Here is a 144,179-nt window from a genome sequence, read left to right on the forward strand (position 1 = left end):
AATATAGCAATGTGGTGGTAAGGGCCAAAAACTGGAAGATATGCAACCATACCTAAATATATCCTAGAATTCTGGAATGTTGACAAATATACCACTTTTTATATTTATTTTTCTGCACTAAAGTTCAACATGGTGAAATGCTTGTAGTTACAATGAGAAAACAAAATGAAACAACCCTAGAATCCTTTACTTCCATGACAGCCAAATATTGTTGATTATGAAAACAGACCTTAATTCCTTGTAAGAGTTTTGTCTGTCAGCACCCAAGCTTACTCACACGAATTAACTTGCATGCGATATATATGAGATATATACACTCCTCCATAAGTATGCCTTTATATACAGTACAGATGTAGCCAAGTTTATCTTGACTCTGAAAACTTGTTGCAGCGTGATATCACACAAGAAAAGCCATTGAAAAGTCATTAAGTTAAAGTTCTTGCCACTGTATATTTAATGCGTTAAAAGACAAAATAAAGATAGCTACATCTGTATATATTCAACTGAAGAATGATCTGAATGAATCTGATTCCAAAAAAAAGCTTTATTGAAAGAAAGGGCTTTTTTTTTTGTATAAATGTCATTGAAGCCAGTAATGTAATTGATCCTAGCATAGTGCCAATAGCTGGTATAGACTGCAAAATGTTATCCCCACTGATAGTAGTATAAAAGGGTTGTAGCTATAGTAGGTGCCTGAGGGTGCCTGTTGCACCTCTGTCATAAACTATAAGGACAGGATAGAGACGTGATCTGAGTGTGTACTTACAGGATACCCTGGTCAGGATGCTGTTGTATCCATCTCTCATCTATGAGAACTATTACATCTCTACAGGTTTTCAGCCCCTGGATGTAAAGTATCATTTTCCCATTAACTCAAGAAATTGCAGCACTCCTAAAACTATCACAGCAAAAAAAGTGTTTTCTTCATCCATGTCCATGCAATGTTTCAGCCCTATCACAGGTCCTTTCTCAAAATAAATCACTTTTGTTTATTTAAAACTTTTGGGAGTACTGAGACTCTTCATTTGCTGCATGTTTTTGATGCTGGATCAAGGTCAAGTTCGCATAGCATGCTTTCTGATTTTACTCTAAAGTGCTGCTGTTTCTTTTGATAGATAGATAGATAGATAGATAGATAGATAGATAGATAGATAGATAGATAGATAGATAGATAGATAGATAGATAGATAGATAGATAGATAGATAGATAGATAGATAGATAGATAGATAGATAGATAGATATGAGATAGATAGATGATAGATAGATTAGATAGATAGATAGATAGATAGATAGATAGATAGATAGATAGATAGATAGATAGATAGATAGATAGATAGATAGATAGATAGATAGATAGATAGATAGATAGATATGAGATAGATAGATGATAGATAGATAGATAGATAGATAGATAGATAGATAGATAGATAGATAGATAGATAGATAGATAGATAGATAGATAGATATGAGATAGATGGATAGATAGATAGATAGATAGATAGATAGATAGATAGATAGATAGATAGATAGATAGATAGATAGATAGATAGATAGATAGATAGATAGATAGATATGAGATAGATAGATAGATAGATAGATAGATAGATAGATAGATAGATAGATAGATGCGCTGTTCTGATTTATTTTTTTCTAGTTTACATTCTTTAATTTTGACAAATTTGGTGCTTGTTCACTGAAATACAATACACTAGTATGTTCTGAAAATCCTTCTGCATTTTTAGCAATTAGAAAATATTTTACAGTCAATTACCATGACGAAGGCTCAGTGTAGGTAAGAGAAAAACGTAATTGGTCAATTTACTTTGAAAGACCTGGTACCAGGAAACGTCAGATTTCTTTTTCTATTGGTGCAGCTGCAAGACTGATGAAATAAACAGGTGGTATCAGAAACTTTTTCTAAGGCACCTAAACGTGATGTTGGAAGTACAATGGCTCCAGTGCACTGAATGCAGGGAATCTCTGCTCAACCGTTCACCAGCTTAAGAAGCTTGAATCAATCATAATTTTCCTTGGAGCTTTAAAGGGACAATTGAAATTCACTAATAACGGCCCTGTGCTAATGTTCCATGACACTTTTTCGCTTGGCTTCCAAACTTGCCAAGTACGTTCTGCCTCCCACACACATGGTCCATAATATATACCAAGATAAACACTTTGCATTCCAGACTGTAGGCCCACCAGAAATGGGGTTGGTCTTTGGTGAAGACACACAGAAATATAGCACATACCTGATGGTAAACCTTATTGAACTCTCTGTTGAGATGTCAACCTTAACACTCTGCTGGATTCCAATTTCTATAGAAAAGCCATGTGATATAGGCATGGCTCAATCTTTTTCTTTCAACCACGCATATCCAGAAATGCCTGTCTAAAGGTGAAGCATACTATATTTGGTATTTAAATTTAGTCTAAAAAGTGTAACAAAGTTAAGTGAACCACTGCATATGTACAGAATTAATTTATTATAATAAAAACTGCGTCAAAGACTATATTATTATGTTATATACATGTATATTACTATGAGAAATGCTCCCTTTAGCTGCAAAAGTGTTCTTATACCTTGCAGAGCTGTGAGCAATTCATATTTTCTGCGGCTGCCCTGTAGGCTGCAATATAAAGCAGAATTTGCAATACAGAAATCTGCTAATGGGTCAGGCCAGCTGTAGGGAATAGAATAGGGACCCTGCAGATTATTATGGAAGCACAGCTACAAATTTAAGAACTTACAGGGGTTTTCTAGTACTAAGAATTGATGGCTTATCCTCAGGATAGGTCATTAATTCCTGATCGGTGGGCGGCCGAAGGACTCATTCACTTTAATGGAAGAAGGCTGTATTACTGTGAACAGCCGATAAAAGTGTGTTTCACCAATTCACAATACAAGCAATGACAGGAATGAAGGGGAAGTAGCGCTCATATGACTGTCGCAGCCTCTTTAAATCAGCTGATCGGCGGTGGTGCCGAGAGTTGGACCGCAACCGATCAGGTATTGATGGTCTTTCCTGAGGATAGGCCATCAATTTCTTATAACTGGAAAACCTCTTTAACCAATAAAAATATCAAATCTGGGTATTGCCGTCGGAGCAATTCTGAAATCAATTCTCCTGAGGTAAAGCTTCACTCTGAGTAACTATATATAACTATGATTCACGTATGCAGCCATGCTTAGTTGGGCTACTCAGAAGAATCTACATCATTTTGTAATATCTATTTTATGACTTTATTATGAATAAAGTTTTCAGTTCTTGCAGGGTCTTGGTAAGAATGTATAACACACAACACACTGTGCTAGAAATACTTGGACTTGGATACAGAAGGATGAAGGGGGAAGGGAATTAACCCCCTTACATCCTTGGACCAATAGGGATGCTGACATTAACCCCAAAATACCCTAGACCACCAGAGATGTTGAGATTTACCCCTTACTGCCCTAGATAACCAGGCATGCTTACATTAGCCTATTAACTGCCCTAGACCACCAGGTTTATTGCCATTGACCCCTTCAGTACCTAGTCTTCATGTGAATCCATGCCCCCAAGATCAAACCTCCTTTTATCCAGCCAGCACTTGTGGTAGAAAAGGATGCCATTCTAGATACAGTGGTATGATAGAAAAGAGAATAGATAAATACCTGTATGACCACTATATACCCTAGGTCACCTAGTTACATCAAATGTGGTGAATATTGCCAGAAATGACAACTCACCCAGTCACCCCTAAACCACCATTGACCACCAGGGATATATTAATTAAACCCCTCACCGCTCTAGACCATGATATGTTAATCCATTCACCAACATCATACCATCATACCATCAGGGATGTATTAATCTCCAAAACACAAAAGTGCAAAGTACCGTGGATGGGCACCGCTAAACATATAAAACAAAACAAAGTGCTAGTAAAAAAAAAACACAAAATGCAAATTAACCTGAAGCTGCGTGGCCAGGAAAAAGAGTTGGAAAATATAAAAAGAAATTTTAGCAACAGGGACCCAAGCAATGTAGAGAAGAGATAAATCGGTATCAATCCACGCATAATGGAAAAAGGTATCCCCTAGAGTCTCCCCATGCGTATTGCTGACCCATTTAGCATAATCTCTTCACTACCCTAGACCACAAGTATATGTTTATTAACCATTCTACCCCACGCATGTTAATTACTTACGTTAATTCACACATTCATTTTTTACCATAGAACACCAAGAATATGTCAATTAGGCCCTAAATGGTTCTAGACCAATGGGGATATGTTACTAAGGGTACTTTTATACGGCCCAACGTGGGTCGTGCAAACGAGCACCGATCAATGAGACAGCACGTTGATCGGCGCTCGTTTGCTCCTTTCATAAGGAGCTAGTAGGGGGACGAGAGCTTGTTACTACGATCGCTCGCCCTCATACATTTCTATCATGTCAGCAGCAGGGAGATGTGCTGCCAACAACAATAATATTTTGGGCATTTAAAATGAAACAATCAGCCGATGAACGAGCGTTTGCTTGTTCGCTTCTGTGAACGCTTGTTTGCCCGATAATTGGCTGGTGTAAAAGAACCTTTAGTATCCTAGATATCCAGTTTTATTATAACCCTAGACTAGCTATAGAGGAGACCGTGAGAAATGTTCTTTATACTTTGTCAACATATTCTGCAGCTTTTCTACCTCATTTAATAAACATGTGACAGCAATATTTAGGCACTGTATAATTCACTTATTTCTGTTTTCTGGGTGGCATTTAGCTCTAGTTATGTTCCTGTTTCTTTCCCTTCAGGAGCTGTTAAACCCTTGTGTGTCCAGTAAAATCACCTGTATAGGAGGTAGTTGTTTTAGTAGTGTGACTTTCAAAATTAAAGATTTCTTTAACTTTAGGATATGTCATCACTTTCTGATCAGAGGGGTCATCCCCTGGGACCCCCACCGACATGGCCATTATTACAGCTCACGCTTCCCTAGGCACTAAGCCTTAAAGGGGTTGTCCAATACCGGACAACTGATGACCTATCCACCGGATCGGTCATCAGTATATCATCAGTATATCATCAGTATATCATCGGTGCAGGTCTGACACCCAAACCCCGCACCAATCAGCTGCTCCGGTGGCCTGCGGGCACCGGATGTTATGGCACATAATGCAAGGTATGGAGCCGGAAGCAGTTGTCTCCGTACATTGCAAAGCGGCCATGCTGCCGAACTGCAGCTCTGCGCCTATTCACTTGAACACGGTACTGCAGCTCGGCCGCTATTCCATGACCGGAGCTATCTGCTTCCAGCATTGACTTCCGGTGCCCAGAGGCAGCCGCAGTGTCTTAATGGTGCGGGGACCCCGGACCGGGTATCAGACCCACACAGATCATGTACTGATGACTTATCCGGTGGGTAGGTCATCAGTTGTCCGGTAACATATTGCCATTGAAGGGCCATTTACACTTGTCAATTATTGTCATGATTCGTTATTTTACGAGCAACTATAATTTTAATTGGTCAGTGTTAAGGAGAAGACCAACAATGAAATAGTTTATTTTTATCAATTGAGATGCTGTAAAATTAATTGTTATCGATAGGACGATTTATAAATGTAAATGCCACTCAGTAACATTTACACAAGGCAATGCTGCCCAGCATACAGCCAGGTCCTAGTGTTCAGTGGTGTGGACTGTGTTCTCCAAGAGTAATCTGCTATATTGGGAAAAACAGGGCACACTATGCTGCACCAGAATCTGGAACCTGTATGCATAGACTAGCCCTACTCCCAAATACTGAATAACCCCATGAGCTGACACGAGCCCACAGTTCGCTGCTCCACCACTTTTACTAAATAACCCCACCGTTAGCTGACACAAGCTCCCTGCTCTGCCATTGCATTCAATTGTATCTGCGTCCTGAGGACGCAGGTACAATTGAAGGTGGTGCCAGCAGTCCCGCAGGGGCTGCTATGGTGGTAGTTATGCCACTGTAATTCACTACACTGTAGAACTACACTGTTCTACTGTATTAAAAGCCTCCATCCGGTCATTAAATATTATTGTTTTATAATGTTCATTCAATTTTCATTACCTTTATGCGTAGGATAGCTCCATGAGTCACTTAAAAGGTTAAGAGCAGATTTGTTTAGGCCTAGTGTTAATTTCACCTACCATCCTGGTATAGTAAACCTGTAGGAAAATGACTCAATGCAAGATGCAAATGTTCTTTCAAACACATCACTACCACCTGCATGCAACCCATAACCTGCTGGTGGACTCGAGGCAGTTTTCAGATTTCATATATAAGTCATGTCTTTGCATACAATAGTAGATATAGAAATAGTCTGTACAAGTTTATGCCATAACGTACATGATAGTGGCATATGGACATTTCTTGAAATGCTAAACTCAAATTACTTTATTCACACTGATCACGTAAGAGCCTGTTCACATCTGCGTTGGAGGCTTTGTTAGGGGCCTCCATCACAGATCCAGATGAAAATACCGGAAACAATAGCGCAGCATACTGTGCTATTGTTTCCGGTAAAACTATGTACACAATGACGGAAACCCGACCGAACCCATTAAAGGCAATGGGTCTCATCAGGCACTGATGGAGCAGAACAACGGAAACACAGATGCAGGTGTGAACAGGCCCTAAGTCTGTTTAAACAGGTAAGATATTCAAAGTCATTAAAAGGGTTTGTATCAATAAGACAACCTTTTTCCATATGCCCTATTCGGACATCAAAATGGAGATTCCACATCTTGGGAGTCAGTATTAAACGGAATAGTCATCATGTAATGTTACATTTGCCCTGCAGTGGGAAATGTATGACCGGCCGCACCGGAAGCCGGAACCATAGTGAAAAGCTGATTATCCAGACAACTTAAAATGAAAAAATAAATTGTTATGATGTGACAACCTCTTTAACTGGTTGCCAACACAGGACGAGAATGCTCGTCCTGAGCGGCGGGTACTTCGCACATTAGGATGAGCATTCTCATCCTATGTGACAGCCAGTGTCCACGCGAGATTGGGAGCGGGGCAAGGGTTGTAAAACACAGCCACAGCCCTGCTCTAACGGCGGAGAGAAGAGAAACCACTTCTCTCCGCCGTTAACCCCTTGAATGCCGCGATCAAAGCTGATTGCGGCGTTCAAAGTAAATAAGAGGGGGGACTGCCCTTTGATTGCGTCACAGAAAATCCCTGTGAATCTATGAAAGCCCATAACTTGTATGGCCAGACAGCACAGGGTCCTAACAATTGCCTGTGTAGACTCAGTATACAGGGTCATGTACTGTCATATAGATATATGGCAGTACATTACAGTTAAAAAATAAAAATCAAAATGAAAAATACCTCTATGGGATTTAAAAAAAAGGTAAATTAATGTAAAAAAAAAATTCATGTTAAATAAAAAAAATGTAAAAAAATACACAGAAATACTAATTTTATACAATAAATAAACTTTTTAAAATATCTAATCCCAAAACATGAAATAATATAGACATATTTGGTATTGCCACGACCATAACAACCTGAACAACAAATGTATAACAATATTTATGATGATCGGTGTATGGTGTAAAATAAAAAAAATATTAAAACTGCTGCGAAACTGCTTTTTTTCTGCATTTTCAACAAAATAAAAATTTATATAAATTAAACGATAATGTATTTGTACCAAAAAATGGTACCTACATAAAGTACAACTCGTCCCGCAAAAAAGAAAGTCTCATACAACTACGTCGTACAAAAAATAAAGAAGTTATGAGTGTCTGGATGCAAAGAGGGAAATATTAAAAAATTGTTCTGTCCTCAAGGCCAAAATTGGCCGTGTCCTTAAGGGGTTAAATTAAAAACCTTGTTGAAAAACTGTACCAGGCTTGGGAAGTCTGTTATGCATCGATAGATACACATACGCATAGGATAAATGTTATCCAAACCATACAATCTTTGTGTATGGGGCAATCTGAATATCCCCACTATTTACTGTTGGGGGAAGGATCAGGCAGGTTAGATTTTAGCAAGCAGCCACAAAAATCTGAACAAATTTGTGTCTGTACTTATTCTCTGCATGGGAGTTGAAAAACAAAACCAAAAAAACTACATACATAAAGGCTTACACTCTGCCTAATAAGAGAACAATACAAATGATAGCCACACTGTTCTACCCTCTTGTAACTTACTCTAGTGGTCAGAACATTATTTATACCACGGTTATTATTTATTGACCCGTTAAACAGCCATTATTACTACTATTATTATTATTATTATTATTATTATTATTATTATTATTATTATTATTAATAACCATTAGATGCCAGGTATGATATTTGTAATTTCTAGACAGGGATGTTATTGTTTTAACCATAAGACCACTTGGGATAATCTTTATTAATCCACCAGATCACAAAAAAACTATTTTTTTATCCCACTAGACCACCTGGGTTATTACAAAGAGCTAGACCATGAGAGATATTATTAAGCTAATGGACCACAATGGAAGCAATTGATAGATTATCAGCGATAGGGTAATAAATCATTAATGTTACAAGGAAAACTTTTAGTCTAAACTCTAGTGGTCCTTACGGTTTATCAAAAGTATGTTGTCTCAGCAAAGAGACACCATCTGGAGCATTATGGGATTTGATGGAAGCATGTATTAGTAGGCTTGCATAAAGAAGCAGCAAATTGGTGGCATGTGTGGCCACAATTGTGATAAAGCAATTAGTCATCTGAACATAGTTATGGACCTTGCACTATTCACCTGGCACTGTTAAGACTTTAAAAAAAACACCCAATTTTTGGTTTATAATTTAAAAAACGCCCCCCTAAATGCTCCACTAATACCGAAAATCATTTTGTCATTTCCAATATTTCTACAGTACATTTTCTAACATTCCAAAACAATTTTATTGCTTACTTAAAGGACAGGACTCAGAAATGACTCCATATCTTTGCACATTTAAATGTCAAGCTAAGAAAAAGACAATGACTGCAGGCAACCAATATACAGGGTGGTCTCTGCCATATCATCCTGTAAATTGGGGCATCTCACTGTATTCTAGTCTCATATATAGCTTCTTTTGTTTTGTATGTCACTTTTCTAGAACCTGCCTGGACAACATCAAGTGTTTTAAGAAAGAGAGATAATCTTCTTGGAATATGACTCATCTTGCACTGCAAGGAAAGGAAATAATGGTAAATGTGCACATGGTTTGTCAAACAGTGACAGATCACTATTCAGAAATCAAACTTTCTCTAGTTGGAAAAATGGGAAGACAAAAAAAAAAAAAGAATATATCCTGTAAACCCAGCTATTATAATTGTGGTTGATGCTTGATGCAAAGGAAATTCTGTAGCAATATGATGTTAAAAACATTCAAAATGTGGCTTATTACAATAAGAGTCCAAGGATAAACAGTTTATTACGCAACTTTGTATCTTCAAAATCATTTATGATAATGCATGCAAACAAGAAGTATTGGAGATTGACATAGCAACCAATCAGGTGGTGGCTTCTAAAGTGGTTTTCCAGGATTAGAAAAACATGGCTGATTTCTTCCAAAACAGCACCACACCTGTCCATAGGTTGTGTGTGGTAGTGCGGTTCAGCCAAATTTACGTAAATGAAAATGGGTTGCAGTACGAGTCACAACCCATGGACAAGTGTGGTGCTGTTTTGGAAGAAATCAGCTATATTTTTCTAGTCTTGGTCAACTCCTTTAGCATTCAACCTTTATTAAAACAAAAAAAACACAACTTGAATCGGATTGGTTGCTATAACCAACTTCTCAAGTCGGCATTAGTACTAGTTCTTAAAGATGAAGAACTAAAAATAGCTTTCCTATTAAACCTCATAGAAACTCTTCAAATAGGGTTTCAATTCAGCCCCTAACAACACTGAATGGCACTGAATGACAGGGCTCTCCTGCCAATGCACCCCCACACATCCTTTTTTGAAGGACTGCAGAAGTAGTACATAGTACAGTAGGGATCTGTACTGCAGGGACTGTGCATGCTAACTGGTGTAACCCTTTATGGGCATTTGATAGCTGTCATTATTTATTTCACATAAATAAAGTTTAACCCCTTCCCGACATTTGTCGTATGGATATACATCATGGAAAGCTAGTGCTTCCCGCATTTTGCCGTATCCATATGACAAATGGTGGACACCGGCTCAGAAGCTGAGTCGGTGCCACCATCTCCGGGTGTCGGCTGCATGTTACAGCTGACACCCTGGGGTAATGGTGGGGACCGGAGTTTGGTCTGATCCTCACCATTAACCCCTTAAATGCAGCGGTCAAAAGCGATCACTGCATTTAAGGGGTTTGCAGCCCATCGGCACCCTGGCAATGAAATTGCCGGGGTGCCGGTGGCTGCAAAGGCAACTGGAGGCCTAACACCAGCCTCCTGGTATTCCTAGTACAGAAGCCTTTCAGACCCAACCCGGAGGCGGGGCCTAAAAGGCGTCAGGAGCTGAGCCGGCGTCATTAGCAGTAGCTGTCAGCTGTATGTGATCGCTGCATCTTAGAGGTTGGTAGATGATCGACAGCCCTGCCATGCAATCACAGTGCTACTGACTGATGCTATGGCAACAGAAGGCCTAACAATGGCCTCCTGCTCTGCCATTATGGAAGCCAATTAGGCCCCGCCCAGAGGCGAAGCCTAATCGGCTTGCTGTCAGTGAATGACTGACAGATCTAATACATTACACTACGTAGGTAGTGCAATGTATTAGAAAAAAATCTTACACTTTGCCCTACATAAATTGGAATAAAAAGTGATCAAAAAGTCGCATGTATCCAAAAATGGTACCTATAAAAACTAGAGCTCGTCTCGCAAAAAACAAGCCCTCATACAGCTCCGTCGACGAAAAAATTAAAACGTTATTGTCCTCACAACATGGCGACAGAAAAAACACATTCTTTTTTCAAAAGTAATTTTATTATGCAAAAAGTTGTAAAATATAAAAAAGTGCTATAAATTAGGTATCGCCAGAATCGTACTGACCTGCAGAATAAAGTTAACATGTAGTTTATAATGTATGGTGAACGCTGTATAAAAGAAACTAAAAAACTATGCCAGAATTGCTGTTTTTTGGTCACCATGCCTCCCAGAAAATAGGATAAAAAGTGATCAAAACGTTGCATGTACCCCAAAATGGTACCAATAATAACTACAGCTCGTCCCGCAAAAAAACAGCTCTCATACCACTACGTCTATGAAAAAATAAAATTAGTTAAGGCTGCAATAAGTCAGGAAATAAAAAATATGCAGTTGTGAAGGCCCGAAGGGAACATTTCTTCTCTTTCAAGAGGCGATTTATCAAGGCCCTAAAATTAGGGAACCAGGAAGGGTGGGGCCCAAACATATCTGCTGGAAGCGAGGGTGCCCGTATTATACCAGGACAACACTTTCCCAGCAAAATTCCCCAAGCTGCAAAGGTGCGGAGTGTATACCAAAAGCGGAATAAGTAAGGGCACAATTTATCAGAGCGACACAGGCCTGTGCAGAAAGGATTGCTTCACAGCGTAACACACATCTGAGGATTATTTTATTCTTTTTTTTTTACCCCATTATTATACGACCTGACTATGCCCCTGATGTACTCTGCCCACATTATAAACTGAAATACCAGTAAAACTCCAAACAAACCTACGACCAAGCAAAATCCACGCTCCAAAAGCCAAATGCGCTCCCTCCATTCTTAACCCTACAGCATGCCCAAATAGCTGTTTACTTCCACATATATGGCATTGCCATACCCAGGAGAATCCTTTTAACAATTTTTGGGGTGTGTGTCTCCAGTTTCACAAGCTGTGCACGACATATTTGCCACTGAAATGGCATATCTAGGGCAAAAATTTAATTTTTACTTTGCACCATCCGCATCGCAATAATTTATGGAAAAGACCCGTGGGGTGAAAAGGCTCACTACACCCCTTAATAAATGCCTTGAGGGGTGTAGTTTCCAAAATGGGGCCACTTTTCAGGGTTTTCTTTTATTATTTCACATCAGAGCCTCTGCAATTGTGAACCAATACTTTGTAAGTTGCTAAATTAGGCCTCAAGTTTACATAGTACTCTTTCACTACTGAGCCTGGTTGAATGTGCAAGCAAAAGATTACGGCCACATGTAGGGTGTTTCTAAAACCGGCAAACACATCATAATAATTAGAGAGCTGTCTTCTTATGGTGGCACAAGCTGGGCACCACATAATGGCATATCTATGGAAAAAATCTGATTTTCACTCTGCAACATCGAGCGCGCACTAATTTCTGAAAAACACCTGCAGGGTTAACATGCTCACTACACCCCTAGGTGATTACCTTGAGGGGTGTAGTTTCCAAAATGTGGTCACTTCTGGGGGGTTTTCACTGTTTTGGCCCCACAGGGGCTTTGCAAATGCGACATAGTGACCAGAAACCAATCCAGCACAAGCTGCACACCAAAAGCCAAATGGCGCTCCTTCCCTTCTGAGCCCTACTGTGTTCTCAAGCAGCAGTTTATGACCACAAATGGTGTGTTGCCGTACTCGGCAGAAATTGCTTTACAAATTTGTTGAGTAAATGAAAACTTATGAGCTAAAGCTACGTCTTATTGAAGAAAAAGGATTTTATTTTATTTTCACTGCCCAATTCTAATAAAATCAATGAAACTCCTGTGCGGCTCAAAATGCTCACTACACCCCTAGATTAATTCTTCAAGGGGTGAAGTTTCGTGAATGGAGTCACTTTTGGTAGTTTCGACTGTACTGGTACCTTAGGGGCTTTGCAAAAGCAACATGGTGTCAAGAAACCAATCCAGAAAATCTGTGCTCCAAAAGCCAAATGGCGCTCCTTCTCTTTTGATCCTTGCCATGTGCCCAAACAGCAGTTTATGACCACATATGGGGTATTTCAGTACTTCTTTTTCACGGCCTACTTCCAATAATTTCTGCAAAAGACCTGTGGGGTCAAAATGCTCACTACACCCCTAGATGAATTCCTCAGTGGGTGTAGTTTCCTAATTGGCATTTTCACTGTTTTGTCCCCTCAGGGGCTTTGCAAATGCGACATGCCTCCGCAAACCATTCCTGCTAAATTTGAGCACCAAAAGCCAAATGGCGCGCTATCCATTCTAAGCCCTGCTGTGTGTCCAAATAGCCGTTTATGACCACATGTCGGGTATTGTTTTACTCGGGAGAAATTATTTTACAAATGTTGCAGTGTTCTTTCTCATTTAGTCCTTGTGGAAATGAGAAAAAATTAGCTAAACCTACATTTTCTTTGAAAAAATTTAGATTTTAATTTTCACGGCCTACTTCCAATAATTTCTGCAAAAAAATGCTCACTATACCCCTAGATAATTTCCTCAAGTGCTGTATCTCCCAAAATGGGGTCACTTGCAGGGGGTTTCCACTGTTTTGTTTAAGCCCTGCCGTGTGTCCAAACACCCGTTTATGACCACATGTGGGTTATTGTTTTAGAGGTAGAAAGGAAGTTGGATCCAGCGCTTTGGTAGAGGTAAAACGGAAGGAATTTCCAAGTTTAATGAGATTCTATTAAAAAGTCCATTAGAGTATGGTCCTGGTGTGTGGGTAATGGGAGGAATGATCCTGTAAAGCCTACGCGTTTCGGACGATAGCGACGTCCTTAGACTTGGCTGTAGTGTGATTTGAAACTGGCGCCCTGGCCCTTTTATACTATGTCCGGTGGTAACAGCTGGGTCCTGATTGCGTTCCACGGCTTGACACGTCACTTGGAACGCAATCCGGAAGTGGAAACATGTTAGATGCGCCTGTTCACGTGTCTGGTGAGTACTGATCATGTACAATACTATGTATGCAGCAAGAACATCTCATTGTTAGTTATTGGTAATATTTGAGAATGATGTCTTGTTTAATGCAATACTAAAATGTAGGTAAGAGCTTTGTGGTATGGATCATGATTGGTGGTCACATGTGCGTTCCAGATCTCGTGACCATATGGAACGCAAGATGCAGGACGAATCACGAAGAGCCATCTGCTCGGGCAGAAGTCATCCCATTCAGGCAAACATGATGGGTAAGAAATGAATTTCTTTATGATTGACATAACTTATAGTTGAATGATGCTTTATGTAATATGTTGATCATGGCGAGGCCGGGGCTGTAGACGTTATTATTTACCATATGTAGAAGAATGTGTTGTAATGTAGGTATAATAGGGGAGAGCCAGTTTGAGATATTTGGCGTATCTATAGTTCAGTCATCACTGGTTTGCATCGTAGGATCGTGAGTGCATAGGTAAGGAAAAAGGGTGAAGTGAAGGCTAAAATCAGGAATATGGGGAAGTAGTGCATGTCGTTTAGCATATGTTGTGCATGCACCACAGGGGGTGGTTGTTAAAATTACGGGTGGATGGAGACCCTCTGACTAGGACAAAATATCGAATATAATTTTTGAGAATACTGTGATGCAGTTATTAGTATTGTGTGCTCAGGGATGATTATGCACTGGTGGCCTTCCTGGTTTCTCAATACTGGAACATGAGTTCCTTTCTTAAGTTAAGGCCATCCGGAAATCTTGTTTTTAATCTATATATCCAAAAGGCTTCTCTAAGGTGGGTTTTGTTGATTATATCTCCTCCTCTTTTCGGCAAATGGATTTTTTCGATAGCGTAGCAACAAAAGGTTCTGGTTGTCCTATTGTGTTTGTGTATAAAATGTTTTGATGCATTAGAAATGTTGACAATATTCGGATTCCTGACATAACTGAGATGTTCCAGTATTCTAGTTTTAAGTTTTCTATTTGTGCAGCCCACGTATTTCAATTGGCAACCTGTACACTCAATTATGTAAATAACAGATTCTGTGTTACAGTTAATGTAATTTTGGATGATAAATGTATCTGTTTGAGTGGAGTTGCAAAAATTTTTGGTAGGGTGTGCATAAGTACAAACTTTGCAGGGGTGTTGGCCACACTTGTAAAAACCTTTTGTTTCTAACCATGTTGTTTTCGTTTTATCTTTAGAGCTGAAGAAAGACGGAGAAAGAACGCTGCCCAGGGATGGAGCTTTGCGAGCTACCACCCTAATTCCTCCCGCTAGGATGGTACGCAGACTATCGTCCTCCATAAGAATCGGTAAGTATTGGTTTACTAGGTTTTTGATTTGGGAGAATTGGTTGCTCTGTTGGAGGATTAATGTAGGCTGACCTTTGGTGGTTTGCTTGGTGGTGGTCTCGTTATGATATTGAAGTAGCTGTGTTCTAGGTTTTTTTGACATGATGTCACTCGCTCGTTTGAGTGACCATTGGGGATATCCTCTTTTTGAGAGTCTGGATTTGATTTGATCTTCTTCTAATTTGAACTGATCGTGTGAGCTACAGTTCCGTTTCGCACGGTGCATCTCTCCCACTGGTATGGCCCGAATGGTTTGCTTAGAGTGATTGCTTTTAGCATGGAGTATGTTGTTGGATGCTGTAGGTTTGCGGTATGTTTCGGTGGATATAGTCTGGCCTGCTATGCCGCTTAGCTTTAGGTCCAGAAAAACAATCTCAGTGGTGTCATGGTTGTATGTAAATTTGAGGTTACATTGGTTGTGATTTAAGCTCTCAACAAAATCCGGGATGATGTTAATGTCCCCTTTCCATATAAGTAAGATGTCATCAATGTATCTACCGTACCATTCGATACAGTTGCCATATTGATTGTTGCTGGAGAAAATATGGGACTGTTCCCACCACGACATAACCAGGTTCGCCACTGAGGGGGAGAATTTGGCCCCCATGGATACCCCTCTTAACCAATGTAACCTCAAATTTACATACAACCATGACACCACTGAGATTGTTTTTCTGGACCTAAAGCTAAGCGGCATAGCAGGCCAGACTATATCCACCGAAACATACCGCAAACCTACAGCATCCAACAACATACTCCATGCTAAAAGCAATCACTCTAAGCAAACCATTCGGGCCATACCAGTGGGAGAGATGCACCGTGCGAAACGGAACTGTAGCTCACACGATCAGTTCAAATTAGAAGAAGATCAAATCAAATCCAGACTCTCAAAAAGAGGATATCCCCAATGGTCACTCAAACGAGCGAGTGACATCATGTCAAAAAAACCTAGAACACAGCTACTTCAATATCATAACGAGACCACCACCAAGCAAACCACCAAAGGTCAGCCTACATTAATCCTTCAACAGAGCAACCAATTCTCCCAAATCAAAAACCTAGTAAACCAATACTTACCGATTCTTATGGAGGACGATAGTCTGCGTACCATCCTAGCGGGAGGAATTAGGGTGGTAGCTCGCAAAGCTCCATCCCTGGGCAGCGTTCTTTCTCCGTCTTTCTTCAGCTCTAAAGATAAAACGAAAACAACATGGTTAGAAACAAAAGGTTTTTACAAGTGTGGCCAACACCCCTGCAAAGTTTGTACTTATGCACACCCTACCAAAAATTTTTGCAACTCCACTCAAACAGATACATTTATCATCCAAAATTACATTAACTGTAACACAGAATCTGTTATTTACATAATTGAGTGTACAGATTGCCAATTGAAATACGTGGGCTGCACAAATAGAAAACTTAAAACTAGAATACTGGAACATCTCAGTTATGTCAGGAATCCGAATATTGTCAACATTTCTAATGCATCAAAACATTTTATACACAAACACAATAGGACAACCAGAACCTTTTGTTGCTACGCTATCGAAAAAATCCATTTGCCGAAAAGAGGAGGAGATATAATCAACAAAACCCACCTTAGAGAAGCCTTTTGGATATATAGATTAAAAACAAGATTTCCGGATGGCCTTAACTTAAGAAAGGAACTCATGTTCCAGTATTGAGAAACCAGGAAGGCCACCAGTGCATAATCATCCCTGAGCACACAATACTAATAACTGCATCACAGTATTCTCAAAAATTATATTCGATATTTTGTCCTAGTCAGAGGGTCTCCATCCACCCGTAATTTTAACAACCATCCCCTGTGGTGCATGCACAACATATGCTAAACGACATGCACTACTTCCCCATATTCCTGATTTTAGCCTTCACTTCACCCTTTTTCCTTACCTATGCACTCACGATCCTACGATGCAAACCAGTGATGACTGAACTATAGATACGCCAAATATCTCAAACTGGCTCTCCCCTATTATACCTACATTACAACACATTCTTCTACATATGGTAAATAATAACGTCTACAGCCCCGGCCTCGCCATGATCAACATATTACATAAAGCATCATTCAACTATAAGTTATGTCAATCATAAAGAAATTCATTTCTTACCCATCATGTTTGCCTGAATGGGATGACTTCTGCCCGAGCAGATGGCTCTTCGTGATTCGTCCTGCATCTTGCGTTCCATATGGTCACGAGATCTGGAACGCACATGTGACCACCAATCATGATCCATACCACAAAGCTCTTACCTACATTTTAGTATTGCATTAAACAAGACATCATTCTCAAATATTACCAATAACTAACAATGAGATGTTCTTGCTGCATACATAGTATTGTACATGATCAGTACTCACCAGACACGTGAACAGGCGCATCTAACATGTTTCCACTTCCGGATTGCGTTCCAAGTGACGTGTCAAGCCGTGGAACGCAATCAGGACCCAGCTGTTACCACCGGACATAGTATAAAAGGGCCAGGGCGCCAGTTTCAAATCACACTACAGCCAAGTCTAAGGACGTCGCTATCGTCCGAAACGCGTAGGCTTTACAGGATCATTCCTCCCATTACCCACACACCAGGACCATACTCTAATGGACTTTTTAATAGAATCTCATTAAACTTGGAAATTCCTTCCGTTTTACCTCTACCAAAGCGCTGGATCCAACTTCCTTTCTACCTCTGCTTCTGCTACGTGTGCCGACACGAAAAGGATCCAGGCGCAGACAGCGACACTCATATTGTGTCAGGTGAGCTGGAGGATTCCTCCCTTTGTTTTCGGTTATTGTTTTACTCTGAAGAAATTGCTTTACAATGTTGTGGTGCTTTTCTCCTTTAGTCCTGGTGGAAATGAGAAAAAATTAGCTAAACCTACATTTTCTTTGAAAACATTTTGATTTAAATTTTCACTGCCTACTTCCAATAATTTCTGCAATAAGCCTGTAGGGTTAAAATGCTCAATCTACCCCTAGATAATTTCCTTGAGGGGTGTAGTTTCCCAAATGGGGTCACTTTTGGGGGGTTTCCACTGTTTTGGCACCGCAAGAGCCATTCAAACCTGACATTGTGCCTAAGATATATTCTAATAAAAAGGAGGCCCAAAATCCACTAGGTACTCCTTTGCTTCTGAGGCCAGTGTTTTAGTCCATCTGAACACTAGGGCCACATATGGGATATTTCCTATAACTGCAGAACCTGGGCAATAAATATTGAGTTGTGTTGCTCTGATAAAACTTTCTGTGTTACAAAACAATAGATTAAAAATGAATTTCTGCAAAAAAAAATAACATTTGTAAATTTCAACTCTACTTTGCTTTAATTCCTGTGAAATGCGTAAAGGGTTAAGAAACTTTCGAAATGCTGTTTTGAATACTTTGAGGGATGACGTTTTTAAAATTATAAGGCCCTCAAAGCCACTTCACATCTGAACTGGCCCCTGTAAAAATAGCCTTTTGAAATTTTCTTGAAAATTTTAGAAAATCGCTGCTAAAGTTCTAAGCCTTGTAACGTCCTAGAAAAATAAAAGGATGTTCAAAAAACTATGCCAATCTAAAGTGGACATATGTGGGCTGTTAACTAGCAACAATTTTGTGTGGTATAACTGCCTGTCTTACAAGCAAGATACATTTAAATTGAGAAAAATGCAAATTTTTGCAATTTTTCGCTAAACTTTGGTGTTTTTCACAATTAAATACTGAATGTATCGAGCAAATTTTGCCAGTAACATAAAGCCCAATGTGCCATGAGAAAACAATCTCAGAAAAGCTTGGATAGGTAAAAACATTCTGAAGTTATTACCACATAAATTGAAACATGTCAGATTTGAAAAATGAGGCTGTCAGGAAGGTCAAAAGTTGCCAAAGCGGGAAGGGGTTAAAGTGTAGCTAAACATTTGACAAACTTCTGACATGTCATTGTGACATGTCAGAAGTTTGGATTGGTGGGGGTCCGAGCACTGAGACCCCCACCAATCGCTAGAAAGAAGCAGCTGAAGCGCTCGTGTCTGTTCGGCTATGAGTGAAAGTCTATGAGCCCGTACTCCGATACATCGGCTTTCCGGAAGCCCTGCCAGAGGCAGGGCTTAACATGAGCAGAAAGAAGGCAGACCTGGGCGCCTTCATTAGGCCCCTCTTTTTTAACATGTTAGATGCCGCAATCGCTATTGACCGTGGCATATAAGGGGTTAAACAGGCAGAATCAACGTGATCTTTGATTCCGCCCGTAGCAGTGAGGTGTTGGCTGTATTACACAGCCGACATCCGCTAAGTATGGAGCATACTCAGCCTATGAGCCCGCTCCATGCTTTCCCTTAACGGCTGCCACATACATGTACGTGGCATGTCGTTAAAGGATTAAATAATTTATTGTATTGTTAGTTTAAAAGAAAACGGTGCCAAGAATTTTGATTTAAATGCAAGGTATCATATATTTGTTTATTTTTAAACATTTTTTGCTGTTTATTATTATTATTTTCAAAAACTTGTCTGGTGGCGGCCATATTGGGGACACACACTTAATTCCTGTTTTGTCTGTATAGGGCAGGAGAGTATGTGTGCTTTATGGAAGCTGAAATTAATGGCAGTCAATTGACATAGAAATTTCATAGATTATTACAGTCTTCAGGAAGTGATGGTGTTCAACCACCTTCCCAGAGAGTGACAGGGAAGCTGCATGTAAGGCTTTATCTTTGTGTACTGTTACTATTTTACTTTATCTAGGCCTCTAGAAGTACAATAAAGCTGTCATTAAATCCTCCACCCTCTGCTCACCCTCTCTCAGTCTACACAGCAAAGCTGACAAGTGAGCTGTAGAAAACAGGACATGTCAGCCTAATGTGTGTGCTCTAGAGGCCAGTGTGAAAACTGGAATATTTCGAGATTTGTTTCATATGATTAGTCACATAAAAACAGCACAGCAAATTTTACAAAATATGTTTATAATAAAAACATAATTTGATTAACATGTTATTTTCTGATGGTACATTGCCTTTAAGAATCTATATCTATGGCACGGACAGCCATAACAATGAGATGGATAGGGAAAGGGCCTATCTCCCTATCCTCCTAACATTGCAGAAACTGTGGAGACCACAACCTTGCACATGTTTTCACCACCCATTAAAATGGGGATGAAACCAACCTGGAATGGGTCCACTCTCTCGCATGGGCTGGCTCTGTGGTTCGTGTTCCCTATATCATATTTGATAACGGGGTTGCCCATCCAAATTCCACAAAAATGTGGGCCAATGGGGCTTTTCCCTTTTAATACAATACTCATCCCAGGCCCCATGACTGGCACAAAGGGATTTGGTTTAATAACTTTCCTCTATTGTACTTAAAGAGGCTCTGTCACCAGATTTTGCAACCCCTATCTGCTATTGCAGCAGATAGGCACTGCAATGTAGATTACAGTAACGTTTTTATTTTTTAAAAACGAGCATTTTTGGCCAAGTTATGGCCATTTTTGTATTTATGCAAATGAGGCTTGCAAAAGTACAACTGGGTTTGTTGAAAAGTAAAAGTACAACTGGGCGTGTATTATGTGCGTACATCAGGGCGTTTTTACTACTTTTACTAGCTGGGCGTTCTGATGAGAAGTATCATCCACTTCTCTTCAGAACGCCCAGCTTCTGGCAGTGCAGATCTGTGACGTCACTCACAGGTCCTGCATAGTGTCGGCCACATCGGCACCTGAGGCTACAGTTGATTCTGCAGCAGCATTAGCGTTTGCAGGTAAGTAGCTACATCGATTTACCTGCAAACGCCGATGCTGCTGCAGAATCATCTGTAGCCTCTGGTGCCGATGTGTCCTCGCTCGTCTGACACGATGCAGGACCTGGGGAAGTGACGTCACAGCGTGATCTCTCGAGAACACGGCTGTGTCTGCACTGCCAGAAGCTGGGCGTTCTGAAGAGAAGTGGATGATACTTCTCGTCAGAAAGCCCAGCTAGTAAAAGTAGTAAACACGCCCCGATGTACGCACATAATACACGCCCAGTTGTACTTTAACTTTTCAACACGCCCAGTTGTACTTTTGCAAGCCTCATTTGCATAAATACAAAAATGGTCATAACTTGGCCAAAAATGCTCGTTTTTTAAAAATAAAAACGTTACTGTAATCTACATTGCAGCGCCTATCTGCTGCAATAGCAGATAGGGGTTGCAAAATCTGGTGACAGAGCCTCTTTAATTTCTGTGTTTGTCTTTACATATATGGACTTTATATAATAACTTTGGAATTTTCTGAACAGGTTTGCGTTAACTGTGCATACTCTATATTGACTCTATATAATTTTATACACTATATTCTATTGATATATACTGGAATCCTTCAATGCCTGCCTTTTACAGCTTCGGAAGAATCCATATTTGGTGACTATTTTCCCAAAGGTGTCTTTGTTACCTTGGTGTTATATTTTGCTAAACAAAGTTAAAACAATTGAACTGCCTTTTAAATTCTTTGGAGATTATCCCCAAATGACCTGCTGGTGTCATATGAAAAATATTTGCAGCAAGTACATCTTATAGGTAATTTTGTTCACATATGCCATTCACAAAAGGTGTATAAATTCCCTTTTCATTTTATGTTCGCCTTAATAATATAGAACCATACCCAGATTGTTTTTCCTCTCCCCTACACCTACAGGTTTTCCCAGCCTCTTTTAAACCTGTTTCTCCATTAGCAAACAAAGCATGGGATTACATCCTGGCAGACCTTCTCTGAATGCCATTCAACAAGCCACAAGCTTTGTAGTCTATCATTTAACTTTACACATCATATCCCCATTGCCAGTGCTTTCATACTTTCTACTCATGTTGAATCTGGTACACAAAAGCATGGCTCGCAAAGTCCATTTTATTCTTCATTTGAGTTTTTAGTTCCTGTGTGCCAGGTATTCCTTTACCTGATTAAGGCCCCAAAAAACTTGCCAGAAAAATTCCTTACAACAGTCTGATGAATCATAATAGCTCATGAATGTGTCACCGGTGCTCTGGGTGGAGATCTCTTTTGTAAGTTAGCATGTCAGCCAAAGCTAATCCTGGCAAATAACAGATTGATTGAAAGTACTTTCTACAACAAAGTCTTTCAAGAGGTTATCTGATGAACAGAATACAAAACAACCTGTGTGTTCCTTGCATGATGATACCTCTGTCCAAGCAATTGTATTCATTTCAATAACCACTTGTTTGAAATATGAAATTTTGCTGATAAAAAAAACAAAAAAAACCCAGACCTAAATTGAATCTAGCAGGCATAACAAATCATCTTTGTAACCTATAGACTTGTCACATTAAACAACAAGAAAAGGGGAAGGAAAGTGGGAAGAAGAAGACTTTAATCAGACACTGCACTTTGGACAAACTTTGCATAAATCAATAGTATAAGCGGATATAAGAAACTTTGTAATATATGTTAGAGAAATATGATGCGCCCCTCTTCCTAACTGTTCACTCACTATGAATTTACTGCTTTCTCTATCTTGTCGTAGACAAGACTGACTATCAGCTCACTGAAGGATCAGGTTACGGCTGCCTATAAAAGTCTATGGAGAGGAGAGGGGGGAAGGAGGGGACAGGAGTAGAGAGAGATATAGGCACGCTTCAGCTTCTAGTGTTATATATTACACCAGTGCTTGATTCATAGCTACACTGTTCATTACTTCTGTATAATCTCCTCCAAGATGTTCCTGCTGATTCTATATATGTGTTATAGAGATAGGGGAGCCGGATTATTCTCTTCTCTGTGTGCAATATATGAGAAACATGATAGGATTTAGGCTCCATCCAGTAGCTTAGAGACAACTGAGAATTAGAGATAGAGTCTGCAGAGGGGAAAACTGCTAACAAATACAAGTCATATAATGGCCAGATATACTGTTATTCCTCATGTACACACATATGACAGCTTATTCTGAAAAGTCATCTGAAAGTTTAGGTGTTTTGTGCAACTTTCAAATTAGTTTTTATTAAAAATTATTTTTTACTTTTTGAGATACAGCTGCTCTGTATCATGTATACAGAGCAATTGTATCGTTCACTGAAACCTGTAGCTGTCAGGTCCACGGGACTAATGGGTTCAGTCTCTGACACACAGGTTTGAGCTGTTACTGATCACATCTAAGTTCATGACAGAGACACCCAGGATCCGCTGACACTGAACCCGTCAGGTCCGCGGAACTGTTGGATTCAGGTCTTAGCGAAAGATACAGCTGCTAAATACTGAGTAGCTGTACCTCAAAAAGTAGAAATTATTGTTAATAAAAACTAATTTGAAATTTGCAACAAACACGCTGACATTTTTATTAAAAAACAAACACTTTCAGAAGTTTACATAGCCTTTAACCACTTTTATATATATATATATATATATATATATATATATACATATATATACATATATATACACACTAGCATTCAAAAGTTTAGGGTCACTTAGAAATTTCCTTATTTTTGAAAGAAAAGCACAGATTTTTTCAATGAAGATAACATTAAATAAATCAGAAATACACTCTATACATTGTTAATGTGCTAAATGACTATTCTGACTGCAAACGTCTGGTTTTCAATACAAGATCTACACGGGTGTATAGAGGCAAATTTCCAGCAACCATCACTCCAGTGTTCTAATGGTACATTGTGTTTGCTAACTGTGTTAGAATGCTAATGGATGATTAGAAAACACTTGAAAACCCTTGTGCAATTATGTTAGGTTAGCACCGCTGTAAAATGTTTTGCTGTTTAGAGGAGCTATAAAACGGACCTTCCTTTGAGCTAGTTGAGAATCTGGAGCATTACATTTGTGGGTTCGATTAAACTCTCAAAATGGCTAGAAAAAAAAGAGAGCTTTCATGTGAAACTCGACAGTCTATTCTTGTTCTTAGAAATGAAGGCTATTCCATGCGAGAAATAGCCAAGAAACTGAAGATTTCCTACAACGGTGTGTACTACTCCCTTCAGAGGACAGCACACACAGGATCTAACCAGAGTAGAAAGAGAAGTGGGAGGCCCCGCTGCACAACTGAGCAACAAGACAAGTACATTAGAGTCTCTAGTTTGTGAAATTCACCCCATGCTTCCAGAAGCCCCTCCCACAAGTTGGATTGGCTTGATGGGCACTTCTTGCGTACCATACGGTCTTTTCCTTTTATTAGCCAGTCTCAGATATGGCTTTTTCTTTGCCACTCTGCCCTGAAGGCCAGCATCCCGGAGTCACCTCTTCACTGTAGACGTTGACACTGGCGTTTTGCAGGTACTATTTAATGAAGCTGCCAGTTGAGGACCTGTGAGGCGTCTATTTCTAAAACTAGAGACTCTAATGTACTTGTCTTGTTGCTCATTTGTGCAGCGGGGCCTCCCACTTCTCTTTCTACTCTGGTTAGAGCCTGTTTGCATTCAGTTGCTCCAGAAGAGAGAGTGCCAGCGCAAGAGGTACCGGACCCAGAGGCACCAGATCCCCGGTCTAGCTGGGAGGCATCGGGGGCCCCTGTAGCGGCGGACGCCGTTCCCCTGTCACCAGACGACGTGGCCTCTCAGGATGGCTGCCGGCGTTCTCCGGCGGGCCTGCACATGCCGGGACGCCACCCTCCTTCGTCACTGCTCTCATGGCCTGCGGGCCCTCTCCTTCCGAGACCCGACTGCGGCCTACTACCATCCCCTGGAGTGAGAGACACCACACCTGCCTTGCCTGCAGTTCTGCAGTTGGAGGATCTAGCTAGGAGGCACAGTGAGTACCGAGGCCCTGAGCCTCCCATCACCCAGCTCACCTCACACCTTGTGGGACTGATAGCTCCAGTTCTTCCCCTCCCACCCAGGGACCCTGGGCTGGTGGGGGCCTCTCCTTCTTGGTCCTCCGGCTCCACATGGCACAGCTTCCCCAATGCCCCAACAACCATAGCCTCGACCCTGCCTATGGGATCTCCCCAGCACCCCGGGACTATGCCTGCACTACCTGCAAGTGGCCAAGGTCCTCAATTGCACCCACTCCCTTCGCCTGAAGTGGACACACCAGCCAGTAGTGGATTAAGTTTTACCGACCCGTCGTCTGGATCTATGTGTGAAAATCGGCCGGCGACTCTCTCAGATATCCGCCAGCTTGTTCAATTGTTGCCTACTAGAGCTGATATGACTTCCTTTGCCAGACAGATCGTGGAAGAATGCAAGCTGGAGTTTACACAGTTTCGTGCTGAACTTTCCTCACTTTCTACGAGGGTGGACACTCTTACGCAGGATCGGGTTGCTGATAATGCCACTATTGCAGATATCCAATCCACTATCCAGCAGCACTCAGCTCAGTTGTTCACTTTGCAGCAACACCTCGATGATATTGAAAACCGTAATAGGAGGAACAACCTACGTGTTCGAGGATTGCCCGAATCTATTCCTGCGTCTGATCTGTTTTCAACTCTCTCCACCATCTTCAATACTTTACTAGGCCGTCCGCCGAATACCCATATAGAGATCGACCGGGCACATAGAGCTCTCCGCCCTGTAAGTGTTGATGATCCTCGGCCGAGGGATGTCATCTGCCGAATCCATTTTTACGCAATCAAGGACTCTATCCTCCAAAAAATCAGACGGCAGCCCATCATTCTCCACCAAGGCACGCAGTTACGTATTTTGCCAGATTTATCTCGACACACGCTGGCGCAAAGAGCTGCTCTCAAACCCCTGCTGGAGGTACTCCGAAACCGGGACATCATCTACAGGTGGGGCTTCCCGTTTGCCCTGATGGTCCGACAGGAGGGCCGTACCTATACTGTGCGATCCCCGACCGACTTGCCTGGTTTCTTGCGGGACTTGAACCTTCCTCATGTTGCATTACCGGAGTGGCCCTCGTTGTTATCCTCTGCTGGCGGAGGATCGCGGGGGAGACGCCCGCTCTCTGGGCCTCTATCTGTGGTGGAGGGTCGCCCTCCACGTGGACCCCGCAGATGATCTAGACGCCGACAAGAACAAGATTGCTTGTTGCTCTGAGTATTACCTTCAGATGCCTTCCAATGTCTTCCTCTCTCGTTATTTAAAGTGTGCAAATGATGTTAAGCTGTTAATACTTATATTATTGTACGCTGGGGAGTGCGGATAACTCTTATGCGTAGTTGTCACCTTCCCCCTGTAGGTTTTGGACCGAATTTTTGGTCTTCCGCAATTGTGCGCTTAGCTTGTGCGGCAGTTGTTTTCTTACTGCCTTTTTTGTTTGACTTTATGTCTGTGTTTTTCTCTAATGCTCTGTTTTTTACTCCTAGCTTGTTTCCCTCCTCTGCTTCCCTCCTGGCAATCCTGGACTCCGATCCTTCGTGCGTTAGCCGGCATACCTCAGCGAGCCGTTTAGTCTGCATCCATGGCTGACCTTACTATTGCCTCCTTCAACGTGAAGGGGCTGAATGTTCCTGAAAAGCGGGCACAAATCTTACACCATCTACACAAGTGTAAGGTACACATTGCATGCTTCCAGGAAACACATTTTAAGGAGGGACATACCCCTACTATCAAGCACAAACACTACACTACGTTGCATTTCAGTAATAATCCACTTTCCAGATCGTGTGGAGTTGCCATAGCCCTCCACAAGTCTCTCCCCCATCAGGTTGTCAATCTTGTTGTGGATCCCGACGCGAGATACATCATCTTAGTGCTTAATATTGGTGGGAGGGAATTCACGGTGATTAACGCTTATGCTTCTAACCAGGGTCAGGTGCCCTTCATTCTCCAACTTATAGAAACCGCCCTTGCGGTGGTCCGGGGGACTGTGGTGCTGTGCGGAGACTTTAACCTTACTTTGGATCCGACGGTGGATAATTCTACTGGTCACTCTAGTGTTGCATATGGTGCTATTAGGAGGGCGAGGCGTGCTCTCCTGCAGCTTCAACTTTGTGATGCATGGCGCATTCAACATCCCACGGATAAGGATTATAGTTTTTACTCCCATCCGCATGGCACCTACAGTCGCTTGGATTACATTTTCCTTCAGCAACATGCTCTCCCCTGGGTAGCCTCTACGTCCATTGGCAGTATCCTGTGGTCTGACCATGCCCCGGTATATTGTACCTTACATCTCCCCTTCATCACTAAAGGTCCCTGGACTTGGAGACTGAATGAGTCCCTGCTCCTGGATGGGGTGTGCCATGCTGATTTGCTTCAAACGTTGGAACATTTCACACTTGATCATGCCCAGGATGACACGTCCCCCTTGGTTCGTTGGGAAGCCCTTAAATGTGTTCTCAGGGGGGTCCTCATAAAACACGGGGCACGCCTTAAAAGAGAAAGGGCCCATTCCCTTAAAATTGCTCTCCAAAAAATTAGCGCTCTTGAACTGGCTCACAAACGTGCGCTGTCTCTTCCGATTTTACGTGAGTTACAGGTTGCCCGACAGGACGCCAGACAGCTGTTGGACTCTGCCCAGCAGTGCGCTCTCCAAGTCTGTCGCAGTAAATTCTACGAGTTTGGCAATAAGGGCAGACGTATGTTGGCCAGAGCTTTAAAAACTAGAATTGCCCAGTCACACATCCCAAATACTAAGGCTCCTTCTGGCCAGGTTGTTCACACGACCCCAGAGATAGCGGCGGAGTGCTTCCATAGCTTTTTCTCTGATCTTTACAACCTTGACCCTCCCACCCCCGCCCCCTCTCATCCGCCGGACCGGGATTCTTTCTCATCTCCCTTCACACTGTTGTCTGGGGAGATAGCTGAGGAACTATTACCACTATTACCACTTTACAAAGCATTAGTGAGGCCTCATCTAGAATATGCAGTTCAGTTCTGGGCTCCAGTTCATAGAAAGGATGCCCTGGAGTTGGAAAAAATACAAAGAAGAGCAACGAAGCTAATTAGGGGCATGGAGAATTTAAGTTATGAGGAAAGATTGAAAGAATTAAACCTATTTAGCCTTGAAAAAAGACGACTAAGGGGGGACATGATTAACTTATATAAATATATTAATGGCACATACAAAAAATATGGTGAAATCCTGTTCCTTGTAAAACCCCCTCAAAAAACAAGGGGGCACTCCCTCCGTCTGGAGAAAAAAAGGTTCAAGCTGCAGAGGCGACAAGCCTTCTTTACAGTGAGAACTGTGAATCTATGGAATAGCCTACCGCAGGAGCTGGTCACAGCAGGGACAGTAGATGGCTTTAAAAAAGGGTTAGATAATTTCCTAGAACAAAAAAATATTAGCTCCTATGTGTAGAAATTTTTCGTTCCCTTTTCCCTTCCCTTGGTTGAACTTGATGGACATGTGTCTTTTTTCAGCCGTACTAACTATGTAACTTGATACGGACTTCACTTCCTCGGAGCTCCTCACGGTTATAACCGATCTTCCTGGGGGAAAGAGTCCTGGCCCGGATGGCTACACTGCCAAGTTTTACAAGATGTTGGCGGACCGGTTGCTACCGCTTTTACTGTCAGCTTTTAACTCTATCTCCCCGGAGGTCCTGTTTCCTCCTAGCTCCACCTTGGCTCATGTCGCGGTTATCCCTAAGCCGGGTAAGGATCCTCAACTCTGCTCCAGTTATCTTCCCATCTCCTTGCTCAATGTAGACCTAAAAATTTACGCTAAATTGCTCGCCAATAGACTAAATAACTACCTGCCTGATCTAATCCACCCGGACCAGGTGGGGTTTGTGCCCGGTCGGGAGGCCCGTGACAACACCCTTAAAACTTTCGATATCATTCACCATGCCCAGACTAACCGAATCCCGCTCATGATCCTGTCCCTAGATGCTGAAAAGGCGTTTGACAGAATATCGTGGCCTGCCCTTTCCCAGACCCTTCGGCATGTGGGAATAGGACCCTCTCTCTTGGCAAAAATTATGGCATTGTATCGTACGCCTTCGGCCCAAATAAAAATAAATGGCTCCCTCTCAGCACCTTTCCCTATTTACAATGGAACACGACAGGGCTGTCCCCTATCCCCCCTGTTGTATGTTCTGGTTATGGAACACCTCATGGCCTCCATTCGGAGCAACACGGATATTAAGGGTATTAACATTGGAGGGAAGGAATACAAGTGCTCGGCATTTGCTGATGACCTATTGGTCTATCTCACAGACCCTCATGTCTCTCTTCCTTCACTGATGTCCGAGTTGTCCCGTTTTGGAACATGGTCTAATTTCAAAATCAATTTCTCTAAGTCTGAGGAGCTAAATGTTTCTCTCCCAGGCCCATTAGTATCTCTTCTCCAAAGTAATTTCCCCTTTTCCTGGCCCTCCAGAGGTATTACATATTTGGGTGCCCGTATAAGTGGGGACCTTACACAATTGTTTACAAATAATTTTATCCCCCTACTGGCCAAGTTTCGCACTGATCTTAATTCCTGGCATAAGACTGAGTTTTCCTGGTTTGGCCGTATCAATATTATTAAGATGTCTCTCCTCCCCCGCTTACTTTATCTCCTGCAGACGATCCCCATCTCTATCCCATCCTCCTATTGGTTGCGGCTTCAGTGATGCTTCGGCTCCTTCATTTGGCCGACTGGTCGTCCACGTCTGAGCCGGGCTCTTCTGACTCGTTCCAGGGGAACGGGTGGGGTTGGTCTGCCGGATTGTCGGCTCTACTATCTGGCATCAACTCACGCACGTGTTTTAGATTTTTTTCATTACCGTGAATCAAAACTATGGGTCCGTTTGGCTCAACAACTATGTCCCAGTACCCTATCATCCCTGCCGTGGAACCTGTCCGGGAACAGACCGACTCAAGCCTCCTTTGTTGTTTACCATACCCTCATGGCGTTGAGGTCCTTAGGGCCTGGAAGTACGCTTATAGACCCCCTGGGTCCTTTAACTCCTATCACAGATAAGGCAGCCTTTCCTGCTGGTAAGGCTGGTCGCTCCTTCCTAGGCAGGCCCCATGTATTTTGCCCAGGTCCTCTCCGCTTCCTCTCTTCTCCCTCTAACCTCCATCTGCCCCGATGCCGTGCCCCCCACTCGCCATGAATATGCCCAGTTAAAACATTTTTATGGAGCAGTTAACCGACGCGCACATCTTCACAGGTTGTTGACGGACTTTGAGCGCCTATGTGTCTCCGCCCAGCCCCCTACCCATACCATATCCACAATATATAAATTACTCCTTTCACAGCGTTCCCAACAACTCCCCTCCTTCTGCAGGGCCTGGGAGAGAGAATTACATACTACATTTACTGATGCACAATGGAAGCGGTGTTTCTCCCTCTCACAAAAAGCCTCTATAGCCATTAGGGCCCAGGAAACTAGTTACAAAATTGTCTCTAGATGGTATCGGGTCCCGGCTGCGCTTCATAAATGGTATCCGTCTGTGCCTGACAATTGTTGGCGTTGTGGTGCTGTAGGAGGTTCCATGTCTCATGTTTGGTGGCGTTGCCCCTTGTTGAGGAGTTTTTGGGATGCGGTACTTAAATTGATATTGGAGGTTACTGGAGTCTCTGTCCCCAACTCTCCGGAAGCAGCTCTTTTATTCATGTTCCCGATGCCAATACATGTTTATAAAAGCTCCCTAACTAGACATCTCCTTCAGGCGGCAAAGTCAGTGATCCCGCGCAGGTGAAAAACGGCCATACCCCCAACATTAGATGAGTGGTTTCGGGAAGTTGCCTTGATACAGTGAATGGAACACTTGGTGGCTCACTCCCCGGCAGCTGTGGTAAAATACACGTCTACATGGTCTCCTTGGATAGTGTTTCTTTCTTCTCCTTCCTACCTCACGGCTGTAACCTGAGTTGGCCTATGCCCCTGTGAAATGTACTACGGCTCTTGCTCGCTGCTGTTTTTCACTCATAATACCCCGGAACTGGAGTCCAGGATCCCCTTGTCCTCTCCCCTCCCTCATATCCCTCCCTCTCTTGGGGCCTTTTTCTATACTTTCTCTTCCCCTGTCTAGGGTAATGTGCCTCTCCTTCTCTGTTTGAATTAAGTGGTCTCGCTGTACCTCCTGATGTTATGCCTTTAGGATTATTCATGCTACTGTTGTATACCGACCATTGTTTTTCATGTTGAGATGTGATGCACATTATTGATTTTCTTTTTTTTTTTTTGTTTTTGCTTTGATCCACTGACCTTGTTTGTTTTTATTTAAGGTGTGGAGGCCTCCCCTCCACTATGTTTTGTAATTTTGTGTTCTGAAACTCAATAAAAATTTTGAATAAGAAAAAAAAACCAAAAAAAACAGACGTTTGCAGCTAGAATAGTCATTTAGCACATTAACAATGTATAGAGTGTATTTCTGATTAATTTATTGTTATCTTTATTGAAAAAAACTGCTTTTCTGTCAAAAATAAGGAAATTTCTAAGTGACCCTAAGCTTTTGAACGGTAGTGTACATTTAAAAGAAGTTGTATGCCTTTAGGAATAACCCCTATCCATATGGCCATTTAAAGAATATGGGCGTAACAGAGGGGGGTGGGAGCAAACAGCTCCCCTCACTCTGGTCCCTTGATCTAAATGAGCACCGTGTAAGTGTAATACTTAATTTTTCCTAGGATAGCTTTTTCCGGCAATAACAGCTAATCGTAGCTGGTCTCGGCAGCAGTACCCCTATGATCAGCACTTTGTTGAGAGACCTGTAACACAGGAAGAGGTTGTCCAAATCAGACACTATTGTAACTATGGTATACACGCATGATTTTACATTCATCTACAATGTCTTCTAGAAATACAATGTTTTTGGGTGGAGAAAAATAACTATAATGGAATGAATTACATAATTTGGCCATTGCCTTTGACTGCACTAACTACATATGACCTTTTAAGTTAATGTTAAATGCATATTTTAAAATGACATTAGAAAAAATTAAAGTTTAGTAAAAAATCTTTCATTATCACATAATATTTGTGTGAAGAATTTAACCAGTGACAAAAGGTCATAATTTGTGCTGTGTTCTGCCTATAATAGGTCAGCTTTCTATTTCAGTCACTATTTCGATCATACAAATGTCACGGTTTCCTCTTCATTGTTCTCCAAACAGTGATTTTGCTGAACTGATGAAATGTGAAGCACCCCTGCTCTTCACTGCATAACCAGTATGGGAAACTATACTGGAAAGTTCACCTGTGCACTTTCCTATGAAGAATTACAGTGAAATGTCACAATATGAAATATTGTCTTATAAGCTGAGTAACTAGGAAAACATTCATGCCAGCTTTAAGTACTTGTTTAGTACGTACACCTAGAGTCACACATTCAGTTCTCAAAACATACGTGTCTTAAAGCCACATGTAGCCGTAGTGGTAGAAATGTATCAGTAACATCAGTGGCTTCCAATGCTGCTGGAGCAACAGATCATCCTGCCATTCGATTGTTTCCGATCTTTCAAGAAAACGTAATACAAGACAAAGACCATGAGTAAATATAAAATAAGTTTTTTAAATGATAACTTCTGTGTTTACATGTAATTTCCGATTGTAGTTACTTTGTCAATCCAGGATTCATTACTGCCAGACCTGTTGAATCTAGACATCACTTACAATATAACATGTCTATCAATCTATCAGGCTAAAAGGTCTCAGCAAGCGGCACACTATGCCGCCCTCAAAAGATATTCCTGAAGAGATGAAAGTTATTAAAATGCATCAGTCTGGAAATAGTTACAAAGCCTTTTCTAGGTCCAAATAGAGAAAATTTTGAAGAGTGGGGAATCTTACCAGAGGTTGGTGGTCTGCCAAATTTTTCCGAGAACACATTGACTCTCCAATGGATACAGTTTTTGACCATGGAATTATGATTGCTGACCTAATCTGAGGCTAGCAAGCCTGCTGTTTCTTATATGGTCACCTATGTTGTCAATGTGTTGCTGGATACATTTTGGTAAGAATATGGTCAGATTTATGTGCATACTCCTCCTAATTACGGAGTTCAGATGTTTCAACTACACCCGTCCAGCACAAATACATGCATTTTTATAGAGAAACATTGATATAATTATGGGTTGTATTGGAAAGCTCAGTGACTTTAAAGGTGGCACTGTCATAGGATGCCACCTTTGCCACAGTCAGTTCGTCAAATTTCTGATCTGCTAGATTTGTCCTGTCAACTGTAAGTGCTATTATTGTGAAGTGGAAGCGTCTAGGAGTAACAACAATTCAGCCACAAAGCGGAAGACCACACAAACTCACAGAGTGAGGCTGCCAAGTGCAGAAGATTGTGGTGTGTGAAAATAACTTATGCTCTGTTGCATCACCACTTACTACAGGGTAACAAACTGCCTCAGGAAATGACATAATCACAAGAACTGTGCGTCTGGGGTTTCATGAAATGGGTTTCCATGGTTGAGCAGCTTTACACAAGCTTAAGATCAATATGCACAATGCCAAGTGTTGGCTGGAGTAGTGTAATGCACGCCACCAGTGGACTCTGGAGAAGTGGAAATGTGTTCTCTGAAGGGATGAATCATGTTTCACTATCTGGCAGACTGATGAACTAATATAGGTTTGGCGGGTGCCAAGAGAACACTACCTACTGGAATGCATAGTTCCTACTGTAAAACTTGGTGGAGGATGGATAATAACCTGAGGCTGTTATTCAGGATTTGGACAGGGCCCCTTATTTCCAGTGAAGGGAATGTTAATGCTTTAGCATACAAAGACATTTTAGACAATTGTATGCTTACAACACCATGGCAACAGTTTGGGAGGGCCCTTTCCCGTTTCAGCATGAATGTCACCCTGTGCCCAAAGCGAGGTCCATAAAGACATGGTTTTACGAGATTGTTGTGGAGGAATTCGCGTGGTCTACACAGAGCCCTTACTTCAACCACATCAAACACCTTTGGGATGAATTGGAATGCCATTTGCGAGCCAGAACGTCTCATCCAACTTCAGTGCCGGACCCACAAATGCTCTTTTAGCTGAATGGGCTTATAGCTGCAAAACAAGGCCAAACTTCATATTGACAAAATTCTTCAAGTATATAAATGCAAAAAAGCCAAGGTCTGAACTTGTAGGACCACCTAAATAGTGGTAATGTGGAGTTGGTCACAGGGGATCAAGAGAAGGCAGAGTTACTAAATGGGTTCTTTAGCTCTGTATATACAGAGAAGAAAGAGCAGCTGATGCAGCCGTTGCCAGTGCTGTTAATGAATCAATTAATATACTGAATTGGCTGAATGTAGATATGGTCCAAGCTAAATAAAATAAAATAAATGTGCACAAGGCTCCGGAACCAGATGGGTTACACCCAAGAGTTCTTAAAGAACTTAGTTCAGTTATTTCTGTCCCCCTCTTCATAATATTCAGAGATTCTCTAGTGACTGGTATAGTGCCAAGGGACTGGCGCAGCGCAAATGTGGTGCCTATTTTCATAAAGGGCTCTAGGTCTTCTACTGATAATTATAGACCAGTAAGCTTAACAACCATTGTGGGAAACATTTTTGAGAGGCTATTGAGGGACTATATACAGGAGTATGTGACAATTTTTTTTATTAGAAGTGACAAACAGCATGGTTTTATTAAGGACAGAAGTTGTCAAACCAACCTCATTTGTTTTTATGAAGAGATGAGTAGAAGCCTAGACAGAGGGGCCACTGTGGATATAGACATTTGACACTGTCCCTCATAGACGTCTAATGGGTAAATTAAGGACTATAGGTTTAGAAGGTATATTTTGCAATTGGATTGAGAATTGGCTCAAGGACCGTATCCAGACAGTTGTGGTCAATGATTCCTACTCTGAATTATCACCGGTTATAAGTGGTGTACCCCAGGGTTTAGTGCTGGGACCACTATTAGTCAACTTATTTATTAATGATATAGAGGATGGGATTAATAGCACAGTTTATATTTTTGTAGATGACACCAAGCTATGTAGTATAGTTCAGTCTATGGGAGATGTTCATAATAATTTTATTACTTGCTTCATTTTTATTTATTATATATTTATGTATTATTTTATTAATATTTTCATTACAAGTACTATTGTATATGTATTGCCTATTTTTTAATTACAAAGGAACTACATGTGTATATTTTACGAGTAAGGCCAGATCTGCACACTTTTTTTTTATATTACAGCTGCCCAACAAAATATTAATAAGACATATATAAGCTAAAGAAAAACACTGCACACTTGCATGCACGCACAAGTTGAAGGCATGCTGATTAAAATCTTGTGACATCTCGATACAACTCTTGCTATTAAAGATGTCTTGTGCAAGTTGCGCAATCTTTGAAATTAGAGCTGTCATGCCACAAAAGGTCTATGTGGAGCCCCAGCCTAATGACACTCCACCCCATATATTATACTCAGTGACACAGATAGGTTATTATTTCCTTATGGATGACTGTTTTTCTTCAAACTGGTGTGGTCGCCTCCTCTTGCACAGAGCTCAATAGGAAGATGTCTTTTTTTTGTGCTTGTAACGTAGCACAGTTTGCCCCAACAGAGATTGCCAGACTCGCCAGTTTTATATTTCTACAGTTTTAGAGATTTTAGAAAGTGCTTTTGGTTTTGCTTCACATACCGTGCTAATGGCCTACTGCAAAGGCTGAATTTTATAAATTGATCATACTCTGGGAAAGCATTTGGGTAAAATAACTATTTTTATAATGTAAAAACTTTACCAGGGTCTCATAGTGTCGTCATATAATAATAAAGAGGTTGTGGAAAAAGGGAGGATCCTATGAGGCGCTGCTGCGTGGCTGTTGAAGGAACTCAGCGATGATAGACAAAATGATATAAATAAATGAATGTTTATTGAAAAACATTAATAATAATGGCTACGCGTTTCAACGCTGTACTAGCGTCTTCCTCAGGCTGAGGAACGGCCTGAGGAAGACGCTAGTATAGCGTTGAAATGCGTAGCCATTATTATTAATGTTTTTCAATAAACATTCATTTATTTATATCATTTTGTCTATCATCGCTGAGTTCCTTCAACAGCCACGCAGCAGCGCCTCATAGGATCCTCCTTTTTTCCACTACCTCTTTATGTTCTAACTAGCGGTGACCACTCGGTTTACCGGTTTGGATCCTGGCAGCAGCACCTATGGACTTTTTCATTGTCTTTTCCAAGCACTAACGTGGTGAGCATAATAGACCACGTCTAATATTCCTTTTAAACCTCATTGACCTGCACTATGTGGCGCCGTGCTTTTTGTTTTTCTGGTCATATAATAATAGCGTTTTCTGGGATACTATGGGATACAGTATCGTGGGATACTGTGTATGGGGCTTGCTTCCCAGTATGATCTTATAAGTCCATGTTCCTGGTTTTATTAATTGTCCTATGTACAGCTTTGTCTGGCTGACAATTAAACCAAAAAATATTCACCAAAATTTCAAAACATGTAAAATTAACTGTTAAACTAGGAACAAATGCCTGCATTTAGGAGTTCCCATCCACCTTTACAAACTCTTAGGCCCTATTCACATGACACGGCCGTTTTCAGAACAATGATGTTCTATGGGTGTATTAACACAGCCGTTTTTTTAACGGCCCGTGAATAATGGGCGTAAAAAAATAGGACATGTCCTATTTTTGGCCGTTTTCACGGCCAGACGGGCCCCATAGAAGTCAATGGATCCGTTTTTAACTGCTGTCAATACATGTAACAACCGTTAAAAACAGATCTGTGACATGGGCATTCAAGAGGTAAGGGAACTATTGGTTCCCTTACAGGCTATCGGAATCACTAACAAGCCCCAAATCACCCTTCCCACACAAAAAAATTATCTATGTACTGTAGCAGTGCAGCTATTGGACAGGGCAGAAACTCAAGTTTTAAGCAACCAGGGAGCATGTACAGCAGAGAGGGTTTTCTCTGCTATTGCTTGGGTGTAAAGCCTGGAATAGGGCCTGGTTTGCTGGAGTGTGAAGGAGAAGGGTGGGCTTCCACTCCATACAGACAGTCCATGTCTTGGGCTGTCTGATGAGCCTAGTTAGGCTTCACCTGAGACTGCTCTTTAATTCAGGTGTGTGCTGTTCACACAGGGCTCTCAGTCTGGGGAAGACAGGCATGCTAGCCTGTGAGAGTCACCACCGTGTGAGGTAAAACTGTGAAGGTTTTGAGGTGCTGGGCACAAGGCTCAATGTCTCGTAGTGAGGGACACTGAATGTGTTAGTTAGAGGCTGGACGGCCTAGGGTTTATTTTGTATGTTTATTGTTGTACCACTGATTGCTGTTGTGAAGACAATAAAGCTAGCTGCGGCTGGTTTAAACCTTTTACTCAAGGAGTTGGAGTGAACTTTCTATGTGTGCCAACCATCTCACCTGGGAGATGGCGATCCCATGACCTAAGTGGTACCCAGGATGTCACATATGGCGGAGAATTGCTTTGGGCAATAAAATGGCACAAGAAGTGTGCAGTGAAATTTAAAGGGCCAGAAGCCCAATTAAAGAGACTGTTTTTCCATTGCAATGGGTCTTATTGAGGAACTCCTCAAAAAGATAGTGCAAACGAATGCGGAGCTGCAAGAAGCAAATGCCAAGCAGAGGGAGGATAACCAGAGGTTCCTGGCACAGTTGGAAGCAAATGGAGAGTCTTTAAGGGCACAAGTACTGTCCAAGGATACACAGCCTTCCAAGCCAAGTAGATGCCTTTCAACGCTAGCTGCATTGATGCCGGGTACTCCTGACGTGTTGCAGACAGTTTGCAGCAAAGAGCATGCATACCTGTGTTACAAGCTGTGAGGACCGTTGCTAAGGGCAACCACCCGGACTTATGGTGGGAATCTTTGCAAGCTGACTATTGTCTGGATGGAAAAGGTGTTCCCAAGCAATGTTGGGCAGCTGTTAAAAAGACAAGTGTGCTGAATCGCCCAGATGTGGTTGCTAGGAGCAACCAACCCCGACAGCATGTAGCGGCTGTTCAACAAAAGGAGCGCTGTTGGAGATGCCATCGAGCGAATGAATGTGCACCTGATTGTTCTCTGGTCAGGAGGCCAGAGAGCGCAAGAGAAGACACGTGAAGTGTTGGTTGGTGGGATTCCGCTACTGGTCCGTCTGGATCTTCGCCAAGAGGTATCGAGGGTGCACCCGGACATTTTGCTGTTCGTGAAGAAGGATCCTGAGATGGGTGAGACCGTTCTGATTGACTTTGAAACTGATTTTGGGACTGTGCAGCACAGACTTCTAAAATGTCAGGAACTTGATGAGGAGTTTGTGCTGGGAAGGAACTTCCCTCATTTTTGTCAGTTGTGGGAGAAAGGCAATATCTCCGATAAGCATTGTAGCTATTACAGGGAAAAGTCCTCTGCAGGGTGTGATGCTCCACTGCCAAAAAGGGAAAATGCACCAGTGGTAATGATAAGTGATAATGTGATTCAGGAAATGCCTGCTAAAAATTACGCACATGTATTTGATGCACAGCGTTTATGTGATGACACTAGTGAAATGTCCAAAACTGTGGCTAACATGTCTTTAAGCCATGAGTATGTCACACAGCCTGAGCAGGTTAATGCATTGTGTGAACAGGCTTTTAAAGAAACAGCAGCCAAGACAGAAGAGGGGATTAGTTCAAGTGTGCCCCTTGAGGCTGTAGTTGAGAAAGTCGAGCGTTTCACATGTGATGTGCGTACTGTTACTGATGGTAATCCAGAGGATGTGTCCTTGGAAACAGATGTGCCAGGTGTATCTGAGATTTCCCTAGAGGTTGGGATTGTTGATGGTGGTAACCTGGAGTACAGCCCTGCCATACCTATTGATGGTAATGAAAATGTGCCTGGTGCAATAGAGGTGACTGCAGCACCTTTAGAAATGTTGCCCCCTACAGGTCATTCCTATCCTGTAGAAACTGAGACTGTTGCATGTGATGTGTGCACTGTTCCTAATGGCAACCAGCTGTATACTGCTGCGATGTGTGAGTGGAGTGGTGATAAACTCTACAGGTCTGAGAATGTGATTGCGGTCACCTCAGAGTCAGCTGAATCCAGCAGCAGTGATCCACCTTTTTATTTGAGCGACCACACCAGTGTGAATGTAGCCCTAAGTGACGCACATGAGTTCCTGGACAATGGAGTCAGTGAGGTGTGTGCGCTGGTGGCTGTAGCCTCGGTCACTAATGAACTGCCCGGTAGGGAACCAGATGTACATGAAAACATTACCCTAGAGGTTGGGGCTGTCAATGGTACCAATGAGGACACTACTGCCATCTATAATGTGAGAAGGGTTACTACTTCGCGCTTAGAAGTTCTGCCCCCTGCAGGTCTTTCACATGTAGACGTTGAGACCCATGTAGCGCCCACACTTTCCCAGGAGGTAACGGGAGCAATAGAGGGGGTCTTCCAGGCGGGTTTAATGGATACTAATGCAGAGTGTGCTTTAGCCATGGAAGCTGCATGTGACACAAGACAGGTTGCTAAGGGCAACAAGTGGTGCTATACCACTAAGCAGGATGCGGGCCCTAACACTGCTGCAGAGACGACCACTACCGGGTCTGATAGAAGTAACCCAGAGGGGTCGGGTCAGTGCGGTGAAAAATTGTCTCTGCACGGACAGTCTGAGCATTTAAATGCTGAGATGAAAAACTCCAAGATGGAGGGGAGTATAGCGTCTGAAAGTGGTTTGGTAGATGGTACGGTGTATACCAAAACTCACGAGATGAGTGTTACTGAACACTATGAGCCAGTGTCTAAACCAAGGGGTGACACACAAAGCCACTTCATGGATGCGGAAAGGTCCATGAATGTAGGGCACAACACAGGTAAATACAGCTGTGATCAGCAAAAGCTAGTAGTGCCTATAAGGGATGAGGATGCTAGGCATGCCAACATAGAAGAATTGCAGGAGCACCTGTCTAATACACCCAGGGGTGATTATCAAATGTCTGTTACAGTAGGGGTGACCCTAAGTGTGATTATGGCCCAACGTAGGAGCTTTGACCCTGGAGGGAGGTTGAAATGTGATCAGTCCTACGGCCTTTATCAAAGGGGAGGGATATGTAGCAGTGAAGCTACTGGACAAGGCAGAAACTCAGGTTTTAAGCAACCAGGGAGCATGTACAGCAGAGAGGGTTTTCTCTGCTATTGCTTGGGTGTAAAGCCTGGAATAGGGCCTGGTTTGCTGGAGTGTGAAGAAGGGTGGGCTTCCACTCCATACAGACAGTCCATGTCTTGGGCTGTCTGATGAGCCTAGTTAGGCTTCACCTGAGACTGCTCTTTAATTCAGGTGTGTGCTGTTCACACAGGGCTCTCAGTCTGGGGAAGACAGGCATGCTAGCCTGTGAGAGTCACCACCGTGTGAGGTAAAATTGAAGGTTTTGAGGTGCTGGGCACATGGCTCAGTGTCTCGTAGTGAGGGACACTGAATGTGTTAGTTAGAGGCTGGACGGCCTAGGGTTTATTTTGTATGTTTATTGTTGTACCACTGATTGCTGTTGTGAAGACAATAAAGCTAGCTGCGGCTGGTTTAAACCTTTTACTCAAGGAGTTTGAGTGAACTTTCTATGTGTGACAACCATCTCACCTGGGAGATGGCGATCCCATGAGCTAAGTGGTCCCCAGGATGTCACAGTACATATACAGTTATTAAATCATACCACTATACCAGATTAAATATTACCTGCATACTGTTACTGAACACAACTCACTATTATAAGACCAATATTAACAATAATAACACGATATAAGGTCCAAATAATACCGCCAAACAATAACCGCATAGACTGAATAATACCCTCATACTGATACTGAATAATACTGCCACTTCATAACCACATAGTGACTGAATAACACCCCCATACTGATACTGAATAATACTGCCACACTATAACCACATAGTGACTGAATAATACCCCCATGCTGTTAATGAATAAAAACCACTATACAAAAACCAATATTACCACCATATAGTGACCATATAGTGGTAGATGCCAGTTATACATAGGAGCTCTGCAGATGCTATAAGTGATTACAGCACATTTATATTCAGTGACTCACAGGTGAAGTTTTCTCTGATTTGATTCATTCACTTTCCCTTTTTTTTTTTCCATCTGGCCCAGACTACTGTGACAACTTATTCCAGCCACGACTCGTTTGTTCAGAATTTGACACACAGACATGTTGGTTTTTCGCTTTTCCAGCACCCTCCCCACTTATACCCCATCCTATCGACAAACTCGTAGTCCACAGTGACCCAGATGGTAATAATGATCCCTTAGTGTTCGACACAATAAAAGTGCTCCATCAGTAGCCGTGCCCCCTTTGTGCCCCCACACAGTAATTTTGCCCCTTTCGTGCCACACACAGCCCTCTGTAGATAGTACCACACAGCCCACCTTGTGGATAGTGCCACACAGCCCCCCTTGTAGATAGTTCCACACAGCCCCCTTGTAGATAGTGCCACACAGCCCCCTCTTGTACATAGTGCCACAAAGCCCCCAGAGTGGAGAGGGGTAGCAGTGGACTACCGCTACCGCTCTCCGCTCTGCCTGACGTCACTCACATTTAGAAGCAGGAGGGTGGACGGAACCATCCGAGCCAAGTGAATGATGCGGTCACACGGCGGTGGTCTGAGTTAGGTCGGTGGTGGCCGGGAGTGGATCAGTCCAGTCACCGGACCTGTCATCTGACCTCATGCAACTGAAGTGTGGTAAGGTCATTGGACTGGTCCACTTCCGGCACCAACCTCACTCAGACCGTTATTCACTTGGCCGCGGCCTACTCTTCCCTTTGCACTACGCATGTACATTTTGGTGCAACGTTTCGGGATATATCCCAGACTGTGGTTGAGTCGTGGCGTCACTTAAACTGCTTAATTAGGCGCAGAGGGGTGATTAGATTAGCTAATGCTCATCTTCTCACTCTCTTTCATATGTGACAATCAGAGAGCAAGCAAGCTGATTGATAAGGTGGGTGATAACATGAACAAAAGTTTATGTTACCCCTCCCCCTTTGGTAATCTACAGCAATACAGTGAGGAAGAGGATCAAAGATTCTCCTCCTCTCCCTGCCTGCTGTTAGCATGTATCCTGCTGGCCCCTCCTCTCCTTTCTCCACATGGGCAGGGCCGTATTTAGAGTTTGTGCTGCCCTAGGCACTTTTAGGGCTGACGCCCCTGATAACGCAGCTTCTCCGCCGCAAAAATCGCAACATGTGCTAATTTTTGCAGGTTTTACCTCCCATTGAATTACATAGGGAAAACCTGCAACAGGAAATCAGCGATTCCACAACATAAATAGACATGCTGCGGATTAAAAAAATTCACTGCAGGTTAATTTATGAACGTTTTTTCAGTGGGTTATTTACGCAGCGTGTGAATGAGATTTGTTCAAATATCATCCACTCTACTGCTACTGTATTATGCTGTGGATTTTTCGCAATGAAATCTGTTGCATAAAATTTCCAGTGTTTATGCTATGTGTGGACATACCCTAAAATAAATGCTCAGTGCTACACCATTAACATTCCCTCTCCTGCCCCCCACATGAACTCTGGGGCCCATTTCCCCTATTATTGATCAGGTCATAGTTTATTAGCCACCCCCCTTCTCGACTGGAGTAAAAAACGCTCTGCCGGTTACCTCAGTACATCGTCCTACTTTTAAAAGTAGGTCAATGAACGGATGTAACCTGCGACCATGTGATGTAAACTAACCAATGACAGCTTAGAGCTGTCACTGCTTATTTTACTAAGCCTTGTAAGTGACACAGGATCACAGACCCAGGAAGGTAAGTATAATAATCATTTTGCTTTTTTAGTTATTAGTGTTACTAATGTGTTTTTTTTTACAGGTTCAGTTGTTGGACTATGTCGGATTTGAGGACTACTTTGATGACGGCATTTTTATTTTCAATAAAATGGTTAATGAGGGTTTTGTGAGGGCTTTTATTTCTACAAAATATTTTTTCTGGGTAGGTGTTTTTTTTTAACTTCATTATTACTGCCTTAGAAATGGCAGTTGTCTTGAAAGACAGCATCCATTACTAAGGTGGGGCTTAGTGTTAGCCAGTGAAGAGGCTAACACTAACCCCCGCAATATTAGCCCGGTACCCACCACCACCAGGGGTGCAAGGTAGAGCCGGGTACAATCCAGTACCCGACCATCTGAAGTGAATGTTGGGTACTGGTGCGGATAAAGGCTGGTATTATTTGCCTGGGAAAGCCCAAAAACAATGGCCCTTCCCACTCTGGTAATGCTAGGCTGCAGATGCTTTATTGTATCTAGCTGGTTATGAAAAATAGGGGGACCCCAAGTTGTTTTTTCAATATTTATTATAAAAAAACGACGTGGGGTCCCTCCTATTTTTCATAACCAGCCAGATACAACATAGCAGCAGCAGCCTAGCATTACCAGGGTGGAAAATTGTTTTTGGACTTTCCCAGCCTAATAATACCAGCCTGCAGCCGCCCCAGTCCCCAACCATCACTTCAGATGGTCAGGTACTGGATCGTACCTGGCTTCTCCCAACACCCCTGGTGGTGGTGGGTACCGGGGTAATAATGAGGGGGCTAAGTGTTAGCCTCTGCACCGGCTAACACTAAGCCCCGACTTAGTAATGGACGCTGTCTGCCACAAAGCGGGTAGTGGACCCACTAGGCCGTACCGCCGTAGAGGGGAGGCAGCTGGCCAAACAACAGGACACCCCAGAAATACAATGTCCCGCACAAGGGTACCTGGATAGTCCAGATGGTGGCCGCAGCTCTGGCACAGATGGAGATGGGTGCAGAGGATAGCGCCAAACATGGCGGATGACACAGGAGCCGCAAGTTACGCCAGACGTGGCGGATTCCTCCGGACATGGCAGATGACACAGAACGTGGCGGATTCCTCCGGACGGGGCGGATGACACAGGACGTGGCGGATTCCTCCGGACGTGGCAGATGACACAGGATGAGGCGGATTCCTCCGGACGTGGCAGATGACACAGGACGTGGCAGATTCCTCTGGACGTGGCAGATGACACAGGATGTGGCACGACTTGATACTAAGGAACAGCATGGGAAACAGGAACGGGGAACAAGGCACGAGTCACAACAGGAACGGGAAACACTAAGGGACCATTTGCAAGACAGACTTGGAAAACTAACAACGCTCAGGCAAGGATTAGAAGGCCAGGGGCCTTCTTATGGACCAGGAAATCGTGGCAGTTGATGATGATGACTTCCTCCTATTTGCGTGCGCTGGCCCCTTAAGGCCGGGCACGAGCGTGCGCGCGCACGCTACGGGACACAGCCGAACAGAGCAGAAGTGAGCGCTGGCGTCTCCTAGGAAGGAGATGGGGAACAGCGCTCACAGATCCATGGCTGCCGGCATCGGGAGGTGAGTAAACCCGACGGTCCGCGGCCATGGACGCTACAGTTTCACCCCTCTTATGCCCCCTCTTCTTATGGCCAGAGCGAGAGAGGAACTTTTTAATAAGAGCAGGAGCGCTGAGGTTCTCTTCTGGCTCCGCGGACCTCTCCTCAGGACCAAACCCTCTCCAGTCTACCAAATAGAAAGTCCTTCCTCCTACCCTTTTGCAGTCCAGGATCTCCTTTACCTCGAATACATCAGAAGGACCGCTGGGAGCAACTGTGGAACTAGAAGTCTTGCTGTAGCGGTTCAGGACCACTGGTTTCAGGAGGGACACATGGAAGGAGTTAGGGATTCTGAGGGTAGGAGGCAGCCGCAGCTTATAGGAGACAGGGTTGATTTGTTGCAGGATCTCGAAAGGACCAAGGAACCTGGGAGCAAACTTGTATGAAGGCACCCTCAAGCGAATGTTCCGAGAGGACAGCCAGACTTTAGTCCCCGGAAGATACTGAGGCAGCTCTCTTCTCCTAGTATCTGCCTTTCGCTTCATGCGATCTACCGCCAGCAAAATAGAGGACCGGGTCTGTTGCCAGATTTGCAGGAAGTCCCCATATGCAGAGTCAGCAGCGGGTACCTGAGATGAAGTCGACACAGAAAGAGGGACTCTGGGATGTTGACTGTACACTATGTGAAATGGAGTGGAAGTGGTGGACTCACTTGTGTGGTTGTTGTATGAAAACTCGGCCCATGGAAGAAGCTGTACCCAGTTATCGTGCTGTGAAGAGATGAAGTGGCGGAGATAATTTTCAATGATCTGGTTGATCCTTTCAACTTGCCCATTGGACTGGGGGTGATAGGCTGAGGAAAAGTCCAAACTCACATCCAGGAGTTTACAGAGGGCTCTCCAGAACTTAGAGGTAAACTGAACACCCCGATCTGACACGATGTGTAGAGGCAAGCCATGCAAGCGAAAGATGTGTAGAATGAAGAGACTCGCCAGATGAGGAGCAGAAGGTAGGCCGGTCAGCGGGATAAAATGAGCCATCTTAGAGAACCGGTCCACCACCACCCAGACAGTGTTGCATCCTGCTGAGAGAGGAAGGTCTGTGACGAAGTCCATCGCAATGTGCTGCCAGGGGGCATTGGGTACAGGCAGAGGTTGAAGCAGGCCGGCAGGCTTGGAGTGAGTCACTTTGTTAGAGGCACACACCGTGCAAGAAGAGACAAAGTCCAGAACATCTTTAGGTAGCGTGGGCCACCAAAAGTGACGAGCAATCAGGTCTCGGGTTTTACGGACACCAGCTTGCCCAGCAAGTTTAGAACTGTGTCCCCAGCGGAGAATTCTTCTCCTGTCTGCCAACCGAACAAAAGTCCTCCCAGGAGGGATGTCTCTAACCTGCAGAGGATTAGCAGTGACAATGCAGGACGGGTCTATGATAGTCTGAAGGGACTCCACCGTGTCTTCCGTCTCAAACGATCTGGACAGGGCATCGGCCCTCACATTCTTGTCCGCGGGACGGTAGTGGTGCACAAACTGAAAACGGGTGAAGAACAGCGACCACCTGGCTTGACGGGGATTCAGTCGTTGTGCAGACTGAAGGTAAGTAAGGTTCTTGTGGTCGGTGAAGATCAGGATGGGGTGAGCAGCGCCCTCTAGAAGATGTCTCCACTCCTACAGGGCCAATTTGATGGCCAGTAGCTCCCGATCTCCAATGGAGTAATTGCGCTCAGCAGAAGAAAACAGTCTTGAGTAGTAGCCACATACTACTGCCTTTCCTTTGGAGCTCCTCTGGAACAGAAGTGCACCTGCACCAACAGAGGAAGCGTCCACTTCCAGAGAGAGTGAGAGAGAGTGCCGAGATACGTCAGGATGATGGAGGATCGAGGCTGAAGTGAAGGCTTTCTTGAGGCTAATGAATGCGGACTCTGCCTCTGGAGTCCACACTTTGGCGTTCACACCCTTCTTGGTAAGGGTCGAGATGGGAGCCGTCAGAGAAGAGAAGTTAGGAATAAACTGCTGGTAGAAATTGGCGAATCCCAGGAACCGCTGTATGGCCCTTAAGCCTTGAGGACGTGGCCACTCCAGGACAGCTTTCACTTTCTCAGGATCCATCTTGAGGCCTTGATCCGAGATGATGTAGCCCAGGAAGGGCAGAGAATTCCTCTCAAAGACGCACTTCTCCAACTTGGCGTATAAATGATTCTCCCTCAATCGTAGTAGAACCTGACGGACATGCCTCCGATGAGTCGTCGGATCTGGGGAGAAAATCAAAATATCATCGAGATAAACAACAACACAGACATAGAGTAGATCCCGGAAGATATCATTAACGAACTCCTGAAACACTGCGGGAGCATTACACAGTCCGAAGGGCATCACTAGGTATTCGTAGTGCCCGTCCCGGGTGTTAAATGCAGTCTTCCATTCAACACCCCGGCGAATCCGGACTAGATTGTAAGGCCCCCGCATGTCTAGCTTAGAAAAATGTTTGGCTCCTCGTATGCGATCAATCAGCTCAGAAATGAGTGGCAACGGGTATTTGTTCTTGACTGTGATCAGGTTGAGGCCCCGGTAGTCAATGCAGGGACGAAGGGATCCGTCCTTCTTTTTAATGAAGAAGAATCCAGCCCCGGCCGGGGAGGAAGACTTTCGTATGAAACCCCTCTCCAGATTCTCCTTGATATAGGCCGACATGGATAGAGACTCAGGCAAGGAGAGAGGATATACCCGTCCACGGGGGAGAGAGGCATTAGGAACCAGTTCAATGGGGCAGTCATAGGTCCGACGTGGAGGCAGCATCTCAGCCTCCCTTTTGCTGAAAACATCTGCATACTGAGCAAAATGGGGAGGCAGTCCTGCCAACGACTGAGGCAGAGGAGGCTTGACAGGATGGATCTGCAACAGACAACGACCATTGCACTTGGAGCCCCATTGGAGAACCTCTCCAGAATTCCAGTCCAGGACTGGGGCATGTAGTCGATGCCAAGGCAGGCCCAGCAGAACAGCATTGACTCCAACCTGGAGCTTCATCGGCTTGGTTTTAGAAACGATGGGATCAGGCAGAGGCAGTCCATTAACTGAGGCAACAGCCAAAGACGTCTCTAGGGGAACTGTGGGCAACTGAAGATGATCCACTAGCTCTTTCTGGATGAAGTTAGCAGCAGAGCCAGAGTCAAGATAGGCAGAAACTTGATGCGTCCTGTCGCCGGATACTAGGGTTACAGGAATAGTCAACTTGGAACAGAATGCTCTGTTAGGTTTTGTTCCACCTAGGGTTTTCTCTCCAACCAATCCTAGGCAATGGGGTCTCTCTGGCCTCTGGGGACACAGACGCACAATATGGCCTCTGAGGCCGCAATACAGACAAAGTCCAGAAGTGCGTCTGCGTTGTTTCTCCTGGGTAGACGATTCGACATAATTACTCTGAATCGGATCCTCTGGTGGGATGACTGAGGAGGATTGCTGGAAAGTAGAATCCAGCCTAGGAAGTTCTCTCTTCCAGAGAACCTCTTGGGAACGCTCCCAGATCCTCATGTCAACCCAGGAGGCGAGTAGGATAAGATCATCCAGGGTAGATGGCAGATCGCGAGCAGCCAGCTCTTCCTTGATCCCTGAAGACAGTCCCTGCCAGAATGTAGCCACCAAAGCCTCGTTGTTCCAGGTCAATTCAGCAGCCAGGATACGGAACTGGATGGCATACTCGCCCACGGAGAGGTCTCCCTGGTGTAGGGTTAGCAAGGATGCAGCAGCCGAAGAAACTCTCCCAGGTTCCTCAAAGATCGAGTGGAAGGTCCGTAAGAATCACTGCAAGTCACGGGTCTCTGGTCCCTGATGTTCCCACAGAGGATTAGCCCATGCCAGGGCTTTGCCAGTAAGGAGAGAGATGATGAAGGCGATCCTGACGTCATCCGAACAGAAGGACCTGGCATGTAGTCTGAAATGGATCAGGCACTGATTCAAAAATCCCCTGCAGGACCTCGGATCTCCGTCATAGCGTGGAGGTAGCGGCAAGAAACACAGGGGGTTGTTACCGGTACAGACAGGAAGTGTAGCAGGAGGAAGCGCAGGAACGGGTGCGGCGACGACTGTGGTTGGAGCAAGCATCCGATGGGCTATGGCGTTCACCGACAGGAGGAGCTGGTCTTGTCGTGACTGGAGATCCTCCATCTCGGCCAGCATGGCTTGTGTCGTCAAAGTCTCAGGTTGACCAGCGGGGTCCATGGCCTGAGCGTACTGTCACAAAGCGGGTAGTGGACCCACTAGGCCGTACCGCCGTAGCGGGGAGGCAGCTGGCCAAACAACAGGACACCCCAGAAATACAATGTCCCGCACAAGGGTACCTGGATAGTCCAGACGGTGGCCGCAGCTCTGGCACAGATGGAGATGGGTGCAGCGGATAGCACCAAACGTGGCGGATGACACAGGAGCCGCAAGTTGCGCCAGACGTGGCGGATTCCTCCGGACGTGGCAGATGACACAGAACGTGGCGGATTCCTCCGGACAAGGCAGATGACATAGGACGTGGCGGATTCCTCCGGACGTGGCAGATGACACAGGACGAGGCGGATTCTTCCGGACGTGTCAGATGACACAGGACGTGGCGGATTCCTCCGGACGTGTCAGATGACACAGGACGTGGCACGACTTGATACTAAGGAACAGCATGGGAAACAGGAACGGGGAACAAGGCACGGGTCACAACAGGAACGGTAATCTCTAAGGGACCATTTGCAAGACAGACTGGGAAAACTAACAACGCTCAGGCAAGGAATATAGACCAGGAAATCGTGGCAGTTGATGATGATGACTTCCTCCTATTTGCGCGCTGGCACCTTAAGGCCGGACACGAGCGTGCGCGAGCACCCTACGGGACACAGCCGAACAGAGCGGAAGTGAGCGCTGGCGTCTCCTAGGAAGGAGATGGAGGCCAGCGCTCACAGATCCATGGCTGCGGGCATCGGGAGGTGAGTAAACCCGATGGCCCGCGGCCATGGACGCTACACTGTCTATCAGACAGCCACCATTACTAAGGCAGTAGTAATATAGTTTAAAAAAAACCAGACATAGAAAAAATATTTTATTGAAATAAAACCCCCTACACAACCCTCGTTAACCAATTTATTGAAAATAAAATCGTTGTCATCGAAGTAGTCCTCGAATCTGACGTAGTCCAATGACCGAACCTGTAAAAAAAAAACAAAAAAAAAACATTAGTAACATTGTGCCGCTGTTTATTGCCTTTTTTTTGGACGCCGTTCATCCGGCGGTTTAATTAATGAATTAATTTTATTGCTCGAGTCGTTATGATCGCGGGGATACCATATATGTGTGTGTGTGTTTATTTGTTTTGACACTTTTACTAAATAAAACCACTTTTTGGGGGGAAAAATGGTTTTATTTTATTTTGACTGTAATATTTTTATTTTTTCATAAACTTTATTTAACTGCTATAAATTTTTTTTTTAGTCCCACCGGGGGACTTCACCATGCGATCTGCTGATCGCTAATATATTGCGTTGGTATACTTAGTTTACCAAAGCATTATTGCCTGTCAGTGTATGGGTATGTTCATACGCACTGTTTTCAGACGTAATTCGGGCATTTTACGCCTCTAATTACGCCTGAAAAACTTCTCCATTACGCCTACAAACATCTGCCCATTGCTTTCAATGGGTTTTACGGTGTTCTGTTCCCATGAGCTGTTATTTTACGTGTCGCTGTCAAAATACGGCGCGTAAAAAGACGCCCGCGAAAAACTCCATTGAAAAACAGCTCCAATAATGTCCGTAAAGTACGCAGCGAAAAACACGAGTTGCTACAAAAACGTCTGAAAATCAGAAGCTGTTTTCGCCTGAAAACAGCTTCGTATTTTCAGACGTATTTTGCTAAGCCGTGTGAACATACCCTAAAACTGACAGGCAATCTATTAGGCCATGCCTGTGGCATGGCCTAATAGGCAGTTGCTGAAGGCAGACCTGGGGGCCTTTGTTAGGCCCCCGGCTGACATGTAAACCCGACGGCGCCCCGCGATTTATTTGTGGGGGCGCTGATGGGGTGACAGAGGGAGCTCCTTCCCTCTGTCAAACAATACATTAGATGTCGCTGTCGCTATTGACAGCGGCATCTAATGGGTTAAACTGCCGGAATCGGAGCGTGCTTCGATTCCGGCACTTGTGGTAGGAGCCAGGCTGTGTATATATCCGTCCTTTTGCGGAAACTAGCACCTTCACAGGGCGGATCTATCCGTCCTTCGTCGTTAAGAGGTTAATGTACTGGCATATATCTATATGCCAGTACATTAGCCTGTGTACTCATAGTACACAGGCAGTTTTAAAGATATACCTAAGTATGCCCTAACAACAGGAAATATGGTCAGACAGCCCTGGGGTCCTTCAATGGACCCTGGGCTGTCTGCCCATATATGGTATGTCCCTCAGTCGCATCACAGGGATTTCCTGTGACGCAATCCAAGAGGCATCCCCCTTTGCATTTTCCCCTTGAATGCTGCAGTCTGCTTTGATAGAAGCAGTCAGGGGAATAGCGGCGGAGATGAGAGGTTTCTCTAATCTCCACCGTTAGAGCAGGGCTGCTGCTATGTAATACAGCCTTTGCCCCGCTCCTGACAAGTGTGCGCGCGCGGTCAGCATAAGGTGATGTGACCAGCGCTGCACTAATGAGCGGTGCCCTGAAGACAGAGAACATGGGGGTTTTTCAGTGCGCCCACCATGTTCTTTGGCTTCAGTGTCGGCAATCATTACTGCAGTGCCGGCCGCATCACCTCATGCTGAACGCACACTTGTCAGGAGCGAGGCAATGACTGTATTTCACAGCCGCTTTACGCTCACTACATTCATGTATAACAATACTAAGCTGTGCGGCCAACAGCTTAGTATCGCAATACATTAATTAACGGTATTGAACCGTTTGAGGGTGCATGGCATCAATAGTATTGATGCATTGTGCAACCCAATCCAACACTACACCATAATTTACTGGTGTTTTACTTTTTTTCTTGTGACGATCTGTGTAAAAAATAAATAAATACTGAAATCTTGCAGTTTTCACTCTGGCCACTAAAGCTCTTAATAGACTGAACTTTCCTTTTCTGTAGAGATCACTTCTCAACAGTCATCTAATTTTCTTCTTTTTTTTTCACTCAATATTTACATTTTTATTCAGACCATTTACAATACATTAGGGTTGTCACGATACCAGAATTTGGACTTCGATACCGATACTTTGTGTAGTATTGCAATTTTCGATACCAAAACGATACTTTGCCAACAGTAATAATAAAAAAAAATAAGTTCTTCCATTTTCTGATGTGAGGCACGTGGTGTGATGAATTTTAAATGTGCCTCACATTAATAGTAATTAGCCCCATTATGTTTTTCAGTCATAATGGGTTAATGTGTAAGGTATATAATGTTTTTTTTTTACTATTAATGTGAAGCACATGGAGGTTAAATTCATCACACCTCGTGCCTCAAATTAATAAGTGAAAGAAAGCAGTTTTTATTTTATTTTTTTACAGCATACACATCATAAATGGCGCAACAAATTTGTTGTGCAGGTTATTACGGCCGCGCCAATACCGAATGTGTATATTTTATGTATTGAGACTTATTTTAATGTTTATTGTAAAATATGTGTATGTGTATTTTTTTTATTTAACATTGCTTTATGTTTTTACTTTTTTATTTTTAAACTGTAATGTACTGGCATACACTACCGTTCAAAAGTTTAGGGTCACTTAGAAATTTCCTTATTTTTGAAAGAAAAGCACAGTTTTTTTAAATGAAGATAACATTAAATTAATCAGAAATACACTCTATACATTGTTAATGTGCTAAATGACTATTCTAGCTGCAAACGTCTGGTTTTTAATGCAATATCTACATAGGTGTATAGAGGCCCATTTCCAGCAACCATCACTCCAGTGTTCTAATGGTACATTGTCTTTGCTTACTGTGTTAGAAGGCTAATGAATGATTAGAAAACACTTGAAAAGCCTTGTGCAATTATGTTAGCACCGCTGTAAACAGTTTTGCTGTTTAGAGAAGCTATAAAACTGACCTTCCTTTGAGCTAGTTGAGAATCTGGAGCATTACATTTGTGGGTTCGATTAAATTCTCAAAATGGCTAGAATAAGAGAGCTTTCATGTGAAACTCGACAGTCTATTCTTGTTCTTAGAAATGAAGGCTATTCCATGCGAGAAATTGCCAAGAAACTGAAGATTTCCTACAACGGTGTGTACTACTCCCTTCAGAGGACAGCACACACAGGCTCTAACCAGAGTAGAAAGAGAAGTGGGAGGCCCCGCTGCACAACTGAGCAACAAGACAAGTACATTAGAGTCTCTAGTTTGAGAAATAGACGCCTTACAGGTCCTCAACTGGCAGCTTCATTAAATAGTACCCGTAAAACGCCAGTGTCAACGTCTACAGTGAAGAGGCGACTCCGGGATGCTGGCCTTCAGGGCAGAGTGGCAAAGAAAAAGCAATATCTGAGACTGGCTAATAAAAGGAAAATATTAATATGGACTAAAGCACACAGACATTGGACAGAGGAAGATTGGAAAAAAGTGTTATGGACAGACGAATCGAAGTTTGAGGTGTTTGGATCACACAGAAGAACATTTGTGAGATGCAGAACAACTGAAAAGATGCTGGAAGAGTACCTGACGCCATCTGTCAAGCATGGTGGAGGTAATGTGATGGTCTAGGCTTGCTTTGGTGCTGGTAAAGTGGGAGATTTGTACAAGGTAAAAGGGATTTTGAATAAGGAAGGCTATCACTCCATTTTGCAACGCCATGCCATACCCTGTGGACAGCGCTTGATTGGAGCCAATTTCATCCTACAACAGGACAATGACCCAAAGCACACCTCCAAATTATGCAAGAACTATTTGGGGAAGAAGCAGGCAGCTGGTATTCTATCTGTAATGGAGTGGCCAGCGCAGTAACCAGATCTCAACCCCATACAGTTGTTGTGGGAGCAGCTTGACCGTATGGTACGCAAGAAGTGCCCATCAAGCCAATCCAACTTGTGGGAGGGGCTTCTGGAAGCATGGGGTGAAATTTCTTTCCGATTACCACAGCAAATTAAGAGCTAGAATGCCAAAGATCTGCAATGCTGTAATTGCTGCAAATGGAGCATTATTTGACGAAAGAAAAGTTTGAAGGAGAAAATTATTATTTCAAATAAAAATAATTATTTCTAACCTTGTCAATGTCTTGACTGTATTTTCCAGTCATTTTGCAACTCATTTGATAAATATAAGTGTGAGTTTTCATGGAAAACACTAAATTGTCTGGGTGACCCCAAACTTTTGAACGGTAGTGTATATCTACACCGTGTTCCAAATTATTATGCACATTGGATTTAAGTGTCATAAACATTTAATTATTCGTTTTTCAATTAAACTCATGGATGGTATTGTGTCTTAGTGCTCTTTGGATCATTGTAATCAATCTCGGACACCTGTGATAATTAGTTTGCCAGGTGTGCCCAATTAAAGGAAAACTACTTAAGAAGGACGTTCCACATTATTAAGCAGGCCACAGGTTTCAAGCAATATGGGAAAGAAAAAGGATCTCTCTGCTGCCGAAAAGCGTGAAATAGCTATTCTGACATCCTGCAAAGATATTCAACCAGAAACTGTCCAAATACTCACAAATTCAATGGATGCAAGAATTGTGAAGGTGATATCAAAGAAGGGGTCCTATGTTAACATGTAACTTGGCCTGTTACGTTTTTTTTTTGATTGAAAGAGCTTGTGATCTCTAAATATGACCTCCTGATGCTGCAAATTCAACAAATTACCATTTTAGTTCTCTTTACAACCTTTAAAATGTTTTGATCTCTGTTGTGCATAATAATTTGAAACAATGCATTTTGAGTTTTTTACTTCTAAAAAAAATCTTTTATCATTAGGAGATTTGTTCAATAAAATTCGCATTATACTCCAACGGTTGATGGCTTGAAGATTATACTGACTGTCATTTGCATCGACTATTTAGGAAAATCAGCGGAAAATAATTTTTGCATAATAATTTGGAGCGCCTAATATGCCCTAACAACAGGAAATATGGTAAGACAGCCCTGGGGTCCTTCAATGGACCCTGGGCTGTCTGCTTATATATGGTATGTCCCTCAATCGCATCACAGGGAAGCGTCACAGGGATTCCCTGTGACGCGATCCAGGGGGCATCCCCCTACTCATTGACTCCTTGAATGCTGTGGTCAGCTTTGATAGCAGCATTCAGTGGAATAGCGGCGGAGATGAGTGGTTTCTCATCTCCGCCATTAGAGCAGGGCTGTGGCGGTGTAATACAGCTATTACCTCTTTCATGACAACAACTGCTCACGCGGTCAGCATGAACATGGGTGTGCTTTGCAGTGCGCCCGCCTTGTTCTGTCTTCAGTGCCGCTGCTCATTAGTGCAGCGCTGGTCGCATTACCTCATGCTGACCGCGTGCACTTGTCAGGACTCAGGAGCGGGGCAATGGCTGTATAACACAGCCGCAGCCCCGCTCTCATACATTCACGTGTTACAATGCTAAGCTGTACATGAAATGACTGTATTGAACCGTTTGAGGGTGCACGGCATCGAAACAGTATCGAAGTTTCGATGCATCGTGCATCCCTACAATATGTACATATATATATATACAATTGATAATTCACACGACATAAATATGTCGACTACCTGTATCAATAACTAATCTATACAGCACAAAAACAGATAACTATTGGAGACAAAAATAAAAAATAAAATATCTCAACTGATTTTCATCACAGACAGAATTACAATGACAGGTAACACCTCTATGATAAAACTGGAGGCAGAAAACACAGCATTAGATCATTGTCCAATAGTGGACATCTCACCAACCCATCCCTGCACAGTGACCTCTGCACATGTCACAACAGAGCATGCCCAGAAAACTCTCCAATAAATATCAATCGGTTGTTTTCTGAGTGAAGTTTATTATCTTCAGGTGCCTGCTGCAAAGAAAATCTCTTAAACTGCTTTTTACAGCTCAAAGCATCAACTCAGTCAGGATGGCTGCCCCCATAATCAAGTAAAGAAAAAAAAAAAACAACAACACTGTATACAATCAGAAAAAAAATCAGATAAGAAAATTTTTTATTTTTCCAATTAACCTAATTAAATGTAGTCCTTAAGAGTTCATGAACGAATGATTGGTTGGCCTATACAGCATTTACCTATATAAAATATCTAACTCTAGGAGGTCATGCACATGGGCTTCTAGCTTAGAATATCTCCATAATATGGTGCTGTATAGAGACCCAATAGGCTAGCGCACGGAGATGCAGGGAACAGTAAAGCGATCAGAATTACAATTACATGGTCCTACTCAAGCTTTTCAATCAAATTATGGACACATCTATTTTTTATTACAGACACTGGCCAAAAGTGCCCTATTTTTATGGACTTATTGAATTTATGGGTGGTTAGCAACCCTCGTAGACTGTAGATTTACTGTACAACATGGGATATAGTCTGCTAAAAAAAAATGTGAATCTACGGATTGGCAATACAAAAAGATTAATATGATTTTATTATTAATATTCTGTATATTTGACATTGTAATTTAAGAATCTTTTGATGTGGTCAAATAAAACTTTGGCTCCATAGAAGATTGATCACAATCAGTCATCAAATTCTGATTATACCAATATAAATTAAAAAAATATATATACATATGATCAACATATTAAAGAAAAATGTTCCTTTATGGGTTTTTTTCAATACCTCCAATGCCCTCAACGTGAACCTTGTTAAACCAGTTGGTATACCCTGTGTTATTTGTCCTTGCTAAATGCTCGTCTTTTAAGATAATATTTGAAAACCTTTCAGAAATGTCATGGATTAAATTATGATTGACAGTAGTTAGCAGTACTGGTAGTGGTTGCGCTTCACTGCACTTTACAATTAACTCCTAATAATGGTGTCACTTAAAATCGCAAGAGTACCTGTATACATGTTGATATTTCTCTGGAAAACAATAAATGTTATTGATGAAACTAAATAGAGTTTTCAAGGATTCTAAAAAAACATGGCTGCTTTCTCTCAAAAACAGCACCACCCCTGTCAAAGGTTGTAGTGTTGCAACTTAGCCCCATGCCCTTCATTTGAGTTGAACTGCAATACTAGACACAACCCATGGATAGGTGTGGTGCTATTTTTGGAAAACCATGTGTCATTTTCCTGCATTTGTCTATTATATGATGGGCAGAATGTTCACCTATTGTGTCACTATTTATCTCCTTATAGTTTTTGCTAACAAGCTATAGATCTATCTATCTATCTATCTATCATCTATTATCTATCTATCTATCATCTATTATCTATCATCTCTCTCATATCTATCTATCTATCTAATCACCTTGGCAGGTGCAGTGTTACTTGCCTGCTTGCCCACCTTTAGTTTTTTCTACCTAATGGATCTCAATCTCCAGAACTGGAGAATGTTGCGTAGTACCAGAGGTGTGTCTCTGGTCAAGTTTGCCATATGCAGTACAGTATTGGAGAATATTGCACAATACCAGAGGTGTGTCTCTGGTCAAGTTTGCCTTATGCCGCACAATACTGGAGAATGTCGCAGTGTCAGAGGTGTCTCTAGTCAGGTATGTTATATGCAAATAAATACCAGTATGGCGCACAGTACTAGAGGAGTCTCTGGTCAGGTACTTCATATGTTGCACAGTACTACAGAACGGCACACAGTACTATAAAATGGCGCACAGTACTAGAGTACTCTCTGGTCAGGTATGTCATATGTCTATAGAATGTTGCACAGTACTATAGGATAGTGCACAGTTCTATAGAATGGTGTACAGGACTAGAGGATTCTATGATCAGGTATGTTATATGATGCACAGTTCTATAGAACAACGCATAGTACTAGAGCAGTGTCTCTGGTCAGGTATGTTATATGACACACAGTACTATAGAATGGCGCACAGTACTATAGAATTCCACACAGTACTGGTCAGCTATGTTATATGTTGCACAGTACTATAGAATTTTGCACAGTACTAGAGGAGTTGCTGGTCAGGTATACAAAATATTGCACAATAATGTTATATGCACTCAGTACCATAAGCGGGTGTCTCCTATGCCATAGGGCTTCTCTGGTTAAATTTCTTTTTATCCCCTATTACTAGGAAACAGTATGAAACCATCTAAATCCAGAGTTAGTTTTGGTCAATCTTTACTATACAACCTATTTCTAGAGAGGATTCCCTGGGCTACATTCCTTTTACCTCGCAGTACCAGTTTATGTAAGAACATGCATGATACCAGAAGGACAGTATACAGAGTTGTTTCCTATGGACTTCTGGTTTCAACCTGTGGCCTGTTTCTGAGGTCTGTGCTGAACTGCAGCTACTAAGCAGCTAGGGGGTTAAGTTATTATAGCTGTCAGCAGGGCCGCCATCAGGGGGGTATTAGGGGTACTGGTGTGAGGGGCCCGGCCAAACCTAATTGAAAGGGGGGCCCGGCAACTGCCGCGACTTGCCTTTGGTAGAAAAAAAACGGGCCCCTGCAATGGGTCCCGTTTATTTCACCACAGAATGTCGTGTGCTGCGGGCCCCCCCTCTCGTCATGGGGGCCGTCGAACCGCCCGCGCGTGCGACCGATCGCGCACACAAGGAAACTCCCGCGCGTGCACACTCGCGAGCGCGCACCCACGAACGCCCGCACTCGAGACTGCCCGCGCGCGCACGCACCCGCGAAAGCCCGGAAGCGCGCACCCGTGAAAGCCCGGAAGCGCGCACCCGAGACAGCCCGGGCGCTCGCAGCCGCGACTGCACCCGCGAACGAAGCGCGCGCAGCCGCGGCCACACATGGACAGAACTTACCTGGAGCCTGGCTGGAGGTGAAGGACTGGACGTCTGGACCGAAGACATCGCCTGAAGAGGACTGAAGTGGGAGCCAGCAGCTCTTCTGACACAGTGAGTAAAGTGTCTCAAAGTGCTGTTTTAAGGATGGCCCTGTTCACACAGAGTATTTTGCAGCCAGAAAAAAAATCTGCCTCAAAATTCCTTAAAGAATTTTGAGGCAGATTTTGACCTGCCCACACTATCTTGCCGCGTATTTTTGCTGCGTTTTTTGCCCGCGGTGATTGAGGACAGCAGACAAAAAACGCAGCGAAAAATGCATTTTTTGCCTCCCATTGATTTAGATGGGAGGTCAGAGGCGGAACCGCGGCAAGAAAGGACGTGCTGCTTTTTCTTTTTTCCGTGACTGGCTCCCATTGATTTCAGATTAAATCAATGGGAGGCGGTTTTGGAAGTTGTTTGGTGCTGATTCTGACGCAGTGTCCGAGTCAATATCAAGGCCCAAAAACTCTGTGAACTGGGCCTTATTGTTAGGGCTTATTCAGACGAACGTGTAATACGTCCGGCAAACGCGCGTGATTTTCACGCGCCTCGCACGGACCTATGTTACTCTATGGGGCCGTGCAGACTGTCCGTCAGTTTCATGCAGCGTGTGTCCGCTGCGTAAAACTCACAACATGTCCGATATTTGTGCATTGTTCGCGCATCACGCACCCATTGAAGTCAATGGGTGCATGAAAATCACGCCCAGCACTTCCGCAGCAGTATAAACTATGAATGAAAATAGAAAAGCACCACGTGCTACAAACATACAAACAGAGTGTCATAATGATGGCGGTTGCGCGAAAATCACGCAGCCGCACATCATACGCTGCTGCCACACGGAGCTGTTATGGACCTTTTGCATGCACAAAATGCCACGTTTTTTGTGCGCGCAAAAAGCACACGCTTGTGTAAATCCGGCCTTAGGGTAGGAACACACTAGGCATGAACACTGCGGATTTTATGCAACACATTTTATTGTGGACAATCCGCAGCGTATTACAGTCGCAGCAGAGTGGATGAGATTTGAACAAATCTCACCCACACGCTGCAAAAAAAATTGACCTGCAGTGTGGCTTTTTAAGCCGCAGCATGTCAATTTATTCTGCGGAATCGCTGCTCCTCTGTTGCGGAAATGCTGCGGTACTGCCGCAAAAATCACAAATGAGAAAAAAAAAGGTACTTTTTTAAATTGATAAAAAAGTTTAGACTTACCCCGGCCGTAGTTTAGGTGACGCGATCCTCTATTCTTAGCGCAGCCCGGCCTCCTGTCATGACGTTTCATCCCATGTGACTGCTGCAGCGGTCACATGGACTACAGCGTCATCCCAGGAGGCGGGGCTACGTTCAGAAGAGAGAGATGCGTCACCAGGACTATGGCCGGGGTAAGTCTAAACTTTTTTTTCCCTGCAGGATTCCCACAGCGGACATGCTTCGTGAAACCTGCGCCACTATTTGGTGCGGTTTTGCTGGCAGAATTCCCTGCGGCTACCGGGGCGGATAAGCCGTGTAGTTTTACTCAGCATATCCGTTTAGTGTGTCCCTACCCTTATGATGTCGCTCCTGGAGCTGCTGCCTGTCTCTAAATAGGCAGTTGGGTGAACCCCGCAACGGAAAGTGAAAGTGACAGCACAGCTTCCGTTTCAGTCACCATTGATCTCAATGGTGACAGAAACATCGCTAATGGTTTCCGTTCGTCACCATTCCGGCTGGTTTTCGGACGGAATAAATAGCGTAGTCGACTGCGCTAATGGTGACGGAAACGTAAGCTGTGCTGTCACTTTCAGTTTCCGTTGCGGGGTTCACCCGACGGAAACCTCAGACGGAACCCCGCAACGGAAGCGAACGGTGATGTGAACAGGCCCTAACACAAAAGTTTTGTATTTTTTTAAGCTGGTTCACAAAAAAAAATAATTCCAAATTCTACTGGACCAATTGCCTATTTAGAGACAGGCAGCAGCTCCAGGAGCGACATCATAAGGGGAGGAACACACTAGGCGGATACACTGAGTAAAACTACACAGCTTATCCGCCCCGGTAGCCGCAGGGAATTCCGACAGCAAAACCGCACCAAATAGTGGCGCAGGTTTCGTGAAGCATGTCCGCTGTGGGAATCCTGCAGGGAAAAAAAAGTTTAGACTTGCCCTGGCCGTAGTCCTGGTGATACATCTCTCTCTTCTGAACGTAGCCCCGCCTCCTGGGATGACGCTGTAGACCATGTGACCGCTGCAGCAGTCACATGGGATGAAACGTCAAGACAGGAGGCCGGGCTGCGCTAAGAATAGAGGATCGCGTCACCTAAACTACGGCCGGGGTAAGTCTAAACTTTTTTATCAATTTAAAAAAGTACCTTTTTTTTTCTCATTTGTGATTTTTGCGGCAGAACCGCAGCATTTCCGCAACAGACGAGCGGCGATTCCACAGAATAAATTGACATGCTGCGGCTTAAAAAGCCACACTGCAGGTCAATTTTTTTTGCAGCGTGTGGGTGAGATTTGTTCAAATCTCATCCACTCTGCTGCGACTGTAATACGCTGCGGATTTTCCACAATAAAATGTGTTGCATAAAATCTGCAGTGTTCATGCCTAGTGTGTTCCTACCCTAAGGCCGGATTTACACAAGCGTGTGCTTTTTGCGCGCGCAAAAAACGTGGCATTTTGCGCATGCAAAAGGTCCATAACCGCTCCGTGTGGCAGCAGCGTATGATGCGCGGCTGCGTGATTTTCGCGCAGCCGCCATCATTATGACACTCTGTATGTTTGTAGCACGTGGTGCTTTTCTGTTTTCATTCATAGTTTATACTGCTGCGGAAGTGCTGGGCGTGATTTTCACGCACACATTGACTTCAATGGGTGCGTGATGCGCGAACAATGCACAAATATAGGACATATGGTGAGTTTTACGCAGCGGACACATGCTGCATGAAACTCACGGACAGTCTGCACGGCCCCATAGAGTAACATAGGTCCGTGCAAGGCGCGTGAAAATCATTGCACGGACGTATTACACGTTCGTCTGAATAAGCCCTAACAATAAGGCCCAGTTCACAGAGTTTTTGGGCCTTGATATTGACTCGGACACTGCTTCAGAATCAGCACCAAACAACTTCCAAAACCGCCTCCCATTGATTTAATCTGAAATCAATGGGAGCCAGTCACGGAAAAAAGAAATAGCAGCACGTCCTTTCTTTCCGCTGTTCCGCCTCTGACCTCCCATCGAAATCAATGAGAGGCAAAAAATGAATTTTTCGTGGCATTTTTTGTCTGCTGTCCTCAATCGCCGCAGGCAAAAAACGCGGCAAGATAGTGTGGGCAGGTCAAAATCTGCCTCAAAATTCGGTGCGTGGTTCCAGTCGGTCGCCGGTGCGTGCGGTCGCTGGTGCGCGCTCGCGGATGCTCGCGAGTGCGCACGCATGGGAGTTTGCGAGTGCGCACGCGTGGGAGTTTGCGGGTGCGCGCGATCGGTCGCGCGGGCGGTGTTTGACGGCCCCCATGACGAGATGGGGGGGCCCCGCAGCTCACGACATTCTTTTGGTGAAAAAAAGGCAAGTCGCGGCAGTTGCCGGGCCCCCCTTTCAATTAGGTTTGGCCGGGCCCCTCACATCAGTACCCCTAATACCCCCCTGATGGCGGCCCTGGGTAGCATGATATAGCGCTGGACAGAGTACCGTTAACAGGCGGTGCCACGGTAGGGGGGCCCAGAAAATTTTGCTGTATGGGGCCCTGAAATTCCTGATGGCGGCCCTGGCTGTCAGGGTGCTGAGCGGTTATGGTGCTCTGATGGAACATCCTCTGCTGATTATTTACCTGAGAAAACTTGTTATCTGTTCATGTCTCAGTTTGAAGCCTTCTCTCAAAAAGTCATAAGAAGAACCACAAGTCCAAGCGCAGTTTAGGCATCAGTTGTATTCAGCCACTGCCTGACGGTTTTGACTCTAAGATCTATGCTGATTGTTCTTTTCCTAGCAGTGATGAAGCCAAAAGAGATATGGAGCTAAAAAAAATTTCCATGGCTCAAGACACATGAAGCCATCTAAATCTAAGGAGGTAAAACATAGCTGTAAACAGAGACTGTGACTTGTACTCCACGCCCACTGTATCTGACACTAAATTACCAGAGGGTAAAGTAGTTTCCTCCGAGGCGGAGACGCCGGTGTCTGAAGAGAATTTTCTTTTAAAATGACATCCAAGATGGGGTTCCTAGAGACGGCCTTTTTTACCAGCTCTGAACATTAAAATTGGCGGCAGATTATATGTGCGTTTTTCCTTTTAGATGTTCAAAGAACCTGGTCCTAGCCAATTCGGTAGGAAAAGCGATTTTGCTCAAATCCTGGAAAGAGAAATTTTGTTTCCTTGCCCTTTGAGCAGCCAGAAAGATTATTTGGAACTGCACTTGACGACATCCTAATAAGGGCATGACCACACGTGGCGGATTTCCTCCGCAACTGTCCGCATCAATGCCGCACAGAATCTGCGTTGCAGATTCTGCTGCGGATCTGCACAAAATGTGCAGAAAATTGATGCGGACTAGCTGCTGCGGACTGCGGGAAAAGTGCTTCCCTTCTCCCTATCAGTGCAGGATAGAGAGAAGGGACAGCACTTTCCCTAGTGAAAGTAAACGATTTTCATACTTACCGGCCGTTGTCTTGGTGACGCGTCCCTCTTTCGGCATCCAGCCCGACCTCCCTGGATGACGCGCCAGTCCATGTGACCGCTGCAGCCTGTGCTTGGCCTGTGATTGGCTGCAGCCGTCACTTAGACTGAAACGTCATCCTGGGAGGCCGGACTGGAGACAGAAGCAGGGAGTTCTCGGTAAGTATGAACTTATTTTTTTTGACAGGTTGCTCTATATTGTGATCGGTAGTCACTGTCCCGGGTGCAGAAACAGTTACTGCCGATCGCTTAACTCTTTCAGCACCCTGGACAGTGACTATTTACAGACGTCTCCTAGCAACGCTCACGTCATTACGGGAGCCCCATTGACTTCCTCAGTCTGGCTGTAGACCTAGAAATACATAGGTCCAGCCAGAATGAAGAAATGTCAAGTTAAAAAAGCAAGACGCATCCGCAGCACACATAACATGTGCATGACAGCTGCGGACTTCATTGCGGAAATTAGAATCTCCATTGAAGTCAATGGAGAAATTCCGCCATGAGTCCGCCACTGCTCCGCAACAGACAGAGCATGCTGCGGACACCAAATTCCGCTCCGCAGCCTATGCTCCGCAGCGGAATTGTACGCATCGTCTAAACGAACACTGCTAAATTAAAGTGAAAGTCAATGGACAAACGGCTCCGCTGCGGATTAACGCTGCGGAGTGTCCGCAGCGGAATTTAAGTGAAATTCCGCCACGTGTGAACCCAGCCTAACTAAGAAGTATGGCTCCCCGAAACCTAAACAGGAATTGTGAAGCCAGAGGTTTGTCTGCTGTAGGCGCGAAATTATTCAATTTCTTTCATTTCTAGCAGATTACTAAAGACAAGTGGGACCGGAGATTGTTAAAAAAAGATTGATAGATTTTCTTCAACTACCGGCAGACAGATTGACAGATTCCTTCTAAATCTCAATGTGTCAAAACCTTATAAGAGAATTCATGTTAAAAGAGGCTCTAGAGTTGATACTCCAGGAACAACAGGGTTTTGAGGTATATGCAAGGGTGTTTCCTGTACCCAAACCTGGTGGGGCTTGACGCCTAATCATAGATATCCGTAACCTGAAGTGTCACCTAAAGAAGTTCAAAATAAATCAATAAGATCTCTCACAGCGTTCCTGAAGCCAGAAGATTTTATGGCGTCTTTAGATTTAACAGTTGCGGAGATTCAGATACTAATCAGAGATGAAGACAAAACATTCCTACGAATATTAGATATTGTACATCAGGGAGCAATTCTTCACCTGCAGTTCAGGGCCATGCAGAGTTCAGAGTTTTTTTTACATGTTTTTTTACGCGGAAACCACGTTGGAAAACGCACCAAAAAAAGTGCAAAAATGCCTCCCATTGATTTCAATGGGAGGCGGAGGCGTTTTTTTCCCGCAAGCGGAAAAACCGTCTCGCAGGAAAAAGAAGCGACATGCCCTATCTTTGGGCATTTACGTCTCTGACCTCCCATTGACATCAAAGGGAGGCAGAGAAAGCATAATTCGTGGCATTTTTGCCCGTGGCGCTCAATGGGTGCAAGCAAAAAATGCATCGAAAAAAGCATCGAAAAACATGGCAAACGGCGTGCAGGCATATCAAAATCTGCCTCAAAATTCCAAACGGAATTCTGCAAAAAAACTCTGTGTGAACATACCCTTATAGTCCTAAAACCTGGCTGTTGTGTGTGATGAATTTGACTGTGATGCTGTCAGATATTGTCAGAAACTACGGAAAACTAATTTTTTATTTTCAAAAATTACATTTAATTTTACACTAATAAAGCTTTGTCGGTGAACAGTGTCATTTACAGCATCATCGATGATGACAGGTGTGCTTAAAATATTCCACAAATACTAAATGATTTTTTCATTTATAGGCTAATCTCTGATCTTTAGCCAAAATAAAGAAAGAAAGAAAATACACTTGAAAGGGAGATATGATTAAGGTTTAGGGATTATTTTTGACAGACAAAAGTAGTAAAAGAACAAGAGAAAGCATTGATTTCTTTCCCCACTGCGTACTGCCTTACAAAGCAATGCGCGGTCACTGTGCAACCAGACTGGTTACTATTAGTCAACATGCACTCTTTCTTACTCTCTCTCTCTCTCTTTGCTTTGGCTCCAGAAGATCTTGTTTAGTCTGCATAACTTAGAGATTAAGCCATAGATTCTTATTTTACCCATGTTTAAATGTTGTACAAATTTTCATATTAAACTGTGTAAACATATGAATAAAAGAGAATTGCCTAAACTTAAATGATTGTAAAGAACACAAAATATACAGATAGATCGAAAATTATTTGGACAGTGACACAATCTTCATGATTTGGGCTCTGCATGCCACCACATTGCATTTGAAATGAAACAACTGAGATATAATTGAAGTGTAGACTTTCAGGTTTAATTCAAGGGGTTGAACAAAAATATCCTGTGAAACGTTTAGGAATTGCAGCCATTTTTCTACACAGCCTCTTCATTTCAGGGGCTCAAAAGTAATTGGACAAATTAACATTACCATAAATAAAATGTTTTTGTTTAATACTTTGTAGAGAATCCTTTGCAGGCAATGACTGAAGTCTGGAACCCATGGACATCACCAAACGCTGCGTTTCCTCCTTTGTGATGCTTTGCCAGGCCTTTACTGCAGCTGTCTTCAGTTGTTGGTTGTTTGTGGGTCTTTCTGCCCTAAGTTTTATCTTAAGCAAGTGAAATGCAGCTCGATCGTGGTGAGATCTGGTGATTGACTTGACCATTGCAGAATATTCCACTTCTTTGCCTTAAAAAACTCCTGAGTCTCTTTCGAAGTATGTTTTGGGTCATTGTCCATCTGTACTGTGAAGCGACATTCAATCAACCTTGCTGCATTTGGTTGAATCTGAGCAGAAAGTATATCCCTGAACACTTCAGAATTCTTCCGGCTGCTTCAGTCACATCATCAATAAACACTAGTGACCCAGTGCCTTTGGCAGCCATGCATGCCCATGCCATCACACTGCCTCCACCATGTTTTACAGAGGATGTAGTGTGCTTTGGATCATGAGCCTTTCCAAGCCTTGTCCATACATTCTTCCTCCCATCATTCTGGTGCAGGTTGATCTTAGTTTCATCTGTCCAAAGAGTGCTGTTCCAGAACTGGGCTGGCTTCTTTAGATGTTGTTTAGCCAAGTCTAATCTGGTCTTTCTATTTTTGAGGCTGATTAATGGTTTGTACCTTGTGGTGTACCCTTTGTATTTGCTGTCATGAAGTCTTCTCTTTATGGTAGACTGATACGACTACTTCCAGGAGAGTGTTCTTCATTTAGATGTTGTGAAGGGGTTTATCTTCACCATCATCCACCACTGCTGTCTTCCGTGGACGTCCAGGCCTTTTGGAGTTCACGAGATCACCAGTGCACTTTTTTTTTTTCAAGAATGCACCAAACTGTTGATTTGGCCACTCCTAACATTTGTGATGTTAGGAGTAGCCTTTCTGATGGAATTCTTCATTTTTTTTCATCCTAACAATGGTCTGTTTCACTTGCATTGAGAGCTCATTTGACCTCATGTTGTGGGTTCACAGCAACAGCTTCCAAATGCAAATGCCACACCTGGAATCAACTCCAGACCTTTTACCTGCTGAATTGATGAGGATTAACGAGGGAATAGCCCATGCAGCCCATTAAATAGCTTTTGAGATAATTGTTTGATTACCTTTGATCCCTTGAAAAAGAGGCAGCTACATATTATTAACCCCTTAAGGACGCAGCCTAGTTTGGGCATTAAGGTTCAGAGCCCATTTTTTAAATCTGACATATTTCAATTTATGTGGTAATAACGTCGGAATTCTTAAACCTATCCAAGCGATTCTGAGATTGTTTTCTTGTGAGACATTGGGCTTTATGTTAGTGGTAAAATTTGGTCCATATATTCAGTGTTTATTTGTGAAAAATTGCAAAATTTTGAGAATTTTTTAAAAAATAGCATTTTTCTGAATTTAAATGCATCTGCTTGTAAAACAGATGGTTATATCACCCAAAATAGTTACTAGTTCACATTTTCCATATGTCTATTTTTAGATTGGCATCATTATTTGAACATTCTTATATTTTTCTTGGACGTTACAAGGCTTAGAACATAAACAGCAATTTCTATTATTTGAAAAAAAAATTCACTAGCCTTTTTTATAAGGTACCTGTTCAGTTCTGAAGTGACTTTGAGGGGCCTATGTATTAGAAACCCCAATAAAACACCCCATTTTCAAAACTAGACCCCTCAAAGTATTCAAAACAGCATTTAGAATTTTTTTTTTAACCCTTTATGCATTTTTAAAGCAAACCAAATTAAAGCAAAGTGGAGGTGAAATTTGCAAATTTCATTTTTCTTGCTGAATTTAAATTTTATTCAATTTTATTCTGTAACACAGAAGGTTTTACCAGAGAAACACTACTAAATATGTATTGTCCAGATTCTGCAGTTTTTAGAAATGTCCCACATGTGGCTCTAGTGTGCTCGTGGACTAAAACACAAGCCCCAGAAGCAAAGAAGCAGTGCATTTTGGGGCCTCTTTTTAATTAGAATATATTTTAGGCAGCATGCCAGGTTTGAAGAAGTGTTGAGGTGCCAAAACTGTAGGAATCCCCCAAAAGTGACTCCATTTTGGAAACTACACCCCTCAAGGAATTCATTTATGGTTGTTGTTACCATCCTGACCCCACATGTTTTACACAGCACGTATTTGAATTGGGCTGTGAAATTTAAAAAAAATTTTTTTTCCAATAAAATGTTATTTTTCATCAAAATACCCCATTTTGTTGCCCAATTTGTCCTGAGTGCGGCAATACCCCATTTGTGGTGATAAACTGCCATTTGGGCCCATGGGAGAGAAAGAAATGAGCGCTATGTGTTCTTTGGAGTCCAGATTTTGCTGGATTGGTTTTCGGGTGCCATGTCGCATTTGCAGAGCCCCAGAGGTATCAAAGCAATGGAAACCCATCAGAAGTGACCCCATTTTGGAAACTACACCCCACAAGGAATTCATTTATGGGTGTTGTGACCATTTAGACTCACAGTTTTTTCACAGAATTTATTTGAATTGGGCTGTGAATTAAAAGAAATGACATTTTTTCCAATAATATATCGTTTTGGCCCAAAATGTCTTATTTTCACAAGGAATAAAATACCCCATTTTGTTGCCCAATTTGTCCAGAGTGTGGCAATATCCCGTTTGTGGTGATAAACTGCTGTTTGGGCCCATGGGAGGGCTCAGACGGAAAGGACCACCATTTGGCCTACTGGGGATTTTCTGGTGCTAAGTCATGTATGCAGAAGCCCCTGAGGTACCAGTACAGTTGAAACCACCAAGAAGTGACCCCATTTTAAAAACTACACCCCTTAAGGCATTCATCTAGAGGTGTAGTGAGCATTTTGACCGGAGACATACACCCCATAAACTGTAATGTGGGTTCTCCCGGGTATGGTAATACCCTCAATGTGGCTGTTAACAGCTGCCTGGGCACACAGCAGGGCTCAGAAGGGAAAGATGAGGGGGATAAGCTGTGTGGAGTGAAATTAAAAATCAAGGGATCTATGATAAATTTTAAAACACTCTTTCATACAGAGCCCTGGTTTTTCGGGACACGTGTCACATTGATATATTGTGTCCTTCCTTATCCCACTCTTATAGCAGACTTTGTACTTCTTTTGACTTTTTACCTTCTTGCCAGTTTGGGGAACTTCTCCTGGAAAGTGTTGCCCTGGTACGATGCATGTGGCCTCGCTTCCAGAAGCACTGGGTGCCCCCCCTTCTTGGTCCCTAAAGACTAGGTTCTTGATAACCATCTCTTGAAATTCCAGGAAAGTTCCCATCTGGCCTGCACATCGACGTAGCACGTAGACATTGTACAATGTCATCTGTATGATGTGCACGGCCAGCTTCTTATACCACACCGCATGGCGCTGTAGGGCTTCAGGACTTGATCTGACAAGTCCACCCCTCCCATGTACCTATTTTAGTCCAGGATGCAGTTTGGGGGGTCTCGATACTGGTACCTCGTACAGGTACATGGGTACTGGTGTGGCCATGTATTGTTGTCAATACAAGGACATCTCTTTTGTCCTTGTACTTGACACACAATATGTTGCTGCTAGAATGTGCCCTGCTCTCACTCCTTCTGAGTGTTTGCCCAAGCAGAGTCTTTGTGAGGCCTATCAGATTTCTTCTAGCAGTGCCGCATGCCGTAATACTTCTGGAAGCGAGGCACTTGAAGAGTGTGACGCTGATATAACAATTATCCAGGTAGAGGTGGTAACCCTGGTCCAGCAGTGGGTGCACCAAATCCCACACAATTTTTGCATTACCTCCCAGTAAGGGGGGGGGGGCATTATGGGGGCTGAATACTGGTGTCCTTCACTTCATATATCCTAAATTTGTAGGTATACCCTGATGCACTCTCGCACAGCTCATACATCTTCACGCCATACCTTGCCCTCTTACTCGGCAGGTACTGGCGGAATTGAAGCCTCCCTTTAAAATCTACCAAGGATTTACCAATAGAAATACACTTTTCGGGGGTGTATGCTTGGGAAAACCGGGCACTGAAACGGTCTAACAGGGGTCTCCGTTTATACAAACGGTCAAAACTGGGGTCATCTCGGGGTGGGCACTGCTCGTTATTAGTATAATGTAAGAAGCAAAGTATTGCCTACTTTATTTTTTTTAGGTTCCAGTTCAGTTCTGAAGTTGCTTTGAGGGGCCTATATATTAGAAACCCCTATGAAACACCCCATTTTAGAAACTAGACCCCTTATTCAATTTTTTTCTATAACACAAAAGGTTTTACCAGAGAAACGCAACTTAAAATTTATTGCCCAGATTCTGCAGTTTTTACAAATATCCCACTTGTGGCTCTAGTGTGGTACTGGACTGAAGCACCGGCCTCCGAAGCAAAGGAGCACCTAGTGGATTTTGAGGCCTCCTTTTTATTAGACACCATGTCCGGTTTGAAGAGGTCTTGTGGTGCCAAAACAGTGGAAACCCCCCAAAAGTGACCCTATTTTGAAAACTAGACCTCTTGAGGAATTCATTGTAGTTTTCATGGGGTGCATGTGACTTTTTGATCAGTTTTTATTCTATTTTTAAGGGGTGTGGTGACTAAAAAACAGCAATTCTGCTATTGTTTTTTGTAGTATTTTTTTAACAGCGTTCACCGTGCGCTATAAGTGACATATTCACTTTATTTTGCGTGGCGATACGATTACGGCGATACCATATGTTTGTAGTTTTTTTGTCTTATGGCGTTTGCACAATAAAATACCTTTTGTAAAAAATCCTTTACTTTTTGTGTTACCTTATTCTAAGAGCCAGAACTTTTTTTTTATTTTTCCATCAATAAAGCCGTGCGAGGACTTGTTGCATAACTCCCAGTAAGGGAGGGCATTCTGGGGGCTGAATACTGAAGTCCTTCCCTTCATATATCCTAAATTTGTAAGTATACCCTGATGCTCTCTCACACAGCTTATACATCTTCACGCCATACCTGCCCTCTTACTCGGCAGGTATTGGCGGAATTGAACCCTCCCTTTAAAAAGTACCAAGGACTCATCAATAGAAATACAATTCTCAGGGGTGTATGCTTTGGAAAACCGGGCACTGAAACGGTCTAATAGGGGTCTCCGTTTATACAAACAGTCAAAACTGGGGTTATCTCGGGGTGGGCACGGCTCATTATCAGCATAATGTTAGAAGTCGAAGTATTGCCTCATTTTTTATTTTTTTTAGGTTCCAGTTCAGTTCTGAAGTTGCTTTGAGGGGCCTATATATTAGAAACCCCTATCAAACACCCCATTTTAGAAACTAGACCGCTCAAAGTATTCACAACAGCATTTAGAAAGTTTATGAACTCTTTAGGTGTTTCACGGGAATTTAGAGCAAAGTAGAGGTGAAATTTATTTTTATTAAGCACCATGTCCGGTTTGAAGAGGTCTTGTGGTGCCAAAACAGTGGAGTCCCCCCAAAAGTGACCCTATTTTGGAAACTAGACCCCTTGAGGAATTCATTGTAGTTTTCATGGGGTGCATGCGACTTTTTGATCAGTTTTTATTCTAAGAGGCGTGGTGACTAAAAAACAGCAATTTTACTATTGTTTTTTTATTCTATTTTTTTTACAGCGTGCACCGTGCGCTATAAATGACATATTCACTTTATTCTGCGGGGCGATACAATTACGTCGATACCATATGTTTATAGTTTTATTTATGTCTTATGGCGTTTGCACAATAAAATACTTTTTGTAAAAAATCCTTTACTTTTTGTGTTACCTTATTCTAAGAGCCATAACGTTTTTTATTTTTCCATCAAGAAAGCCGTGCGAGGACTTGTTTTTTGCGTAACGAACTGTAGTTTCGATCAGCACCATTTTTAGGTACATGCGACTTTTTGATCTCTTTTTATTCAATTTTTTGGGAGGGGAAGTGACCAAACAATTGTGATTGTGGTACGGTTTATTATTATTTTCTTTTATAGTGTTCACCGAGCCGGATAAATAACGAAATAATTCGTAGTTCAGGCCGTTGCGGACGCAGCGGTACCAATTATGTATAGTTAATTTGTTTATTTTTTATTAATAATAAAGGACTGATAAGGGAAAAAGGGGGATTTTTACTTTTATTACTTTTAAAACTTTTATTTACTTATTTTTACACAACTTTTTTTAACTTTTTTTTTAACTTTATTACTTTGTCCCACTATGGGACTTGAGGGCAGGAGGCCCTGATCGCTATTCTAATACACTGCACTACATGCATAGTGCAGTGTTTTTAGAGCTGTCAGCTACTCACTGACAGCAAGCATAGTGGGTCCTGACGTTGTCAGGACACACTAGGCTTCCGTAGATGGCATAGCCGGACGCCATTGTTAGGCGTCCGGTGGCCATAGCAACCATCACTGCCCGCTATCATGTAGCGGGCCGTCGATGGTGGTTTAACCCCTAAAAATCTGCGATTGCTATTGAACGCGGCTTTTAAGGGGTTAATCAGCGGGGACACAGCGATCGGTCCCCGCTATGGGAGCTGCGGCAACCGCTGTACAAGACAGCAGCTGTCACAGCTCCTGCATGTGTCGGGAAGACGGCCGAAATGGCCGTTCCTCCCTTGACGTACTATTCCGCCATGGAGTGCGAACGGGATGGTTACCATGACGGAATAGTACGTCACTGAGCGTTAAGGGGTTAAAGAGCTGTAATTGATAAACCGTTCCTCAAATTAGGATGTGAATACCCTAAAATTAAAGCTGAGAGTCTGCACTTTAAGTCCATATTGATTATATAACTGTATATTCAATATGTTTTGGTAAACCGCTAAAATGCGAAAACTTGTGTCACTGTCCAAATAATTATGGACCTAACTGTATCACATTGACTCTGGATATAGGCTGCAAAGCAATATTCATCTCAAGGACAAATAGCGTTTAAAAGCAGTTAATCACTGGCAACACAAAGATGGGAAGTCGATTTGAAATGATGTTAAAGAGGCTCTGTCACCAGATTTTTACAACCCCTATCTGCTATTGCAGCAGATCGGCGCTGCAATGTAGATTACAGTAACGTTTTTATTTTTAAAAAACGAGCATTTTTGGCCAAGTTATGACCATTTTTGTATTTATGCAAATGAGGGTTGCTAAAGTCCAACTGGGCGTGTTTAAAGTAAAAGTCCAACTGGGCGTGTATTATGTGTGTTACATCTGGGCGTGTTTACTACTTTTACTAGCTGGGCGTTCTGACGAGAAGTATCATCCACTTCTCTTCAGAACGCCCAGCTTCTGGCAGTGCAGACACACAGCGTGTTCTTGAGAGATCACGCTGTGACGTCACTCACAGGTCCTGCATCGTGTCGGACGAGCGAGGACACATCGGCACCAGAGGCTACAGTTGATTCTGCAGCAGCATCGACATTTGCAGGTAAGTCCATGTAGCTATTTACCTGCAAACGCTGATGCTGCTGCAGAATCAACTGTAGCCTCTGGTGTCGATGTGGCCGACACGATGCAGGGCCTGGGGCAGGAAGTGAGTGACGTCACAGCGTGATCTCTCGAGAACACGCTGTGTCTGTGCACTGCCAGAAGCTGGGTGTTAACGAACAGAAGTGGATGATGCTGATTCGTCAGCATCATACACTCCCATTCCTAACGCCCAGCTAGTAAAAGAAGTAAAAACGCCCGATGTACACACATAATACACGCCCAGTTGTACTTTTACTGTAAACACGCCCAGTTGTACTTTTGCAAGCCTCATTTGCATAAATACAAAAATGGTCATAACTTGGCCAAAATACTCGTTTTTTAAAAATAAAAACGTTACTGTAATCTACATTGCAGCGCCTATCTGCTGCAATAGCAGATAGGGGTTGCAAAATCTGGTGACAGAGCCTCTTTAAGTACAATAGTAATGTAGTATTTACACTATAGTATATTGGGAATAATGGAATAGGACATGTTTGGTCTTCTATTTCTTGGCAAGGGCACCATAGAATCAATACTAGTAAAGAAAAATAAATTATACAATGTGGCCTCTGGGGAACATTAGGTTTGGGAAGGGCCATAAATTGTATGCTCATGCTGCCTGAAATGGTAATGCTTTTATTTTGTAACTGGTAATTCAAATTTTTCTTTGTAAATGACAAGTGAAATTTCTTTGGGACGACCACCCACAATTGAAGTGAAAAATGGTGTTATAGAGGAGTGGTCCTTTCAAAGAAGAGGGCAAATATACATAGAAAATAAGGGCATCGAAGATCCGTCACAGTAAAATCTGCTCAATGAGGTGGTTTTATGAAGAGGTTTCACTGTAACACATACATTTATAATACATTATATTGAGGGATATGTTTTCTGAATTTGGTAAAGGCTGACAAGAATTCAGCACTAGCTTTCTGATCAATATTTCAGTTAGACTGCAGTTATAGTTGTCAGGGTTATGCTTTCATTCAAAGCTTTTGAGTGGGCAGTGCAGATTAACTGCAAACATGTTACTACAATGTAGAAGATTAAAAAAAAAGACATGGGTAATTTGTGCTTTCTCATAAATGGTACAATCCAAATAAAAAAATATAAAGATCTTGTTACTAAGAAATCTACTGCAGATAATTGTAATCAGATCATATGCATGTTAAATCATAATAGATTTTGCATAACAAACAATAGGGTTATACCATAAACATTCATTGCATTGGATTAAAAGTGTGACCTGACATTCGTGTGCTCACATGCCTTGTTAGGACATAGGCTACACTGTATATTGTGCTCGGCTGTTTCCTTCCGTCTCATAGACATTAAATGGAGGGGGCGGGTGCATGCCCGCCGCTCCATTCAAGCTCTTCCTCACTACGTGGGGTGAAATAAGGAAGAACAGGGGGTTCAGAAACCCTATTCTTGTGATTAGTGGGGGTCTCAGTGGTGTAGCACCCAGCGATCCGAGAATTATTAACTATCCTGTGGATAGGTGATAATCATCGATTCTGGGAATACCCCTATAATTTAGTTATATTTTATTATTGGACCTCAGGTTAGTAGGGAACACATAGTCCAGTGGCGTAACTTTAGGGGTTGCAGCGGTCGCAATTACAACCGGACCCCGAAGCCAGGGGGGCCTGCAACCCCCCCCCCCCCTGCACCATGTTAATAAAAAATTACTATAGTAACTGAAGCCTATGTAATAAACTACGCAGGCCCCTGTTACTATAGTAACTGACAGTATATTTACCCGCCTCGTTCTGGAGCGCAGCGGAGGTCCTGACGTCTCTTCCCGTCATGACATCACAACGCTGTGCGCCACACATTAACAAGATTACTGTCTGCTGGGGCCCTATATCTAAGCATCTTACCATTACCACATGGTGAGCTTAGATACATGGCCCATATGTAATCCTGTCTGATGGGCCCTGTATTTAAGCCTACTACATGGTACACTTAGATACAAAGCTCCAGCAGACAGTGATCTTATACTGTAATAAGATTACTGGCTGCTGGACCCTGTTTCTAAGCCTATCTAGTTATGCTGTTTATTCTCACTTAGGCCCCATGCACACGACCGTGCCCGTAATCGCAGTTCATGATTATGGGCACGGCCAGCTGCAGACAGTCATCCACATTTGCGGACCATGCTTCCATTATAAAGTATGGGAGCACGACCTGTAAAATACAAAAATAGGACATGTCCTATTTTTTACGAAAGGTTTCTACGGCAGAAGAAATGACTGGGTCTGTAATTACGAACGAAATCTACAGTCGTGTGCATGGGGCCTTACTCCTGATTTTGTAATGTGTCCGTAAAAATTTTGGTCTGTCCGTGATTTTTAGCTCAGTTGTCCAGAAATTTCTGAAGTGGAAGTTGGCAAGCCTAGTGGGAAGGGCCACTGTTTATGGCCTTTCCTAACCTAATAATACCAGACTGCAGCCATCCCAGTAACCGACCATCATTACAGATGGTCGGGTACCGGATTGTATCCAGCTCTTCCCGTATCCCCTGGTGGCGGTGGGTACCGGGGTATTAATTGGGGTTAGTGTTAGCCTTTTCATTGGCTAACATTAAGTAATGGACGCTGTCAATCAGCCAGCAGCCATTACTAAAGCGGTAGTAATAAAGTTTAAAAAAATACAAGGAGATATAAAATGCCACACACAGTATATTGCCCCCTGTACTGCCCCTACACAGTATAATGTCCACTTTCGACCAAAAAATGATAACAAATATTTTTTTCTTTGTAAAAGTAGTAAAATATAAAAAAAACATATATATTTGGTATCACCGTAATCGTATTAAGGCGCAGAATAAAGTTAAGTTGTCGTTTCACTGCACGGTGAAAGACGTAAAAACCCAAAAAACAATGGAGGAATCACAGTTTTTTCCAATTTGCTAAAAAAAATTTTGGGTTTCCCAGTACATTATATGGTACTTTAAATGGTGTCAATAGAAACTAAAACTCCTCTCGCAAAACATTAGCCCTCACACCACTCTATTGACAGAAAGATAAAAAAGTTATGGCTCTTGGAAGGCGGGGAGTAAAAAACGAAACTGAAAAAACAAAAAAGGAACAGTCCTGAAAGGGTTAATTAATTTAATAAAAAAACATTTATGACCACTTATGGGGTATTGCCGTACTCGGGAGAAATTGCATTACAAATGTTGGGCGGCTTTTTCTCTTTTATCACTTGTGAAAATTAAAAAATTCAACAATTTTAGTGGGCAAAAATGTTGAAATTAATTCCAGCCACCTACCAAGTTGGAGAGCGGTATAGTAAGTATGAACATCTGGCAAACCTACCCCGCCAGAACCTTTAGCTCTAATAAGTGTGTTATGTGCAATTCTAGATTTCTTATGAGCCCATAGATATTGAGAGAACATACGTCGAATAGCGGAAAAGTAGGAGAGAGGCAATCTAATAGGTACCAAATTCATCAAATATAGCACAGTAAGCATGATGTAAGTTTTCAAAACATTTTTACGTCCCATCCACGAAAGCATAGGTATATCATAGGTCTTAAGTTGTGATTTAAAGGAGTTCAAAAAAGGTATATAATTATAAGCAAATAAACCTTTAGTGTCATTGGCCAACCAAACCCCCAAATATTTAATTTTATGTTCAGCCCATTTGAACGGAGAAGTGTGTTTTAGAATATCGGCCGAGGTCTTATTCAGGGAAATATTTAATACTTCAGACTTTGAATAGTTTATTTTAAAATTTGACATCTGACCAAATTTTTCAAATATAGAAATAAGAATTGGAAAGGCTTGGAGGGGATTTGAAATCAGCACTAACAAGTCATCTGCAAACGTAGCAGTCTTATGGGTATTCCCCCCTATAGTAATGCCACAAATTTGCGGGGTCTCCCTAATACTTTGAATCAACGTTTCCATAACTATTATGAAAAGGGAGGGGATAGAGGACACCCTTGTCTTGTCCCATTAGAGATCTTAAACGCAGATGATAGAGAACCATTTACCCGTACCTTTGCAGTAGGGTCAGAGTAGAGCGACAACACTTTTTCTACAAACTGAGCAGGAAAACCAAAATGCTCTAAGGCTTTTGCCATATATAACCAGCTAACCCTGTCAAACATTAGGAATTGAAATTGAACTTACTTTGCTGGGTGCTGACCGATTGCATATGTTGTGGACGGAGTCCCCGACCACCACTTCGTTAGGAAAAATTTCTGACATTACCTGGAATACTATTTCTGTGTGGTGTAAAATCAATGCCCAACTCCATTTGTCGCCTTTTCCATCCCCCATAGCATCCTCTACGGTAATTCCATATGTGTTGGAGGCCTCCTTGAAGGACCCCTTCAATATCTGGAAGGATCTCTGGTCCATTCCATGGTCACAACTATTGGTGGATCGGAAATTGCCAACTGAACGTGAATGGAATAAGTTCCTGGGGGGGGGGGGGAAGACAGCTAGGTCCTTCTCATTTGTCTCACCTCTCTAAGACTTGTACTGCGTTCCTTTCCATAGTGCCACCTTCACGAGATATCTCTTGGTTTGAAACATATGCTATGATACCCAAACCCATTCCGAAACTGTTGTCCACCTTGTACAATAAGTTAATATCTCTTCAACATCCTGGAGAGCCCTTATATCTTCGGTATTCGGAGGCAGAGTTGGGCACCACCTTCTCAGACGCGGATCTCCAAGTTTTGAGGAGAAATGCACATTTTTTCACTCGCTGCATTAAAATGCAAGAGAGCTCCTTTAAATTACTCGCTAGATGGTACAGGACCCCAGAGACATTATATCGATTAAATCTGGCAGATAACGATCTTTGCTGGAGATGCCATACAACTACCGGCTCCTTGTCCCATATTTGGTGGTCGTGTACCAAAATCCGTAAATTCTGGTCCGAGGTGGAGTGTTGTTTGAAGGACATAGGATTAATATCTTCTTCATTGTCGATTGAGATGGTGCTGTTATCTCTGCCTTCCCAGACCTATCGCCCATCCAAAACTAATCTGTTAACGCATCTACTGGGTGTTGCAAGGGCTTTAATTCCTCTTCATTGGTTAGATGGTAAGCCCCCGGTATTACAAGAATGGCTTGATAAGGTACAAGATGTATATAGATTGGAAGAAATTTTTGTTTGGCATACGCATACACATTCTTTGTTTCTCAAAGTTTGGGCCCCCTGGCGTACTTGGAGGTAATCTCAAGATGTCCATAATACTCAAGATGTCCATAATACTTAGTACTAAACACTTAATACCTGTCACTTCATTGTTTTATATTTATTTATAATTTGCTCATTCTTTACATATATGCTATAGGTTGAGATGGAATTCAATGCCAGTATATATTATTTGGAAGTTACTCAAACTTGTTTAGATAGGGTTAGTACATATGAGTACATATGACTTCCCCCGTCGATGTCTGGACTGAAAACGATTGGCTTTAATACATGTGATGTATCATGAAAAGTTTTATTTTTGTTTTATGTTGTTATTACAATTTATTTGTACTTGATGGGTCTTCCTGAATGGAGGACCTGTACATGCAATGTTATTTGTTGTGAAAATAAATAAAGAATTTTGAAAAAAAAAATGTTGATATTAATTTTGCTGCCTAATTCCACTAAATTCTACAAAAAAACCTGTGTCAAAATGCTAACTAAACCACTTGAAAAATTCCTTGAGGGGTGTAGTTTCCAAAATGGGGTCACTTTTGGGGGGTTTCCACTGTTTTGGTCCCTCCAGGGCATTGCAAACGTGACATGGCACGGAATACTATTCCAGCAAAATCTGCGCTCCAAAATCCAAAAGGTGCTCCTTCCATTCTGAGCCCTGCTGTGAGTCCAAACATCAGTTTATGACCACATATGGGGTATTGCTGTAATCGGGAGAAATTGCTTTACAAATGTTGGGCTGCTTTTTCTCCTTTATTCCTTGTAAAAAGGAAAAAAAATTATGATTTAGCAGAAAAAAAAGTAGATTTCCATCTTCACAGACTAGTTCCACTAAATTCTGCAAAAAAAACAAACTGTGGGGTCAAAATGCTAACTATACCCCTAGAAAAACTCCTTGAGGGATGTAGTTTCTAAAATAGGGTACACTTTTGGGGGATTAGACTGTTTAAACACCACAAGACCTCTTCAAACCTGACAGTGCCTAAAATATATTCCTAAAAAAGGAGGCCCCAAAATCCACTAGGTGCTCTTTCTTTGATTCTGAGGCCGGTGCTTCAGTCCATTAGACACATGTGGGATATTTCTCAAAACTAAAGAATCTGGGCAATAAATATTGAGTTGCGTTTGTCTTGTAAAACCTTCTGTGTTACAGAAAAAAATTTATTACAAATGAATTTCGGCAAAAAAAAAGTAATTTGTACATTTCACCTCTCCTTTGCTTTAATTCCTCTGAAACACCTAAAGGGTTAAAATACATTCTGAATTCTGTTTTGAATACTTTGAGGGGTGCAGTTTTCAAAATAGTGTGATTTGTGGGGACTTTCTAATATATAAAGCCCTCAAAGCCACTTCACAGAACTGAACTAGTCCCTGAAAAAATTGCCTTTTGAAATTTTCTTGAAAATGTGAGGAATTGCTGCTAAAGTTCTAAGCCTTGTAACGCCCTAGAAAAATAAAAGGATGTGAAGGGATGTGAAAAAAAATTATGCAAACATAAAGTAGACATATGGCAAACGCTAACTAGTAAATATTTTGTGTGGTATTACTATTTGTTTTACAGGAGAAGAAAGAGAACCCAATCCAGCGCTGATGGTACGTAAAAGGTAAGTAAGTAAGTAAAATTTTATTAATAATGTAACAAACTTAGCAGGGTAGTTCAGTAGCAAGGCAGAGTACAGAGATGGGTGGCGGGTGAAGGATCAAAAAAATTTTCCTTGGTTAATTGTGCCTACGCGTTTCTGACACGTCTCTTGTCCTTATTCATGGCATGCATGGAAACTCTGTACCCACTCCTGGCTTTTATTTCCGGTTTGTATCTTCAGGAGGAAGATTACGCATCAGCTGTGTCCCGAAGGGTCAAAGCATCAGCCCGCTCGGTATGTATGCTCTCAGTTACGTAAGAGTTTTATTATGTGTAACAGTAAAATTTTAATGATCTATTACTTTGTTGCATTAAGAAAACTAACAATAGTATTTATAGGAACGAAATTCGTTCGTATGTTTTGTTTGAACCGTTCCTTCACATTTTATAATTAGTATACATAGAAGAATTATTGTCTTTGGAGCATACTCGCAAATAGTCAAGAAGATGATGGTAGTTAAGGAAGTAGTGAAACTAAGAGGAAAATTTTGGCTCCCTTTGCTTTTGGGTCACAATCAATTTTTCTTTATATTAATTTAGGAAAAAATTGATTCAGGGATGCAAACTGTAAAAAGCACTAGGATGTGGAATTCGAGTACATGCTAGATGGGCTTGGAAAATTAACACTCAGAAGAAGAAAAAACACATATTGTGAGGTTAATACATATAAAAACACAAAGTTTGTTACGGAGTGCAAAAATATATAAACTCCATTAACAAACAATCTGAAATAAAATGTTCATGAATAATTGTGTCGAAGTTACTACATAAAGAGCAATATTGCTCCTGTTGCATATAAAAATATGGTATAAAGTGGCATATTAACATTTGTGGATTTCTGCAGCATAACAAGTACAATGTAATATATACATATAGGAATGCAACCCAATGTAACCCAACAATTTTTTTGTTTGTGTGTTTATACGGTATGGGGTAAAAAATATACGTTACTGACTTGAACTTTACAGGGACTTTTAGACTGAGCAATTCCTGCTAGCTGAAATATGCCAGCACTATTTAGAAAATATGATGCACGTCTAACCCCTGATGATAAATTCGTATGACCGTATTCCTCAGAAAAATGGGGAACTTGAGATATTATAAGAATTATAGCTCACAAAGGAATTTTCTATACATTGAAAAGCAATATGATTTGTAAGTTCATAATTTGAAAAAGACATGTTAGTGGTTATAAATACTTAGTATCTTTAGAAATTTAAAGAACCTATGATTTGTCATTCGAAGATTTAATCTATGAATGTAAATTATTATATAAAAAATTTAAAAATATAATTGAAGACTCTGGAACCAGTAATAGATGTTTTAATTATGGAACATAAGTTCTCTTCTTAGATTAAGTCCCATCGGGAATCTGGTTTTGAGACTAAAAATCCAGAATGCTTCTCTGTCTAATAATAATTGTTTTTTATTTCCACCTCGTATGGAACATGTCACTCTCTCAATGGCATATATTTTGAATGTTTTGGTAGAATGATCATGATTTGTGATGAAGTGCCTGGCAGCATTCGAGATGCAAGGAATGTTGGGATTCCTGATGTATCCCAAATGCTCCAGGATTCTAGTTTTGAGCTTCCTAGTTGTACAGCCCACATACTTAAGATTGCACTCTGTGCATTCAATAATGTATGTGACATGTTCGCTGTTACAATTTATATAGGTTTTTATTGGGAAGCTGTTGACTCCTTCTGAGTCTCAAAAGTTCTTAGTGGGCTGAGCGAAAAAGCATATCTTACATGGATGTGAACCACATTTGAAGAAACCTTTATGTTGTAGCCAACTGGGCTTGGTTCTAAACGATGAGAATAGGGAGGGAGATAATGTGTTCCCTAGTGTGGGTGCCCTCCGTGAAACTATACGGTACCCATCTTTCAAGATTTTATTTAATTTATCGTCTTCATAAAGGATGGGTAGGTATCTGTGTATTATGTTTTTGATCTCTGCAAATTGGTTGCTATATTCTAATACCAGGGTTGGTTTGTCAGAGTTGCCATTTTCATATGTTTTACTTAGATTTTTAGGGCTCTTGTTGGTAATGTTGTTTTTGTAGAGTAGTTGTTCCCTTGGTTTGGTATCTACTATTGCTATGGCTCTGTCTAAGGTCCACTGGTGGTATCCCGTACTGCGTAATCTTTTGCATATATGGGTCTGTTCTTTTTGAAAATTTTGTATTTGACTGCAGTTCCTTTTTGACCTCATCATTTCCCCCACAAGCATGGAGGAAATTGTATGTTTTGGGTGACTACTTTTTGCGTGTAGAATAGTATTTCCTGATGTTGGTTTGCGATATGTTTGGGTTTGGACTATATTTCCTGCTGTGGCTGATAATTCAAGGTCAAGAAAACAAATAGTTTGAGTTTCAATTTGGTGCGTAAATCTGAGATTACAATTGTTGTTGTTTAGATACTTGATGAAGTCTGGTATAACCGACATATCGCCTTTCCAGATCATGAGGAGGTCATCAATGTACCTTCCTTACCATTGTAGATGACCACTAAATGGGTTGTCAATTGTAAAAATCGTGATTTCCTCCCACCAACTCATCACAAGGTTGGCTAGTGAAGGTGAAAATTTTGCCCCCATTGACACTCCCTTCAGTTGTAAATAAAATATTCCATCAAACTGGAAATAATTATGTGTCATTAAGAACTCTAATACCTCTATACAGAAGGACTGTAGTTGTGATGTATATGCACTGTATTTTTGTAGATGAAAAATAAGGGCTCTAGATGCAATGGTGTGGGGAATGCAGGTATAAAGTGATACAACATCACAGCTTAACCATGTGTGTTCCTGGTCCCAAACTCTATCATTGAAGGCACGTAGGACATCAGTAGTGTCCCTTAGATGGCCTGGAACCCTGGAAACGAGTGGCTGAAGGAGGGAATCAAGCCACTCCGACAGTCTCTCTGTGAGGGATCCGATCCCAGATACGATGGGACGCATAGGGGGAGGATGTAACAATTTATGGATCTTCGGAAGGGCATGCATGATTAGAATAATTGGGAATTTCACGAGCAAATACTCGTATTGTTTTTTGGTAATTATCCCTTCATTGAAGCCCTCATCTAGTAATTTTGTGTAACTTATTTGGAAAGTTTTTAGAGGGTTCCCCTCAAGTTTCCTATAACTATCTGTATCTGATAACAGCTCTTGAATTTGCTCCTTGTATATACTAGTATCCATTATAGTGATACTGTCCCCTTTATCAGCCATTTTGATGGTGATCTCTGGATTATCCCTTAGGGATTTAACTGCATTGAGGTGAGCTGGGGACATATTTATTTTATTAGTATTATTAATGTTGACATCATGTAATTTCTGTAGATCCTTATCTATGGCAAACTGGAATTTGTACTGTTCTTGATTGTAAAGGATAAAATCTCGGATTAGACGTGGCAAAGTCTGTTGCCACGTTCGATAATGGTATTGGCTTCCCCATATGTGGATCTTCAAATTTTGGTTCCCCCATCTTGAGATCTTCAAGGCATAGAAGCGTAATTTGTTATTGAAATGTTGACAGTTCTAGCGTTTTGGATTCTTCTGTAATTGTATTTTCTTGTGCCTGGACCCCGGGTTGAGGGTTCAAATTAGGGATTTCAGAAGGTTCTAAGAAATGTCTTTTAACCGTCCGGTTGCGAATAAATTTATTTACGTCCATCAGTGTGTTGAATATATCAAAGTTCCGATTGGGCACATAATTTAAGCCTAAGGACAAGACTTCTCTTTGTATCAGGGTTAAAATAGTAGACGACAGGTTGACTACCTCCGTGTTAACCATTAATTCCTTTGGTTCCGTAGACGGCGGGGTTCTATGTCTGGTTTGGTGTTTCCTCCCCCCTCTCTTTCCCCGTTTTTGACCCATTATGTGTGTTGTTGGAGGATTGTTTAGATAGTGGTTGGGATCTTCCGTAATCAGTCTCTGATCCACTGTTACCTCCATCCATGGAGTCATAATCCATGGAGCTGAAGCTCACTCTGTTATAATTTGCTCCGTATTTTTTGTTTTTCTTGCTGGTCCTCAAAATAGGTCTGATTTTATGAGGGGTCCGATCTTTCCTTTTCCAATTGTAGACCTCATTTTTCGCATAGTCTGCAAGGTCACGTTGGAATTTGGAATTTTTAACGTCTGTAATCGACTTTTTCACTTCTTCCACATATTTGAAAGTTCTACTTTCCAAATTATTATATTCCAAGACATTTGAGGATTTGCTCAGTTTTTCTTTCAATATGGTGATATCTTGTTGGAGTTCTTTTATTTTATTTTCTTCTTGTTTGATGATTAAACCCATCAGGGTGATCCTTCACCCTCCACCCATCTCTGTACTCTGCCTTGCTACTGAACTACCCTGCTAAGTTATTTTAAATTTGTTACATTATTAATAAAATTGGAACAGGAGTCCTTTTACTTACCTCCAGCGCTGGATTTTGGTTCTCTTTCTTCTACTGTTTCTTTGCTGCTGGCCGTGCAGGAATCCGGGCGCTGTCTGTTCACAGACACAACTAATGGTGAGCTGGAGAATCTCCTCCCCCCTCTTTCCTATTTACAGCTTCTGTATTTGTTTTACAAGCAGATACATTTAAATTTAGAAAAATGCTAATTTTTGCAAATTTTCTCTAAAATTTGGAGTTTTTCACAAATAAATATTGAATTTATCGACCACATTTTTTCACTAACATAAAGTACAATATGTCACGAGAAAACAATCTCAGAATCTCTTGGCTAGGTAAAAGCATTCCAAAGTTATTACCACATAAAGCGACACATGTCAGATTTGAAAAAATTGTTTGTGTCCACAAGGTCAAAACAGGCTGCGTACTAAAGGAGTTCAAGGAAAAGCACTCCAATGTTTCTTGAGCAATTTGTCACAGTGATACCCCATATGTGGTAATAAACTGCTGTTTGGACCCACAGCAGGGCTCAAAAGAGAAGGAGCGGCATTTGTATCACAGCAGTGCGTAACTACCGCTGTAGCAGCCATATCGGCTGCTGTGGGGCCCGCGGCTTGAAGGGAGCCCGTGCCACTCGCCGACAGGCCCCCCATATGCCCCGTGGCGCCGCTAGCAGCCGTTATGGCTGCTACAGCGGTAGCGACGCTTCTACGGGGCCCACGCTGCCGAGCCTCTAACTTTTATGGGCCAGACGGCATGGGCCCTTTCATGCCCAGGGGCGTCGCTAGCACCGGAGGGGACCCCGGTGTTAGCGACAGCCACCCCCTCTTGCAGTAATTGCACCTGCGTCTATAGCAAGCAGGTACAAATACATTGCCCCGCCAATCAGCGCCGCTTCAGTGCTTGAAAGGCACTGATTGACAGGGCAAGTAATTTTGCCCTACCAATCAGCGTCTTTCAACGATGCGCCGATTGCGTCGCTCAGCTCCAGCAGACCTGCTCAGAAGAGAGCAGATCTGCATTGCCACCGGACGGCGCAGTAACGGGATCAGGGTGAGTATGTACATATATTTTTTTTCTACTAAAACTGTGAGTGGCATTATCTACAGTGGGGCTCTATCTACAGGGGGTCTATATGTGGGGAAGTGGGGCACTATATACAGGGGAAGCTACACTACCGTTCAAAAGTTTAGGGTCACTTAGAAATTTCCTTATTTTTAAAAGAAAAGCTCAGTTTTTTTCAATGAAGATAACATTAAATTAATCAGAAATACACTCTATACATTGTTAATGTGCTAAATGACTATTATAGCTGCAAACGTCTGATTTTTAATGCAATATCTACATAGGTGTATAGAGGCCCATTTCCAGCAACCATCACTCCAGTGTTCTAATGGTACATTGTGTTTGCTAACTGTGTTAGAAGGCTAATGGATGATTAGAAAACACTTGAAAACCCTTGTGCAATTATCTTAGCACCACTGTAAACAGTTTTGCTGTTTAGAGGAGCTATAAAACTGACCTTCCTTTGAGCTAGTTGAGAATCTGGAGCATTACATTTGTGGGTTCGATTAAACTCTCAAAATGGCTAGAAAAAAGAGAGCTTTCATGTGAAACTCGTCAGTCTATTCTTGTTCTTAGAAATGAAGGCTATTCCATGCGAGAAATTGCCAAGAAACTGAAGATTTCCTACAACAGTGTGTACTACTCCCTTCAGAGGACAGCACAAACAGGCTGTAACCAGAGTAGAAAGAGAAGTGGGAGGCCCCGCTGCACAACTGAGCAACAAGACAAGTACTTATATAGAAAAAAATGTGGTTATAACTAAACCATACCCAATATGAAAACCCAAAAATGCAATGATAATATAGCACGGTGCCATTTCTGATAGGAGATTATGAAAAACAAAAAGAAAACAGAAAATAAAAATATTCCAGAAATATGACTAGGCACTCTTGGGTTAATAGAAAATTATCAAAAGTATTTTATTTTGAACTCCAGATATAATCGGAAGTATAAATATACATATACACAAATTTTAAAAGAAAATCTCCTGGCCAGGAAAAACATACAATTGGAACTTCTGTACATATATCGAGTTCCCTAGGATAAATAACATTCACAATGTATATATATTATTTCAAAAGAATTTTAGTAAAACCGCTGGGTTGTATTCACACTTGCGGTTTTTCACAATATATATTTTTTATCCTTGGAATGGCCAGAGTTCCCATTTCATGTGGTTGGAAATAATTTTTTAAAAAGAATCTTGTTATAAAGTATGGTACTTATCACAAAAGGATGACCCTCGTATCTTGGGGAACCAGATTTTGCAGCAGGTTATTTTTCCCCTCCATTTCAATAAAGAGATCCTTGATTTTTGTAAGGATCTATAGTGGTAAGCAGTCTATTCATAGACCCATAGGTCAATATATAGCCTTCCAGATTTTATATTCGGCAAGCCCAATTTATATTCCTTTACCTCCAAACATTCAGCAAGCCCCAGGGAACCATGCGTGGAGGCAGCCAGCCAGCCTTTGCAACAAGTTAAAATTATCTTGATGGAATATTATATTATTTGGAACCAATAAGGAAACTTTTGGGACATTATAAATACAACGGATTCAGTTGCATTTGTCAAACAGCTCTGAGGAAATCCCGTTCCGGGATGAAACGCGTCAGCTGACCTAATCAAACAGGAATATAAATTGGGCTTGCCGAATATAAAATCTGGAAGGCTATATATTGACCTACGGGTCTATGAATAGACTGCTTACCACTATAGATCCTTACAAAACTGACAACTAACATGATGGATTGACGCTGATTAACTAACAAGTAATGCGACTAATTGATGGTGACGAATTAACACTGACGAACTGACAAGTGACGCGACGGACTGATCTGACAACTGACACTATGGATTGACACTGACAGTTGACGCAACAGATTGACGCTGACTAACTGACAACTGACGCAACAAATTGACGTAGACGAGCTAGATAACTACCTAAGAACTCTATCTAATTCTTTTTTTTTGTGTGAATTATGATGAAAAAAAAATAATAATAATTCTCCCTTATACACTAGGAGGTGGTGGGGTCATACACTAGGAACAGGGAGCTGGAGATAAGAGGCATGGAAGGGGTTAATACAGTTTTTAACAATCTGAGGGGCAGGCAAAATGGCACAGGCTCTGATCTCTTCTACTTCAATTCACCTACTAAGATCAAAGCCTGAGATCTATATGTGATGAATAGATACAATCAAAATATTCTGTTAGTGTTACTATTAAAATTGTGTGAGAATATTTTGATTGTATTTATTCATCACATATAAATATTATTGTATTTTGTTTGTGACTACAAACTGATTTTATTATACAGACATTGCTTCACTAGTATGCACCAACTGTAGAATATATTATTATATCTACACATTAGTGTATATTTATTTATTTTACAAATATTTTTCACTCCTTCAGTTTTCTCACGCATAATTTGCATTACGGAAATAATCTTTTTCGTTTGCTGTATATATATTCTTCACTTATTGTACATATATATTTTTCTTTACTTTTTTGTAATAAATATTTTATTTTTTATTAGTTTTTATTATTATTATTTTTTATTATTTACACATGATTATATAAATTTTCTTGTGTATATTGTATTGTGTACATGTGTTTAAACAAGTTCATCTGTGTATTTGAAAGATCCGATTTTTGTAATAATTTGATACTATCATGTATGGGATCATTTTTAGGTATCATGTCAAAATATATAAATATTAACATTAATGTTATATAACTAATATACTTTACAACATTTTGTGATGATATCATCCCTGTAGCAACATACATGTTCCATTTGCATGTGCTAATCACTATCTAGTACGTTTTTTACCCTCTAACATGGACATGTAGAGAAGTCTTTATTTTTAAAGCACGAATCTGTGTCAAGTGCGCATGTGCAGGCGTCCATGGCATCTCACTATGAGTCGGCGTCTATAAACGCACACGTGATGGTGATGCGTTGCGATGATGTAATCACGCACGCACTCCACGTGTCACATGACGCCCACATCATGTGATGAGATGCCATGGATAATCGCAGTCATGACGCCGGAAAATGACGGAGATACTCTCAGGTAATATCCTGCAGCTGAGTACAACAGTTCTCAATTGGGTAGTAGATAGGATAAATAGGAAGTAGAGACTAGCAAGTGCCACCCCCAGACGAAGGCGGAAGCCGAAACGCGCGTCGGGGCAGGTCGCCATTTCTTGAGATACAGCATCATGGGTCAGTAGTCCACCTCTGTTCAGGTTGTTCATTGTTTGCACTTTGCACTTTACAAAAAATGGAATAGTGGTAGGGGGGTCTCTATTTGCCCTTAGACTGAGGCTGATAATAGAACATTTCTCATACCTTTAGAAACAGACACATCTATGGTTCAAGTAATTATGTTGCACTATGCACTTTCTTTATGATACTGCACACCAATGAATATGTTGATACATAATGGTTATGAGAATTCTTATGAGTAATTATCTCATGTTTTGGCGGTCTTTTTGTCTGTCATCTGTGGTGTTTCATTTTTAAAATAGTTTATGTGATAATAACTTTTTAGACTTTGTCAAATAAAGTACATGTTTTATATTTTGACTTAAAGACTCCATGAATTCTTCTTTTTTGGTACATTATATTAACCCCTTCTCGACATTTGACGCATCCATACGCCAAAGTCGGGTAGGGGAAGTATGGAACGGGCTCACGGAGTGAACCCGCTCCATATGATGCCGGTGTCGGCTGTTTGTTACAGCCGACACTTCAGAGTAAAGAGCGGCATCGCGCTCGAGCGCGATCCCGCAGCGACCGCAGCATTTAAATCATTAGAAAGAGGGGGGCTTAAAGGGCTTATTAGATGCTTGTCAGAATCACGATATACTGCAATACATTAGTATTGCAGTATATCGTGCAAGCGATCCAACGATCGCTTGTTGAAGTCCCCTAGGGGGACTAATAAAAATAGTAAAAATTAGTTAAATAAAGTTGTTTTTTTTATGTAAAAAAAATTTGTTAATTAAAAGTTAAATAAAAAAACCTTTTCCCATTTTCCCCCTAGAACATAGTAAATAAAAAATATAAAAAAAATAAACATAATTGGTATCGCTGCATCCGTAAAAGTCTGAACTATTACAATATATCATTATTTAACCCGCACGGTGAACGCCGTAAAAATTAAAAAAAATGAAACCGCCAGAATCTCTATTTTTTGGTCACCTAATCTCCCACGAAAAATGAAATAAAAAGTGATCAAAACAATGCATGTACACCAAAATAGTATTATTAAAAACTACAGCTTATCCCGCAAAAAATAAGCCCTGATACCACTTAATCGACGGAAAAATAAAAAAGTTGTGGCTCTCGGAATTTTAGACTTTTTTACACTTAGGATTTTACTTGTAAAATAAGTAAAATATAGAAAAAAAACTATATATATTTGGTATCACTGTAATCGTATTGACCCACACAATAAAGTTAACATGTTGTTTTAATTGCACAGTGAATTACGTAAAAATAGCGTGCAAAAAAACATGCAGCAATCACTGTTTTTTTCATTTTCTACCCCACAAATAATTTTTTTCCTGTTTCCTAGTATATGGCAAAATAAATGGTGCTACGAAAAACTACAACAAGTCCCGCAAAAATCAAGCCCTCATAGGACTATATCGACAGAAAAAATAAAGACGTTATGGCTTTTGGAAGGTTGGGAGGAAAAAACGAAATGAAAATCTGAAAAAGGGCTGCGGCGGGAAAGGGTTTAATGAACCAATCCCTATATCAGGAAGGGTTACCCCTGGCCCTGTCTGCTACAGCTAGCAAGCCAACCAGCCATCATCTGCCTGAATCGTGTTTTAAGACGAGTGCCTCTCATATCGAGAAGGTTTGTTGCTGCCTTTCCTGCTGTGCTCGTGTGTACCATCAACACCGGCAGAGTAAAGTTTGAGTTTGCAACAAATCTCCTGCTTCATACCACCTTGGCCGCGACACACCTGCAGGGCCAATACACTAAACAGGCCCCACCTTACAGGCCGACAATGTAATACATGATATATATCATTGCATGTGATTTTAGTAGTATTTTGTCTGGTTCACTGTGTTCATATCTTTTGTTACTGTATGCTTTTTGTCATCTGATCCATATCTATCTATCTATCTATCTATCTATCTATCTATCTATCTATCTATCTATCTATCTATCTATCTATCTATCTATCTATCTATCCTTACATAAGGGATTTAAAACAAAGATGTAGGAGGCAACCAGTAAATACAGAGACAGAATTCTGACTTTAGCCATATCAGGTACAAAAGCTAATTTTAAGATGAGTTAATAAAAGTAAAAGTAAAATAAAAGTTAAAATATATATACACTGACTTTGTCATTCTCTAAATGTTTCTTTCATGTGCCATTAAAAGGCAAAATGCACTTAGAGGATTCATAGTTAGGAAGTTGCAACAACAAGCACTACACTTGGGTACACACTCAACTACTCAAATGCTCTGTAGTCTGGAGCCAGCTCTGTAAAGTTCTGGCTGCCTGGAGACAATGGGATCTCCAAGACTTAATGCAGTGTGACAATGGCAAGCATGGCATTCCATCAAACTATTGTTACAGAAAAAGTGGACAAAGGTAAAACAACGCTATGTAATGTCAGAATGAATTCACCAGAAAGTATTTCATAATGGAAATGTTCCATCTTTCACTGGAGATGTAGATCCACTAAGCCAAGCCGATATCGGTTTGGCACCGAAGAAAATCTGCACCACACATGTAACATCCATAGGCTAACTGCTAGGACTAATGGTGTAATAATGATTATTGTAGTAATTGCAACAACTTCTTTAATGGGGCATGTAATGACGGGGTAGGGAGACAGGTGAGCCCTAATCTACCCGCCACTCAGTCCCTGCCTACTTGCACGGCCCGTCCTAGGCGACGGCGTACAACTGGGCGATGGTCCCTACGCTCAATATGTGTGCGACAGACAAACAGACAAGGGTACACAGAAGCTAAGGAAAATGGGGCAGTTGCCCATGGCAACAACGTGAGCAACAGGAGTAGTGAACGAGCCGAGTCAAACCAGGAGTGTACGAGGTACCAAACGCAGAGCATGAGCGTAGTCAGTAAAGCCAGGGTCAAAATGAAGCATGGTCAATAATAATAGCAGGAGCAGCAGAGCCAGGAAACAGGAAAGAATCACAGGTAAAAACAAGCAGGAAATGAAGGTATAAATAGGCCGAGGGTGGGAGCTAGAACCGTCTGGCCAGGCTGTGATAGGTTCTCCCACTCCTGAGCCTCCCAGCCTGAGTGGTAGCAGATCGAGTCACTCTATCAGACAGAGGAGCAGGTGCAGACTGATTAACCACGGGTGTCGACACAGAAGCTGTGTCTGGCAGATCCTTTACAGGGCAGATTTACTTTCGTATCTAGTTCTAGAAAGTGTCGAAAAATGCACTAAATTTTAGCACAAATTGGCACAGTGGGGTGCAGTTTGTCAGAAATTTGATGTTTGCCCCTGTAATGGCCGCCGCTGCCCGCCACCGTCCTAAGCTTACCCGGTCCTGGCGGCTCCTCCCTTCTGGCCAGCACCGCTCCTCCCCCCTGATGTCAGTTTCTGGCGGCCTCCCCCTCCATCGACACTCTGCTTTGGTTCCTAGTGCGCACATATCTATTAGGTTCTTCCTAGCTTGTCTAGAGTTTCCCTGCCATTGCTACTTGGATTTCCTGTGATTGAACTCTGCCTGTACTTTTTGACAATCCTGGCCTGTCGCCTGCCCTGACCTGACCTCCTGGCTGCCTGCGAGTGACCCGTGACAATCCATTACCGCCTTCCCTGACCTTTTGATCAACTAATGGTGTATCCTTTTTTGCGCCTGCTCTGATCTTTGCTATATCTGATTAGCATATTATATATTAATTTCGTACCTCGTCTGTTTTCATTGGCCGTCACCAAGTTAGACTACTCTGGGGTAGCGACCTGGGGTTCTCCTGCAGCGAAGTCCAGATCCCTGTATAGGGGTTAAAGGGTGAAGACCAGGAGTCTCCTTAGACTCTGCTTCCTGATATAGCCCTATGTCAAATCCCTTGGTGACAAAGTGGGTTCACACCCCTCTCTACAGGCCATGTGACAATTTTATTATTATATACAGACTAAATGACAACTCTTCACTAGACTCTTTTTAATAAGGTTCAAAAATGGGCGTTACTTAGTGGGGAAAATGAGCGTGGCCTGCCTGAAAGGAGTGTTTCCTAAAATGTGCACCAAAAAACTGGCACAAAAAAAGGCAAATCAAAAGTGGTATAAGGATTTGAAAAGTGTCTAACAGGTCATGCAAGATGCCAACATGATCATGTAGCATGCACCACTGTTAAATTTGGTGCATTTGATGCCTGCCAGGTCTATGTTTAAGCTATCTAACTATTAGACAGCATTAGTAATTGTGGGTCAATGTGTTTGTGTTTATTTGAATAAAATGGCTGCATCTCTCAAGGTGATGTATGAAATTGCTCCCTTTCTATAGAGGATGTATGACATTTGCCTATGTCTAGGGGATGTATAACATGGCTGCCTGTCTCTAGGGGATGTATAATATGGCAGTCTGTCTCTAGGGAATGTATAATTTGACTGTCTGTCTGTAGGTGATGTATAACATGACTGCTTATCTCTAGGTAATGTATAATATGGCTGCCTGTCTCTAGAGAATGTATAACATGGCTGCCTGTCTCTAGGTGATATAAAACATGACTGGCTGACTCTAGATGATGTAAAATATGGCTGCTTGTCTCTAGGTGATGTATAACTTAACTGCCTGTCTATAGAGGATGTATGACATGGCTGCCTATCTCTACGGGATGTATAGCTTGGCTGCCTATTTCTAAGTCATGTATAATACATCTGCCTGTCTTTAGGAGCTGTCATGTTTACAAAAAAACACACACACACACACACACACACACACACACATATACACACACACACACACACACACACACACACTAGGTAAGAATACTTTATAAGTTCTGCTCCTCAATAAACTACTGTTCACCTGTTAGATACCTAGACATTCACCTGTTAGATACCTAGACATTATTAACCCCTTAGTGACCAGCCCATTTTAGGCCCTAATGACCAAGCTATTTTATTCGTTTTTCTATAGTCGCATTCAAAGAGCTATAACGTTTTTATTTTTTCGTCTACATAGCTGTATGAGGACTTGTTTTTTGCGGGATTAGTTGTACTTTTTAATAGCACCATTTTAGGGTACATATAATTTTTTAATTAACTTTTATTAACTTTTTGGGGGGATTATAAAAAAAACAGAAATTCCACCATTGTTCTATGCGTTTTTAAATTGACGCCGTTCACGGTGCGGCGTAAATAACATGTTACCTTTATTCTATGGTTCGGTACGATTACGGCGATACCACATATGTGGAGGTTTTTTATGTTTTAAGACTTTTGCACAATAAAAACACTTTTGAACTAAAATTATTTGTTTTTGCATCGTTGCTTTCTAAGAGCCGTAACTTTTTTATTTTTCCATCAATGTAGTGATTTTTTCGACTTGTTTTTTGCGTGACGAAACTTAGTTTTGATTGGTACTGTTTTGGGGTGCATGGGACTTATTGATTCATTTTTATTATGAATATTTTGGGGGCAATGGAAAAAAATTGCAATTTCGCCATTGTTTTTTGCGTTTTTTTTTTTTACGGTGTTCACCTTGCGGTTTAAATTACATATTAACTTTATTAATGGAGTCATTACAGTCGCGGCGATACCATATATGTGTACTTTTATTTCTTTTTTACACTTTTACTAAATAAAACCACTTTTTATGGGAAAAAATGTTTTTTTTACTGTCATTTTTATTATTAATCTTTATTTCACATTTATGACTTTTTTATTAGTCCCACTAGGGGACTTTACTGTGTTATCTTCCGATCGCTTTGGTATACTTCGTGTACCAGAGCATTATTGCCTGTCAGTGTAAATCTGACAGGCAATCTATTAGGATGTGCCTCCGGCGCGTCGTAACAGGCATATGTCCAGGGCAGACCTGGGAGCTTTTATCAAGCCCCTGGCTGCCATGACACCCCATCGGAGACCCGCGATTGCATTCGCGGGCCGACGATGGGTGACAGAGGGAGCTCACTCCCTCTGTAAACAAAGTTAAATGCCGCGGTTGCTATTGACGGCGGCATTTAACGGGTTAAACGGCCGCGATCGAAGTAAACTTCAATCGCGGGCGTTGGAGCAGGAGCTCAGCTGTCATCAGACAGCAGAGCCCCGGCTCCAGCCTTCACGGGAGACCTGTGCAGGACTTAGACTAGGCGAACGTGAAAAGGCGTCAGCCTAGCCTAAGGCCCCTTAGTGACGAACATTAAAAGGCGTATTGGTGTTCACTAAGGGGTTAAATGAATGACAGTGGTCACATGATGCCACGTTTTGTCTTATTTAGTTAAAGAGGCTCTGTCACCAGATTTTGCAACCCCTATCTGCTATTGCAGCAGATCGGCGCTGCAATGTAGATAAGAGTAACGTTTTTATTTTTAAAAAACTAGCATTTTTGGCCAAGTTATGACCATTTTTGTATTTATGCAAATGAGGCTTGCAAAAGTACAACTGGGCGTGTTTAAAGTAAAAGTCCAACTGGGCGTGTATTATGTGCGTACATCGGGGCGTGTTTACTTCTTTTACTAGCTGGGCGTTGTATATAGAAGTATCATCCACTTCTCTTCAGAACGCCCAGCTTCTGGCAGTGCAGACACAGCCGTGTTCTCGAGAGATCACGCTGTGACGTCACTCACTTCCGGCCCCAGGTCCTGCATCGTGTCGGACGAGCGAGGACACATCGGCACCAGAGGCTACAGTTGATTCTGCAGCAGCATCGGCGTTTGCAGGTAAGTCGATGTAGCTACTTACCTGCTGATGCTGCTGCAGAATCAACTGTAGCCTCTGGTGCCGATGTGGCCGACACGATGCAGGACCTGGGGCAGGAAGTGAGTGACGTCACAGCGTGATCTCTCGAGAACACGCTGTGTGTCTGCACTGCCAGAAGCTGGGCGTTCTGAAGAGAAGTGGATGATACTTCTCGTCAGAACGCCCAGCTAGTAAAAGTAGTAAAAACGCCCCGATGTAACACACATAATACACGCCCAGTTGGACTTTTACTGTAAACACGCCCAGTTGTACTTTTGCAAGCCTCATTTGCATAAATACAAAAATGGTCATAACTTGGCCAAAAATGCTCGTTTTTTAAAAATAAAAACGTTACTGTAATCTACATTGCATCGCCGATCTACTGCAATAGCAGATAGGGGTTGCAAAATCTGGTGACAGAGCCTCTTTAACTCTTGGATGAAATACATAGAACTAATCTGTGGGCTATGCCCACTAAAAATCGAAGTAAACTAAATCAAATTATTCCCAACGTTACTTACGTTTTTATGCACAATTTAATTGTGAAATGCTGTTCAAAAGTGGAGTAAGTGTTAATCAGGAGTTGCTTGATGGTCCAAATTTTTTTAGGATGTACATGAAGAAAACCTGCTGCAAATTGGTGCAAAGATTTGTACATTTGAAAAGTTCAGGAGACACTATGGCTATCCCACTCAAATCCAGATGAAGTCCATGGGGATGCCATAGGATGGAGTCACACACAGATTTAGTGGCAGGATTTTTTTAGATAAACACAGGAGTGGATCAAAAAAAAAAAAAAAGGAAAAGTACAGGGTGGGCCATTTATATGGATACACCTAAATAAAATGGGAATGGTTGGTGATATTAACTTCCTGTTTGTGGCACATTAGTATATGGGAGGGGGGAAACTTTTCAAGCTGGGTGTTGACCATGGCGGCCATTTTGAAGTCGGACATTTTGTATCCAACTTCGTTTTTTCAATGGGAAGAGAGTCATGTGACACATCAAACTTATCGAGAATTTCACAAGACAATCAATGGAAACCTCAAGGCCACGGGATATCTGAAATTGCTACATGATGATGTGTTTCCCTCTTTATGCACTGAAGCTGGCCCTGAGTTTTTCCAGCAAGATGGTGTACCACCACATTATGGGTGTCAGGTCCGAGCATTCCTAGATGAACAGTTTCCTGGAAAGTGGATTGGTCGTCGTAGGCCAGTTGAATGGCCCCCTAGGTCTCCCGATCTGACCCCCTTAGACTTTTATCTTTGGGGTCATCTGAAGGCAATTGTCTATGCTGTGAAGATACAAGATGTGCAGCAACTGAAACTACGGATACTGGAAGCCTGTGCTAGCATTTCTTCTGCGGTGTTGCTATCAGTGTGTGAAGAGTGGGAGAAGAGGGTTGCATTGACAATCCAACACAATGGGCAGCACTTTGAACACATTTTATAAGTGGTCAGAAACTTGTAAATAACTCATGAAAGAATAAAGTAACGTTAAAACCAAGCACACCATTGTTTTTCTTGTGAAATTCTCGATAAGTTTGATGTGTCACATGACCCTCTTCCCATTGAAAAAACTAAAGTTGGATACAAAATGGCCGACTTCAAAATGGCCATTGTCAACACCCAGCTTGAAAAGTTTCCCCCCTCCCATATACTAATGTGCCACAAACAGGAAGTTAATATCACCAACCATTCCCATTTTATTTAGGTGTATCCATATAAATGGCTCACCCTGTATAAAGAAAAGATTGCTATGTCTCCTCTCTTTTGTTTCCATTCCTGTGTTTAGCTCTTAAAATTGCATTGAAAACTGCATTTGTGAATCCAGCCATAGAACTTCAGCCACCATATTGGGGCTGGATCATTACCAAAATATTGTTTATCATACACACTGCTTAATACATTATGTTTTGTGAAAGTGATTAAAATATTTAAATGATTACATCTTGCATAGACTCCATCTTGTATGGTGGTGACCATTTTGGGTAGTTGGAATACATCTTGTGGCCTAAGGAGCCAGTTTAAGATTAATAAGTTATGATTGCTTTAAAAAGCTATTATATCTATGTTAGCAGTTGTCTTGAAACAATTCTATGTTATGTGTTCTCGAGTTGAATATTTTTATTATTTTGTGTGATAAGGAGCCGATCATGCTTGAGAGTCGGGAGAAAGATCATGTTTACCATAAGAGAGGGGTCAGTCTGACTCTTAGCCTTGGAGAAGAGGTTTGCATACTATAAGGGAGGGAGTAGTCTGACTCCTAGCATCTATGACGAGGTATATTTTGGGAACTCATAGGTTTACATTTAAGACTTCTTCTAAGCCTATGATTGGTTCAGGACAAAACATATTGTCCTTATATGCTATTGGCTAAATGAAATCCAAATTAATGTCATATTGTGAATGATTGGCTGGAATCAAGCTGCTCCTACTTCGAAAGATATTATTGTAATGGTTTGATGAATAAACGGCAGAGAAGGATTTTGAGCATACAAGCATGGTCTCGTGTGTCATCTTTTCTTTCAGATATATATATATCGATTACCTATGATTTGGAACTGGATAAATCACTGGTATCGGGTATCGGTTGACATACCCATTACAAATTTCAGTCTAATATATTTTGGCCCATGATTGCGATAACAGTTTTAATATAAAAAGTAATACAAATATTCTTAAATTAGATATAAATCAGAAAAATTAGGAGTTAGGAGCAGCCTACAGACATGTCCGGCCTTAGCTACGTGCGACACGTGCGGTCGCACAGGGCGCCGGCCGCCATGCTGTAAGGGTGACGCCAGCGGGTGAATTTCTCCTACTCTGCGGCTACTGCTCAGGGCGCCAGCGGGTCTGGTGTCACTCACTGACCTCACTACTGGCTTCCCCGTGCCGCAACTAACGCTCCCCCTCTTCCCCTCCTCGTCTTACGTCCTGAGTGATGATCAGGCGTGATGACATCACTCAGGACGCAAGACAGGGAGGAGACTACCTTACCATGCGGTCCTGCTCTGTCTATTTCCCCAGGGCTCCGTTCCAGCAGCATCAGCGGACGCAGTGCACTGTAAGAAGCCCAGCGGGTCAGTCAGACTGTGGGCTTTTGTTGTATGGGGGCACTAATGGGGGTCTAAAAATGGCAAATGGGCAGAGAATTCAGTGCCACCTTTGTGCCCATTTGCCACTTATTGCCACTTTAGTGTCCTGTTCAGTACCCCTTCGATGCCTATTTGCCATTTATTGCTCATTTATTGTTCTTCTGTGACAGAGGGTGCTAAAGGGGCAGTAAATGGCAAATATGCATTAAGGGGGCACTGAACATAAGGACACTAAAGGGGCAATAAGTGGAAAATGGGAACCAAGGTGACACTAAACGACACTGTTAATAAATGGCAGATGGGCACATTGTTCAGTTGCTCCACAGTGCACATTTACCATTTGTTGCCTTTTTAGACCCTGTGCACATTACGTTAAAGGGGCTAAAAAGAAGTTCTGTTGAAGCAGTAGAGGAGAAGTTAAAATAAAAAAGAATTTCTACTTACCTCTCTCTTCCCAGACGTTCCTGCGCTGGGGGCTCCCGTCACCTCTGTTCACTGTTTGTATACAGAGCAGCTGCAGCGGTGATGTACTGTCGACGTGATGTCACCACTGCAGCCGCTCTTTATACAAACTGAGAACAGAGGTGAAGGGAGCCCCCAACGCAGGAACGTCTGGGAGGAGAGCGGTAAGTATGGCCTGCTTTCTTATTTTAACCCTTTCAGGCCTGAGACATTTATTGCTTTTTCATACGTTTTTCACTACCCACCTTCCTAGAGCCATAACTTTTTTATTTTTCCGTCAATTGGATGGTGGTTATTTTTTGTGGCATGAGTTGTAGTTTCTATTGGCACCATTTAAAGTACCATATAATGTACTGGGAAACTGGAAAAAATTATTTGTGGGCTGAAATTGGAAAAAAACTGATTCCTCCATAGTTTTTTGGGTTTTGATTTTACGGCTTTCATCGTGCGGTAACTTTATTCTGCGGCTCAATACGATTACGAAGATACCAAATTTATATAGGTTTTTCATATATTTTATTACTTTTACAAAGAGAACTATTTATTAAAAATTTTTAAAAAAAATGTTGTTTCACCGCATTCTGAGGCATAAAGCGGTGTGAGGGCTTATTTTTTGCGGGACGAGCTGTAGCTTTTATTAGTACAATATTTTGGTACATGCAATATTTTGATAATTTTTTATTAAATTTTTTTTAGAGCTATTTTGGCTATTTACTTTTTTTTTTTTACACGCAGTGAGTTAAATAAGAAGTAATAAAATGTACCAACATTGCCCATGTCGACAGCAGTTTTAATATTTTTTTCCTGTTATACCGGGAAAGCTCCCTGAACGTATGATAAACAGTCCCATACACCTGATGGAGGTTAAAAAAAGCCTCAGTTCGGGGGGAACTGCGCTATTTTATGCAGTGGCGTCCAGTAAAAAAAAATGATACTTCATGTTTTTTGTGTCCATTTAATGTATGCGCCAGGAGCTTTTTCGCCGCATATTATAAATGGACAGGCAGGATGTAATGTGAAAACAGCCTTACCAAAACATAGGCCTTGATCACACTGTGCTAAAAACGGAAGCAGAACGCATACAAACATCTGCCCATTGGGAAAACGGCGTTCTGTTCCAACGGGGCGTTTTTTACCCGGCCATTTTTTAATATGGCCACGAAAAAGAAGTGCATGTCACTTCTTCAGCCGTTTTTGGGGCAGTTTTTCATAGACTCTAGAAAAACAGTTCCAAAAACGGCTGTTAAAAACGCAGCGAAAAACGCGATTTTGAATAAAAAACTGCTGAAAATCAGAAGCTGTTTTCCCTTGAAAACAGCTCCGTATTTTGAGACGTTTTTTTACTTTGTGCGTGCACATACCCTTAAAAACACTAGTGTTTTTGTAAAGTTCTTTTTAAACTACAGGCGCTGTTGACGCATATTCATCGCGTTTTTTGCCGCTCAATCAGAACTCCCATTGACTATAGAAATTAGGTGCGATTTTGGCGCATTTTCGGCGCGTTTTACATGCCGAAGATTTGACCTGACACTACTTTTTTTAAGCGACACATTTTTTAACAAAACGTGTTGGATGCACTAACAGCGCGCTATTCCATTGATGTCAATGGGACGCTTAAACCAAGCATTTTTTACGCGTTTTTCGGCGTGACAAATGCACAAACAAAAGCACCAAATGCCGACAATACATAACAATAATAAATGGAGTGGGGGGGGCACCAAAGGGCTATTCCGCACAGGGCACCCTGTAGCCTAAGGCCGGCCCTGCTTACAGACAAGTAGAAAAATATTCTACAGCTTGGTAGCTTCTTCCTGCAGCTTGGCTTAGAGGGCTGGCAAAACTTTGGCCCAAGAGACCAGATACCTAAGATTATATTATTATATTATGGATATTATCTTACCACAATTTCGAACATACTAAATGACACCAGCTGATTATTTCCATGGATTGTAGGGAAATGCCACACCAACTTTTATAATACCTCCGCCAGCAACAATTGCATACCAGCTTAAAGATATGTTTTCTGTTTAATTTTGTATTATTCAGTTGCCCCTTTCCTCTCCATATTATATGAAGTTACCATGTCATGTGGCAACAATTTGGGTATGTGCACACGTGAACGGTCTTTTACGTCTGAAAAGACAGACTGCTTTCAGGAGAAAACAGCTGCGTCGTTTCAGACGTAAAAGCTCCTCCTCGCATTATGCGAGGCGTCTGTGACGCTCGTAAATCTTGAGCTGCTCTTCATTGACTTCAATGAAGAATGGCTCAAATTACGTTGCAAAGAAGTGCCCTGCACTTCTTTTGATGAGGCAGTCAATTTACGCGTCGTCGTTTGACAGCTGTCAAACGACGACGCGTAAATGACAGGTTGTCTGCACAGTACGTCGGCAAACCCATTCAAATGAATGGGCAGATGTATGCCGACGTATTGTAGCCTTATTTTCAGACGTAAAACGAGGCATAATACGCCTCGTTTACGTCTGAAAATAGGTAGTGTGAACCCAGCCTATGGCTAACCAAAAATAATTGAATTTAGGAGCCTAAGGCTGAGTTCACACAGAGTTTTTTGCAGGCGGAAAATCTGCCTCAAAATTCAGTTTGAAATTTTGAGGCAGATTTTGCTCTGCCTGCATGCCGATTCTCGCGACGGTTTTTGCCCCGCGCCCATTTAGTGCCACGGGCAAAAAACGCAGCGAAATACGCTTTCTCTGCCTCCCATTGATGTCAATGGGAGGTCAGAGGAGTAAACGCCCGAAGATAGAGCATCAATGAGTGGCATTTTCGGCCATTTTTTGTCGCGTTTCCCGCGTCAAAAAACTTGTCAAAAAACATTGTGTGAACTCCCCCTAAGGCCTGATTTACACGAGCGTGTGCGTTTTGCGCACGCAAAAAACGCGGCGTTTTGCGTGCGGAAAAGGCACTTAACAGCTGCGTGTGTCATCAGTGTATGATGCGTGGCTGTGTGATTTTCACGCAGCCGCCATCATTATGACACTCCATTTGAATGTTTGTAAACAGAATAGCACGTGGTGCTTTTCTGTTTGCATTCAGAGTTTGACAGCTGTTCCGCGAACCACGCAGTTTGCACGGAAGTGCTTCCGTGCGACCTGCGTGGTTTTCACGCACCCATTGACTTCAATGGGTGCGTGATGCGCGAACAGCGCACAAAGAAAGGACATGTCGTGAGTTTTACGCAACGCACTCGCGCTGCGCAAAACTCACGCACTGTCTGAACTGCCCCATAGCCTAATATAGGTGCGTACGACACGCGTGAAAAGCACGCGCGTCGCACGCGCGTATATTACGCACGTGTAAATGATGCCTAAGACTCAGGATGAAGTGGAGTCTTCTACAAGAGTAGACCTCAAAATAAGTGAGCAATCCTTGTCCATTAAATATATTTTGGATTCATCTGCATTCCATGTATTCTTCTATAGATTGAGAAGTATCCTATATAAGCTTGTCTTCACTTGTTCTATGTACCAAAGTTGACTTTTCTAAACATCCTTTTATGTCGACTAATCATACATTTGTATACAAAGTAGGTTCTCTGTTTTACTGAGTGCTTCCTTAGTAAAACCTGCCCTTTGTGTTGGAAAGAGTTATAAAGTTCACCAATTGTTGATAGGATAAAAGCAATAAATTGCTCACAGGAAATATATTAACAACATACCACAATTATTATATTGGATTTATTTAAAGTATAAAAGGGACATACTATCTTTGCTTATGAACAAAGACAACTGTGGAATGGAGGACATATTACCCACATGAAGTCAATTCTGACTTTCCCAGTTGGATGAGGTTTTTTTTTGTGTGACATTTCTAAGAATACAATACTCAGAATAATCCTCTACAATACTAAATTGTGATCCATAGTCAAAGAGCTTTTGCTTCCCATGGCTGAGTGAATGCGTCTGATAAATCTGAGTACCTGTTGTTAATCCAATGGATACTTTGTAACACTGTAATTTGACTTGGAAAGAGGCACTACTACATGTCAAGTTGATATGGGTGGAGTGCACCCAATCTAACCTAAATTTTTCTCTTATGATTAGAGCTTTTATTGAGGTGCTAGCTAGGTGAGATATAAGTTGAAAGAGCAAAAGTTCAAATTCTGTATTACTAGTTACCTCATTTGAGGATAGTCTTAGGAGCTGTGTCTTTAGAATCTGAATAGAACTTTCCTGTTGCTGTAGGCTATACTCAACTGCTTATAAGTGCACAAGTGTTGTTACTATCTGCTAATTAGTAGATACATAAGCTGTTACTATAATTAAAACAAAGTGGGTGGTATATTAGGTTAGTTGTAAATATTTTGTACAAGAGAATAAAAAAGATTGAACAATCATAACAATACAATGGACAATAATCATTTTAATCCTCCCTAAAAAACTAACGCATTTGTATTGTTGTTCAAGTCAGCTTTTAATTTGTGCCCACTTAATCCACTGAGTTACAGCTACAGTAGTATTTACTCTCTCACATGCATCTGACATACACCGTTCAGCCATAACTTTAAAACCACTGACAGGTACAGTGAAAAAGATTTATTATATTGTTAATATGTCTCCTATCAAAAGGTGGAATATATTAGGCAGAAAGTGAACAGTCAGTTCTTGAAGTTGATGTGTTGGAAGCAGGAGATATGGACAAACGTAAGAAACTGAGTGGCTTTGACAAGGGCCAAATTGTGATGACTAGACACCTGGGTCAGAGTATCTCCAAAACGTTAGGTCTTGTGGGGTGTTCCCGGCATGCAGTAATTAGTACCTACCAAAAGTGGTTGAAGGAAAGATAACCGGTGAACCGGCGACAGGGTCTCGGGTGCACAAGGCTCATTGATGCACATGGGGAGCAAAGGTTAGCCTGTCTAGTTGAAGTTAATGCTGGCTATTGTAGAAAGGTGTCAGAACACACAGTGCATCTCAGCTTACTGACTGATCAAAGTGCCATGCCAACCCCTGCCCACTGCCAAAAGCGCCTGTAATGAGCATGTGAGCATCAGAAAAAAAAGTTCCATTTTTGGATACCCCATCTCGCAACTTACAGGACTTAAAGGATCTGCTGTTAACGTCTTGGTGCCAGATACCACAGGATTTCCTTCAGAGGTCAAGTTTTCCTTGCCATGCCTTGATGGGTCAGAGTTGTTTTGTGGCACGAGGGGGACCTGCACAATATTAGGCAGGTGGTTTTAATGTTATGGCTGAACGGTGTATGTTGCATTGCACCTTATTCCATTTTGTTTTGCCATTCCTAAATGGGGTATATTATGACAACTAGATTCCAGATTGAAGATCAAATCTAAACCCAAAATTAATATTTTGGCAACTATTTTAAGCCGAGTAAAACTCATGGGATCTGTTCACTAATCTATTCCTTTAGGTTTTTTGATATAATACATAGTATTGCCAATTTCATGTGGCCCAAAAGATGGTCTTATGTTAAAATATCTTATATATTGTATATAAATATATTTTATGTTTATTAAGTTATTTCATTAGTATAAATTAACAAATGAAAATCGCAGGATACACCCTAAAATAAAATACCCATGTGGCCCATTTAACCGTATTTTCAATGAAAAGCTTTCCATTAACTAGACATTTCATACTGTAGAATATTTCGACTTCCAAAGCAGAATGTCTCAAATATAAAATAATCATATACAAAATACATATTTAGATATATCCTACATGTACACCGTGTTCCAAATTATTATGCACATTGGATTTAAGTGTCATAAACATTTAATTATTAGTTTTGCAATTAAACTCATGGATGGTATTGTGTCTTCGGGCTCTCTGGATCATTGTAATCAATCTCAGACACCTATGATAATTAGTTTGCCAGGTGTGCCCAATCAAAGGAAAACTACTTAAGAAGGACGTTCAACATTATTAAGCAGGCCACAGGTTTCAAGCAATATGGGAAAGAAAAAGGATCTCTCTGCTGCCGAAAAGCGTGAAATAGTGCAATACCTTGCACAAGGTCTGAAAACATTGGATATTTCAAGAAAACTTAATCGTGATCATCATACTGTGAAAAGATTTGTGGCTGATTCAGAGCACAGACGGGTTCGTTCAGATAAAGGCATAATGAGGAAGGTTTCTGCCAGACAAATTAATAGGATTAGGAGAGCAGCTGCTAAAATGCCTTGCAAAGCAGCAAACAGGTATTTGAAGCCGCTGGTGCCTCTGGAGTCCCGCGAACCTCAAGGTGTAGGATCCTCCAGAGGTTTGCAAGTGTGCATAAAGCTATTATTCGGCCACCCCTAAACAATGCTCACAAGTAGAAATGGTTGCAATGGGCTCAGAAATACATGAAGACTAATTTTCAAACCGTGTTGTTTACTGATGAGTGCCGTGCAACCCTGGATGGTCCAGATGGATGAAGTAGTGGATGGCTGGTGAATGGCCACCATGTCCCAACAAGGCTGCGACATCAGCAAGGAGGTGGCGGAGTCACTGACGGTGTGAAAATGACCTCTGCAAAGTACGTAGAGTTTATGACTGACCACTTTCATCCGTGGTACAAAAAGAAAAACCGTGCCTTCCGTAGCAAAATTATCTTCATGCATGACAATGCACCATCTCATGCTGCAAAGAATACCTCGGTGTCATTGGCTGCTATGGGCATAAAAGGAGGGAAACTCATGGTGTGGCCCCATGTTCTCCTGACCTCAACCCTATTGAGAACCTTTGGAGCATCCTCAAGCAAAATATCTATGAGGGTGGGAGGCCGTTCACATCAAAACAGAAGCTCTGGGAGGCTATTCTGACATCCTGCAAAGATATTCAAGAAGAAACTGTCCAAATACTCACAAATTCAATGGATGCAAGAATTGTGAAGGTGATATCAAAGAAGGGGTCCTATTTTAACATGTAACTTGGCCTGCTAAGTTGTTTTTGATTGAAAGAGCTTTTGATTTCTGTAAATATGACCTCCTGATGCTGCAAATTCAACAAATTACCATTTTAGTTCTCTTTACAACCTTTAAAATGTTTTGATCTCTGTTGTGCATAATAATTTGAAACAGTGCATTTTGAGTTTTTTACTTCTAAAAAAAAATCTGTTATCATTAAGAGATTTGTTCAATAAAATTTGCATTATACTCCAACGGTTGATGGCTTGAAGATTATACTGACTGTCATTTACATCGACTATTTAGGAAAATCAGCGAAAAATAACATTTGCATAATAATTTGGAATGCGGTGTATGTGTGCTCATACCACATATTTTTATTTTCTTATAATTTCTCTATATAAGAATCATGCACGCATCAAAAGCAAGGTGGTTTTACACAGCAAGTTTTGATCGAGTAACGATTGCCGACGATAACAGCATGTCGATCGGAGCTCGTTTGCTCAATTTAAACAGAGCAATGATTGGAATGTATGGGGAGAAAGATTATTAATACGACCGTTCTTCCCCATCTTGTCGGCAGCATATTCCAGATTTACATGAGGAGATTTGCTGCCAACGCAACACCATCTTGTGGGCCACATATAAGGTGCGATCAGCAGACAGGCAAGAGTTTGCTCGTTTCTCATCTGATCGCTGCCCTGTTTCCACAAGGCCATGATTGGGAACGAGCAATCATACAAACGCTCGTTCGCCACATCATTGACCCATGTAAAAGGTACTCAAGGGAGGCTAACCATGCCCTGTTCATCTTCTCATTGAGATTCTCAGGTCAACTTCTTCTGTTTTTATCTCTAGTACATTTTCAGTCAATATAGGCAGGGAAAAAACATGATACCAATAGTTATATTTATAATCCTGCAGGGGAAAAAAGTTGTTACTCATCTATCTTAATGGATATGTAAACCTTTGAACTCAATTTTTTTTTTTAATAAAACAATTGTATCATGTGATTTTAAACAAGTTTTAATTATTTTTTTTCTAAAACCCAATTTAAAACTTTCTTAAAATCACATAATACATTGTTTTATTTAAAAAAAATGAATGCAAAGGTTTACATATCCTTTTAAACCAGAGTCACAATGTTAAAGATCTGCCAGGCACAGCTTCTGTATCCACGCCCATAGGTAATCAGTCTGCACCTGCTTCTATGTCTGTGAGACTGACTCCATCTTCCACCACTCAGGATGGCAGGCTTAGGAGTAGGAGAGCCTATCACAGCCTGGCCAGACGGAGCTAGCTCCCGCCCTCTGTCTATTTATACCTGCCTTTCCTGTTCTTCCTTGCTTGTGATTCTTCTCGTTTTGTTTCCTGGCCCTGCTGCATCTTCTTGTACCATTTGACCCTGCTTCATATTGACCCTGGCTTACTGACTACTCTCCTGCTCTGCGTTTGGTACCTCGTACACTCCTGGTTTGACTCGGCTTGTTCACTACTCTCCTGCTCTGCGTTTGGTACCTCGTACACTCCTGGTTTGACTCGGCTTGTTCACCACTCTTGTTGCTCACGGTGTTGCCGTGGGCAACTGCCCCTTTTCCCTTGCTTCTGTGTACCCTTGTCTGTTTGTCTGTCGTGCACTTATTGAGCGTAGGGACCGTCGCCCAGTTGTGCCCCGTCGCCTAGGGCGGGTCGTTGCAAGTAGGCAGGGACTGAGTGGCGGGTAGATTAGGGCTCACTTGTCTGTTTCCTTACCCCCATCATTACATAATCACAAGCCCATATACCTACTCTACCCTGGTCCCTCACACTACTATGGACCCCCTTGAGACCCTGGTTCAGCAAATGCAGGGTCTCTCCCTACAGGTCCAGGCCCTAGCTCAGAGGGTCAACCAGCCTGATGCTACCATGGTAGTGCCCCTCTCCTCACCTCTTGAACCCCACCTCAAGTTGCCTGACTGGTTCTCAGGGGACCGGAAGACTTTTCTCTCCTTTCGGGAGAGTTGTAGGCTCTATTTTCGTTTAAAGCCCCACTCCTCAGGTTCTGAGAGCCAGCGGGTGGGTATAATTATGTCCCGGCTCCAGGAAGGGCCCCAAGAATGGGCCTTCTCCTTGGCTCCTGACACCTCTGAACTTTCCTACGTTGATCTTTTCTTTTCTGCTCTCGGACTCATTTATGACGAGACTGACAGGACTGCCTTTGCCGAGAGTCAGCTGGTGACCTTACGTCAGGGTAAGAGACCTGTTGAGGAGTATTGCTCTGACTTTAGGAAGTGGTGCGTAGCTTCTCGGTGGAATGACCCTGCCTTAAGGTGCCAGTTTAGGTTGGGTCTGTCGAAAGCCCTGAAAGACATGCTAGTTACCTATCCCTCTTCTGACTCCCTAGACCAGGTTATGGCTTTAGCTGTACGACTTGACCGACGTCTCAGGGAACGACAACGTGAACGTTTTTGTGTTTTCTCCTCTGACTCCCCCATGATGCCTCCCGAGGTTCCGTTGCTTCGTTCTTCCATGGAAGACTCGGAGGTACCTATGCAACTCGGGGCCTCCGTGTCCCCCCAACAACGTAGAGAGTTCCGCAGGAAGAATGGTCTCTGCTTCTATTGTGGGGATGACAAGCATCAAGTGAACACCTGTCCTAGGCGTAAGAATAAGCAGCCGGAAAACTTTCGCGCCTAAGTGATCATCGGGGAGGTCACTTGGGCGCACAGGTATTTCCCGTAAATATGAAACGTAATAAAATCTTGCTTCCCTTTCAGGTCTCTTTTGGTGGTAGGTCTGCTACCGGCAGTGCCTTCGTGGATTCAGGGTCGTCTGCTAATATCATGTCTGTGGAATTTGCTATGTCTCTAGCTATGCCTTTGATTGATTTGCCTAAACCTGTCCCGGTAGTGGGTATCGACTCCACTCCTCTTGCCAATGGTTATTTTACACAGCATACCCCTGTTTTTGAACTCCTTGTTGGCTCCATGCATTTGGAGCAGTGCTCTGTACTGTTGATGCAGGGATTATCGTCCGATTTGGTTTTAGGCCTTCCCTGGTTGCAATTGCATAATCCCACGTTTGACTGGAATACTGGGGATCTTACCAAATGGGGTAATGAATGCTTGACGTCATGTTTTTCTGTTAATTCTATTTCTCCCCCTGAGGAGGTGAACACGCTACCGGAGTTTGTTCAGGACTTCGCTGATGTTTTCACTAAGGAGGCCTCCGAAGTTTTACCTCCTCATAGAGAATACGATTGCGCTATCGATTTGGTACCAGGAGCTAAGCTCCCTAAGGGTAGGATATTTAATCTCTCTTGTCCCGAACGTGAAGCCATGAGAGAGTATATCCAGGAATGCCTGGCCAAGGGTTACATTCGCCCCTCTACTTCTCCGGTAGGTGCTGGCTTCTTCTTCGTAGGGAGGAAGGATGGTGGTCTTAGGCCATGCATTGACTACCGTAACTTGAATAAGGTCACTGTAAGGAACCAGTATCCCCTTCCTTTGATTCCTGATCTCTTTAATCAGGTTCAGGGGGCCCAATGGTTCTCTAAGTTTGATCTACGGGGGGCGTATAACCTTATCCGCATCAAAGAGGGGGATGAGTGGAAGACTGCGTTTAACACGCCAGAAGGTCATTTCGAATACCTCGTCATGCCCTTTGGGTTGTGTAATGCTCCCGCGGTCTTCCAGAATTTCATTAATGAGATTTTAAGAGATTACCTGGGGGTATTTCTTGTAGTGTACCTTGATGACATACTTCTGTTTTCCAAGGACTGGTCCTCCCAAATTGAGCATGTCAGGAAGGTGCTCCAGGTCCTTGGGGAAAACAAACTGTTTGCGAAGACCGAAAAATTTGTGTTTGGGGTGCAGGAGATACCATTTTTGGGTCAAATCCTCACTCCTCCTGAATTCCGCATGGACCCCGCCAAGGTCCAGGCTGTGGCGGAATGGGTCCAACCTGCCTCCCTGAAGGCATTACAGTGCTTCTTGGGGTTTGCTAAGTATTAAAGGAGATTTATTGCTAACTTCTCGGTCATCGCTAAGCCTCTTACGGACCTCACTCGCAAGGGTGCTGATCTCCTCCGCTGGCCTCCTGAGGCTGTCCAGGCTTTTGAGGTCCTTAAGAAGTGCTTTATCTCGGCCCCGGAGTTGGTTCAGCCCAACCAAATGGAGCCATTTATCGTGGAGCTTGACGCGTCCGAGGTGGGAGTGGGGACTGTCTTGTCCCAGGGTACCAGGTCCCTCACCCATCTCCGTCTCTGTGCCTACTTCTCCAGGAAGTTTTCGCCCACTGAGAGTAACTATGATATTGGCAACCGCGAACTCTTAGCCATTAAATGGGCATTTGAAGAGTGGCGCCACTTCCTGGAGGGGGCTAGGCACCAGGTAACGGTCCTTACCGACCACAAGAATCTGGTTTTCCTAGAATCTTCCCGGAGGCTAAACCCGAGACAAGCTCGATGGGCGTTATTTTTTACCAGATTCAATTTTTTGGTTACCTATAGGGCTGGGTCTAAAAATATTAAGGCTGATGCACTGTCGCGTAGCTTCATGGCCAGCCCTCCTTCGGAGGAAGATCCTGCTTGTATTTTGCCTCCAGGTATAATCATTTCCTCTATTGATTCTGATTTAGTCTCTGAAATTGCTGCTGATCAAGGTTCAGCTCCCGGGAACCTTCCTGAGAACAAGCTGTTTGTTCCCCTGCAATTCCGGCTAAGGGTACTTAGGGAAAATCATGACTCCGCACAATCTGGTCATCCAGGCATCCTGGGTACCAAGCACCTCATTGGCAGAAACTATTGATGGCCTGGATTGCCTAAAGACGTTAAGGCCTACGTCGCCGCTTGTGAGGTTTGTGCTAGGTCCAAGACTCCCAGGTCCCGACCAGCGGGCTTACTTCGTTCTTTGCCCATTCCCCAGAGACCTTGGACCCATATCTCCATGGATTTTATTACCGATTTGCCTCCATCTCAAGGCAAGTCGGTGGTGTGGGTTGTAGTAGACTGCTTCAGTAAGATGTGCCACTTTGTGCCCTCAAAAAACGACCCAATGCTAAGACGTTAGCTACCTTGTTTGTCAAACACATCCTGCGTCTCCATGGGGTCCCTGTCAATATTGTTTCTGACAGAGGGGTACAATTTGTTTCTTTGTTTTGGAGAGCCTTCTGTAAGAAGTTGGAGATTGATCAGTCCTTTTCCTCGGCCTTCCATCCTGAAACTAATGGCCAAACTGAGAGGACTAATCAGTCTCTAGAACAATATTTAAGGTGTTTTATCTCTGACTGTCAATATGATTGGGTCTCATTCATTCCCCTCGCCGAATTTTCCCTTAATAACCGGGTCAGTAACTCGTCAGGGGTCTCCCACTTTTTCTGTAATTTTGGGTTTAATCCACGGTTCTCCTCCGTTTCACCTGGTAGTTCCAACAATCCCGAGGTAGAGGTCGTTCATCGGGAACTGTGCACAGTCTGGGCCCAGGTTCAGAAGAACCTAGAGGCGTCCCAGAGCATACAAAAAACTCAGGCAGATCGTAGACGTTCAGCTAACCCCTTGTTTATGGTCGGGGATCTGGTGTGGCTATCGTCAAAGAACTTGCGCCTTAAAGTCACGTCCAAGAAGTTTGCTCCCCGGTTTATAGGGCCGTACAAGGTCATTGAAGTCCTCAATCCTGTCTCCTTACGACTGGAGTTGCCCCCATCTTTTCGAGTACACGACGTGTTTCATGCCTCCCTCCTTAAACGCTGCTCCCCGTCCTTGGCTCCCTCGAGGAAACCTCCTGTCCCCGTTCTCACCCCTGAGGGGGTAGAATTCGAGGTGGCCAAGATTGTGGACAGCAAGATGGTCCAAGGCTCCCTCCAGTACCTGGTCCATTGGAGAGGATACGGGCCTGAGGAGAGGACTTGGGTACCCGCCCGGGATGTTCACCCTGGGGTATTGGTCAGGAGGTTCCACCTTCGTTTCCCCAATAAACTAGGTCCATCTAGAAAGGGTCCGGTGGCCCCTCATAAAAGGGGGGGGTACTGTTAAGGATCTGCCAGGCACAGCTTCTGTATCCACGCCCATAGGTAATCAGTCTGCACCTGCTCCTATGTCTGTGAGACTGACTCCATCTTCCACCACTCAGGATGGCAAGCTTAGGAGTGGGAGAGCCTATAACAGCCTGGCCAGACGGAGCTAGCTCCCGCCCTCTGTCTATTTATACCTGCCTTTCCTGTTCCTCCTTGCTTGTGATTCTTCTCGTTTTGTTTCCTGGCCCTGCTGCAGCTTCTTGTACCATTTGACCCTGCTTCATATTGACCCTGGCTTACTGACTACTCTCCTGCTCTGCGTTTGGTACCTCATACACTCCTGGTTTGACTCGGCTTGTTCACTACTCTCCTGCTCTGCGTTTGGTACCTCGTACACTCCTGGTTTGACTCGGCTTGTTCACCACTCTTGTTGCTCACGGTGTTGCCGTGGGCAACTGCCCCTTTTCCCTTGCTTCTGCGTACCCTTGTCTGTTTGTCTGTCGTGCACTTATTGAGCGTAGGGACCGTCGCCCAGTTGTACCCCGTCGCCTAGGGCGGGTCGTTGCAAGTAGGCAGGGACTGAGTGGCAGGTAGATTAGGGCTCACTTGTCTGTTTCCTTACCCCCATTATTACACACAACTTCTATTCTCATAAATATTGTTGAATTCTTCTTAAAACTTTTTCTTTTAAGTAGAGTGATGCTAAAATAGTTAGCAGCACAGGATTACCAGGATGAGAAGAGTTGGAATGATTTCATAGTTTTCAGTTTTTTCATTAATCATATTATAAATTTTTGGCTGTTGCTTCAAATCATTTTTACTTTGTAGCAGTAGTTTTATGTGTCCCTAGAACAGTGGACAAATGATCATGTTCGTTGATATAATGTATCTTCAATTAGTCTCTGTCTAAGAGATTTTCATGTTGGAAAATGATTTGGGCAAATATTTCTATTTAAAGTTACCTCTCCCTTCACTGTGAACTGAACTGAGCAGTTGCTTCTATATTTATAATAGAAAGAGCCATACAGCAAGACCTCTGTACTGGATACGGGACCCTTGGTAACAGAGCAAGCATCAGCTGGAATATATGGTCCAGATGCAATACCATCAAATAGAGCAAAACTCCTCTGATTAAACATATTAAAAAGCAGAAAACATACAGTCCTGCCTTATATAAATTTTTCAGTGAAATTAGAGGAGCGCCTTAATGGGTTTCCACTAGTTGTTGGTAAATTTTCCCTACTCTGTGTATGTTAGGGCCCATGGACTTTGCAAATCTGCATGAACGGACCCTGTACAATGGCTCATATTACAGACCCGTAGACACTCTTTGTGCGCCATATGGTGCCTCTGTGAGATATACTTTCCCCTAAAACCGAAGCTTATAAGACAGAATACATCTGTAAACGGCATGCCACAATTTTTTTTTACAGATTCTTTATAAATTGGTGAGTACATACCTCTGTGTCCCTCAATATAAAACATTATGAACCCGTAGCAGTATGGGTAGAACATAGATCTTTAATACGGCTGTATTCATGAAACCTTAAAGTGTATAATAATGGACAATAACAATGCCTACAAACCTAGAGCAGCCACCACGTAACTGAGAGAACCTTGGATAGCTGTAGTAATAGTGGCCATGTTTAACAGAATAAACAAAGCCTACAAACTAAAGAGCTGTTTTGAAAAGGGCTTCTTTGTGTATTTATCATCTGAAACATTGAACCACATTGGATAAACACTACATGGATACTAAAGCTAACTATTACCATATGTAAAGCAAGTGCGGGATGGCACTGCAAACTTGTTTTTATAAATGTTTTGTAAGGAAAACAGATATTGGCAGCAGATATCTATTAACATAAGCAAGGTAGATATCAGTAGCAGCCTGTAGGATTCTATTAACGTGTTTATTTAACTGTAAACAATTGTACTAGAAGGGAGTTATCTGGGACTTTTATATCGGCAGCAAAGCAGGAGGTGGGGTAAAATAATTAACTCACCCCCATGAAGTGCCCCCCTGCTCCAGTGCTGAGGCCCCAATCTCTACGGCTCTGAGCTCAGAAGATCCTGCAGCGATCACGTCCGTGCTGTTTATTGTTCATGTTCCACTGCAGCCAATCACTGGCCTCGGTACGTAGCTTGCAGGATCGGACCAATGGAGAATGGGGTCTCAACGCTGAAGCAAGGGGCACTTCAGGGGGTGAGTATCTGCTGCTACTGATATTAAAAAGTCTCAGATGACCCATCAAAGGCTATGTACACCTTTGACATTGTTTTGTTGTTATTTTTTAATAAAATTGAGCATCAGTGTGATTGGTGTAACTTTCAAAATATATTTTATTAAAAATTATTTTTACTTATATGTACAGCTGCTTTGTATACTGTATACAGAGAAGCTGTATCTTGCGCTGAATCCTGCATCTGGCAGGTGCTCGGGAATGACAGTTTCAGTGTCAGCGGATCCTGCATGTCTCTGACACGCAGGATTTAGAGCTGTGAACGACCACATCTAAGTTCATCACTTAGATTTAATGGATAATAGGTGGATCCTGTGTGTCAGTGACACACAGGACCCGCTGTCCATAAACCCATCAGTCCTGAGAACCTGACAGATTCAGGTCTTAGCGAACGATACAACTGCTCTGCATACACAACACAAAGCAGCTGTATCTTAAAAAGTAAAAATAATTTTCAATAAAATGTATTCAGGAAGTTGCACCAATTACACTGATACACAAATTTATATATATATATATATATATATATATATATATATATATATATATATATATATATATATATATAAACATGTCAAAATGTGTACATAGCCTTTAAAGGTTTATTTTCATCTAAGACATTTATGGCTTATCCACAGGATAAGCCACAAATGTCTGATAGATTTTGGGACCCATACCTATATCCTGAACAGGGTTCCCTCCAACCCCGTCTCAGCTGGCGAAGTGGCCACCTTACCAGGCAGGACAGGGTTAGGGAACCCCCCGTTCAGGAGTTAGGTGTGGGTCCCAGAGGTGGGACCAAAATCTTTTAGACATTTATGACATATTGTAACGTCCGTGGTCGCTGACCACAAACTCCTTCCATCCAGTCGACGCCCTTCTCTCAAGAGATGTTTGCACATACGGCCGTCCTGCTCCACAGTGACCACCAGGGTGCGCTCACGAGCTCAGTCCAGAGCGCAAGCATGTTTGTGATTGAGCTAATTGGTCCAGAGTACCCTGGGCTATAAGTAGATCCCAGCCCCATCTTCCCACACCTGAGCTTTGTTGTTGTATTCCTAGTCTGTCTTGCAAATTATCCCCTAGTGGGTCCTCATCCCAGTGTTTCCTGTTCTTGTAACCTGTATCCTGATCTAGTGCCGTGCTTAGCTGTAGCCATGCTATGCTGTATACCACGCCTGTCCTGCTTCTCCACGCCTGACGTCTACCTGTTGCCTTGTTCCTGCCAAGCCTGCCTTTCTACTGTCCGAGCTGCCACAGGTACCTTATATAAACTATAGACTCTGACCTGCGCCCTGTTGGCTAACTGCCATACCACCAAGGCACACCCAGTTGTGTCCTTAAAGGGAATGTGTTGCCAGAAAAACATGTTTTTTTTTAAAAAATTAAACATTTAGTGTGTGGGTGATTAAACATTGTTCAAATTTTTTTTATTTTTTTGCACGAGTCCAGGAAATATTATAAATTATTTCTAATTTATAATACTACCCATTTTTGGTCACTAGATGGAGCTGTTCCCAAAATTGCAGCATTGCAACATTGGGTTAAAAGCCCTCGCTCTAGTGAGCTCTCAGCATCCCCCCCTCCTTTATCCTGGCTAGTGCCGGGATAAACGAGGAGTTTGAACGATGTAACCTCCTACACTGTGTGTCGCCATTTTTTGAGCTAACCCACAGTGTAGTAGGTTTACATACAGTAGTAAACACACACAAACACGAACATACATTGAAATCTCTTACCTGCTCCTGCCGCCGCGGCTCCCTCCGGCCCGTCCGCTCCGTTTGCTGCCGCTGGTGCAAGTGCACAAATCCGGAAGCCGCGACCGGAAGTAGTAATATTACTGTCCGGCCGCGACTTCCGGTCCACAGGAAAATGGCGCCGGACGGCGCCAATTTCGAATAGGACTGTGTGGGAGCGGCGCATGCGCAGTTCCCACACAGACGCCGTACACTGCAGTCAATGGGACGGGAGCCGTTCGCAGTCCCTATGGGACTGTGGCTGCCGTATTCCGTGTCTGTATGTGTCGTTAATCGACACACACAGAAATGGAACAAAAAATGGCAGCCCCCATAGGGAAGAAAAAGTGTAAAAATAAGAAAAAGTAAAACACAAACACACAAATGAATATAAACGTTTTTAATAAAGCACTAACATCTTTAACATATAAAAAAATAATTTGTGATGACACTGTTCCTTTAACCAAGCCAACCGAGCCCTTTATGCTGAACTCATCTCTCTGTTCGTCCTGTCCAAGGCCGTCAACCCCGTCCCGGATTGGAACTCTGGAGAGGTCCTCCAGTGGGGCTCGAAGTGTCTTGACCGCTGTCTGGGCCATATCCAGTCACCACAGCCTGCTCCTCTTCAGTCTTTGACAGGTTTGCCTTCTTGTTTCTCCATGTTCTGTGATGTCTTCAATAAAAAAGTGGCTGAGACCTTGCTGCCACACCGAGCATATGACTGTCCGATCGACCTGGTTCCTAAATCGTCTCCTCCTCGTGGTATAGTGTACCCACTCTCCTTGCCAGAGACCCAGTCCATGTCGGCCTACATTAAGGAGAACCTGGAGAGGGGTTTCATTCGTAAATCCTCATCTCCGGCCGGAGCGGGGTTCTTCTTTGTTAAAAAGAAAGATGGATCGTTACTACCTTGCATTGACTACCGAGGCCTAAACCAGATCACGGTGAAGAACAGGTACCCCCTGCCTTTAATTTCTGAATTGTTTGATCGCATACGGGGGGGCGAAAAAAAATTCTGAACTGGACCTGTAGGGGGCCTACAATCTGATTTGGAGTCGTCGAGGTGACAAATGGAAGACTGCCTTTAATACTCGTGATGGGCACTACGAATACCTAGTTATGCCCTTCGGCCTGTGTAACGCCCCCGCAGTATTTCAAGAATTTGTCAATGACATTTTTCGTGATCTCCTTTATGTTTGTGTTGTGGTCTATCTCGATGACATTTTGATTTTTTCCCCAGATCCAGTAACTTATCAGAGTCATGTCCGCCAGGTGTTGCTCCATCTAAGAGAGAATTGCCTTTATGCCAAGTTGGACTAGTGTGTTTTTGAGAAGAAGTCTTTATCCTTCCTGGGCTATATTATCTCCGATCAGGGTCTCAAGATGGACCCCCAGAAGGTAAAGGCTGTCCTGGAGTGGCCATTCCCCCAAGGCTTAAGGGCCATACAACGCTTCCTAGGATTCGTCAACTTCTACCGACTGTTCATCCCCAACTTCTCATCTTTGACTGCTCCTATCTCCACCCTCACTAAGAAGGGTATGAATGCCAAGATGTGGACTTCGGAATCTGAAGCCGCATTTGAATCCTTAAAGAAAGCCTTCACGTCTGCCTCCATTCTGCACCATCCTGATGTATCCCTACAGTTTTCGTTAGAGGTGGACGCTTCCTCAGTTGGTGCTGGTGCACTGTTGCTCCAGAAAAGATCGAAAGGCAAGGCTGTGGTATGTGGCTACTATTCCAAGCTGATTTCTTCCGACCCGCCGACAAGAATGTGAGGGCTGATGCCTTGTCTAGATCTTTTGAAACCGAAGATGCCATGGAATCTCCACAGAATATTATTGACCCATCCTGCATCTTCTCTGTGAATCCCCTGCAAGTTAGAGACATTCCTCCGGGTAGGATTTTTGTACGTCTGGTTGACCAAGGAAGAATTCTTCGCTGGGGTCACAGTTCTAAGCTGGCAGGTCACGCGGGTGCTCGTAAGACTCAAGATCTAATCACCCGTCAGTTCTGGTGGCCCACGCTGCCCAAAGACGTTATGGACTTTGTCTCCTCTTGCACAGTATGCGCAGCAAATAAAGTTGTTCACTCCAGACCTGCTGGCCTGCTCCAACCACTGCCTGTGCCCGTTGCCCCGTGGCAACGTGTCGCTATGGACTTTGTCACGGATCTTCCTTCTTCTGCGAGTTGCAGTGTGATCTGGGTAATGGTGGATCGATTTTCCAAAATGGCTCACTTCATTCCCTTGACCGGCCTGCCGTCTGCTACGCGATTGGCTGACCTCTTCATACAACACATCTTCCGTCTGCGCGGCTTGCGCCTGCATATTGTCTCGGACCGAGGGGTCCAGTTCACCTCAAAGTTTTGGAGAGCACTCTGTCGAGAGAGTTAACCAGATTATGGAGAACTATCTACATCACTTTGTTTCCAGGCGCCATGATGATTGGGTGCAGTTGCTCCCGTGGGCAGAGTTCTCTTATAACAACCACACCAGTGAGTCGACCACTTCCAGTCCATTCTTCATCATCTACGGCCAACATCCTCGGATACCTCTTCCTGATTCTACTATGTCCCAGGTGCCTGCAGCCGATTCAACCTTCAGGGACTTTCTATGGATATGGCAACAGACCCGATCTTCTATCCTGTTGGCGGTGGACTGCATGAAGAGAAAGGCAGATACAAGAAGATGGGCGCCTCCGCAGTTCCTTCCAGGGACTAAAGTCTGGTTGTCTTCTAGGAATATCCGGCTGAAGGTGCCGTCGTGCAAATTTACTCCTAGGTTCCTCGGCCCCTTCGAAATCCTGCTACAGATCAACGCGGTATCCTACAAGTTGCAGCTCCCCCCCTACCCTCAGGATTCCTAACTCCTTTCACGTCTCCCTGCTGAAACCCGTTGTCCTGAACCGCTACTCCAGGACTCCTAGCTCCTCAGTGGCCCCTGGCGGCTCATCGGGGACTTTCGAGGTAAAGGAGATTCTGGCTACCAAGAAGGTGGGAGGAAGGACATTTTTTTTAGTGGATTGTAGGGGGTTGGGAGCCAGAGGAAAACATCGATGCTCCTGTCCTCGTGAGGAAGTTTCTCTCCCGCTCTGGTCCCAAGAAGAGGGGGCGTAGGAGGGGGGATACTGTTCGTTCCGTGGCCATGGACATCTTACCTCGCTGCAGCGTTGTACACCTGTGAGGCGCTGGCACTCACTTCTGGACTCCGAGTGTCTCCGGCAGGTGCACGCGCCCGCGCGTGCGCAGTCTTAAAGGGCCAGTGCGCGCATTTTTGCAGGACGTCTGCAATCTAGCCCAGGATTCCCTGGGCTATAAAAAGGGCTCTGTCCTCTTGCTCATTGCCAGAGCGTTGTTTGTTACCCATCGTTTGTTGTGCTTATGGTCTCCCAGTGTCTTCCAGTTTCCCAGTGTACCTTGCTTCAGTATCCCGTATCCTGTTTCCGTGCTACCTAGTTCTAGTGCCGTGCTGTGCTATTGCCATGCTGTGCTACAGTCTACGCTTGATCTGCTACGCCTCACCTCACGACTTCCCGCCGCCTGATCCTGGACATGCCTGCCTCGCTACTGCCTACGATTGCCTCAGGTACCCTCGCTGAACTAATTGAACTCTGTACTTACCTGTTTGGTCAGCTGCCATCCCGCTACGCGGTACGGCCCAGTGGGTCCACACCCCGCATCGTGACAGGCAGTAATTGGCTGTACTTCAGACCCCTTTTCTTTATATAGCGGTACCCGACAAGATTGCATTCTTTCCCCTTTACTGTTTGCGCTGGCAGTGGAACCTCTTGCAGAGTTACTCATACAAGAACTCCGTATTATATGTTTTTACCTCCCTCCCCTACAAGAAAAGGTCCGCATGTATTACGATGACACTCTGTCATATCTCGCTGACACTGGGGTTTCACTTCACATAGTACTTTCTATAATGACACGTTTTGGTTCAATGTCTGGTTTATCCATTAATTGGTCTAAGTCCCATATTTTACCATTAGATATATCGTCCCCTACTGCATCGGTGATCCCTACCCCACTCCTCTGGTCAACCTCTATTACATGCCTTGGTATACAAATTTCCAGATCCATTTTTGAATTTGAGGCATTAAATATCTCCCTTTTAATTGACCTTTTACATCAAGATGGCAAGATGGATTGCAAAATGGAACAAATTGCTCCTATCTACAGCTTTAAGAGTGAGTTTAGGTAAAATTACCCTTATGCCTAAAATCCTGTATATTCTTCAGCAATCCCCCATCCTTCCTGTTTATTACAGCTAATTAAAAGTATTCTCACTTCTTTTTTTTAGAACAATGGTAGATCCCGGGTTGCTAGCCAGTGTCTGTGCGCCCCATGGGATGAGGGTGGTGTGTTTCTCCCCAGTGTTAAATGGTACTATATAGCTAGTCAGTTGTCTCATCTGGCGAGATGTGGCGTGGGTGAACACGTGAGAATCCAGACCCTACTTATTTCCTCATTCAATCTGCATTATACTCACCCTTTGCATATTTTGTTTTGTGGCCGACAACATATCGGTAGAAACTTACATGACGACCCCATTCTGAACCAGGCCTTACTGGTGTGGGATGTGTCCCAGCGCATGTTTTACTCCACTAGTTTCGCCAGGCACATGCCCCTATGGCATTCTAAAGCTCTCCTAGAACTATTGCAGCTCTCCCTTGATATCCCCTGGCACACGAATGGTATTTGGACATGTTTTCTAACTCCGGTATTAAGACATTCCCAGAGCTACAGGAAGAATTTACACTCCCCTCCTCTCAATTGTTCTGCTATTTGAGAATCAAACACGCTCTTGAGACTCAGTTGGGCCCGGGAGAGATAACGTACCAAAGCTTTCCACTTCCCAACTTTATACTCTCTCCCCCTGTTAAAGACTTGATTTCCAATCTTTATAGCCTATTTAGAGAACCTATGCTCATCCGACTGAAGGTAAAATGGGAGTGTGATATAGGTCCATTGACTGAGGATGAGTGGGATAGAGCTCTCTCCTCCACTAAATCTGTATCATCCAACTATAATGAGCGACTCAAACAATTTTATATACTACATAGGGCATATTAAACCCCCTCTAGATTGCATTGATTCCATCCTGAATACCCTGGCGAATGCTCTAAATGTATGCTTCCCTCGGGTACTTTTTATCATCTGGTGTGCTCCTGCCCTAAGGTAGCCGGGTTCTGGGATCAGGTTATCAAATTTGTGAACGATGAGATGGGGACTCCTGTTCCGCTGTGCCCTAAGACTTGTCTATTCACTTCTCAGCCTGCGGAATTTGCAGCATCAGGAGGTCATATTTACAGAAATCAAAAGCTCTTTCAATCAAAAAAAACTTAACAGGCCAAGTTATATGTTAACATAGGACCCCTTCTTTGATATCACCTTCACAATTCTTGCATCCATTGAATTTGTGAGTATTTGGACAGTTTCTGCTTGAATTTCTTTGCAGGATGTCAGAATAGCCTCCCAGAGCTTCTGTTTTGATGTGAACTGCCTCCCACCCTCAAAGATATTTTTCTTGAGGATGCTTCAAAGGCTCTCAATAGGGTTGAGGTCAGGGGAACATGGGGGCCACACCATGAGTTTCACACCTTTTATGGCCATAGCAGCCAATGACACAGAGGTATTCTTTGCAGCATGAGATGGTGCATTGTCATGCATGAAGATAATTTTGCTACGGAAGGCACGGTTCTTCTTTTTATACCATGGAAGAAAGTGGTCAGTCATAAACTCTACGTACTTTGCAGAGGTCATTTTCACACCGTCAGGGACCCTAAAGGGGCCTACCAGCTTTCTCCCCATGATTCCAGCCCAAAACATGACTCCGCCACCTCCGTGCTGACGTCGCAGCCTTGTTAGGACATGGTGGCCATTCACCAACCATCCACTACTCCATCCATCTGGACCATCCAGGGTTGCACGGCACTCAACAGTAAACTACACGGTTTGAAAATTAGTTTTCATGTATTTCTGTGCCCACTGCAACCGTTTCTGCTTGTGAGCATTGTTTAGGGGTGGCCGAATAATAGCTTTATGCACACTTGCAAACCTCTGAAGGATCCTACACCTTGAGGTTCGCGGGACTCCAGAGGCACCAGAAACTTCAAATACCTGTTTGCTGCTTTGCAATGGCATTTTAGCAACTGCTCTCCTAATCCTATTAATTTGTCTGGCAGAAACCTTCCTCAATATGCCTTTATCTGAACGAACCCGTCTGTGCTCTGAATCAGCCACAAATCTTTTCACAGTACGATGATCACGCTTAAGTTTTCTTGAAATTTCCAATGTTTTCATACCTTGTGCAAGGTATTGCACTATTTCACGCTTTTCGGCAGCAGAGAGATCCTTTTTCTTTCCCATATTGCTTGAAACCTGTGGCCTGCTTAATAATGTGGAACGTCCTTCTTAAGTAGTTTTCCTTTGATTGGGCACACCTGGCAAACTAATTATCACTGGTGTCTGAGATTGATTACAATGATAAAAAGAGCCCTAAGACACTTTACTATCCATGAGTTTAATTGAAAAACTTATAATTAAATGTTTATGACACTTAAATCCAATCTGCATAATAATTTGGAACACGGTGTAGACAAACTAGGAAACATCAACAACGCTCAGGCATAGAAGCAGGAGGCTGGACCCCTCCTATATTCCAGGGTACTCATGGGTCAAAGTTCATCAAAAGTCTGGTACGCACGCTGGCCCTTTAAGAGCGGGCATGAGCGTGCGTGCGCACCCTACAGGATCCGGCTGAGGTGAGTGGAAGCGAGCACTGGCGTCTCCTGAGAAGGAGGCTGGGGCCAGCGCATGCCGACTCGTGGCTGCGGCTGTCAGGAGGGGATTGGAGCTGACAGCCCGCAGCCATGGACATTACAGCTCCTACTTGGCTAATATCCAACTCGCCCTTCTTTCATGTATACACTAAACACTTTCACTTTCTATATTGTATAGATATTGGTCCTGATCTTCCGCTGAATGTTACCTGTTGATCATATTTATGTTATAGTATTATACACTTGTACCTGTGGAAACTGTTTGAGTTCTGAGTTAATTCTTTATATTATGCCTTAGGCCGAGATATGAAGAGTGTATTCTTACCAGTTACCCTGTTCGCTTTATACTGCCTTGTATGTTATTATTTAGTTTCACCTTTCTTTGCTCAATAACTATTTTATTGTCCTAATTTATTGAACAAATGACTCCACTGTCATTGCTGTGTTGAATCACTGTGTTCTTTTGTACTTACAGTAGACATGTTGTTTACACATCTCAATACTCTGTATGTGATTCTGATATAATATAATAAGCTTTGAATCAACGTCAAGTCAAATGTTCTCTATTCTTCTCCAGATTAAATTTTCTACTGCATTTCTGCCCAGCTGACAAAAATGTCATTGCAGATGCCCTATCCCATTCATTTGAGACTACCGACCTGGAAGAGGATCCTCAGCACATCATCGACCCCTCACGTATAATATATGTTGTTACCTCTACAAATCAAAGACATTCCTTCAGGGAATACCTATGACCTTCCGGCAGATCGGAGAAAAATTCTCTCCTGGAGTCACAACTCCAAGTTGGCAGATCATTCCGGCACTTGGAAGACTCAGGATTTTATCTCTCACCACTATTGGTGGCCCACATATATGTTGTGGACTATATCTCCTCGTGTACCAACTGTGCCTAAAATAAAGTGTCTGTCAGTGCTGTCCCAGGTATCTATTCTGACAAAGTATTTCTCATTTAGAGAGATAACGTTTGTTAGGATCCTCAGGAGTAAACTATATAAATCCAAGTAGGGATAAATATGTGTTTATTAAAAGTATAACAAATTATAAACAGCTACGCGTCAAAACACCAGCCTAAGGAAGAAATTGGTACAATTTTGAAACGCGTATCTGTTTACCATTTGTTATACATTTAATAAGCACATATTTATCCCTACTTGGATTTACATAGCTTACTCCTGAGGATTCTACCAAAAGTTATCTCTCTAAATGAGAAATAGTTTGTGAGAGTAGATACCTGTAACAGTGCTGACAACAAAGGATATCCAATTTTTATTCTTTCGCTGCCCTTGTATACAGAATGAGCCTTTATAGCCCTGTTACGGATCATCAGCAGCAGTCCCTCACAGATATACACGCGAGGGTGTTGTGCTCCCTGCACAACACTTCCAGGTGAGCACATCTACCTTTTAGGCCTCATTTACACGAGCGTATTATACGCGCGTGCGACGCGCGTGCTTTTCACGCGTGTCGTACGCACCTATAATAGTCTATGGGGCTGTTTAGACGATGCGTGAATTTTGCGCAGTGCGCGTGCGTTGCGTAAAACTCACGACATGTTCTAAAATCGTGCGTTTTTCGCGCATCACGCACCCATTGAAGTCAATGGGTGCGTGAAAACCACGCATGCCGCACGGAAGCACTTCCGTGCGAACTGCGTGATTCGCGCAAGAGCTGTCAAACTCCTGAATGTAAACAGAAAAGCACCACGTGCTTTTCTGTTTACAAACATCCAAACGGAGTGTCAAATTCGAGATGAGCGCACCGAACTTCACCGGGTTCGGCAAAACTCGTTTTGACCGAAACCGGTAAAAAATGTTCGGGTACGCGACGTCAGGAGACAGTCTCTGTCCACGGTGCTGAAAGCGTTAAACTGGTTCAGCACCATGGACAGTGACTTCCGCTCCGAAAATCCATGAACCTGTAAAAAAAAAAAGACGTTCTGACTTACCGATAACTCCGGTCCGACCTCCCGGGATGACAGTTAAGTCCAAGTGACAGCTGCAGCCAATCACAGGCCAAGCACAGGCTGCAGCCAATCACAGGCCAAGCACAGGCTGCAGCCAATCACAGGCTGCAGCGGTCTCATGGACTGCGGCGTCATCCTGGGAGGTGGGGCCGGATGACGAGAGAGGGACGCGTCACCAAGGCAACGGCCGGGAGACCGGACTGGAGGAAGCAGGCAGTTCATGGTAAGTTTGAACATCTTTTTTTATTCACAGGTTGGTGTATATTGTGATCGGCATTCACTGTCGAGGGTGCTGAAAGAGTTACTGCCGATCAGTTAGCTCTTTCAGCACCTTGGACAGTGACGGGCGTCGACTAGCCTCATCTCTATGATGGCGGCTGCGCGAAAATCACGCAGCCGCGCATCATACACGGATGACACACGGAGCTGCCAAGTGCCTTTTGCGCGCGCAAAACGCAGCGTTTTTTGCGCGCGCAAAACGCACACGCTCGTGTAAATGAGGCCTTACTTTGTGTCCTGACCCATCTCCACAGTTGATGCACTATGTGCGCCGGGTGTTTGCCTTCTTTTCTTGTTTTCTTTCTCTAAATACAATTTTTTTCATGTCTCTCTCCTAAAGCCTTTGGTCCTCAACCGTTACAGCAAGTCTTCTGATTCTTCTACATCTCCGAGGAGTTAGGCTGATGTGTTTGAGGTCAAGGAAATTCTGGTTCTTAAGAAGGTGGGAAGAAGGACCTTTTACCTTGTGGACTAAAATGGTTTTGGTCCTGAGGAGAGGTCCTGGGAGCCTGAGGAGAATATCGATGCTCCTGCTCTTTTTAAAAAGTTCCTGCTACATTCTGGACCCAAGAAGAGGGGCCGCAAGAGGGGGTACTGTAGCACCAGCAGCCGCTTTCCGTTGACGTTCTCTCCCTGCTGGCGATCGCAGCTGCCAGCTCAACTTTGCTCGCCGGTGCCTTCCTCTTCGGGGGATGCGGGGGAGCTCTCAGTCAAGTGAACAGGCCAGGCTCTGCCCATAGGGTGCGCACGCTGGCCCTTTAAGAGGAGGTCAGCATGCATGCCCACAGTAAAGTTTCCCCAGCCTATCCCTGCACTTCCAGGACTACAATAAGAAGTCTGCCCAGTATTCCAGTGCCTGAGCAATGTTGTACTCTCAAGTATTTCTTGCAGAGGTACAGTATCCTGAGTCTAGTATCCTGAGTATAGTATCCAGCATACCACACCCAGCGTAGCATATCCAGGGCAGCCTGCTTTCAGCTACCCAGCTCAGTCTGCTTCCAGTTATCCAGCACAGCCGGCTTGCAGCTATCCAGCGCAGCCTGCTTCCAGCTATCCAGTCCAGCCTGCTTCCAGTTATCTAACACAGACTGCTTCCAGCTATCTGGCACAGCCTGCTATCAGTATTTCGGCACAGTCTGTTTCCATCAATCCAGCACACCCTGCTTCAGCCTGCATTCAGTTACTTCCAAGGTACCATCTGTCAGTGCCTGTTTAGCTTCCGTTTGGCCAGCAGCTACTCCGCCAGGACCCCCTTAAGAGGTGGCCCTACTCCAATCTGGCGGAGTAGCCTATACGGTCGGCTCAACCCACTGGTCGTGACAGACCGAAAACCATTCCAGCAAAATCCGTGCTCAAATAAAGGAGATGTCCGAATTTTTTTTTTATTAAGGGCCAATCCTTAGGATAGGTAATAAATATGAGATCGACTCCCAGAAACCCTGCCTATCAGCTGACTGAAGGGAAAGTCAGCTAATCGGACATCAATAAAAAATGTCTGAACAACCCCTTTAATTACTCTCCTTCTGTTATGGCAGGAAGGAGGTGAAGGGAACAAGTGAGCCCTAATCTACCCACCGCCCTGTCCCTGCCTACTTGCAACGACCCGCCCTAGGCGACGGGGTACAACTTGGCGGCGGTCCCTACGCTGACTAAGTGCAAGGGGATACAAACAGGGAACGAGCAAGGGAAGGGAGAGTAGCCCACGGAACACCGTGAGGAAACGGAGTGGTGAACGAGCCAGTCAGGATCAGGATGTAATGGAGTATACAAACGCAGAGCACGGAGCAGGAAGCAAGCCAGGGGCAGAGCGAAGCAGGATAAGCGGGAACTGAAGCAAGGCAGAAGCACGGCAGAAGCAGGCTGGAGCAAGGCAGCAGTGGGGCCAGGAAACCAAGAAGAATCACAAGCAATGAGGAAGAGAAAAAGGCAGGTATAAATGGACAGGGGGCGGAGCTAACTCCGACTGACCAGGCCGCGATAGGCTCTCCCACTCCTGAGCCTGCCACCCTGATTGGTGGGAGCCGGTGTCAGTCTAAGAGGTCTGGCCTCAGGTGTCGACTGATTAATCCTGGGAGTATCCACAGACGTAGTGCCTGGCAGATCCTTTACAGTACTCCCCCTTTTATGAGGGGCCACCGGACCCTTACTAAGAGGACCCGGTTTAGTGGGGAAGAGAAGGTGGAACCTCCTGACCAATACCCCAGCGTGAACATCTCGAGCAGGTACCAAATCGATGGCACAATCGTAATCTCTATGAGGGGGCAACACCTCGGAGGCCTCCTTAGAAAACACATCAGCGAAGTCCTGAACAAACTCAGGTAGCGTGTTTACCTCCTCACGGGGAGAAATAGAGTAAACCGAAAGACATGACGTCAGGCATTCACTACCCCATTTGGTGAGATCCCCAGTATTCCAATCAAACGTGGGATTATGCAGCTGCAACCAGGGAAGACCTAATACCAGATCGGACGATAATCCCTGCATCACCAGTACAGAGCACTGCTCCAAATGCATGGAGCCAACAAGGAGTTCAAAAACAGGAGTATGCTGAGTAAAATAACCATTAGCAAGAGGAGTGGAGTCGATACCCACTACCGGGACAGGATAAGGCAAATCAATAAAAGGCATTTTTAGAGACATAGCAAATTCCACAGACATGATATTAGCAGATGAGCCAGAATCCACGAAGGCACTGCCAGTGGCAGACCGGCCAGCAAACGAGACCTGAAAGGGAAGCAAAATTTTATTGCGTTTTATATTAACGGGAAATACCTGTGCGCCCAAGTGACCTCCCCGATGATCACTTAGGCGCGGAAGTTTTCCGGCTGCTTATTCTTGCGCCTGGGACAGGTGTTCAGTTGATGCTTGTCATCCCCACAATAGAAGCAGAGACCATTCTTCCTGCGGAACTCTCTACGTTGTCGAGGGGACATGGAGGCCCCGAGTTGCATAGGTACCTCCGAGTCTTCCGTGGAAGAGCGAGAAGACGGGACCTCGGGGGGAATTGCAGGGAAGTCAGAGGGGAAAACATTGAAACGTTCAAGCTGACGTTCCCTGAGACGTCGGTCAAGTCGTACTGCTAGGGCCATAACCTGGTCTAGGGAGTCAGAAGAGGGGTAGCTAACAAGCAGATCCTTCAGGGCGTCAGATAATCCTAACCTAAACTGGCACCTTAGCGCCGGGTCGTTCCACCGAGAAGCTACGCACCACTTTCTAAAATCAGAACAGTATTCCTCAACAGGTCTCCTACCCTGACGTAAGGTCACCAGCTGACTCTCGGCTAAGGCAGTCCTGTCAGTCTCGTCGTAAATGAGTCCGAGGGCAGAGAAAAAACGATCAACGGAGGAAAGTTCAGGGGCGTCAGGAGCCAAGGAGAAGGCCCACTCTTGGGGCCCTTCCTGGAGTCGGGATATAATGATACCCACCCGCTGGTTCTCGGAACCTGAGGAGTGAGGTTTTAGACGGAAGTAAAGTCTGCAACTCTCCCGGAAGGAGAGAAAAGTCTTACGGTCCCCTGAGAACTGGTCAGGTAACTTGAGGTCAGGTTCTAGAGGTGAGGTGAGGGGTACTACTATGGCAGCGTCAGACTGGTTGACCCTCTGAGCCAGGGCCTGGACCTGTAAGGAGAGGCCCTGCATCTGCTGGGTCAGGGTCTCAAGGGGGTCCATGATAGCGTCAGCGTAGGAGAAATGGTAGACTAGGTATAGGCTTGTTATTATGTAATGGCAGGAAGGAGGTGAAGGGAACAAGTTAGCCCTAATCTACCCACCGCCCTGTCCCTGCCTACTTGCAACGACCCGCCCTAGGCGACGGGGTACAACTTGGCGGCGGTCCCTACGCTGACTAAGTGCAAGGGGATACAAACAGGGAACGAGCAAGGGAAGGGGGAGTAGCCCACGGAACACCGTGAGGAAACGGAGTGGTGAACGAGCCAGTCAGGATCAGGATGTAATGGAGTATACAAACGCAGAGCACGGAGCAGGAAGCAAGCCAGGGGCAGAGCGAAGCAGGATAAGCAGGAACTGAAGCAAGGCAGAAGCACGGCAGAAGCAGGCTGGAGCAAGGCAGCAGTGGGGCCAGGAAACCAAGAAGAATCACAAGCAATGAGGAAGAGAAAACGGCAGGTATAAATGGACAGGGGGCGGAGCTAACTCCGACTGACCAGGCCGCGATAGGCTCTCCCACTCCTGAGCCTGCCACCCTGATTGGTGGGAGCCGGTGTCAGTCTAAGAGGTCTGGCCTCAGGTGTCGACTGATTAATCCTGGGAGTATCCACAGACGTAGTGCCTGGCAGATCCTTTACACCTTCCCTTCTGAGTCCTGCCATGTGCCCAAACAGCAGTTTATGACCACATTGGAGGCTTAGCTGTAATGGGGGAAAATTGCATTTACAAATGTTGTGGTACTTTTTCTCCTGTCAACAATAAAAAAAATGATGGTAAAAATACATCTTATTGGAAAAAGTATATTTTTCATTCTCACGGCTCGATTCTAATAAATTCAGCAAAAAACCTGTGGGGGCCAAAATCCTTACTATACATAGTTACATAGTTACATAGTTAGCACTGTTGAAAAAAGACAAATGTCCATCAAGTTCAACTAAGGGATGGGGAAGGGGAAGGGATGGGAAAAGGGAAGGGATGAACCTTAGATGAATTCCTCAAGGGATGTCGTTTTGTTAAATAAGGTCACTTCTCAGAGGTTTCCACTGTACTGGAACCTCAGAGGCTTTGCAAATGCAACATGGCATCTGCAAGCCAATGCAGCAAAATCTGCGCTCCAAAAGCCAGATAGAGCTCCTTCCTTTCTGAGTCCTGCAGTGGGTACAAACAGCAGTTTATGACCACATATGGGGTATTGCCATACTCGGGAAAATTGCTTTAGAAACGTTGAGGGGCCTTTTCTCCTTTATTCCTTGTGGAAATGAAAAATTTTGAGCTGAAACTACATCTTAGGCCTCATGCCCACTTTCCCTTCAGGGTGCTATCCGTTTTTGTCACTGATAGCACCCTGAACCCATTCATTTCAATGGGCTCATGCACACTTCCGTTATTTTTATGTATCCGTTGTTCCGTTCCGTCAAAAGTAGAGCATGTCCTACTTTGGTCAGTGATTCCATGACTGTGGGGCCTGTCGTGGAAATCCATCGCTCAAAATATATTAGACTGAAATTTATACAATCCAAACAGACTCTCAAGGCCAGACCCCATTAGTCAGTATCCTAATTAGGATATTTCACCGATATATATCGAGAGAGGAGAAGAAAACACACAGACACTGCTGATATGTTCAAAAATACTCCTCTGAAGGATTTATTACCAAACTCAAATTGGTAAACTGAAATTCAGACAGGGTGTAGGCTTGAGGTTAACCAATCAGAGACAATATAACAATATTTGTTATTCAGTAAAAAGCATACAATAAAATACATCCCAGATACATCATTATAATTCTTCACACATTAGGTTTGCAGGTGGCCTTATCTCTCTTGGACAGAATGTTCTCGTGGAGATGGGGGGGAGACCTTCCTTCACGCATACTTGCCACCCTCCCTTCTTACTCCCTGTCCATTCTCTACCAACTTCGCATGGGAACCAAGGTCAAAGATAAAACATACAAAATCAACATTACTTGTATTAAAAGGAACAATGACTTTTCTATTCACTACAATAAAACCAAGATGGGAACTCCAGACTAGATGGCTGCTGCACGAAACTAAATCATTTAAACATTATCATAATCACTTTCACTTGATAATTCACAATGTAATTTCATACAGAGAATATAAGCAAATAAATCATCCTTCACAGGCCCATATAAGTCAATGGGTCCGTCAAAAAAATGGACGGCACATGGAAGGTTTCCGTGTGCCGTCCGTTTTTGACGAATCCGTTGCCCTAGCAACGGCAGGGCGTGCCAAAGTTCACAGACTGGGACATGTGACAAGTTCAAATAAAGTTCAATACTTTCCAATTTTTATCGGAAACACGAAGCCAAACGGAAGCACAACGTCCGTTTGAAACGGAAACACGGAACGGACACGGAGTATACATGGAAACCACACGAATACCATAACGGACACACGGATCCGTGAGAAACGGCCATGAAAATGGTGATGGAATTGTGCATGAGGCCTTTATTGGAATATTTCTAAAAACTTCAACAAATAAATATTGAGTTGTGTTTCTCTGTTAACACATGCTATGTCCCAGAAATAAAGGATTAAAATTGAATATCTGCAAAAAAAAAATTTACATTTCACCTACACTTTGCTTTAATTCCTGTAAAACGTCTAAAGGATTAAGAAACGTATAAAACACTGTTTTGAATACTCTAAGGGGTGCCTTTTTAAAATGGAGTGATTTATAGGGGAATTCTAACATCAAGGACCCTCAAAGCCACTTCAGGACTGAATTGGTTCCTAAAAAAAATAGGTTTGGGAAATTTTCTTGAAAGTTTGAAAAATGACTGCTAAACTTATAAGTCTCCTAACGTTCTCAAAAAATAAAAGGTTGTTTGAATATGATGTAATTATAACGTAGACATATGGTAAATGTTAATTCTTACCCAGATATTCAGGGGGACAGTAATAAAGGCAAGAAGGTGAAACTGAGTAACTACCGTCCAGTAAGTTTGACATCTGTGCTATGTAAAATATTTGAGGGTATTCTAAGAGAAAAACTGCAAAAGTATATAGCAGAGAATAGTCTAATAACTGATAACCAGCATGGATTCATGAAAAACAGGTCGAGCCTAACTAACATGCTCGGTTTTTATGAGGAGGTAAGTGCAAATCTGGACGTTGGTCATGCGGCTGATGTGATATATTTACATTTTGCAAAAGCATTTGATATTGTTCCATGCAACAGTCTTGTTCTGAAACCACAGACGCAGGGACTGGGGGACCATGTATGCAAGTGGGTAAGGAATTTGTTAACAGAGTCGTTATAAATGGTACTTAGTGGGGTATCCCAAGGATTGGTGTTAGGCCCATTTCTTTTTAATCTCTTTATTAATGACCTTGTGGATGGGATTGATAGCGAGGTGTCAGTTTTTGCTGATGATACAAAATTTTGTAGAATACTTAAAACTCAGCTTGTTTATGAAATATTACAGAAAGACCTAGAGAAGCTGGCAGCATGGGCAAAAACATGGCAGATGAAATTTTATGTTGATAAATGTAAAGTAATGCACCTAGAACACAATAATATTATTAATGCATATACAATAAATGGAATAAAACTCAGGATAACAGAACAAGACAAGGACCTGGGTATTCTGGGTACAAGTAAGCAGCAGCTTTAAAAACAAATAGGGCGTATAAAAAGAGAGATTCAAATGTAATATTGCCCCTCATGAATTCCTTCTGAGGTCACATCTTGAATATGGATTTCAGTTTGGGCTCCAAATTGTAAAAAATATGCTGGAGAGGGTTTAAAGGCGGGCGACTAGATTATTAAAAGGGATGGGCGGTGTCTCCATTAATGAAAGACTGGATCAATTGGGCTTGTTCAGCTTGGAAAAAAGGTGCTTTAGAGGTGATCATATTAACATGTATAACTAGATGTGTGGTCAATACAAAGAACTAACACATGATCTGTTCTTTCCAAGGACTAATCAAAAGACCAGGCGACATTCATCGCGTGTGGAAGAAAGACGTTTCAGACATAAATATAGAAAAGAGTTCTTTACAGTTAGAGTAGTCAAACTATATAATTCCCTATCCCAAGAGGTAGTAATGGAAGATACTATGTCAACATTTAAAAAATATCTAGATGTTTATTTACTGACAAATGGCATTGAGGGTTATAACTAATCAAGCAATGTGTAACGGCCACAGTCGCGGTCCACTGTCTTCATTCACCTCTCGACGGCCGCGACCGCAGACCCCAGTCTTCCTGCTGCTCTGCTCCAAAGAGTCCTCTAGGGTGCGTGCGTGTGCTTGTTCCCGGCATTAAAGGGCCAGCGCACGCACTTGCAAATAATTACTAATTATCCCCAAATCACCCTGAACTATAAAAAGGGCTCTGCCCTTTCACTCCTTGCCTGAGCATTGTTGTTGTATTTTCATTTTAGTCTTAGCAAATGTTCCCTTAGTTGTATCCTGTTCCCAGTGTTCCTGTGCCTCTTCTAGTGTTGGAGTCGTGTTGTGCCATCTGCCACGCCTGTTATACACCACGTCTGGTGTCATCTGCCACGCCTGCTGCCAAATACCACACCTGGTACCATCCGCTACATCTGGCGTTATCTACCACATCAAGTTCCACCTGTGCCTAAGCCTCTGCTACTGTCTGGACTCTTACAGGTACTCTTGTGCTAGGACTTTGCATAGACTTTATAGACTGTTGTTTGGCCAGCTGCTACACCACTATGGCAGATCGGCCTAGTTAGTCAACATACCCACAGATCGTGACACAATAAATGACATATAATTAAGTGAAAAAGGATGGACTTGTGTCATTTTTAACCTATGTAAATATTTAACTATTTTGGGAGCTATTACTATCTGTCTTACAAGTAGAAAAACAAAATGTATAAATATGTTTTCCAAATTTTCTATAAATTTTGGTGTTTTCACAAATAAAAAAATGAATGTATCGACCAAAATTTACCACTAACATATAGAACCATCTGCAACGAGAAAACAATTTTAGAATGACTTTGATAATTAAATGCATTTCAAAGTTATTACCACATAAAGTGACACATTTTAGATTTGAAAAATGGGGCTGTATCCACAAGACCAAAACTGTCTGCGACACCAACGGGTTAACCATGAATGTTTCTAAACCTATATAACCAGAATTTGTCAACTTGTATATATAAAAAATACATGTCGTTTGTCTGAATTGTAATATGTGGTAATTGTGTGCAGACATGATGCTATGGTTTTCATAGATTTAGCTTGTACTAAAAATATGAGAAGCCAAATGTTCCGAGAAACTGATTGTATTATAGAAAATGCAAAGTTCAGCTCTACCAATCATGTGCCTATGTCACGTATGTAAAGAATGTTGTAGAGTGGGACTGTGGTTTCAGCCAAGATATTTCCTACCTGCTCATTTCTTTTTGTTATCTGGAACAATGGGAGCATTAGAAAAGTATGCTGTACTTTATCTGTTATTTTCAGAAAATACAGTAAGAACAAGGAAACAACTAACAGAATTCATTCCACTTCCACATAATTCTCTACTGAATTATTATTTTTTTTTAATTCAGTAAAATCATTTTAACTGTAAAACTATATTTATTTTAAAATGCAATTGTTATATAATTAAAGTAAGCTCTTACCAATAAGTAAGTAAATGACAAAATAAATACACACACTCACACACACACACACACAAGCACTATAATATGTCAAAACTAGCATATTTGTAATATATTTTCATCAAAGGGGTTGTCACGTTGGGTTCGTGGACCCACTGGGCCCTACCGCCTTGACGGTATGGCAGCTGGCCAACAGGGCACAGGTCACAGTCTATAGTTCGTATATAGTGTACCTGTGGCAGCTCGGACAGTATCAAGGCAGGCTCGGCTGGGACTAGGCAGCAGGTAGACGTCAGGCGTGGAGTAGCAGGACAGGCGTGGAATACAGCACAGCACGACTATAGCTCAGCACGGCACTTGACCAGGATAGCACGGGATACAGGATACAGGTACGGGTAACACTGGGAACTGGAAAACACTAGGAGACCATTTGCATAGACAAACTTTGGGTATGACAACAATGTTTAGGCATAGGAGGACGGGGCACAGCCCTCATTATAACCCAGGGTGCTCTGGGAGCAATCAGCGCAATCTCCCACCTGCGTGCGCTTTGGCTTCTTAAGTCTGGACTGAGCTCGCGAGCACACCCTGGTGGTCACTGTGGAACAGGACGGCAGTATGTGCAGACATCTCTGGAGAGAAGGGCGTCGATTGGATGGAAGGAGTTCGTAGTCAGCGACCACGGACATTACAGGGGTATTCCCATTTTAAAGGGGTATTCCGGCTACAACAAGTTACCCCCTATCCATAGAGTAAGGGGTAACTTGCTGATTGGTGGTTGGCCGACAGCTCAGACCCCCACCGTTTACGAGAACGGGGAGCCCGAAGTTGCCCAAACCCCAAGTTTGAACCAAGCGGCAGGTCGCTCATGCGCACTGCCACTCCATTTATTCCCTATGGGAGCACCGGAGATAGCTATCTCCGGTGCTCCCATAGAGAATGAATGGAGCAGCAGTGCGCATGAGCACCCATCGATCAGCAAGTTACCCCTTACCCTACGGATAGGGGGTAGCTTGTAACCGGAATACCCCTTTATATGCGCCTATTAGATATAAATGCATAAGGCCAGGATCACACACACAGTTTTATGGTACCTTTTTTTAGCCAAATACAGGAGTGGACACAAAAGAAAGGAGATGCATCAGTCTTTTCTTTACACCTTTCTATCCTTTTGGATCTACTTCTTGCTTTTGCTCAGGAAAGTGATCCAAAAACTGCACCAAAAACTGCATCAAAACTGTGTGTGTGATTCTGGCCTAATAGGTGCAAATCCCACCTTTTTGACCCTTACCCATTAAGAGAACAGCAGTCCCGTTCCCCTTGTTCGCCAATTTACAGCGGCCACGATTCTCATAGACTTCATGGAGGGGTGGTCACAATCAGGGCCCGCCTTAGGGGTGTGCGAGCTGTGCGAGCGCACAGGGCGCTGCACCCACCCAGCATGTAGGGGCACCACTGGGCTCTGCTTCTACTCTGTGCTCTACTTAGTTACACACACACAGAATAAATAAGAGAGGATGAGGAAGCTCTGCCACAGCCCGTCCTGCATGAAGCCTGTGATCCTGTCAGCAAGGAGAGATCTTGAGTGTCTATGTGTGTCTCTGTGTGTATATGTGTGTGTATACAGTATGTGTCTCTGTGTGTATATACAGTATGTGTCTCTGTGTTTGTATATGTATATGTTACAGTATGTGTGTGTGTGTGTGTGTGTGTGTGTGTGTGTGTGTGTGTGTGTGTGTGTGTGTGTGTGTGTGTGTCTGCATGTGTTTATGTCTCTTTGTAAAAGTGTGTGTTCAATATTAAAGTAGAACAGATAAAACAAAGATATCTGTGCTGCCCCTATATAACATGCTGCCCCTTATAAACCCTGCTACCCCTATATACCCTGCTGCCCCTTATATGCCCTGCTGCCCCTATATACCTTGCTGCCCTTATATACCCTGCTGCCCCTATATACCCTGCTGCCCCTATATACCCTGCTGTCTGTTATATACCCTGCTGCCCCTTATATACCCTGCTGACCCCTATATACCCTGCTGCCTCCTATATACCATGCTGACCCTTATATACCCTGCTGCCCCTATATACCCTGCTGCCCCATATATGCCCTGCTGCCCCCTGTATACCCTGCTGCCCCTTATATAATCTGCTGCCCCTTATATACCCTGATGCCCCTAAATACCCTGCTGCCCCCTATATACCCTGTGGCCCCTTATATACCCTACTGCCCCTATGTACCCTGCTGCCCCATATATGCCCTGCTGTCTCCTGTATACACTGCTGCCCCTTATATATTCTGCTGTCCCTTATATACCCTGATTCCCCCTATATACCCTGATGCCCCTATATACCCTGCGGCCCCTTATATACACTGCTGCTCCTTATATACCCTGCTGCCCCTATAAACCATGTTGCCCCTTATATACTCTGCTGCCCCTTATATACCCTGCTTCCCCTTATATACCCTACTGCTCCTTATATACTCTGCTCCTTATAAACCCTGCTGCCCCTTATATACCCTGCTGCCCCTTATTAACCCTGCTGCCCCTTATATACACTGCTGCCCCTTATATACTCTGCTGTCCCTTATATACACTGCTACCCCTTATAAACCCTGCTGCCCCTATATACCCTGGTGCCGCTTATATACTCTGCTTCCCCTTATAAACTCTGCTGCCCCTTATATACCCTGCTGCCCATTATAAACCCTACAGCCCTATATACCATGATGCCCTTTATATACCCTACTGCTCCTTATATACCCTGCTGCCCCTTATAAACCCTGCTGCCCCTATATACCCTGCTGCCCCTTATATACTCTGCTTCCCCTTATAAACTCTGCTGCCCCTTATATACCCTGCTGCCCCTTATAAACCCTACTGCCCCTTATATACCCTGATGCCCCTTATATACCCTACTGCTCCTTATATACCCTGCTGCCCCTTATATACCCTGCTTCCCCTTATAAACCCTACTGCCCCTTATATACCCTGATGCCCCTTATATACCCTTCTGCTCCTTATATACTCTGCTGTCCCTTATATACCCTGCTGCCCCTTATATACTCTGCTGCCCTTATATATATATGCCTCTGTATGTGTGTTTATATGTGTCTGTGGGTATAGTTATCATCTGCGACATTATCTGTACTCAGAGAATTAGAACTATGATATCTGTGGTGTTACATAGGGCTGCAGGTAACATCTACTACATTATCTGTACTCAGAGAGTTATCACTGTGTGTGTTATCTGTGGTGTTACACAGGACTACAGGTAACGTCTACTACATTATCTGTTCTCAGAGAGTTATCACTGTGTTATCTGTGGTGTTACATAGGACTGCAGGTAACATCTACTACATTATCTGTACTCAGAGAGTTACCACTGTGTGTTATCTGTGGTGTTACACAGGACTGCAGGTAACGTCTACTACATTATCTGTGCTCAGTTATTACTGTGTTATCAGCGGTGTTACATAGGGCTGCATGTGAAATCTAAGACATTATCTGTACTCAGAGAGTTATCACTGTATTATCTGTGGTGTTACACAGGACTGCAGGTAACATCTACTACATTATCTGTACTGTGTATATATGTGCCTGTGTGGGTATATATGGGTCTGTTTGTGAATCTGTCTTTGTGCTTGTATATATGTGCCTTTTATGTATTTGCATATGTTCCTGTCTGTGTATTTATCTGCCGGTGTGTGTGTGTGTGTGTGTTTGTGTGTGTGTGTGTGTGTGTGTGTGGTGTGTGTGTGTTTGTACGTCTATATATTTACCTGTATGTATATATTCCAGAATGTGTGTTTGTATATTTGCCTGTATGTCTAAATATCTGCCTTTATGTATGCACAGTATATATGTTCCAGTATGTGCGTGTCTATATATGTGGTTAATTTTTGGTTTGTGTAGGGGGCGGCAATAGAGAGTCCCGCACAGGGCGCCATCCAACCTAAGGCCGGCCCTGGTCACACTGCTTGCCCAGCTCTTTTCTTAACCCCTAAAAGACACAGATATTTTGGGCCTTAAAGGCTATGGACACGCTTAATAGATTTTTTTTTATTGTACATTTGCTTCCTAAATGCAAAATGAAGCAACTTTCTAAATAGTATTCCTCCTCTGCTCTCTGTGCTCTCCCCTTCCCTTCTCTCAGTGTTAGATATAGCAGTTTCCTGCATTATCAGACTATCCAGGAAACCAAGAGGGATGTTAATCAAGAATAGAGGGGAGGGTTTACGACCAAAGGCTCAGGGCACATGCCTGGTTAAGGAACGCCCAGTGAACAATTGACTTCTCATTTGCATACGGTGCCTGAATGAAAACATTATTTTCTCTTAAAGAGGCTCTGTCACCAGATTATAAGTGCCCTATATCCTACATAATCTAATCGGCGCTGTATTGTAGGTAACAACAGTGGTTTTTATTTTGAAAAACAATTATTTTTGAGCAAGTAATGAGCAATTTTAGATTTATGCTAATTGGTTTCCTAATAGACAACTGGGTGTGTTTTTACTTTGACCAATCAGTGTCATACACTTCTCATTGTTTCAGCCCAGCTTAATTTACTCACACTGTAACAATGGGCTGGAACAATGAGAAGTGTATGACACTGATTAGTCACTGATTGCTCAGCGTCATACACTCCTCTTTACAACGCTCAGTTGGTAAAAAGTAAAAACATGCCCAGTTGGTCATTAAGAAACTAATTAGAATAAATCTAAAATTGCTCATAACTTGCTCAAAAATGATCATTTTTCTAAATAAAAACCACTGCTGTTATCTACATTACAGCGCTGATCAAATTATGTAGGAGATAGGGCACTTATAATCTGGTGACAGAGCCCCTTTAAGTGCTAGAAATATGATCGGCAACATGGATATGTTTAAACTTGTTTCCCTGTCACCTATGTGTTAACAGTTTTGGGGAGTTAAAACTGCTGATACCAAATTTATATAATTATTTTAGGTTTTACTACTTATGGATAATAGAAATGCTTTTTAACCCCCTTCCCTCTTTAGTCACTTTTGACAGAGCCTCATTTTTCAAATCTGCCATGTTTCACTTTATGTGGTAATAACGTGAAATGCTTTTACCTATCCAAGCGATTCTGAGATTGTTTTCTCGTGACACATTGGACTTTATGTTACTCGCTAAATTTGCTGAATATGTTCAGTATTTAATTGTGAAAAGCCCCAAAATGTAGCGAAATATTGCAAAAATTAGCATTTTTCTCAACTTAAATGTATCTGCTTGTAAGACAGGCAGTTATAACACACAAAATTGTTGCTAACTAACATCCCCCATATGTATACTTTAGATTGGCATAATTTTTTCAACATCCTTTTATTTTTCTAGGACGTTACAAGGCTTTGAACTTTAGCAGCAATTTCTCACATTTTCAAGAAAATTTCAAAATGCTATTTTTACAGGGGCCAGTTCAGTTGTGAAGTGGCTTTGAGGGCCTTATACATTAGAAACCCCCCAAAAGTCCCCCCATTTTAAAAACTTCACCACTCTAAGTATTCAAAACAGCATTTAGAAAATTCTTAACCCTTTAGACTTTTCACAGGAATTAAAGCAAACTAGAGGTGAAATTTGCAAATGTCATATTTTTTTGCAGAAATTAATTTTTAATACAATTTTCTTTATAACACAGAAAGTTTTACCAGAAAAATGCAACTGTATTGCCCAGGTTCTGCAGTTTTAGGAAATATCCCACATGTGGCCCTAGCATGCTACTGGACTGAAGCACCGGCCTCAGAAGCAAAGGAGCACCTAGTGGGTTTTGGGGCCTTATTTTTCTTACAATATATTTTAGGCACCATGTCAGGTTTGAAGGGCTCTTGCGGTGCCAAAATAGTGGAAATCCCCCAAAAGTTACCCCATTTGTGAAACTACACATCTCAAGGAAATTATCTAGGGGTATAGTGAGCATTTTGACCGCACAGGTTTCTTTTACAGAAATTATTGGATGTAGGCCGTGAAAATTAAAATCTAAGTTTTTTCAAAGAAAATGTAGATTTAGAGATTTTTTTTCTCATTTCCACAAGGACTAAAGGAAAAAAAAGCACCACGAAATTTGTAAAGCAATTTCTCCCGAATAAAACAATACCCCACATGTGGTAATAAACGGCTGTTTGGACACACGGCAGGGCTTAGAAGGGATGGAGCACTTTTTGGCTTTTGGAGTTTACATTTAGCAGGAATGGTTTACGGAGGCCATCTCACATTTACAAAGCCCCTGAGGGGACAAAACAGTGGAAACCCCCACAAATTACCCCATTTTGGAAACTACACCCATTGAGGAAATTATCTAGGGGTATAGTGAGCGTTTTGACCGCACAGGTTTTTTGCAGAAATTATTGGAAGTAGGCCCTGAAAATAAAAATCTACATTTTTTTCAAAGAAAATGTAGGTTTAGCTAATTTTTTCTCAGTTCCACAAGGACTGAAGGAGAAAAAGCACCACAAAATTTGTAAAGCAATTTCTCCCGAGTAAAACAATGCCCCACATGTTGTAATAAACGGCTGTTTGGACACACGGTAGGGCTTAGAAGGCAAAGAGCGCTATTTGGCTTTTGGAGACCATATTTGGCAGGAATGGTTTGCGGAGACCATGTTGCATTTGCAAAGCCCCTGAGGAGACAAAACAATGAAAAGGCCCAAAAAGTTACTCCATTTAGGAAACTACACCCCTTGAGGAATTCATCTAGGGGTGTAGTAAGCATTTGACCCCATAGATGCTTCAAAGAATTTATTAGAATTGGGCAGTGAAAATAAAAACAATCCTTTTTCTTCAATAAGAACCCAACATTTGTAAAGCAATTTCTCCCGAGTATGGCAATACCCCATATGTGGTCATAAACTGCTGTTTGGGCACACGGCAGGGCTCAGAAGGGAAGGAGCGTCATTTGGAGTGCAGATTTTGCTGGATTGGTTTCTGGGCGCCTGTGGGACCAAAACAGTGGAAACCCCCCAGAAGTGGCCCCATTTTGGAAACTACACCTCTCAATGCATTTACCTAGTGGTGTAGTAAGCATGTTAACCCTGCAGGTGTTTTTTAGAAATTAGTGTGCACTCGATGTTGCAGAGTGAAAATGGGATTTTTTTTCATAGATATGCCAATATGTGGTGCCCAGCTTGTGCCACCATAACAAGACAGCTCTCTAATTATTATGCGGTGTTTCCCGGTTTTAGAAACACCCTACATGTGACCCTAATCTTTTGCCTGGACATTCAACCAGGCTCAGGAGTGAAAGCGTATAATGTAAAATTGAGGCCTAATTTGGCGATTTACAAAGTATTGGTTCACAATTACAGAGGCTCTGATGTGAAATAATAAAAGAAACCCCTGAGAATTGACCCCATTTGGAGACTACACTCCTCAAGGCATTTATTAAGGGGTGTAGTGAGCATTTTCACCCCACAGGTCTTTTCCATAAATGAATGCGCTGTGGATGGTGCAAATTAAAAATTTATAGTTTTCCCTAGATATGCCATTTCAGTGGCAAATATGTCATGCCCAGCTAATGCCACTGGAGACACATCCCAAAAATTGTTAAATGGTTTCTCCCGGGTATGACGATGCCATATGTGGAAGGAAACTGCTGTTTTGGCACGCTGTAGGGTTCAGAGCGGAGGGAGCGCCATTTGGCTTTTGGAGAGCGGATTTTGCTTAGTAGTAGATTTGTTTGAGTATTGCTGGTGTTTCCATTTATAATGTGGGGGTACATGTAAGCTGGGCAGAGTACATCAGGGGCATAGCCAGGTGGTATAATAATGGGATAAAAAAAACTATGAAATGATCCATAGATGTGTGTTACGCTGTGAAGCAATCCTTTCTGCACAGGCATGTGTCGCACTGATATATGGCGTCCTTTCTTTTGCCCCTTTTGGTCCACACTACGCACCTTTGCAGTTTGGGGAACTTTGCTGGGAAAGTGTTGTCCTGGTATAATACGGGCACCGTCGCTTCCAGCGGATATGTTTGGGCCCTCCCCTTCCTGGTTCCCTAATTTTAGGTCCTTGATAAATCGCCTCTTGAAACAGAAGAAATGTTCCCCTCGGGCCGGCACAACTGCATATTTTTTATTTCCTGACTTATTGGAGCCATAACTTTTTTCATAGACGTAGTGGTATGAGGGCTGTTTTTTTGCGGGACGAGCTGTAGTTATTATTGGTACCATTTTGGGGTACATGCGACTTTTGAATCACTTTTTATCCTATTTTTTGGGAGGCCAGGTAAACAAAATAAACGCAATTCTGGCATAGTTTTTTTTTTTTATACAGCGTTCACCACGCGTTATAAACTACATGTTAACTTTATTCTGCGGTTCAGTACGATTCCGGCGATACCTAATTTATAGAACTTTTTTATGTTTTACAACTTTTTGCACAATAAAATTACTTTTGTAAAAAGAATGTCTTTTTTCTGTTGCCAAGTTGTGAGAACCATAACTTTTTAGTCGACAGAGCTGTATGAGGGCTTGTTTTTTGCAAGACGAGCTATAGTTTTTTATAGGTACCATTTTTGGATATGTGCGACTTTTTGATCACTTTTTATTCCAATATTTGTAGGGCAAAGTGACCAAAAAACAGGAACTCTGGTATAGTTTTTTACGTTTTTTTTACGCTATTCACCGCGTGCAATAAATAATATAATATTTTGATACCTCAGGTCGTTATGGTCGCGGCGATACCAAATATGTATGGTTTATTATTTTTTTTCAATAATAAAGAACTTGATAAGAGAAAAAGGGCGAACTTTTATTTTTTTCACTTTTTTTTACACCTTTTTATACTTTTTTTACACTTTTTTTCAAGTCCCACTAGGGGACTTGAAGGTCCAACTGTCTGATGGTTTTTTTCTAATACATTGCACTATTTATGTAGTGCAATGTATTAGATCTGTCAGTTATTCACTGATTCGGCTTCCGTAATGGCAGAGCAGAAGGCCATTGTGTCTCCTGGTGCTATAGCAGCAGTTGCCAGTCCTGATTGCCTGTCAGGGCTGGCGATCTGCTAGCAACCGCTAAGATACAGCGATCACGGTCGATTGCTGCATCGAAAGGGTTAATGGCAGGGATCGGAGCTAGCTCCGGTTCCTGCCATTACAGGTGGATGTCAGCTGTAAGATACAGCTGACTTCCACCGCTGATGACGCCGGATCAGCTCCTGAACCGGCGCCATCTTGCCGGCGGCTACGGAAGCCGATCAGGCTCCGCCGCCGGGCGGGTCCTGACCGGCTTCCGTGCTAGGCAGACCGGGAGGCCAGTATTAGGCCTCCGGTTGCCATTGCAGCCGCCGGAACCCTGGCAATTTCATTGCTGGGGTTCCGATGAGCTGCAAACACCTTAAGTGCATCGATCGCATTTGAGCGCTGCACTTAAGGGGTTAATGGCGGGGATCAAAGCTAATTTCGGTCCCCGCCATTACGGGCAGATATGAGATGTAAGATACCGCTGAGATCCGGCGATGATGGCACCGGCTCAGCTTCTGAGCCGGTGCCAAACATTTGGCGTATGGATACGGCAATTTGCGGAAAGTCATGGCTTTCCATGGCGTACCCATACGCCATATTTTTCTGTCAACGTAGCTTTATAGGTGCCTTTTTTTTTTTTGCAGGACGAGCTGCTTTCAATGGTATCATTTTGAATTGCATACAACTTTTTGATCACTATTTATTCCGAGACGAGATTAACAAAAAAAAGTATTCCATGTGGTTTAAATAAGTTAACTTTATTATACAGGTCATTAAATTTTTTGTGATATTATATATGTGTATTGTTTTTTAACACTTTTGGTAAAAAAAAACACCCCCTTTTTTTTTCTTTAAACATTTTTTTATTGAAATTTCCAACTTTTTCAGGAAGGGGTACAGAAGAGAAAAGGGGTGGGGGTGATGAGGCAAGGGAGAGTGATACAAATGCAATTACATATTCTGAAATATCCATTTCCATAGTATAAAGTACAAAATTGAAATGTATGGTCTTCTGATGGCTTTCAATCAAATATTTAGCATTTTAATACATGGTATTCCATGGATGCTTTAGATAATTCCCTTATCAATTCTGTGGGGGGGGGGACCATAGTGGGACAACAGGGCCTATTCAGAGTTTAAAGTGCTGGGCCGCCGCCCCAAATGTATAGCATCAGTTTCATGTCAAGATCAGTGGGGATCCTAAGGCCGGATTCACACGAGCGTGTGCGTTTTGCACGCGCAAAAAACGCGGTGTTTTGCGCGCGCAAAAGGTACTTAACAGCTCCTTGTGTCAGCCCTGTATGATGCGCGGCTGCGTGATTTTCACGCAGCCGCCATCATTATGACACTCCGTTTGGATGTTTGTAAACAGAAAAGCACGTGGTGCTTTTCTGTTTACATTCATAGTTTGACTGCTGTTGCGCAAATCACGCTCGACCC

This window comes from Rhinoderma darwinii, chromosome 1, assembly GCF_050947455.1.
Source record: "Rhinoderma darwinii isolate aRhiDar2 chromosome 1, aRhiDar2.hap1, whole genome shotgun sequence".
In the NCBI taxonomy this organism is placed as follows: domain Eukaryota; kingdom Metazoa; phylum Chordata; class Amphibia; order Anura; family Rhinodermatidae; genus Rhinoderma; species Rhinoderma darwinii.